This window comes from Hesperophylax consimilis, chromosome 16, assembly GCF_061612785.1.
Source record: "Hesperophylax consimilis isolate HC1 chromosome 16, BYU_Hcon_1.0, whole genome shotgun sequence".
NCBI lineage: Eukaryota > Metazoa > Arthropoda > Insecta > Trichoptera > Limnephilidae > Hesperophylax > Hesperophylax consimilis.
The window spans coordinates 4,684,163-4,828,341 of record NC_142851.1 but is presented as its reverse complement, the minus strand read 5'-3'; the positions used below and the strand labels follow the sequence as shown (position 1 = coordinate 4,828,341).

The window sequence follows — 144,179 nt, the reverse complement described above, 5'->3', positions numbered from 1 at the left end:
AAGCCAGGCATCCTGACTATCGTCAAGGATTTTCATTTAAAATTCCATAAGTAGAGCATAATCAACCAGATACAACCTAAAGTAAGAAACCAAGCTCATCCGAAAACCAACAAACGATGGACTGGACTACACTATAACTAGAAAAACTCACGATATTGCATGAATCTTATATTTCATCAAAACCTTGCTCATAAATCTCAATTTTACTGATGTACGTGTTTGCACAATCTGCCATTGCTTTATTGCATTATTCAGGTGTAGCTAATTTGTACTATCATTTCCAGTTCGTACTATATGTTTTGCACTGGGTTATTATTGGACTTAACTCCTTGGTTGATCACTGGCTCAAAGCAGGCAAGAGGTAGGAAACCAAAGACATAATCTAATCCGCAATGTTGTTCCTCGAGGTCTTTTCTTATCATCGTCACAGCACGTACATAAAATAATAAATTGTCTTCCAAAACAGATACTATACAAAAAACAAAACAAATAATCTGCGGCAGGGCTCAACGAAGGTTTTACGAATGCACGAGAACACTATCGTAATTGCTTATTTGCATGTTCAAGCATATTCTCCTTACAATACATCACATATACGCAATATAAAGCATTACCTAGTAACCTAAAACTTCCAATTATAAATAAATAAAAAATTGGCGAAAGTTATCAAAAGATATGACAGAATCACTCTTTGGAACTCTCTAATTCTGTATATCCCTTTTAAAGTATTTATGAAATATGTTTCAGTGTAACTGTGGTAGGTCTGTCTAGTCTATTTTAAAATCTATGTACACTCTTCATTGAACTCACTCTGTAATCTTATTTAATTTTATCTGTATAAGGTTATCTTTTCCGAAATGAGTTTTGATAAACTCATTTGGGAATAAAGTATTGTTAACATATTCACATATATTTTAAATAAATACAAATAAACTTATCGGTGCGGGTTCAGCGTTTAATCAACAGGGGAATTGGAAAACTGAGATATTTGAAAAGAATAATAGTGATGGATATTTTGGGCAAATTAACTGCAGTTATTCGAAAATAATTAAATCCTATATAGCAACACTAATTAGGCATGACAATTAATTATAATATTTGACTCAGGAAGAATATAAATTAAAGTTTCTTGAAATAGTAGAAAACCTTTTTTTGATTGGATTTTAGGGTTAATAATTCAAGAGGCACTAAGAATTTTTTAACAATCTCCACAGTTATAAAATAAAATTTGAAGTCAGCCTAAGGTGGATGCGTCCATTTTTCCGTAGCGCTTTTTAACGCCCAGCGCTTATTAAAATTAATTGTCGTTCGAGGCGGGTTCCATGGTGTGAGTACTGAGAGTAGGTACTTATATCGTTAGGTATTACTTTTTGCCCAGTTATGAAAAACTGGAAATTTTAATGTTTACGGTATAATTCAACAATGTTTTTTAATGGTTTTAACAGTAGTTTCCGGAACCGAATCTTAAGACCGCCCGTATTTAGAGTGAATTAAAATTAATTATAGGATTCAATTTCACGCTTTAGTTGCCTGAGTAAAAATATTTTTAACAGACTGTCCGTTTACTATACACATGAACAGTAGCAAAAATACAATATTGCGTTATTTCAAAATTAACGTAATTCCTAAATTCTTAAGCCTACATGCAGATAAATTACTGTTGCTATTTTACTAAGAATATCTTCAAATTATTTGTAATTCCAGTTGAAAACGGGATTGGATTAATCAATAGATTTCCTCATAAATTTTTAGTAAATTACAAATATATTATTATCATGGAGGGTGAAATAATACTTAAAAATGTAGGTTAATTTAGATACCTGCACAATTGTTTTGCATGTAATAAATAAAATATAAATTTTGGAACACGTGTTCATGAAAAACCGAATATTTTTTCAAAACATCAAAAATTCTTTGTATCGTCATGGTGTAAATAAAACATTCTTAAATTAATGTTTTATTCATATGGTCATGTAATTTATCGTGAAAAATCGTCTCTGTGTAGTACATACCAAGCATGACATTATTTAAGAACTTTATATGCATGTCTCTTAAAACCTTCAATATGTTGAAGATATCAAAAGATAAATTGTTTACCAGCCCCATACTTCGTGTCATGTTATTCTGAGCCAATACGTCTGTTCTAACATATATGTACCTACGCGTAACATTGCATAACAGATTATGGTGCCGCCACTGGCAGGCTTACAACAGGAAGTGAGCTAAATTTAATAACATCATCCGTATCTGTTGGGAAGTCGCTACAAACTCTCGCTCGAAGGAATGGTTTTTAACAAGCCCGCACAATAGCTCTTCCAAATAGTTATATTTTGGTATATACCTACAACAGGAACGCATACACATAATATGACATAGACCCCCAGCAAGCCGATATCGACCCCTGGGGGTCCATATAGACCACTTTGGGAACCACTGATATAGGTAGATAATAGTCTCGTGTCTAGTAGGAACGAAGTATGTGTGAAGTATGAGTTAATGATGCATGTAAGTAAGTCTAAAGTCATGGTGTTTAAAAGAGAGAGTACGAAAACGGTGTGCAATATAATTGTCAATGATGAATACTTGGAGCAGGTGGATGAGTTTGCGTATTTAGGAAGTATGTTTACGAGATATGGTAAGACTGACAGAGATATTGAAAGAAGAGTAAATGCAGGTAACTCCATTAATGGAGGACTGAACGCAGTTGGCGCTAACAAAAAAATGTTCAAAGAAGCGAAGCTAGCAGTCCTCAATGGAGTGCTGGTACCAACCCTGATGTATGGATGTGAGGCGTGAAACTAGCAGAGAAAGGATGAAAGTAGACTGAAAGCTGTAGAAATGAGTTCCTTGAGGCGTATGGGTGGTAAAAGCATGTATGATCGTGTGAGAAATGTGGAGATCTGAAAATATTACAATGTTAATGTAAGCGTCATGAGTAAGATTAAGAAAGGGACGCTTAAATGGTTTGGGCATGTAAAGCAAATGAGCGAAGAAAAGAGTGCAAGGAGAATATATGACGTAAATGCGGATGGCAGCAGAAGTCAGGAACGCTCGAGGAAGACATGGCACGATCAAGTGAATCAGTCAGAATAACAGAAAAGTTATGTGTGATACGATGTACGAATGTGAATGAGGCAAGGAGTGTGTTCCAAGACCGAGTTGTTTGGCGGTCCGTCTTCTCTGCCTACCCCTGCGGAGAAACTGATTATGGTTAGGTTAGGTTAGGTCATTATGGTTAGTTAGTTATGTTTTATACTTTAATTTAGGTTTTTATAAAAAATAAAAAAAATCGAACCCCCCCCTATTCAAAGAACAGTAAATTAGAGACAGAAAAGAAAAACAGTAAGAGAGAGAAAAATGAGTATGAGTATTCAAAGTAATCAGGAAAAGAGACTGGTTGTACGGGAGATAATTTTTGCCATAAATTCTCTAGAAATTTCCCTGGCGTCGGTAAGTATGATTAAACTGGGACGTCTTATTCAAGTTTATCATCTCGTTATGTTTACAAAGTGTTGAGGCGTATTACCGAAGTGCTGACGTTAAATTAACAAAGAAAATGATTCACTTACAGCTTCTTTATACTAGCGACCTAATCTTGTAAAGGCTTTACGAATTCTAAGATTCCTTCAAAGATCATACTACTTACGTTTTGAATACTTACAAGGTAATTGACTGATCTAATATGTGTACATAAAATAATTCACGTTCATTTTGATACTATATTCTATCAAAATTCCTATTGTTTAAGAAGCTATTCCAAGTTTTACCTGAATACGTTTAAAAATTATGATTAAGATAGTTTGACTCAAGTATTTGGTTCACTTGATCGTGCCATGTTTTCCTCTGGCGTTCCCGATGTCTTCTGCCATTCATATATTCGCCTTACAATCCTTTCTTTGGTCATTGGTTTCAAATGCCCAAAACCATATAAGCTTCCCTTTCTAAAACTAACTCATTTCGCTTGCTCATAAGTTTTGCATTTTTTGAGAATCTCCACATTTTTCACACCATCATTCTTGGTTATACCACACGTACGCCTCAGGTATCTCATTTCTACAACATTCAGTCTACTTTAATTCTTCCTCTGCCAGTTTCATGCCTCACTGACATACATTAGGTTAGGTACCAGCACTTCATTGTGGACTGCTAGCACATTAAAACTGCTGAAACTTGCCGAATAAATTTACTGCCTAAGAATTTTGTTAAAGTATGTCCCAAACTAATATCAAATAAGAGCGTTGTGATGACTGCATATTATTTTTGCAGAAGACTGAGTACATACCTTCCAAAAAAGACAGTTAGGAGTGCAGCTGGGTAATATTTCCACGTTTGAGCTACTGAAAACAAATACGACATCTGGTCGTCAGTGGATTGTTGAACGCATGCAAATATTTGGCACAATAGCACCTTTAATTTGAACAAAAGCAGAAAAAACACAGAATTTCTACCTGACGTTCTCCTGACGGTCTATAGATTAATGTAAACCATATATTAAGCTAGGAGAAACCGTAAACAAATGATTATACGACATAAACGTGCACAATCGACAAACTACTGAAAAGTAGTTTATTGGAACTTTTCTGTTTTTTTCTGTATTTTATTTTATTATTTACTGTAATATATATTTTTGTCTTGCTTTCTTTAAATAAAAAAAAACCTCTGCTGTAAATAAAATATCAGAAAGGAAGGGATCTTCCAAAAAAAGTAAATGCATAAAGTGTCCTGAAAATCTGAAGCTAGGGGTGGAAATAAAGTAGCATCTTTCGCTATGAGAAAACTACGCAAGGGTTTTTGAACAGACAGCCCTTTATTTCGCAAAGAGGTTTTTACGCTTTTCAGATGATTTATCTGACCAAAGAGATGGTTCAAAGAAATACCATATTACGTAGATAGGCACAAGGTCCCTTTTTATTGCATAATAATGAAGAATAAATGACAGTACTCCAAAAATAGAATTTTAAAAGTACCTATTTTGAAATAGAATAATTAAATTAATGGTATTTAGAGGTATTTTGTGGAGGAGTGGTTCGATCTGTCGAGAGCCACTGAAACTAGGACATCCTTGCATCCATAGAATTAGTTCTCAGGCTGAAGATATTGGGAATGAGATCTGGTCATCAAACACGACTAAACCTTTTTTTTTTTTTTTTTTTTTTTTTTTTTTTTTTTTTTTTTTTTTTTTTTTTTTTTTTTTTTTTTTTTTTTTTTGTTATTTGTTTTTGGGGTATTATGCCGTGTTGCGCTAACTCCTTCTTTAGCCAACGTTTCGGACAGCATTGCAGTGTCCATCATCAGGGCAGATGTCTTATTTTTTCAAAATAACAAAATAACAAAAATACTTTTGGCCGTGAAAATCTTAAATCATATACGACTAAACCTATTTTTGTTGTTTGTTTTTGGGGTGTTATGCCGTGTTGCGCTAACTCCTTCTTTAGCCGACGTTTCGGACAGCGTTGCAGTGTCCACACGTTGATGTGTCACATCTTCGGATCTACCGGATCTGCCCTGATGATGGACACTGCAACGCTTTCCGAAACGTCGGCTAAAGAAGGAGTTAGCGCAACACGGCATAACACCCCAAAAACAGACAACAAAAATGCTTTTGGCCGTGATAATCTAAAAACTTACACGACTAAACCTATTTCAAGCGTAAGTAATGTGTAAGATTATTGTTATTGTATAAATTAAGGTCTAAGTTGTAATCTGTAAAAAGTTGTAATAAAAATCCTGTTTGACAAACTACTTAACTGTAGTTTAACGGGATATATATGAAATAAATAAAAAAGCAACTTATCGATTTTAATTTTGATCATCCAGCAGAGCGATACTCAGAATCTGCCAAGATTTATATTTACACGCATTTTTATTTATTTAATGGCTTGATATTTCTCTTTTTTTTAATAATTGGTTCATCATCAGGATTTTTTTAAATTTTACTACCATTTTATGACGCAGCTTAAATTTTCCATGAAAAGTGCATCAATTTTATTTGGCGTCACAAAATAAAATGTTTACTCAAGAATAGAGTATGAACATGTGCTACAGTGTTTTAATAGATAAAATTTTTAAAGGTACTCAACCGACTATCCTGTTAGCATTAAAAGCATTCTACTCGGTACAAAATAAATATTGGGAAATTTATTCGTTCGACAAAATGGAAATTGGAAATTATTTCGTTTGTCGTCCGTGGATGGTTTAAAAGGCGAGTTGATGACGTTGTTACCATTGTAGAATGTTTTTAATACTCTAATATCACAGTAAAAATGTAAATACACGGACAAAAATAAGCATTACCAACTTTAGTACACATAATAAACATCATAATAAACCGGAACTCATGCTCATGCACCTGCGTTTGTTGATAGTACACGACAATGAAGAAATGCGAAAATATAACAATTTTTTTTATGAACGCGTGTTCCGACATGACCATTACACATTTACTGATAGTTGATTAGGAAACCTGTACTTTTATATCAGTTTCAAGTTTTCTCCGTGTGTTATGATAATCCAGTTATGTAAATTTTGTGAGGCGTGGAATTGACAGAGTTAGAAAGAAAATAGACTGAATGCTTTAGAAATGATATACTACCAACACGACTATATTTGTTAAAAAATGGATGCCCGATATATATTATAATGAACGAAGTTAATACATAGGTACCGATACTCACGTTGTATATTCGCGTCGCAAACAACTTGTCACGAACAGTCAATATACGTTGCGACTAAAATCACGAAACGAGCGTCGCACGACGCAACCAATCATTGTGAATTCCCGAAACATCAAAACAAGAATGCTTTCATAACTCCACTCAAAACCAATCAGTTGGTCACAATTGGATTCATATTCTTTAAATTGATATTTTCACTACTTAGTTTTTGACTCCTCAGGCTAATTTGTTCGCTTTTGGGAACAGCTAATGAGACTAAAGTTTCCGTTTTTTTCAATTCATAAATTTTTCTCAAATTGTTGTAAACAATTTGAGAAAAATTTATGAATTGTCGTGGATTTTTTCAATGAATTATTTAAAATGAAAAGACAAAAAAGTTAATGTTTAAGTACGTATGGCAAATAAAATGTGCGTATGTCTTTATTTTTTCATTATCAGTAATTATAGTAAAGTGAGCCATTTTTAAAACCTCTTTATGTTTGCATTAAGAATTTTTATCTAAAAAAAATATTTATTTACTAAAGAAATATTCCTGTTATTTGGATTTGATTGCAAAGCAGACATACTCTTTCCCCTGACTGAATATGCTAGAGGCCTGAGTGGACGGTTCACGTATTTTGTGTGGAGTGTCAGAACTCTGAACGAAGCTAATGAAGTAACGAGACAATTATTTATTAGAAAAGTTCATTGATTGTTAACCACACTGCTCAATTTGGGTTTGTTTTCCAGGAAGTTTCTTGATATTTATAAGTCCTAAGCAGTTATGCACACTAAGTGTAAGCTGGACACAACGGAGAGGCTGTATTCCACATATTAATCGATACGCCAGTAATAAACGTCACATTGGTTAATAAAGCTGACCACGATGAGGCAGGCAGTAAGTTGGGTAAATTGTGTGCTATCTCCCTTGACGAATATCTGCCCCACTTTCCTTTGTCTTCCGTCGTCTTTACGAAATTTACTTTTTACGACCACCAATAAAGATACCGCTGAGTTTTGCCAACATTTTAGTTTCTTACACACACAAAAAATATTTGTTTTATGTCGAAAATAAGTGGAATTCTCTTATCAGCGAATCTCTGAATGTGAAACGTTCTTTTGTAAAAGCGTAACATAATGTTTTAGTATCCAATGTTGTCTCTGGCTTAAAGTGTTATAAAATTACGAAGACGAAAATTGAAGTTCTTCGGGAAATAAAGTTAAATTTTAACTAACTAACAATCACACCGTTTCAATGCAGGGACAATCAGAGAGGAGCCACATATTTCTGTCTTGGTTTTCTGTTGTTGCTTCATTCATATTCATGCATCGTCCCACACATAATCTTGTATTATTCTTGATATGGTTTCAGTCAAGTATCTGAATCATCTAATCGTTCGGTAAGTGATTTATAGCGATCGGATTTTTATTATTCTCTGCAGAAGCCTCAAATTAAAATATCTTGAAAATTTGTCAAAAACATAAAAAAGGTTACGTATTTTAATGCGTGGTCGCCTTTCCTTACAAATAAAGATCTTCATACAAGTTCGCTAGAAGTGTATTTCAGTCCATAATTGGATCTATTTCGGGAGTTTTCTGGGCAATGACGTCAGCTTTCAGTTTCGCAACATCGGTTCAATAAGACTTTTTTAAGATACGCCGTAAATATTCAAAAGCTAAATTCGTCCACAATGACGTACTATTTATTGACGTCACTCTCTTGATTATGTACGAAAACTGACGGCTGTATCTGATTGTTTTCAATTACCCCGGGATATTGAGATGACAGCTGGTAATTTGTAATTCTATAAATTTCTGAATCTCAAATGTTGGATGCTGCTGTGTTGCAAATGAGAATAATTATTGTTATTTGCTTGAATAAGAGGCTTGTTACTAAGTTGAATTGAATGGACTACTCACTCGAAGAAATTTGCTGAGAAAATATTGTTGGTAGGTGCGAGAACACACCACATTTTATTTCGCAGCTCAAAGACTTCGTCACTATAACGTAGAAAACTTTCCATTAATTTCAGTCGCAAACGGTGAACTGATACTTATCATGAAATTTAAGCAGTAAGAGTCTACGGTGTAAGGAACTATCCCCTTAAGCTGACTGGCGTGATGTCACACCCGACATGCCAAGTGTGATAATGCCTTCACAAGGCGAGAAGACACAGCAGAAGAAGGTCGAGAGCACTTGATCGCGTCATGTTTTCTACCTTACACTACTGGACACCATTATGGTATTGTTAAATAATACATAAAGATATTTGAACGCTTTTGTCTGTTGTCTGGATTTTCTAGGTCAAAGCATATATTTTCTGCACGCCACGTCATTTCTGTGAATTATGTAATACTAGTGGACCCCGCAATGCTTCGCTATTGTTAATGTCTTTCTCGGGTGTCTCTGACTTGTTCCCCCATTCACTACTATATACTACAAGTTACCGTTAACAAACTACATTACATCGACTTTAATTCCACTCCGTATCTAATTCCGGTGCAGAGATATTGCGTTCAGTATTCCTCGTGCGTCCTCGACTTCTTATACCATTCAAATCCTTCTCTAAACATTGGCACTAATAAGAACAAACTTTGAAAACTTCCAGTGATATCGGTAGACTAGTTTTCGAGTTTTGCGAGCGTAGGCTGTACGTAGAATGATTTTTTATATATTAAGATTATTGCCTATAAGTAATCACTTGAACTATGTTTTGAATTCAAATGAGTGAACTGCCTCTTCTTTTAATCTTCTTCTGAAGTATGATAACTTCTTTGGAGGCAATGTTGTTTCTGGATTGTTAAAGAAGATACTAATAATAGTAGATACGACATGGAAGCGTGCCGACCGTCGACAAGCTACGACTAAATTGCACGGAATGTAAACACTTTTAGGGCTTTTAGGAATGAAGGCGTGCCACATGTAGATACAATAATTTTCAATATGGCTTATACTTCTACACGGAGAAAAATGACTAATATTAAATATTAACTGTACTGTGGCTCAGTCAACAGATGGCGCTGTTTCAAAAATAAATCACGTTTTTACCTTTCATAGGTTACATATATATTTAATGTAGGTAAATAAAAAAAACGCCCGTGTTCGATTGCAACGTTGTGTCAAAATTCAAAGCAATCGGTGAAGAATTTTCGAGATTTGAGGTTATGAACAAACGAACATTTTTATTTATAGACAGATAGATAGATATATTGCTAATTTATTAAGAATCTCTTCAAGTTAAAAATAACATTGCAGGCCCTTAACGAATGAGTTGGTAAGTTTCCTAGTAATCTTTTAGTAAAATACGAATATATTATCACGTTGTTTTCATGTCATTGTATAAAGGCAAATGCAGATACAAGTATTCCGAATTAAGTATTCAACTGGCTGGCCTTCCGGAACATCGCTTAGCAGGGAGGACACGAACCGCACCATGAGCTGACAAAATTTACGAACGGTGATGACGCCTCAGTTTAATAATTTACCTTTGGTCATCCTTCGTTCTACATATAAATAACAGCAATGCTTACCGCATCGCTTGGCGCCCATTATTACATTCATCAGGTTAGTTTATAATAAATGTCACCATCCAATTGTCGCTTTCAATGCAATTTTTAAATTAGCAATCGTGCTTTCAACCTTCGGTTGTAGCACACGCCTGAGTTATTTGTCATCAATTAAAAGAGTTCTCATGTTGATTAAATGTTGTAGTAATAAATGTTGTATTATGGAATTCATTTTCTCCGTTCTTTTATTTACTACACTTACTGCCCTCGTGGCAATAACCCCTCTTACAATTAATTAAGAATTTACTACAAGTTTATCAGGAAACGGCCTGCAATCCCGTTTTTAACCGGATTACCAATAAATTGAAGAGATTTTTAATAAATTAGCAACACTCATTTTTCTCCGTGTGTGCGCGTGGTTTCGTACGAATAATGGTTCACGGCCCATCTTCCTTGTTTCTATTACCAATCTATGGTAATGAGTTGCGACTAATTTCAGAGCGTACATTAAACATAGCCTAATTAAATAAAATTTATTTAAAACAGGCTTTCCGGCATATTTTGATCCCCTCATTTATGAAAGCAGTCTAGTAAAATCCATTTGTAGGTACAGATAATCAACGCAACGGTTTTAGGAACGCACGGATAGATTGACACTCTGTTTGTTTTCGGTGTGGTAAATATTGGTGTAATCGCTAATGACATGGTTCCGTGCTTTGGAGGTAAACAAGATGGAACAGTGTGCTTTGCGGAACAAAGAATGATTTGCCGCGACCGTTAGGGCTGTAATGTTGAGATAAAAATAATACACCCGTAAAGAATAAACACGTCTATTTACTTCTGGCAAACTCTGGATAGATCTTGGACAAACTTTCCTATAAACCGTTCCTAGAATCTGTTACTAAGTTCTAAAGCATTGTATGTAGTTGTTTGGAGGTGGTTTTCTAAAGGGGAGTTCTGTTATTATTAAGTACTGTGAAACAATCGGCCCAACAAATTGAAACAACATAACAAATTTTAAATTTGACGAATTGTTCAAAATCTGTAAAACAACCCGTCATAAGTATTGCCCTGGTGAAATAAGACCATTCAGAATCAAAACATTGCTAGAAATGGCTCTAACCATGATTAGTGACCAGTTCTGAATAGCCAGGTAAATATTCTAAATCGTCCTTATTTCACATCTCTTTCCTATCCTCACTCATTTGCCTTATTTTTTTTATTGCAGAATTTGAGCAGATTCTTTAATAAATCGCACAAAGTATGGCAAGCATCAGTATAAAAAATACATACACATATACATATCAGTATAAAAATCATAAATCAATAGTGGTAGTATATTGTAAAATAAAGTAAAGTAAATAAATCTATAATGTACATAAAATTGAATAAAACAATTATGTACACGCCAAATGATTGATTTGAGAATGCCAAAGACTCACTGGCTCCCGAAATTTGCAGCTGTTTTTATTCTGTTGGCGGTTTTTATATAAAAACATAAAATATGAAAATTATTCAAACTGATTTGGTACAATTTCCTTCTAATTAATCAAGTTCTCACGAGGGAAATCAACAGACCAGAATCAATAAGATTAGTAGATTTTCATTCAAACAATCGTTGAATTCGCTATTGCTTCCATTCAAAGAGATATAACCTTTCAGGCAAGAAATATCCTATTACATAGCCGCCTACCCAGCCGTACCGCCGCACCGCCCGGCTTGAAAGGATTTCTAGGACGAGAGTGTTTCTGTCAGTGGAAATACAGTTTGCTCTGCAAATGTGGTGCCCATTATTAATTAGGTACATTCATTTATAATGCTCTGCACTAGTAGGTCAGGTTAGGTTAAGATAGAAAGATATGTATAGGTTAAGTTTTTAATAAGATGATACTTTTAACCCCGGTAGGTACTTTTTCATTAAGGCGATGCACTACGTCGTGTAATATTTTAAATTGAGCCGCCATCAATAACAACCCTTAGGTAGATGGCGATAAGGTTTAAATTCTGTGATGTTTTGAATATCCACAAAAATAAACGATAAATAATAAACGAACGTGCTCAAAAAATTTTTTTGTTTAGACAACGACGGAAGATTTATTGACAGACAGGCCTGGAGTAAACAGATTCCCACGGGAAAGGAGAGACCGGAGGGACAGTCGAGTCTTGAACTTGGGTGCATTGACAGTCCCGAGAAATGGATACAAATCAGAAGTGTTGTTTGAAATTACAGTTAATTATTGAATTCAAATGGTATTAGAGAATATTGCGGAATATTGAATTAAAGTGAAAGATTATTGATCCGGTGTTTGTGTGAAGTGAAAGTGGTTCGACTCAGTGAGAAAACAATTAATAATAATGACAATAATAATAATTGGATAATTTGTAGAGCGCCGTTTTGTAAAAACCCACCTCAGGGGCGCCAGGTGTTGTGCAATCGCGATTGTGTTATAAAGTTGTGTTGATTTAAACGTGATTTCGTATACAGTTCGAACTAGATTGCTTGTCTTAAAAACATGAAAATAATAAAAATAATGATTGCGTTTTTAAAACAGAGTGAATGTACTTAAAGGCGGGAAGTGTTTAATCGGGCTAGGTTATTGATTTGGCGAGATGGCATTTATCCACGGAGACCGAAAACCAGAGAAACAAATATATCATTAACTGTGGGTTCGAATCCTGACAGATTAGGGAGGTACAATTTTATTTACAGGAATATTTAATTACCCTTTTATAAGCGTAGGGAGGAGGTCGAAAATTAAAGTGATTTAGCTATATAGTGTAACCAGGTAAGCTTCACGCTGAGAATGAGAGGTGACTAACTGGGTGAGTTTTTTTATATTATTTATTAAATTCCAGAGGACCCCTTTTAAAAGACGGATACAACTAAGTTTACGACACCTGCCGCCCAAACAATGTTATCATTAAAAGGAATACCCTAGACGGATTGTCAATCAGCTGTGAGTGAGAGACAGGCCAATGACCTTTTCATATATAGGCCGAGAGGCGCGGTGTACAGTCAGTCAAAGGGGGAAGTTTTGCTAGCGTATGCCGTCCCGAATTGAAAGCGATCGGATGCAACCAGACGGAACAAAATGAAAACTTTTCTTCTGTTATTTGACTTTCTAATTTAATACTTTTCATCTATTGTTTGACTTTCTAAGTTACGAATTGGGATGCACAAAAACAAATCTCAAGTCGAAAGAGGGAGATGGTAATCTCCGAAATAAAACTACCAACCGAACAACTTTTCTCAACAGGTACCTTTCGAGAAGTAGGCAGCCTCTTTAAATTAAATGCAAAAATCAAACCAATTATCCGTTTATACCTACCTGAGAGGATAGGTATTCAGTAGGAGTTACCCATACCTAATACACGAGGATGCTAGTAACCTCATAAAATAATTACTAGAACCGAATATTAAAATACAGACAGTCCTCATCCTAAATTTGGCATTTCGAGTAGACCTTACATATATCTCACATGATAATTGGCTGAATGGGTAGGCACACAACCTATCGTTAAAAAGCAGGCTAAATGTCGACAAGATCGTCGTGTGTTATCTATGTATTGACCTAGAAAGGGATGTAAATCCCCGACGGCGTGGGAGTTACAATGTTTTCTAGAGGTGGCTCGTAACTTAGGACCTTACGTGTCACATTTTCGCGACTAGATTCGTGACAAGGGATGTCATGGCTTTCCCCTTCTACACTCAGTAAAGTAGGTTATCCTGGAGGTGTTTGAGATTGGGGCAATTCTGAAATTGGTGATGAGACCTGGTTTTCTTTATTCTGGCGTGAAGGTTGCCGATTTGGAACAAGGGGAGACCCGGCCGGTTGTGATATCCAGACACGCAGATATCGATCGCCTTGCTCAAATTATCATCCATCAGTTTTGTTTGGTAAGAGGAGGAGTCAATCTTAGCTTGAAAAAAAATTCATTTCCTTTCTTCTCCTTCCCCTCCCAAAATATATACATGGATGGCGCCGACAACTAACACCATAAACTTATCGTATGTATATCACATATATAAAATCTAACACTTTATTATATTCACATTACCCTACGATAGATAGAATCGATTAGCTAGTGGGGGGGGGGAGCAGGCGACTTAGAAGATAAGGTTTATAAAATAGTTTTAAAACACAGCGGTAATGGATTCAACTCACTCTATCTCAAAAGAACCAAGGGATAACACACATACATAAATAACTAGGTTTCTAAACCGAGAAACAAAAAACCAACACAACGTTCGGTGAAGCCTTTTTATACTGAACCGTCACGTGAAATGAGTACGTTCAAGGTCGTACGTCACGTAGACAAACTAGGATGTACACTCTTGAAGGGGTGTGTAATAAAGAAAAGACGGCAGGGAGGACCTTCCTACCCCGGATATATATATAACCAAAGCCTTATGGAAAAGTTACCTACGGGACTTAAGGAAAATTATCGTAGAAAGAAGAGAAGGAAAAGTTTGAAGTAGAAAGGGCAGATCATTACAATTCCCGCTTAACACCATCCGCCTGTTTTGATTTATGCAAGAAAAAAACATGATCAAAAAGTGCCTTTTATTTTATTTTGTGGATGTTCGGGCATAAATATTTAATAATTTTCCAATCATTTTATAAATAACTTTATTTGCCACATTATACAAATAAAATCATAACCGAAAATGGGTTCGTAAATATGAGATTTTGAACTTTAAAGCAGTTTTCATAGGCCCGTACATTATTTTTTTCTGGGTTTATAAAAAGACTTAAAGACTTATATATAAGACTTAGATCTTGCATTACTACGTATGGCATCGCCTCAAAGCTAATAATGAATGTATAATTTTCTTAAAAAATGCACAACTTCATTTTCATTTCAAATCGGTATGTAGATCATATTTCTAGTGACGTAACTAGATACATTTCTAGTGACCTAACTGGATAAATTCTAATTAAGGTTGTTGTTGAATGGGTTATGTTAAATATTCCTGCGTATTATTCAAGATCAATTTTCAAAATTGGAATTACTCATTGAAACTATATTTCATATCAGACAAACGATAAAGTAGGTACAAAAACTATTCTATTATAGTAAATAATTCTTTATTCGATATGTGTATCTGTTTTGTTTAAATTTTTGTATTTGACTTTGAGATGAATTAATGGAGTGAATATACGTTACTGAGGTAATTCGCGTTGTTCACTGAACTAGATCTAGTAGACATACTTTACCGAGCCGTTCTTATGGCTATTTCATTCGAACACACAATCTTTGAGTGGCTATCTCTTTCATAAGCGGTGCAAATTTTTTATTGGATTAGAATGAATAAATGTGTCTTTCATTTTCAAAATGTCATTCAGTTTACTAAAATTTGATGAAAGATGATCCCGGGGCAAATATTTTTGTTATAAATGCTTCCAGGTTCATAAATCCTTCAATTATAAAATCGCATCCAATTCTGAAATGTCAAAACCTAATAAAAAATAACATGCCAAATATTTTATTATTGACAAATTGAACAATATTTGCGTAAATACTGTAGTTCACACTAACTTGGTCTAGTCTAGCAAGGAAAGGGAATCACGAAAACTGAGAACATGTTGTGGACGTGGTAAGAGCGGTCTGTTTGACCTCTGTATATTTAAAGCATTTTCAATTTCTCGCTATAATGTTAAAGATATATGAATGTAATGGATTCATGTAATTGGAAAGTCTTTCGATTACACTGGTCGACATTTATTTTTTTAAGTGCAGTCCCTTAAGCGTAGATAATTTTTTTATATGTATTTAGTTTCTATAAACACGAAATGAAACAAACAAAAAAAATGTATAGGTCAGGTTTTTTTATTATTTAATAAAGTTCTTTTACATAATTCTTCCATAGTATGACGAGTACTTACTTAACAACATTTCAAAACTAATTCAATTTAATTTTTTTTTTGCTCCTGATTTGCGCTCGTGAGTATCTTGAGAGTCTATCTGCAGGGTCCAGCAATAGTCTGCTAGCATAGATGGACTCCCACTTTCCTTGGTATCACTTTTCCATAGCCGCAATATCCTGGTAAAATCGTTCGCCGTTCTCGTCACTGACATCTCCCATATTTTCGGGGAAAAAATTCAAATGAGAGTGAAGGAAGTGTATTTTTAGTGACATGTTACATCCCATATTTTTATAGGCCGTGAGCATTTCAGATAGAATGCTGATATAGTCTTCACTTTTATGACTTCCAAGAAAGTTCTCGACAACATTCTTGAAGGTTGACCAAGCGGCTAGCTCGACTGGTCTCTCGACTGTTATAAAATTCGGATCAGTCAAGACCTCCCTTATTTGTGGTCCTACGAATATTCCTTCTTTAATTTTTGCGTCGCTGATCTTAGGAAACTTTTGCTTTAAGTAAATCATGCCATTTTCATCCTTAGACAAGCCTTTTACAAAAAATTTCATCAAACCCAATTTAACGTGTAAGGGTGTAAGTAAGATATCTTTAGATTTTACTAAGGGAGCATGTTGAACATTCTTCGTGCCAGGTTTAAGGTGCTTTTTAGTGGGCCAGTCTTTCTTGGCATGATGGTTTTTCCTGCCTCTGGTGTCCCACATACACAGAAAACAACAATACTTTGTGTATCCCGCTTGCAGTCCTAGTAGGAGCCCTATTATTTTTAGATCATCACATATTTTCCATTCGTATTTTACATATTTATTTTTTGTTAACAGCAGCTTCATGTTGTCATAGTTCTCTTTCATGTTTGCAGCATGACCAAGTGGAATGGATGGTCAAAAAATCAAAAAAATCGATGATAACTCAGGAATAAATATGAATTAGGACACATTTTAGTAAAACTTAAAACCCATAAAAACCTGACGTGATAGAAAAAAAAACTAATCACATATCTGAAATCAACGTGAAATTTCCTGTCAGATTTGGCTACTTTCGTTAAAGGGACAAAAAATGTGTTGACCAGTGTTATTGAACTGGTAAGAATGAAGAATTTAAGACCCACGTTGTAGGAGTGAAGAAACAAAGTGGCCGGCTGTTGAATAAGTCAACCGTGTGCACATGTAGTGTTTCCCGACTATGCACCGGCGCTGAAAGGATCATTGACACTAGTTCCTTGGAGCATCTTCGTCAGGTAGGTATGAACAAGGACATCATACCTGCCGGACGCCTGTTCTCTAAAGATTTGCAATCCGTTTTTAGGGATAGAGGAATCTATCAAACGGACCGCCCGTTTCTGCATTGAGCCAAGAGTTTTTTCAGGTATTTTGTTGCTCTAGACCAGAAGTGGATGCCAAATTCAACATTGGGGCGCACTTGCGATCTGTACAGGGTCAGTAGTTGTCTACTATTACAGTATCTGCGGGCCCTGTACAGTACTCCCAGAGGCTAACTTGACTATGGCTTTGATGAGGCCCCCGTGCCTGAGATGGTCACTTAGAGTTACACCAATGGAAGGCTTATTGGGAAGATTGTTTTCATTGAAGGAGACTAGTTTGTCAAGTCGATCCCTTTAAGACGTAAGCAGACATTGGGTCTTTGAAATAACTTAAACAGATTTAAATACGCTCAAGAAGCTAAAATACTTTAAACCTCACACACCAATCTATGAAATATAAACACTTAAAATAAAAAAATTAATTTATATTAAAACAGAATTTTGCCACGAATTTATTAACAGTTGTAAAATTAGAAGAAACATTGTATTATTTCCTCGAATGTAATAATAATAGTTTTATTGGGAACCATCTGGATTTCTACGTATTCTAATTTCTAGTATTAACAAGAAAACAGATTATAAAAACTTTTTTTTTATTATACCATCGTCTGCAGCAAAACAATAACGTGTTGGCATTATTAAACACGGTTTGCCGACTCGAAGCCATGGAATAATTCCTGCTGTCACTTTAAGCCAATAGAATACGCGCTTCGCCGTAAGCCAATCAAATGCCGCGTTCCCAACCGACCAATCCAATTACGCCAATAATCTCGTTACTGACAATGCAAAGACGGAGAAAACCCACAATTTTATATTCTATTATTTTGCAATATTCCTAACACAACTAATGAACTAATACTCAATTAGAGGTTAGTATTCTATATGAAATTAATCCCACAGCTGGCATCAACTATACCATTACACATCAAACTGCGTCATGGCACACGCTCCTTGTTAAATCCACATTCACAAATAATTTGTTTTTTAATTCTTACTTTTGAGACGACCCTAATGCGTACTTGATTCACTTGATCGTTTCATATCTTCCTCGGGTGTCCCCGGCTTTTTCTACAATTCTCTCTCTCTTCTAATATTCTCCATTAAAGTGATCCTTTCTTAATTCCTGAGGCTAATTTTGTCGTTTTTTTACAGCTCTCATAGATATCGTAGGGTCTCCCTTACCTTCATTGTGATAATAATGATATAAACGATGTTAGAGAGATATATAAGCTTTATATTCAAATCTAGAAGTTTGTCAATTTGAGAACAATTTATTAACCTTAGCCAATTTTTTATTTGTTATTTTTATATGAAACCACAAAAACGTGAGGTGACAGTAACGTTTATGATACGTTTGTCTGATAATACGTGTGTGTGCTTTTCTTTTTTCGTTTTCAGTTATTTTAGTTGTAAGGTGAGCCATTTTTGAAAATAATTTAAGTTTACATTAAATTTCATAAATTATTTTTATCACCAGTAGTATCATTTGAAACCGTATTTCTTCAATAATCAGTTTTTAATTTTAGTAAATGCACATTTATAAAATGGTCAAACGGTCACATTTTTTTAATGCTCTAACAAAACTACAGTTGAATCAAGTAGGTAATATGGTTTTATTCATAATTCACAAAATGGCCATTTGCTGAACAATAACTAACCAACAAATAATACAGCTCGATTTCTGATATTGAAGTATTTCTCTTTAAAAAGACTTTCCTGCACCACCAACACGATCATTGTGCATTATTGACAAAAATATTCTAAAAAAACATTAAACCTACTTATTTCGGTTGTGACTCAGGTTTAATGAACTCTAGAACTTTGATTTCATGTGAATTTAAGTGTCATTTTAAAAATGGTAACCAATCGTGGGAAATATACAGACATGACAACGATACAGATAAAGTGGGTACCAAAATTGTTTTCTTTAAATTATTTTTTTAATAATTAGTAATTCTTATATGAAATGGGTATTTTTTCATTTAATTTTTTGTTAGATGATGTAATCTTCGAGTTCACAAACTTGTTAAAAATTCTGTTACAACGGTAAATTTCTAATCGTCTCATGAAAATTGGTAATGTTCATTTTTGAAAGGCAACGAACCCGAAGCATTTTTTTACATTAATACTTTCAGCTTCGCAAATCCCAAAATTGTAGCATTCCGTAATTTTTCACGGATGTGCGCTAGTTCTACATAATACACGCATATTATTGAGAGTTACGCTAAATTAAAAAAAAATGTTACCGTTACAGTAAATTTTGTACTATAAAATCAATTGGGTACATCTGTTCTTAATAGCCATGGTAAAATGCTGATATTATTATTGGGTATTTCCTCGACCCTTCCTTAAATAATAATATAAAGGGGTTCGATCCACCCCCATTTTAAAGCAGAATACTAAACGAAACCACATAAAACGCAAAGTGCATTAATTGAAAATCGATAAAAAGACAATGGATCCATTTCGTGACATGGTTACGCTAGTTTTAATTTAGGGGAAAAGAAAAAATGTAATTTGTATCTTCAAGGTAATAAAAAATGAAAAATATGTAAAATTAACGGTGACCGGATAAATCATTAAAATGATAATTCATCTCATCTTTAAAAATTTATATACATGGAAAGTGATGAAACAAAAACTTTATTAACTGGGTTAGTAAAGTTTAAAAAAAAGAAATTTAAATTTATTTAAGTTTAAATTTTATTTTTTTCATCTTTCTAATGACTTTATATCACTTTTTAAATGTGTGTTGAATTGTCACTATATAATATTATTTTTGAAGAACGTTTACATTATTTGCACACGGCTGCTAGCACTGCCGTCTCTATTACAAGCCGTGCTGTAGATTTGGCGGGAAGTCAAATTTCAAAGTAAAGAGGCCTATTTCCCCAAGAAGCAAAAACATCATTCCAGCTCTGATTTTAAAGGTTCTAATGAATTTAATTTAAAGTGAAGGCATGGATATTTCATATTTATAAATACTTACCTATTTTACCTATGCAAATCGTTTTGATTCATATTAATGAATACATACTCACCTAAATCCTATGGGTAAAAAAATATATTTTTTTTGTGGGAAGTAGATATTTTAGAATTTCATGGATAAATAGTAAAAGATTTTTTTGTACAAGTATATATTTTATTACATTATACACAATACAATACAATTTTTGATGGATAAATAGTAAAAGAATTTTTTGTACAAGTATATATTTTATTACATTATACACAATACAATACAATTTTTCATGGATAAATAGTAAAAGAATTTTTTGTACAAGTATATATTTTATTACATTATACACAATACAATGCAATTTTTCATGGATAAATAGTAAAAGAATTTTTTGTACAAGTATATATTTTATTACATTATACACAATACAATACAATTTTTCATGGATAAATAGGAAAATAATTTTTTGTACAAGTATATATTTTATTACATTATACATAATACAATACAATTTTTCATGGATAAATAGGAAAAGAATTTTTCGTACAAGTATATATTTTATTACATTATACATAATACAATACAATTTTTCATGGATAAATAGGAAAAGAATTTTTCGTACAAGTATATATTTTATTACATTATACATAATACAATACAATTTTTCATGGATAAATAGGAAAAGAATTTTTCGTACAAGTATATATTTTATTACACTATACACAATACAATTATTTTCAATATTTGTATTATAATATATGGATAGGAACATTGGAGGCGATCCACCATACAAATATCTGAGTCCATAAAAATAAAGAAACAAAACACAGGTTACATAAAATGTTACAAAAGTAGGCAACGTAGAATATAAATTAAAGGTGTAAGCGAGTTTTTAATATCGGTTAACGTCTCGGATATATTTTTAAACCTAAACAATTTTCTGACTCTAATTTTTTTCTCTGACTCTACAATTTGTGAATATGAAATATGGTAATTTGTACCCGATAATCTTCTATACAAACTAAATCGCTCTTCGAGCTTGTCGGTTTGAAATTTTCCTGACAAAACATAGGAAATTGGAAAATTGGCAAACGAAAATTCTATTAATTTTATGAAAGTTAAAACACTGCCATATAAGGCATTAAAAGTGTCCCTTGAAAATAAAGTACCACCTGGCAAATTGTTCCATTTATCTAACCAAACAGCAAATTTTTTTAAATGCAACAGTTTCTCATCATTTACCCCCAGTATGGGTGTACAAAATTCATTTCGTTTTATTTTACCCTTCATTGTAGTTTTAACATTCAAAATATCCCACCAATTTCTTATTATTTGTAAAAACATAGCCGTTTCTTTAAATTCGTCAATATTATGCAAAGCAGCAATAGTGGTACAATGAAATATATTATCAACTAAAATCACCTTCTGCCTTTCGAAGCATGTTGGATAAAGAGATTTATAATTTAATTTGAATGCCTTTTTAATTGTACTGTTGCTTTCTATGGTATATATATCTCTCAGATCTTGAAATTGGGCATGTCTTATTATTGAGTTGTCGTCAAAATCTGGATATGAGAATGATTTCTTAAAATCTTTTAAATTGATCCAATTATTTCTAATATTTTTAAATATGTGCACAAAATCATAAAACATAAAATTTGGCAGATTAGTGTGTAAAGGATTAACAAAATTATCCAAGGGAGATATTTGTTTGAACATATTTTGGTTCACCCGATTATTGTCAGTAATAATGCAAGTGACCGTAAAACCAAGTTTTTGAACAAAATTTAAAACATTTAAGGTGATTGTTTTCAAATCACTGCCAGAAATAGAACTAACTGGCATCAGTCGAACGACTTCTTTTAAACCACCAAAACATGAAGTGATCATAAAACATTGCACTGTTTTTGCTATTTTTGAGGAATCATTTGATGCATAACCTGTAAGTTTATTGGATTTATAAGTAATACAACTACTTATGTAAATTTCATCAATCAATAAGGAAACAAACTTTTCACGCTCCGAAAGCTCCTTTACTATATTTTTAAAATATAAATTATTTGAAGAATCGGGTGAAACATCAAACGACGAAGAAATGCTTTGTAAATACCTTTTATGTGGCAAAATAAAAAAATCTTTAATTAATCTGTAACATGTAGGAGACCTCGAGTAAATCATGAAAGCAAAGATTAAAGTGGTAGTACTATATCGTCTCCTTTTTGATGTTAATAAACTAACCTGATCTAAAAGTAGTTCTAAAGAGTTTTTAAATTCATATTCAAGACTACTGGCAGCGTCTAGTGCGGACTTTAAATAAATATGAGCTTTTAATAAATGATTATTTACAGTATTCTGACTCTTGTCTTCATAATTAACATTGTCATCTATATTAATATTATGATATCGTACCAACAAATTTTCTAATTGTGACCATAAACTCAATATCATAGTTTTGGGGAATAACCACTTCAATTCACTATGAGAAAGTTCATTTGTTCCGACAAATACTTTGATATTCAGATTATGGTCAACTACAACTTGAGAACTTAAATATAAATGTTTATCTACATTGTCAAAGTTTGTGGTGTATAAATATGTTATGTCATTTATAGTTTTTACATTCCACTCACCGAGTTTAATTTTTATTTGCATATTTCTAACAAAATCACTATAATTCACTATTGTGTCACTTTGAAAGAAAAGTTCAACTTGTTCCTCGTGTCGGTGTTTTATTTTTAACTTCCTATTTTCGGGATTCACTCTATCCAGTGCCTTTTTCTTTGTTAAATAACTTGGCAAACCTTTAAAAATACTTGGTGTAGCTCCGATGGCCAATTTTGGTTTTTTAGGGTGCGATATAATATCCTTTTTGTCAAAATGATTGATGCAAACGGCAGCGAAAGCACCTGGAATCCAATTTTTGCGAGGAATGGCCCTGATCCATGACTGTCTGCGTTCTTCCTCCGCTGGAAATTTGAAGATGGTAACAGCTCCTTCCTTCTTCAGAGAACTGGTGTAATTTGCTTTGCATCCGGGAACACAGCACTTATGAGGCATCTGAAAATAATATCCACTAATAAATATATTACGTATTTTCAAAACAAATCAAATTTCACTTTGAAAACAAATCAACAATCGAGTTGAAACGAAGTATCAATTCCAAGTGCCTACTAAAAACGTGGCGGCTTATGAATTACCCTATTATTCTCTCAGAAAGCTCTACACATGTTATTACATAGTACTATTATGAAGATTATATTATATTATGTAGATTATATTATATTATCTAGTAAATTACACCATTTCTAATGATAATCTGTACAGATCCAAAGCTAAGCGTCATCCGCCATTATGTAAGTTGTTGAAAACATTATTTACTACGTTAAAATTGTAAATATATTTAAAATTTCTTACCTTGACGATCGTATATAACCACCAACCTATTGTTTTACAAAAATGAAGTATAAATATTGCAGAAACGTGATGTAAAATGTAAAATAACTGCTTAAATCAGTTGCACACACTTTCCAGACGCCTACAAAATCCATACTGGCGCATAGAAAAAAGCTAGCACGAAGTCCGAAAAACAGGACTCTTTGAATGTCAGTTGGTTTTCTACAGCACGGCCTGTGTACAGATGGCAGTGCTGCTAGTGATCTCATCAACATAAAGCTTTTTAAGTGTTCAAATATGCCAATAAACGTGCACATACGGTGCACAGAATATCGTAGTATAAAAGTGTGAATCTGCATAAAATTTAGAGTTGATTTTGTAGTATATTTTTTTTAATACGCTTTTAATTAGCTTTCGTTTTCGGGTAAATCGAGTCCGAAGCTTGTAAGTTTTAGAGCAAATTTGTAAAAAAAATGCTCGTTAGGGGATTAATATCAGCTTTCTAATATTTTTCAAAATGCGTCGAAGAATGGATCTCCAAAAAAATGCCATTTATTTGCCGAAAATAAAGGAAAAAATCTAAGTGCTCAGATCGAAAAAAAAAGGTTTGAGTTCTCTATACTCTATGTGATGTAGATTTACCAGTTTACCGCTTATACTACGAGACTCGAGACACCCATAATATATATTTTTTATTGGTGCCCTTTTTTACTCATTTAAAGTACGCTCTAGCGTGTTTAAATCGCACTTTATGGAACGCGCGTTTTTTTAAGTTACCATGGCAACATCAACAAATCAACAAAATGTGAAGTCTAAATGTCAACTTTTAACTATAAATCCAACTATTAATCTTATGTGACAGATTGCAAATTAATGTTTGTGTTTTTCATTTCCATGACAACAAGATATTGTGATGTCACATCACGAATTCATTAATAGTTCTTATTTCCAAATTTTTAATAATAATATCAATATTTATGTTTTCAAAGTGTACCAATAAAAAAATAGCGCAAAGTATTCGTGGATTACTGGTCTTTAAAACACTTGCTTTATTTCGAGCACTCGGCTACGCCGTCGTGCTCGAAAAATCGCGCGTGTTTTGAAGACCTGTTTATCCACTTATACTTTAATATACTATTTATATAAACCTATTAATATTTCAAGAACTCTTACTACCATCATCATAAACATTAAATATTGATCAATAGAGATGGAGGACTTATCTAGTAGAGGATTGAACCCGCGACGTCTGAGTCGGAATCGGATGCTTTGAACCGATCGACCAACTCTTACCTATTTATGTTTTTTATAATTTTTTTAATTCCTTTTTTTATAACAAGAGATAATGACATCCTCACTGAGATTTCTCGTGCGGAGGATTTTCACTCATTTATTTATTAAAATTTAATACTACTGAGAAATATGGGATAATTATAATCATTATATATTATGTAGTATTTTTTTGAAAGAATTATAAATATATTATGTAGTGTTTTTAGTGAAGTTCTGGAGGTTTCGGCGTCAGCATATTACTAATTCTGATCTTTCAATGTTTCGAATCTACCTTTTATTTGAGATTTAAATGTTATATTATAGTTGCGAGATTTAAATGAGAGTGGGATTTTGCTGTAGAGTTTAGTACCATAGTATAGAAAACTTTTTTACCTGTATATGCAAATGTTGTATTTGTTTTTGCTTGTTGAATATGGTTTTGACCTTGAGTAAGCCTAGTGTTTCTGGTATACTTGTTGGTTGTTATTTCTTGTGTTTTAAGTAATGAACATAAATAGGTACCGTTTTAGAATATAGTTGTTCAATCACTGACATGATGTTAAAATTAATGAAGATTTCGTCAGTGCTAGTTCTTACAAGGACTTTCAGTATGGTTCTCGTTATGGCTTTTTTAGTTGAGAGGAAAATGCAAAATAGTTAAATAGTGATTAATAATAAATTTGTGACGTTTAAGAAACTATTATAAAGGACGAAATTATTATTTTTTTATTTATCGGTTTCCCGCCCTTCGAAAAAACTATTTTACATTAGCTGTAAATTGACATAGATAGACTCAACGCCCGTTTTACGTCATTCATTACGTGAAATTCAAATAAAAAACGTAAACCCATTGTATGCAAGCCAATTATGTAGAATACCATATCTGGAAGACTACAGTAATCCAAATGACCATGCAATTTATTAATGAAAACGGTTTTATTAGATATTATCTCATTAGAGGTTCTCACACAAATTATGTCCAAAATATTATCAAATCAAAAATACTAATTTTGGATGTGGGTCTGTCAGTGATTTTAACTCTGATTCTAAGAACCCGGATTTGTTTTGAATTTAAGTTTTTGTGCGATAATCGCATAGACTATCGACACATGGGTTAGATTATAATGGTTATAATCTAGGCAGTTATGTGCCTATGTAAATTAACGCTCCGTTTGCTGAACCAAAAAGATAAGTATTCGCAAATGGGACTTCCGGAAGAGTTGGTTGTGATGTTCGATGATATGGTTCTTTTGGTAGCGCTCGTATGGTGGAGGAATTCACAGGCACTCGTATAAGCTAGAGCTAATTATAACTCCGGCTAAAATTCGAATTGATACATCGGTTGTTTTATCGGTACGGTGGTTTTGCCAACTGTCATTAGATGACGTTTTCGCTCCAGCGCGGGCGGTTCGATTCCACTCAAAGCAACACTGCGCAGATTCAAACCAGTAAAATTTGAATCCTAGCCTCCTTATTGGTTTGAGCAAAAAAAGCGTTAAAACAATTCAGCGTCACGAAACAATTTTGTTTTCCAAATGGAAACTTTTTACAAAAAAATATTTTAATTCAATATTTTTTTTTGTTTAAATTTTTTGAAGCTGGCAAGTACCTAAAGTCAGATTTCGTGATTTACTAAAGGTTTTCATTCGAAAGGCAAAGGTTGAGGTTTGGTTTGTCGAAAAAAGAGACATAATTACATTACAAACTTCACAATACTTGTAGTTGAACGACTTGGATTATCAGGCAAATATTTCATAAATACTCTGGGCTCCACAAATACTGCGGTAACTATAATATCCCGTGATTGTTCTCGTGTAGATATTACATATTATTATAAGGAGCATAAACTGTTCTGGTAGGTAAACATTTCCATTTATTATTTTCACATATGAAAATTAGTTTAATGCGGTCGCAGTCCCATGAATCTTTCCTAAAAATAATATCGATTAATTCTCATTTTGAAAATTTATGGTGCATTATGTTAATGAATTAAAATCTATGACGTAGGTATCAAAGACAAAATATAGTCTAAATGATTTCTAAGATTGACCGTTCATTACTACAGCATATATTATGATACATTCGTCATTGCTTCTATGATAGAATGACGTGTGTTTTTCATTATGTATGGTTGACGTCAGTTGAAACAGAACGTTTGGCTTTTGCCTTATGCATTTTCTCAGTATTACCAGAGTCGTTTTATGACCCGGATAAACTGATAAACATTGTGTTGAGAATGGAAAATACGATTAAATCTTATTCAATTCACACTGAGAAGGAAAATAATTAAATACAAATACAGAATAGTGCCTTACAGGCGTTTTACACGATGATTTTTTACGTCCATTTTCCAGAAGGGTGAACCTTTGATTAAAAAAAGTATGTTTTCTATTTTGGTACCGATTTTCGTTCAGTTTAACACGGATATTATTTGACGTCTGTAGTCTGTCGTTGTTTTACGTAACCATTATTTGGAAAAGTTTATTTCGTTTTATAGTAAAGACAGTGATGAGATACTGTAATACGTGTTACTTATTGATTGTGAACGTGTATTGTACGATTCGGTATTGTGAATTGCAATATCGCGTTGATTCCATATTATGGGGATCGATATGAAAAGCATCGTGTAAAACGTACATTACCTTATTCGTGCATATTGCTAATAACGGTAGGTACTCTATATTGGCGGCCATGATTGCGAAGGTACCTACATACAACGAAACATGAAATTGTAATAAAAAGTCGGAGATCCAGCAACAAATTGCGAAAAATCGATAATCCAGCCTTAAATAAACAAAAATAAACGTAAAAAATTCCAACGTAATGAGTATAATAAAACCAAAACGTTTTCAATCAATTTCCTTGCATCATGTTTGAAAATTAAATTCTCTAAATACATTTAAAAATATTTGAAATAAGTTGTATATGTATAGTGTTATTATATACATAAATATATTATACATACATACCTACATGTCTAAACTGATACAAAATGTCCGGAGGCAGTGGGTCTATGGCATCTCCAATTGCTGTGAGGCTAAAGGGAGTGTGAAATAAAAGTAGACGAGATATAGACGAGAGGATATACCTGGCTGTTCAAATCTGGTCTTTTACTGGCCCTTAACTATACTCAATCTTAAATTCACCTCTTCAAATGGCGCGGAAGATATACACTTATCTTGAATAAAAATAAATGTTTACTAAGAAAAAAATACTGCTAAAACCTTATGATCAATTTATCTGAGGTTGGCGCCAAAGAAAAACGAATGATAAAAGTTAAAATTCTAAGCAGCATTTCGAAGTATTAAAAATATATGCTCGTCACATTTCGTTGGTTGATGGTTTTTCCAATTTCTTATTAATTTCTCCATATAGGTACTGTAATGTCTTGTATTACCAGTTTAACTTAGATTCTCAATAGCAATGTTAATTATAGGAGACTTCAATGATTTATTCGGTTCGTCAAGATTATAAGGTATTTATATACGTTAAGAATTACAAAAAGTCTTACTGGAAAATACTGGAAATAAGTCCGTCCGAGTCTCTGGATTACAGTTAGATTCGATTAAGCTCTGCCCCTACGATCGGCTAGGTTCGGGTATCAGTTCGGAACCATTCGAAACCTGACTAACGCAAGCGCCGTTTGCTGTATAGGCAGTGCCACCTATGGCTAATTATTAAAACTATCTTTACAATGTACATATTACCGACGCTACATGTATCTACTTCAAACAATTTATTTTTGGTAAACTAAATAAGATTTTATGCATCAATCCTCTGTACTTATCTTACTTAAATACCACGTATTTTATATTTAGAAATACTACTACACCAAAATATAAGCAAGTCTGTGGGTGGAATGAATTTGTTGCAGACAAATACGAAAAATCAAGACAAGCAATGCTCACCTGGATTGATAATGGGAGACCGCACAATGGTCCCATAGCGGAGGATAGAAGGACAAAGCGTGCCGCTTTCAAAACAGCTCTAAAACAATGCCAAAGGAATTCGACACAACTCCAGATGGATAAAATAGCAGCGGACTTAGACAATCGGGACTTCAAATCATTTTGGAATAAATCTAATAAAATGTTGAACATGCGTTCCAAAGTCTCGTGCAACATAAACGGAGAAACGAATCCTGAAGTAATCGCCAATATTTTCAAAAAACATTTCGCGACTACCACGCCGACCATCTCCTCAAACGAAACGCATTTGAATGCCTATGATGACATTGACCCTATAGTCACTGCAAACATGGTGAAAACCGCCATTAAAAACATGAAATCCGGAACATCAGCAGGACATGACGGCTTAAGTACCGAACACGTCAAACATGCAGGGGTAGCGATTCTGAAACTACTGGCAACATTGTTCACCGATATCATAAAGAGTGGTTATCTACCCAAAGACATGACAAAGACAATCATAATACCGATAGTAAAATCTAAACTGACAGACATAACTTTACAGGAAAATTACAGACCGATATCCATCGCCACCGCCACCGCTAGAATATTTGAACGAGTTCTCTTAGATCAAGTCGGACTCCAATTGAAAACGAAAGACAATCAGATGGGTTTTAAAACAGGATGCTCCACGGACTCAGCCATATTCTGCGTAAAACGGACATTGGAATACTACAGGAAGAGAAAAACAACAACTTACGCATGCTTTCTGGACCTTAGTAAGGCCTTCGACAGAGTCTACCATCCATTATTGTGGACCAAACTAAAAGAAAGAGGTCTACCATGGAAAGTAGTACGAATTCTCGACACATGGCACCGTCAACAAGAAAACTTCGTTAAATGGAAAGATGGTTTCTCAGAACCCTTTTTCTTAAAGAGTGGGGTCAGACAAGGAGGTTGTTTGTCCCCAGTACTGTTCAACATATATATGGATGAATTAACTCACAGGTTAAATAACGCTGGGGTAGGCTGCCATATTGGAGGAGAATGCATCAACAACGTGAGCTACGCAGACGATATGGTGCTGATGGCACCGTCAATAAGGGGACTAAGAATTCTCTTGAAGATCTGCGAAGAATACGCACTCGAAACAAACATGTTATATAACGCGAAAAAAAACAGCACTGCTGGTCGTCAAATACAGAGAAGGACCAAAAAAGATTCCCCCAGCGTTTTTTAAATGGAGAACCTCTCATAATAGTAGAAACAACGAAATATTTAGGGCATATCATCACCAACAACTTAACGGATGACGACGACATCGATAGGCAGAGGCGAGCACTGAGCATAAAAAGTAACATGCTCAGTCGAAGATTTCGACTCTGCAGCCCGCAGGTGAAAAGGACGCTATTCTCAGCTTTCTGCACTACCTTGTATACTTGCGAGCTGTGGGCCAATTTCAAAAAGCGAACCATGGAAAGGCTTCGGATTCAATACAATAATGCCTACCGCATAATGTTCGGACTTCCAAGGCACTGCAGTGCCTCCTCGATGTTCATGGAGGGAAGAGTTCCCGGCTTTGCTGCCCTAATGAGATCCAGGGTAGCCGGAACGAGGGGAAGGATCAATAACTCCAGAAACATCCTCATCATCGAATCCCGCCAGACCTCAGGATCGAGCATCGAAAAACATTGGAGAAAAATATTGGCCCCCATAATTATCGCTCCGATGATAAGCTTACAAGATATTTAAATGTTTTATGTTAACACTCTCCATTCTATATAGTTCCTTTTACTTTTTCTTATATTTTATTTGCTCTATCAAACTTACATTTTAAATTATTTGTACTTAATTGTATCTCTGTATATAACATTGTAGTTATATTTTATGGATTGTGTGGGATTGCACTAACCTCCCCACATTCTGGAATAAACAATTATTTATTTATTATTTATTTATTTATTTATTTAAAGATAAATTATAAAAAAATTACTTATAATAAATAGCCGATAAGGAGTATTATTCGTAATATATTACCATTTAACTGGAATACATATATGTCAAAAGTAACACTTACAAGACGATTTTTATTTTCTTTGAAGATTCCAGCTTCGAAGTGGTTCTGCCAAGTTGAACAATAGGCCGACGAGAAAAGCGCTAATCAATAGTGTTTCCTTGTTAATGGCTTGCATTTGTTACCGCTATTGACATTCTAATGAACAATGCAAATAGCGTGGGCATAACAAATAATAAGCATAGAAATGAACCGGCCGACCTTTGTGTTGAATATTTTAACAGCCGTTGTTGACAAAGCAATCGTGAATAATTCTTCGCTTTATTTAGTTGATGCAGTGCTGGCTTGAGGGATCAAAGTCTCAACAAATAATATTAAATGAAGCTTTATTAAAACCCAATTCCTTTAGCACTTGGATTTCCATATACATAAATTTATCAAGAACTAGTGGACCCCGCAATGATTCGCTATTGCTAATGTCTTTCTCGGACGTCTCTGACTTCTTCCACCATTCACTTCTGTATACCACAATGTTACTGTTAAAAAACTGCATTACATAGACTTTAATTCGACTCTGTATCTCATTATTGTGCAGAGATATTGCGTTAAGTATTCCTTGAACGTCCCCGACTTCTTTTACCCTACAAACCACTCTTTAAACACTATTCGTACTAATAAGTACAAACTTTGAAAATTTCAGCGATATCGGTGAACCACTTTTCGAGTTTTGCGAGCACAAACATACGCGGGCTAATTTTTTATATTACAAATTGTACAATAAATCATGAAAATAAGGTTCCGTTGGGGATTAGCAAACGGTCGCTAGTATGGTCTTACATAAATACACAAAGTATGTATTTATGAATGTAGCTATAAAGCCCGGTCCTGCATCGATATAGCTTTCTGCATAGCAGGGCCTCAAAAATTACCATAATTTCCCATTCATTAAATTATTTCGTGAACAATAATTTAAGCCAATTTAGGGGTCTTTCGTTTTAACATGCAGCACACATGACATGCGTGGAATCTCGTTTCAGATTAAGGTATTAAATATCGCAGCCGAGGCATGTTCCGCAAATGACTTTGCGTATTATTTATTGGTGGTAGCCAGTTAATCGGCGATTTATTATTTAAGCTTTATCAGCGATCAGAGAGCGATTATTATTCATTTGAAACCGTTTCACATTACATTATTTACAGTGAGTACTGTTATTCTGCTAGTTATAGAATATTATTTGTCTAAATAAACATTTTTAGCGAAATATACGTCGTAATTTTTTCAAAGATTTTTATTTATGGTACTGCAGTATTTTTATCCATTTACAGCACAAGTTTTCTTATTAACGTTTTCTAACTCTTGACAGGCCAAGATGCCAAACAAAACGTCTGTAACCAAATGGGTCTTATGGGGACCCCATGTTTTTTTCGTCTTATGGGCTTTTTAACTATAGAAATCACAATTATTCAGTCAATTATTTATGGTAACTTATGTATTTGCGCAGAAATACGTAAAATACTAAAATTATATGTCAAGTATTTAAGCTGATTTAAGTAGGATAATAATTTTATGATATAGACATAAAAATAGTTTTAATGTTACAAAGAGTAATTAAATATATCGATAGTTTTAGAAATTTCATTCAATATCAACATTCCTTTTGTCATGCTAGGCTGTGCTTGAACCTCTGGTCTGCTGTGTGGTATCTTGAATTAGTCGTGATGACGACTATGGCAGAAGTTTTGAATAGGTCATAATACTTCAAGAGGAATGGGCTACATCAATACAGTTCTGCATCAGTCGTGATGACGACTGTGGCTGAAGTTTTGTATAGGTCATAATACTTCAAGAGGAATGGGCTACATCAATACAGTTCTGCATCAGTCGTGATGACGACTATGGCTGAAGTTTTGTATAGGTCATAATACTTCAAGAGGAATGGGCTACATCAATACAGTTCTGCATCAGTCGTGATGACGACTGTGGCTGAAGTTTTGTATAGGTCATAATACTTCAAGAGGAATGGGCTACATCAATACAGTTCTGCATCAGTCGTGATGACGACTATGGCTGAAGTTTTGTATAGGTCATAATACTTCAAGAGGAATGGGCTACATCAATACAGTTCTGCATCAGTCGTGATGACGACTATGGCCGAAGTTTTGTATAGGTCATAATACTTCAAGAGGAATGGGCTACATCAATACAGTTCTGCATCAGTCGTGATGACGACTATGGCCGAAGTTTTGTATAGGTCATAATACTTCAAGAGGAATGGGCTACATCAATACAGTTCTGCATCAGTCGTGATGACGACTATGGCTGAAGTTTTGTATAGGTCATTAAGTATTGCATTATTTTCATACCGTTTGGTTTCTAGGCTTAATTTATTCACTGACTTGTTATATAATAATATTTTGAATATTTGCTAAAGATGCTGTCAAAATTTAAAATTTTCTTAGAAGGTATGAAATAAAATAATAAAAGACTACAAAGCACGTTTTTTAACCTAAAGTTGCGTCACATTTACGTTACTGCTCTGCGATATTATATTTGTCCAATGAAGAGAACTTAAACGAACTATAAACTATTTAGAACAGAGCTATACGATGTTCACTCAAGAAAGGCAAATATGAAAAAATTAGTCAAATGACAGAAGAGTTGAATTGGAATTCAATAAAAAAGTTTTACAGCGTTTTAATTTTGGGCATAAAATTATGAATAACCAAATGCCAAAATACTTTAAGAATGATTTTTTTTAAATTAAAAAATACATAATTGTGAAACCAGAAATGAAAATAGAATTAGATTACCGCATATGAGTTAAATAGAGTGACATAACTGTTTAAATTATAGAAAACTAAAATGTATTACAAAATGCCTGAAATTCTGAAGAATGAATGTATTTTTAAGAAGTTGTTAAGCTTACTGTAAAATAATAATTTTATGTTCAATGAAATGTCACCATGTACATATTAGTTGATATGTATAAATGTATTATAAACTAATTCAATATTTGAGTTTTTCACGGTCAAAAGAATTATTGTGATTAATTTGTTAATTATTATGCCGTGTGGCAGATGGACTTCTGCCATGATGATTGATACCGTAACGCTGTCCGAAATGTAGGCTAAGGAATGAGGAAGCGCAACACGGCATAATAACCTAAAAATTTAAATTAACCATAAGATTTAAAACTACCTAGAAAGATGTCTAATGAAATCAAAAACTCATAAGCCAAACATTTCTTAATACATCGATTCTCAAGTCCTTAACAGTTTCCTAAGTGATTAATTAACAATTATTCAATGTTGAAATGACTGATAGATATTTGCCTGTGCCACTTTCACGCTGTTTGATTTCATCGCTTCTTCATTCTTCTTTGAAAACTGGTTTCGCAGTTAGTATGGGCTTGCAATTTTAATGCTTTTCAAAGCACTGTTTGATCAGACCTATCGGCACGTATTTATTTGCATTCGTTGATGGCTCTTAAGATGAGACGGGTTAGGTACAGAATGTGCCAAAAATAAGTGGAAAAATTCAAATATTTATTTTAAATTTTCATACGTGCTTAAGTGCTATCACTTCACACCGTATTTCCAAGGTAGTCCAGTCAAGATGCACATCCGTGCTTGCAAAAGGTCCAGTCATTCTGATTTTTTTATATGTTGTTAGGACCTAAACCAGTATTAAAAAAAAATTTTTGCAACTTCGAAAGTGCTGTGGGAGCGGCGGTGGACCTAAAAAACCAGGAAATTTTCGGATTTTTTTCAGTTTTTGCTCAATATCTCAGTAAAGAAAGGGTCTGACCGGTGTAGTTGTAAATATACTTTTAAAGTAGACTAAATTTTCTATAATTTCAGACCAAAGCAAGCTATATAAAGCCATTGGTTTTCAAGATACAGTTCTTCAAAAATAGGCATTTTTTTCCAAAAAGTGAAATTTTATCGAAATGGTCACTTATTTTGTAAAATAATTTCTAAAATACGCACCTCACGTCAAATATTCCATAAAATAAAGTTGTTGTAAATTTAATAAGCTTTTATTTGAGACTAGATTGATATCTGTAGACTAAACGGTTCTCTCAAAAATGGCAGATAGCCAAAAACAGTCATAAGTGGGTTTTGGGTGAAATGCAAATAAACTGTTTTCGCGTCTTTTTTATGGTTTTATTGTGCTGTGAAGTAAATCCATTAATCATCGTGGGTTTATCCTAGGATTATAATATAATTACGACTATTTAAAATTTCAAGTACCCATTAGTACCTATACCCATGGGTACCCATATGAATGGGCACGCATATTCACGAGCTGTTCGAGCCCACATTTTAGCAAACCTCACACTGGCCAGCATTGTTTTTTATGAGGTTGACATAACTCCTGAGGAGCGAGACGAGACTGAAAAATTGCTGCGAGACACTGAAAGGTCTCTCATTATATCAGCAGAAGAAATTGATATTTACCAAATACTAAAGGCAAAATTTAAAAGTGCCTTGGAGAAAATTAAAGCGAATGGTCCAACATCACAGTTGTGGGTCCAATACTTTCGTATGACCACTTTGATAAAACTATTCATCCAGGCAGAGCGTGTCAGTGTTTGGAACCTTCATTTGTACACTGTCCACAAGATGCTCCCTTTTTTTCCACGCAGCTGGACATTTTTTGTATGCTAAGAGCGCGCACCTCTATCTTCAGGATATGATGGCTCTATAAGATCGGATGGATAAAAGTGAATACGACATGTATCACATGTATCACATGAATCACAAAAGGATCCTTCACCATTTGCCGGTCTGACAAGTTTTGGTCTGGGTTGCGGTCAGACCTAACAACTGAGCAGAAGCTGACGCGATCCATGAAAACCTACGGTGGGTTGACCCAAGGAAGAGGAATCACCGAAAGTGTTCTGGCAAGGTGGACAACAGGAATGGTGTTTATGTTGAACATTTGTGAAGAACTGGAAAGTTTTTGCAGCTTATCATGTCATACTGGAGAGCAGCATGTAGACATGAGACCTTCTTGAATCATCCGAGATAATAGTGATGTGGAAAAACTAAAAAAACTGGTTTGCTCTCCACCCTCCATTTCCAAAAACTGACAGTTTAATTTCTATCAGTGGTGGTTTAGTGGCAGGTTCTGAAATTAATTGCCACACAGCCCAGAGAGTTGGAACGGAAGGAGTAATGAAAATTGTGGGGAAAATGTACGACAAGGTAATAATAAAACGGAAAAATAAAGTTACCACGCTGGCATCGATCACCTCAACCGTTAAACTGCCGGACAAAAACAGAAGCGTGGCTGTGGATCCGCTCACAAGTTTTCAGCGAGTGTGTATTGCAAAGAAATTACAGGATGACTTCAAGTATGAGTTGGCCCCGTTCCCGATGTCTCTCTTCAATGAAAAAGGGATGCGCAAGGGCACAAAATCTACTCTGTGCTCTGCCTTCACTCCTCTTTCCAGCCACACGCCGATAGATGCCAGCACTCACGTCATTTTGGATGTTGGCTACCTCTTGCACAAGGTCGTATGGCAGCGGAAAAGCACGGTTCGAGCACTTTTGGGGCGTTATACCACCTACGTCCGAAACCACTTTGGGAAGAACGTCTCCATCGTTTTTGACGGCTACCCCGAAGATGCTACAAAAAAAAACACCAAAACAGCGGAACGACTCCGGCGCTACGCAGCTCATTCCAGCTACGAATTGACTTTCGATGAATTCACAGTAATTCAAATTGCTCAAGAGCATGTTTTGGGCAATGAAAACAATAAGAGACGCCTTATAACTCTTCTCTGTGACGCCTTTCAGAAGGAGGGAGTAGAAGTGGCTGTTGCCGAAGAAGATGCTGATCGAGAGATCGTCATGATGGCGTTATCAAAAAGAGCAGATGCCGATCGGGTCGTCATGGTGGGAGAAGATGTCGACCTGCTCGTTCTTCTCAATGGTTTAGGCGCTGAAGAGACAAACGTCTATCTTCAGAAGAGCATGAAGAGTGAAACTGGTTGCTGTCACTACTCTACGACCTCCTACAACGACCAGGACTCCCGACAATTACCAGGAACAGTACTATTTACACACGCGTTTGCCGGGTGCGATACCACCTCAGCACCGATTTGGCCAAGGAAAGACCAAAATCAGCACACTTCTGAGCAAGTGGAGGTCTTTCTTCGGCCAGACTCTACCCCACAAGCCGTGAGTGAAGCAGGCATCAAGTGCTTCGTGGCTCTATATGGGGGTGACATCGCGAGGGATACTTTGGATTTCCTGAGGTATAAGACGTTTGTCACTTCAACAAACATGAACCTCGCCCGTTTGCCACCGACGGAAGATGCTGCAGGCCACCATGCAGCAAGGTGCTACCTCCAAGTGCAGAAGCGGCGGGGAGTCAACTTGAATCCCACTGAGTGGGGGTGGAAGCTGTCTTCTCAAGGACTCAGCCCCATCCCCACCACGATGGATCCCGCACCTCCTGCCCTTTTGCGAAAAATTTCGTGTAAATGCAATAAAGGATGCTCTGGGAGCATAGCATATAGCACCGGTGCTAACATCTTACATAAAAACGGGCATGGTAACAGACTAAACAACTTAGAGGCACTAGAAATTAAAAAAGCTGTAAAAACCAAAAGTCAGATACTTAATAATCAATTAGACATATCAAGTAGTCCAATATTAGGTCTGTTTCCAATAAGCCCATAAAAAAATCCCAGTTCTCCTTACCTCCTTACCACCATGCCAGTTGATGCTTTGTTTCTCCCGATTTATTGATATAACCCATTAGTCTACATAATTATCTAGCGGTTTTTTCATTACTTGTGCACTTATGTTAATGTATTTTATGACCGTCTTTGTGTTGCTTATATTTGTATCATGTTGTCTCCCTCTATATTTTGTTATATATATACACACATTATGTACTTCTTGTTTAGTATTAATTTGTACCCTGATGATGCTTAAGTAAAGCGAAACCGGTCGGTTCTTAAATTAATAAATATCGTGGTTTTAAAACAAAAAAGTATTTTATTTTATTAAATATGTCAAACCACAAAGTGATTGCTTTCTACAATAATATTTATTTTTTGTGTACATGTAATTTCTCCTTATAGTAGGTACCATGATGTTTGTACAAGCATTTTGGTATGTAGGTATATAAAACAATGTTTGAAGATGACGTAATTCCCGATAGATGTAATATCTTTTCGTTTGTTCATCAAAAATCTGTTAACTGTTTGATAAATAAAACCATAAAAAGACGTGAGAACAGTTTATTTGCATTTCACCCAAAATCCACTTATGACTGTTTTTGGTTGTTTGCCATTTTTGAGAGAACCGTTAAGTCTACAGATATTAATCTAGTTTTAAATGAAAGTTAATTAAATTTACAACAACTTTATTTCAGATAGTATTTGACGTGGGATGCGTATTTTAGAAGTTATTTTACAAAATAAGTGACCATTTCGAAAAAATTTCATTTTTGAAAAAATTGCCTATTTTTGAAGAACTGTATCTTGAAAACCAATGGCTTTATATAGCTTGCTTTGGTCTCAAATTATAGCAAATTTAGTTTACTTTAAAAATATGTATCTCAATTACACCGGTCAGACCCTACCTTTACTGAGATATTGAGCAAAAACTGAAAAAAATCCGAAAATTTCCTGGTTTTTTAGGTCCACCGCCGCTCGCACAGCACTTTCGAAGTTGCAAAATTTTTTTTTTAATACTGGTTTAGGTCCTAACAACATATAAAAAATTCAGAATGACTGGACCTTTTGCAAGCACAACCCCCGTTTCATGTTTAACTTGACTGGACTAAGGGGATATACTGGGAACATACAACAATGGGCATTATACGATAGCAAATATCTCTTTCTCTCTACACTAAGAAAATTATCTTGAAGAAAGTGCTGATTTTATTGCCAAAAAATGTCGAAGAAGATGAAATGGATATTTTTTTAAAGAATTGAGAAAAAGTTCGACAGCCAAAACAAGTTTACTAATTTATAAAACAATTGTTGCACCACAGACATGTAAACTACTGTTTTAATATTCTCTATCATAGTGATGTAGCTTAAAAATTAAAATAATTCTAAATAGAGCAATTAGACAATTGTAATAAATGTAAAACAAAACAGAAAATGCTTGAGGAATTATTTATAACGAGTGTTAAACACAGTATTTTCTATAATTTTTCTATTTTCATGTAAAAAAATTTTAACAATATATTGTACAACTACCCAACTTACTTTAGAGACAAGCGAAATTACAATAATGTTTTACACACACCCCATACAAGACAGAGAGAACATTAGACTAAAAAGATTAAATAAATCAAAAACACACAATTTTTTACTGAAAAAAATTGCTCAGCTCTCAATGAAATTAAAAATGGATTAGAAAAGATCATAATTTAAAAATTAATTAATTAATTTAATGTAAATGGTTGTGTATCAGTTAAGCCTGTGACAGACCAAGCTATAAGCGCGCTATATTTACGTGGCATGACCTATTTCTGCGGTGACCGGATAAATCATCAAAATGATAATTCATCACATCCTTAAAAACTTATATAAAGTCATGGAAAGTGATGAATCAAAAACTTTATTAACTGGGTTAAGTAGGTTAGGTTAGGTTAAAAAAAAAATTTTTTTCACCGTTTTTAATGACTTTATATCACTTTTTAAAAGTGTGTTGAATAGTCACTGTGTTGAGTTAGCATGGAACCGTGCGGGTTTCGACGATGGGATCTTAACCAGGCCTATTCAAAACTTGCACAAGTCGGCAACCCCTGATCTGAGCTTCAAAGTCTTGGAAACTTGGATAACGAAGTTTATGTATGAATGTAAATTAAGGTAGGACGTGTGTGTAAATCATATTTATTGGGCGGTCCGTACTTTTTAATCCAGCAGGACAAGAAGGGTAATGCAATCCCAGTCTGCCATATTACACAATATAAATAATAGGGAAATAGGAACAATGACAAATAAAAATAACACAGCAGGTAGATACCTAATGACAACATAAAATAAGTTTAAATTAAATTAAATTAAAATATGTTGACGACGTTTGTTGATATCCGTGTCTTGCTGGGGAAGCTGGCTAGTCGGTGGCGAAGTAAGGCAGCGAATGAATGCACCCTCTCTTCTGTAAACATCGTGGAGGCACTGCAGAACCTTGGTAGTTTCATAAGTTACCCAAAAGCTTTGTTGTAGCACACCCTCAGCTTGTCCCATTACGCTACTGGATATTGTGTCAACAGTTCTAACGTGTATATAAGGCAGTGCAGTACGTCTTTGTCGACAACTCGTTTGTCGTTCCAAATCTTCTATATTCTTCGTGTCTACTGTAAGGATGTGTCCAAGACATTTAACCTGTGAGGCCACAGGCAGTTCATTTTCTTCTTGACGGATTGGTGGAACATTTAGTGGCTCCTCGTTATGTTTGAAAACGACGATCACTGACTTTTTGGAATTGTAGTTATGTGAGTTTGCATACTCTTCGCGTATTTGTACAAGTCATCTGACCACTTTAATCAAAGGTACCAGCAACACAATGTCATCTGCGTACTTAATATTATAACCGTTAATACGCAGAAATAGCAACCAATTCGAGAATTCTTGAACTCTTGTAGGAGATCGTTTATGTAAACATTAAATAGATTGGAAGACAAATTACCCCCTCGCCTGACTCCAATTTTAAGGAATGAGGGTGTTGAAGGTGCTCCTGCCCATTAAATGTAATTTTTCTCTCGTTAATAGCCAGAATATTACTAACTACTGCTGGGAAATCTCGCTTTATGAGTATTTTTACATATAAGTGGTGGGAAACATGATCAAAAACCTTGCTTAGGTCAAGTAAATACCAATAAACGGTTGTTTTGCTTTTTTATAGTAGGCTATAGTTTTTGACTGCATAAATGGCCAGATCGGTTGATGAGGTGCTTTTGAAGCCGAATTGGTTATCCAGGGTAAATAGTTTGTCTTTTACCAGAGTGAATAAGATTTTTTTAACATTATGGAAATCATTGTAGCCAAGATCGGTCGGTATTTATTGATTGGCGCCCCCAATTGGGGTACCTACGTTGTGAGTCTGGGGAAGAGGAAGATTGGAAAGTACCTGGGTACACAGAACTATTCGCTAAACACACCTAATGCTATTTCAAGCAACGTTACGATTTTGAAATGTCGTCTTTCACTAGGGCAATTCTGAGAGATTCTACCACTCTGGAATGCGCCGAATATATTATTTTCTGAAGATTTTTTTAAAATAGTAATATTTGCCTAATTTATGAAGCGCCGTTTTCGTGAGAAATCACCTCAAGGGCGCTATACAGGTTAGATGAAATTTCATATAATTAGTTGTATATTTTTCATAAAGGCGTAGTGCACCGCCTGTGCATCGTGTAATATTTTAAATTGAGCCGCTATCAATAAAAACCCTTACGTAGATGGCGATAAGGTTTAAATTCCCGCTTAACACCATCCGCCTTTTTTGATTTATGCAAGAAAAAAACATGGCCAAAAAGTTCCTTTTATTTTATTTTGTGGATGTTCAGGCATAATTTTTTTTTTCGATCATTTTATAAATAACTTATTTTGCCACATCATACAATAATATACATAACCGAAAATGGGTTTGTAAGTAGGAGATTTTAAACTGTAAAGCAGTTTTCATAGGCCTTTACATTATTTTTTTCTGGGCTTATAAAATTTATCTAAAAAATACTCGATTATTTCAAAGGCCAAGATGTATTCTACTCGCAGTATTTAATTAAAGCATCTGAAACATTTCTAGGCGACCAAATTTTCAAACCAAAAATACATGATTTTGCATTACTACGTATGGCATCGCCTTAATAAGTTATTCTGTTTCCAATATTTGAATTCATTCATTACTAAGAACAATAGTGAAAATCAAATAGATTTGAAAATGGTGTTGAAGCTCTGTCGAAGCCGAGAACTTTGTAGGAACATACCTTATTTCTTGAAACAATATAAATTACCAACATTTTTCAATGCTTGTGAAATAGTTTGGAGTTATTAAGCAAAACCCTTCAGAGTTAGACCATAATACTAACAGTTTTGTATAAATTAAACACATGAATAAAGCTAAGCTAAACAAATGTCATAAACACAAAAATTCAGCAATAAATATTACGTAGATAAAGCCAGCCAAAAAAAACATAAAACTGCCAATTTTTGAGTACACATCAGAAAGTGATAACATTACCAACGTGCTGATTTATGTTTTGTATGAATTAATATGTGTTCTTTTACTCGAGGGAGAGAGCATAAATACAACTTTGCTGTTTGGGAAGTCCCCTTAGGAAAATTTATTCCGTCACGCGGTAAAACGTTTAACTCTGAAAAATGAGCCGGAGTAATGAAGCCCGCCCATTCTGGAACTAATTTTGATATGGTTATTTAGTTCCAACTTTACATCAAAATATCGGAGAATATTCAATTTAGGGATGTAATAACGTATGTTGTTTATCTGGGGATAGGGAAAAATGGTATTATTTATGATATGAGTAATGAACTTACCAATCCATTATACAGATATTATTCATGGGATAAAATAGTATTTGACAAAGTGTGATAAGTTAGTTAATTTTAACTCGAGGGTCATTTGAACAATCGATGAGTATAGTTCGTGAATTCTATATATTTTTATTAAATTAACACGACTATCCAATTGTAAATTTCTTGCGAATGTCACCTGTTTTATTTAACTGTGGATGTAACACAGTGACATCTCCAACTTTGGGTATGTTGAGTCGTTGTGAGACTGAGGGGACTGGGAAGTGAATGATATGGGATAAAGCACAGAAGCGATTTTATGGGATAAAGACAGGTAGGATTCACCTTTCAGGTGTCAGTGCCATGGTGCCATTTAAAGATACTCTTCGGTACGGTCAGTGGCTGAGTTGGCATCGCGTTTAGTTCAAACCCATGCGTCGTCAGTTCAATTCCTCGGTTAACTAAGTCCTCCATCATTGCACGGTATGGTTGTAGAAGAAAATTGTCAAATATTGTCAGGTTATTCGTAATCCGGGAATATTTGTCTTTCTTTATAAAAAAAATATGGCTTTTTCAGTCGTTGAACGAAATAAAATATATCGCTGCGTTTATCTGTATTCCTCATAAAATATCTAACGATCAGCCGATTTTTTTACAATGGTAGGCAGAAAGTATCGTTTGCCATCCAGCATTTACCTTACCTAAACACCTTGCTTCATTTGAATTTATACAACGTATCGTTAAGAGCCCTCTGCACGCACGACCAAATTCTTGTAAAATGGTTACGAAATCAAAGATTTAATCTTGGTTGTAAATCGCAGAAATATCTAAAATACACCCCTGTTTTATATGTGCTTTAGTGTTATTTTTAATATTGTTTAATTAACATGCTGACAAACTGCTTCGACAGTTTACCGGGTGCTTTTAATAAAGATATAGGTAATACATGTTTCATGTACAATTCAAAAATGTTAAGATGTTTAGTGAAGTATAATATATTAAGCGAAAAATAAATTTGATTGATTATTCAATTTTATCAGGGATGACTTATTAAAGATTAAACCTCATTGTTTTATTTAATCATTGATGATAGTTATTTCAAAAACTTTCAATGAGCATAAATAATTTATTTTCAGTGATAGTCTGTTTCGTGTTTTCGTTGAGAGTTGTTGATATTACCTGCGTCAATGATTAAAAAAATTATGAAACGGGAGAAACTTTGTTTGCCTTAGTGCAGCGTAGTTTCAATGTACTACTATGTATGATAGCTTGGATAACAAGTTTATAAGAACTGGTTAGTAATTATATTTTGTTTTATTAAGCGCCCTGTATTCCAAAATTCTACAGATTTATAACACGTTCTCTTGAAAACTTTAAGATTTTTATTTCCTAAAAAAATATATTTGGTTTTTAAATATAATATCTATACATCTACAGAGCTGAAACGGTAATTATACTCTCTGAAAATTATTATAAACAAATTATGTTTTCTTATTTTATATGTTATAGGTGAGGAAAAATTCACAGTGTATCTTTAAATGCAACTTAGGTATTTATTGAGAAACATTTTGCTATATTTTAAACAAGTCGCGTTTTATTAAATATTTTCACAATTTTCGTTTTTTTTATGTTAGCGCGCTCCCTCTAACAATCTTATTTTTAAATATTCCTTTCAAACCATATTCTTCTTCCTTTAATACGAAGCCAATGACAAACTTTATTTTTAAATGAAATTTTTCATGGTTTTAGTAGGTACCTACCTATCTTCTTTCCTTTTCCGGCAGCAAAAATAATGGCATGCATTATATGGCACGGCAATTAATACGGCCGGAATGGCATACATTGTACACTGTCCGGGACACCCCATTAGTGGGGTGACCAAGCTCCGCGCGGCGGGACGAGCCCTTATTAATTTAATGCCTTGCCTGAGGCCGTTAAATAATTAACGATGTAAACACGCCTTAACGGGATACGCGAGAGCAGTTTCACGATAAAAAAATCCGTGAAAGGTATAATAATATAATGACGATTTAAAAATATTTTTATGGGTTAAATTTAAAAAGTTATTATGTTAATTAACCGTTTCAAAAAATGCAATTTTTTTTCACATAAACTGCCATAATTAGGCTCTATTTGAAAATTGTTGCATATGTTGTGTCGGAACTAACTTGGAATCTTTAAAAATAAATAATTATCTTACTGTGTACCTATCTACCTGCAATGTATAATTCATGAACAGAAATTATTACGGTTTATGATCTATATTTCAAATATACTTCTCATAAAATATTTGAATTAAAAACATCGAAATTACAGTAGTAATAAATTAGTTAATTTTAAATCTCATAGCTTAATCTAGATAAACTGCATAAAACTTTTGTACCTATCTACTCTTTATTTTTTAATTCGTTTAATTTTTTTATTGTATTCAATCAAAAACTGACGAATGATTACGCCATATATCATTGAATCACTTTTCTGCAGACAAAAAAGATAAATTGTAAAAAATAGAATATCAAAGAATGTATACTTAATTTTACAAAATTGAATAAATTTAGTAAATATGAGCGCCTTTACACAAAAATGGCGCTATACAAATCATGTTAAAAGAATGCTTCAACTTGTTTATTATTCACGTTTATTTATAATGACACAAAATAGATAAAAAGATAGGCCCATCAAAAATGCAAAGAATCCCGCCATCGCATTCGTGAAAACATAAGAAGGATTGTAATCCTAAAATTAGTTTTCGAATTCGCTGATTTTAGCGGCTAAAGGAGTTGAGTTGAATCCCAATAAGGATCCATTCTGTCTTCCGGAAATACACGACGCGCAAAAATATCCCTACCAAAAATATCCCATAATGTGGACTTTAGAACAGTCTATTGATAAATTAGGAAAGCATTATTTCAGCTTTCTACCAATGTTAAAATGGCATATTTTGCCGTGCGATCACTCAAGATGTTTTGCAAAACTTGGCATAGTACGAGTAAACCGAAAATCACTCGAGTCGTTAAAAGTATCTGTGAAAGAGAATTTCATGCACACTGATTCCATTCTTCGTAAAGTTAAATTAGTTATGTAGATATATTGAGTATAAAATTTCAGTTTATGATGTATAAAATTTTTTTAAACAAATCATATTCCTTTAGTGAAACGAGAATTAGAAATTGAATAGATTTAAAAACAAAAAAAGGTATTATAAATGTTTTTTGTTTTTTTTTGTTACATGGTAACCACGTAAAAATTGAAATATTTCACCAATGACATATTGTGACCGAATTCTATTGATTTAAATATTGATCCCTTTATCATAACCTACAGCATCAGCTTCTAATTTAATATATATTTATATGTATATCTTATATTATTAACAACAACTGCCGAATTCCTGAAATTAACAAAACAGTATCAGAACCGCATTGGCAATTGGAGTCACATAAACGGGTGGGTCGCACAAGGGACGTGATATCTGGAATCTGATTTTGCCGATTGTATGCGAGAAGAATTTTAAACGCACAGCGGAATAAATCAATTAAGGCGGAGAGGAGATATTGGATTCCACGTTGAACTTTTATTGCTGGCTCGACGGTCCTGCAAACGCAGATCGGCAGTGCCATCTACCGGCTCGTCGGGAAATTAAAAACGTGAAATAGCGTGAATTTTTGATTTATGATTGCGGAAATTCGTGATGCAAATATCTGACAGATCCATGAAAAAATGAACAAATATCTAGGTTTGTCTTTACCATTCTGCCACCGAACAAAATAAATGCTTTAGCAATATTTCTTTTATATTGTCAATTTTGAAAATATCACTGGACGCTTTAAAAAACAATAAAATTTCTGTATTTAAACGCCTTGATAGGCTTCTTCTACATTTCATATATTTTACAAGATTTACTGCATAATACAGTGACACTAGAAGTTTTCAAATATTTCAAAGATAGCAACAGCAAAAAAACTTTATAAAATGAACATTTTACATGGTACAAATAATGTTTCATTTAAATGAACATAACATTAGAAAAGAGAATAATAAAATAAACAAATTTTAAGTGCAGATGGCATAAAATTAATAGTACAGGTTGATAATACGTAATTTACAAGTGAATTTAGTGAATACAAGTAGTTTACAATAAAAAAGTATATGAAAAAAAATGTAATCGCTCCTAAGCGAAGCTCCTAAATAATAATTTAATGCTAGTAAAAACATCATTCAGGTATTTTATTTTATTTATTAATCTTAAGTTAGCTCACATCTTCGTGTGTGCTAATAGTTTTATAAACATATAAACATGTACATTGTTTGGCAAACATAATCTTTCTTTAAATATTTCACTAAAGTCACAAAAAAAAACATTAATAATTGAGATAGACATATTTGCTTAATTCATTTTTGAACTTATTAATATTTTCTATCACAGCAATTTCCTTCGGGATTTTGTTATAGAGTTGAACGGCCTGGTACATCAGAGATTTTTGGGTGCTTGTTTTTTTCTTGTTGGCAATCTAATTTGCTTAGAATTTCTCGTCCCGTGTCCGTGTATCTCGTTATTGTAATTTATTTTTCTTTTCAGTTCCTTAGACATCATCCCTAAGTTAATTTTATGTATAAAAATAAGTACATTCAAATACACAGTTCAGCTCCTTTAACATGTCTCTTATCCGTGTGTATATGTTGCGCTTAAGTATTATTCGCATTGCTTTATTTTGCAGTATTTGCATTTTTTTCATTTTCTCTTTATTGCAGAGAAAAAGAATACTTGAACAGTAATTAAAGTGTTGTGATATAATTGTATTGTATATTATCTGGCATGTTTCTTTATTTACTTTGTTTCTGATTCTACCAAGAAATTATATTTTTTTGCAATTTTTTTAATTGTATAGTCTGCATTTTTTGAGAAGTTCAATTTTGAGTCTATAATAACACCTAGATATTTAATTTCTTCCACTTTTTTTATGATTTCTCCATTTATAGAAACCTTTGGTTCCTCATGCGTATTTGTTCTGCCTATATGCATGTATTTTGTCTTATTTACATTTAGTTTTAATTTATTTAGTTTGAGCCATTTTGACAATGTTTCTAAGTCACTATTTATCTTTTTGATTGCTTTCTCATAATTATCTTCTGCAATACAAATTAGTGCGTCGTCTGCAAACAGTCTTATTTTGCAATGTTTTAATATTTTTACCATATCATTTATGTAGAGTATAAACAATATCGGACCCAATACAGATCCTTGCGGTACACCCAGCTTATTTTCAATCGGATTTGATATATTGTTTCTTATCTTTGTTGTTTGTTGTCTGTTGCTTAAGTAGTTTTTAAACCATTCCAGTTCTTTCCCTTTTATTCCATATTTTTCGCCAGCCAATTCGGTTGGGAATATGATATCTTTTTCCACATCTTCACATTTATTTTTCATCATTGACTTAAGTGTTTTCCACATTTTCGTTGGATCTCCCCTTTCCCGTTGAATTTTGTTGATGAAATGTTCATTTTTTGTATCCTTTATAAGTTTTGAGTACTTGTTTTGAATTGTTTTAAATCTATTCCAATGTTCGTTATCCTTTGTAATTTTTGCTATTTTATAAGAAGTATCTCGTTCATATTGCATTTGTCTTAGTTTTTTGGAATACCATTGATTATTGGTTTTTATTACTATACGTTGTTCAGGCATTATTTTATTTATTGCATCAGTCATATTGGTTATTATAGTTTCACCTTTTTTGTGAAAATCTAAGTTATTTACATCTTTCCAATCTTGAATCAATAATTTTTGAATCATTTTACTCTTATCGTATCTTTTCAGGTTTCTTATTTTAATAACTTTTTCGATATTTTTGATGTTTTTATTTTTTGCCATCACTATATTAATGATACTATGATCTGTTATTTTAGGTGTATCTAATATTTTTACATTTAGTTCATAATCATTTGATAAAACAAGATCTATGAGTATACAGGTTGATTGTGTTATCCTAGTGTATTCTTTGACCAACTGTTTCATTCCTGTAATGTTGATGATGCTTTTCATTTTCTTTGTATAAAAATCTGTTTCGCATTTCATGTTTATATTAAAGTCTCCAATAATTATATTGAGATCAGTTTCTTTTAAAAAATTTGAACACCAGTTTTCAAAATAATTTATACATATAATTGGCGTATATCTAGTACGTCACAGCTGTTGAATATTTAGTCTGTATCAGTCAGTCTATGTTTTTTTAGTATTACCTTTAAGATCGTTTTCTGTGCGGTTTCTATGTAATTGATAGCTGAGTTTGTTGCTCCTCCCCAAGCAATAATTCCGTATTCTATTATTGATTGGCAAAGTGCAAAATATATTGTTTTCAATTGTTTTATTTTATATATGTTTCTTATGTTTAGGAAAATGTGTATTGTTTTGAGAAGTTTATTTGTGATTTGTTTGATGTGAGGTATCCATCTAAGGTTATGGTCAATTACGATTCCTAGATACTTTATTTGTTATTTTTTTCTAGAGCAAGGTAATTGCAGATGTTGGTGTTTAAACATTCGTGTATTTTTATGGTGTTTGTGTTGTTTTTTGGCTAAAAAAATGTTTTTTAGTAGTGCCATACCCCGTGTTCATGCTGTGCTGAGCCACTACGTTTATTCTGCCATGAGGTATTTTATTTACACGATAGTGGATGATAAAATAGTATGTACAATGATTTCAACTCAACTAAGATCATTTAGTAGTTATCTACAGTTTGTGAGATATGGTGCGTAATATAATATTATTAAACAAAATAGACAGTATCTGTTTGCAAATATTTCCAAAAATCTTCGAAATATTTGATGGATTATACAGAATTAAAATGAACCATGAAGTAATCAAACGTCATTAGATTCTGTTGGTCCCAAAGACCGCAGTGGGCTGGTCCGCTAAATGTGTAGAAAGAATATCATAATATGACAAGGCGCCAACAATTATGACCCTGTTCCCCAATGGTAAAGGTGAATAGACTTCGTGAAGGAACCCTCCTTCAGATACATAATATCCTATAAATAGCAGAACGGAAGGACTGAGGACTGGATGAATGGCGAGAGACCGCAGCCGGTGGAGAAATTTTTTGAAGGAGGTTAAATGCCATCCTGAAATATGGCGCCGTAATAATGTTATTTTCTCAAGTATGGATTTTCAAAGGCCCTTACGAAAGATACTTGGAGTAAATGGAAGGAATGTCATGCCTAAACATGTATGGTTGCTACAAAAACAAAACATAACGGCAAAGTAACCTTACATCCTTTAATCCGTACGACCTTTGGGCCAACTTTCAGAAGAGCAACATAGAAAGGCTTGGCACGCAGTAAAATATTGCCTACCGCATAATGTTCTCATTATGGAATCCCGCACACTGGAGAAAGTTATTGACCTCATCATTCTCAAATGTTACATATCGACCGGCAAAGATTAAGCTAAGATAAAGCGCTCAGCATAAAGACGAAGATACTCAGTAGAAAATTTTCGCTTTGCAGCTTACTTGTAAAAACGACGTTTTTCCTTACGTTCTGTACATCCTTTTATGCATGCGAACTTTGAGTCGATGGAAAATGGAAAGGCTTCGCGTGAAGTTTAATAACGCCTGCAGCATGATGTTTGGCCTTCCCAGATACTGTAGTACTTCCAACATGCTAACGGAGGGACGATTACTTGGTTTTGAAGCTCTTATAAGAACTCGGGTGGCAGGATTAAGAGACAGGATACACAACTCCGGAAATTTTCTCATTATGGAATCGTGCCAGACTTCAGATTCAAACATCGAAGAACACTGGAAAAAATTACAGGCCTCATCAGTCTCGAATACAGACCATTTACGTCTTTTTTGTTCCATATTATATATAATTGTATACATATGTTTTTCACGTATATGTGTATACTTATGTGATCACACTAAACACCCCACATTCCTGAAAACAATGCATTATTATTAATAGTGTTTTTTGGTTCTATATATTTAATACTTTTTCTTTTTCACGTTTAAATATATACTGGGATGTGTGTGATCTCACTAACCTCCCCACATTCCGGAAAAAATAATTAATAACTATTATAAGCATGCACGTGGGTATGATATAGATGTAACCTGAATGAATGAAACCTTATCTGAAACGGCTAAGGTTAATTTCACGATAGCAAGTGTTCGATCGTTGAGCCCAGCCAAGCATTAATTTTTGCGAATTTATTAACCTGTCCTCTCTCTACAAGTCTGCCGTCATAATCTCATTTGACGAAGCCTTATCCTTTACTTAGTCTTAAGTTGTAATAAATTCTCACGTATTAACGAGTATACCTACCGATCTTAATTACCCGAGGGAATGGGATATTTGAACCGGTACAAAACCCGATACAGCCTCCCTCATTCTGATTAATCTTGCCTCGCATGACGTGTCAATGATAAGACTTCTCTTCTCAAATGTCCTCCCATATATTATGTAACGTGGTAAGTAATCTACCTTCATATTATATTTAATGCGATTAGTGAGAAACGAAACTAATTCTCAAACTTGTCGTAAATGATAGATTTTCGCCTCGAATTTGATTATCGCTTTATTTAATCGAATTGTGCTCTATAAATATAATACTTAACCATAGTTAAATAAAAATCAAATTAATGCTGTCAAGAGAACTTCAATATGTTGGTAAAATAACGAGAAACAAGATTGCCCAAATGATATGGAGGGGAAGATTGATGTAACATCACAGGAAGACGCCTAATTTCGCCAATTAAATATGGAATCTGGAGTTTTTTATTTACTTTTTTTTGCCAGGTAGCAGTCACTTTGTGGTTTGACATGTTTACAATGATGGTAACTTTGTTTATGGCCACGAATTTATTAAATTTATTACGGCCGACCGTTTTCGCTTAACGAAATCGTCATCAGAGTAAAAAATTAAACTTAAGCGTTGCTTGAATGGCATTAGCTGTGCTTGTTTTAATAGATCTTATTAGTTAGGTACTTTCTACCGTCCTCTTCTCCATCTCTTTTCCCTCCCCAATGCCTTCAGTCTCAGTCCAATTGGGATGTCATAGGTAGTTTCAATGTTTTCAGGCGGTTGGAAGCACTCTAATGCGGTATACACATTATAAAAAAACTTAATACATTTGTTTTAAAGAAAGACAAACATTCCCGGGTTACAAATAACATGACAATACTTGTAATCTTCTACTAACACCACGGTAAGCGTAAAATGTTGCTTGTGTCGTGATAGAGGACTTAGCCAGCCGAGGAATTGAACGTACGGCGCCTGGGTGGAACCCAAACGCTATGCCAACTCAGCCACTGACCGTCTCTCACTCACCATATCTCTATCTCTCCGTTATAGTAATTTTTTCATAAGTGAGTGAACTCATCTTCTTCTTTTTTTACATTTTTCTTCTCATGTTACCTCCTATCTACGGTTGTCTATCATCAATACATTCTTCAGCCGACAGACTGCTGTATCGATCAACATAACTGAACTATACTCGTAGCATCAACCTATGTTTAAAAGTCATCGAGTCGAGCTTTAAGTATGACAGTTGTCCATGTGTCACTCAATGATAACAGACCGTAAGTTATTTTTAATGAGGTTGACTAGAGCAGGTGGGCCTATTTTCGAGGTAGGGAGATGGCTCTACTGATAACTTAACATGCTATTTTCATAGACCTGCATATTGCGTAGTAATACACACGTTTTTAAAGTGTAACCTTGTTTTTCACGATCGTCCTTGTAAATCTGCGGGCACCTAAAATGACACATATTTATTTATTGTCATGATAATACACCTACTCTAAACTATAAACATATCTACTATTGTATGTGTTTAAAATATTAGAGTAATTAATACAACGAGCCACCGAAGAGATAAAACGTTTTGGCTTGCCTGTTTGTTTGTCCCTAGTATGCTTAATTATTTTGTCTTCGGGTAAAATTGACAAAGACGTAGCTATAGCATTCCCATGGGGGGGTAGACCCTGGGGGAGGGAAAAAGGGAGAGGGGTTGGAAAATTATCAGATAGTTTTTTCGGACCAGAAGATATTACTGACAAATCTAAACGAAACATGAAACAGAACAAGATACAGAAAAATAAAAAGGTTACTGTCTCAACTGGGAATTGAAGCTAGAATATCTATCTTACCGGGAGAACGCCTCTAATCACTCGACCATTGGAACCTAATTTATTTTAATTAGGTTAATTAACTAATGACATATATATATATATATATACATTGATGGGTATAATAATTATAAAATAAATTGATTTAATATTTTCATATGAATCCTTCGTGATAAGATAATCGATTTTACTAAATACTGTGGTCTGACTTAAATTAACGACCTCAAGGTCCCTAGCACAAGCATATCGACAAAGGTTTTATCGAAGATATCGGTCAATATTTGTCAACACTCTGATGACTAATTATGCGTAATTCCATCTAGATGAAATGTTGAGAAATAACCGACATTAACTATAAAGCCTTCATCGATGTGCTTGTGTTATGGGGCCTAGAAATCTTTCATTGGTAGGTTTAAAAAAATTACAGGTCACTCGGAGGAAAAAAGAGTATTGCTGTTATTATTAAAAATATCTTCAAATTATTCGTAATCCGTTAAAAACGGGATTGCAGGCCATTTGCTGATAAACTTTTAGGAAAATCCTAATATATTAGAACGTGTGTTCATACACCATTTGCATTTGCCTTGATAATATATAATGACGAAATGCAAAAATATTATGATTTTTCTGAACACGTGTTCCAATATCGTGATAATACATTCCTCTTTTGGTAAAAGTTTAACAGGAAATTCAAAATTTTAAGGGCCTGCAATCCCGTTTTTAACTGAATTTCGAATAATTTGGAGATATTCTTAATAAATTAGCAATACTCATTTTTCTCAATGCACAATTCTATCGGTTTTTCTCTTTAGTGCAGCCAAAAGTTGAATTTGTATGTAGATACCCGTATTATGGTAGGCGTTTTGTTTTTGTGTATATTTCAACTGTCAAAAAAAGTGACATGTTTTTGTCAAAAATGCGGGCGGACTCGTGAAACGATTTATCAACGATAAGATCCAGTTGTCATGTGGGCTCATTCGCGGTTAACGAATGGCAACCGTCAAAAAATAACAACGAAAAAGTAAAGATAATCGATTACTTTTCACTGTCGCTTAATCACGATTGCTCAGCGAAAGATAATGGATTGATGAAAAGAAGTATTCATTTTTATTATCGTTACTTTTTATGGAAGCATTAGTTGAAGCTAATGCGAGCACAAAATGTAATTTCAATCATAATTTTGTGGTGGGCTCTTGGTTGTTTTAATGAAAACGTGAGTGACACGAGAAAGAGGAAAATGAAAAGTACCTTTTTTAATATCATCTCTATGCAGGAGGCACCGAAAAAAATAATTCGGTAAGCTTTTCGAATTCCGCCGCATGTAAAGGCTCTTTAAGAGGAAGCTACAAGCCAAAAATAATAATGATTGTATTATTTATATAGCGCCGTTTTAGTGAGAAAATCACCTCAAGGGCGCTTAACAACTTAATTAATGCATTGATCACTTAGACTTAATTACTTTTGGTTTATAACTAAGTTTCATAGATAGAGATAGGCTTATAACTAAGACTAATGTCGAGTGATTTACAACTAAGACTTTTAACTAATGACTTAGCTATACATATTTTTATGACCAAGTGGGCATTTACACAATACCGCTATAATACGACTTACAACTACGGCTTAAACTAGAGATTTACGACTAACAAACATATTTAATTTATATTTAAAAATACCGATTGTTATGATTTCTGCCCGTGGTGTCATTTATAAAATATTTAAAAAAAATTGTTTACGCGTAATAAACGGTTAATAACGGTGAAAAAAAAAAATCAAGTAGAAAAATCCCCTGGACTGAGCAATGAAATACTACTGATGAAAAAAAAATAAAAAAGGTCATCATTCTGGATACATCATCTGGATAAAAATGTGTATATTCTTGGTATACCTTATATTGTAGGTAATAGGCAGACAAACGGAGTCTAGAAACGTTCGATTTCAAGCACAAAAATGGATTTTATTTATTTTGAAAATAATTTTATAAGAATGCAAAAAAAGTTAATCAAGTGAAACTGTCACAGATAATCTTAGCTATAATCCTGTTTTTTTTTTTAAGTTGTCTCCTTCACACGTTCATACATTTCTATTGAAAGAATATTTTTTTGTAGCTTACATTTATATTTTTCATTGAGTAATTTATTTGTATTCTACTCAAGCAAAACGATAGGAAAACCTTCAATTTATCTAAATCATTTTTTTTGGTATTCATATTGTACACAAATTCGTTAAAAATATTAATCAAAATAGTGATTTTGCATTAAGCTTCACCTTAAAAACACAACACTTGATTTCAAATGGAGACAACTATTTAGGTCGGGGGTCTAAGTAAACATGCATAAATAAGTTTTTTATGGTTTAGTTTGGGTTATTTTAATAATTTGTGCGAATTTCCTAACCATAAAACCTAACTCATCTTCCTACACATAAATAGTTATTTCTTGTAGTAATTAAGTTGAAACCAAGTGCTGTTTATAATTTTATTGCGTATTAAGCGTGCAGCGGAATTCGAAAAGATTAATAATAATTTCCCTTAGGGCCTATGTCATATTTGGGGATGCTTTGTTAAGGGTCTTTTTAGGAAAGGATGGGGGAGGGGAAGTTCTGGGAAGCAAATAGGTATGAGGGTTGGGTAGGAATCTGGGGTCAATGTGTCTAGGAGTGACGGATGTATAAATCCATCCCTCCCATTGCAGTGCAAGGCGATTTTCTAAGAGCACTGCATCTGACGCCAAGACCTGGATAAACCTCAACCCATAAACTTGGGCACTCCTGCTAAGTCACCAAACGTTGCTAACCACTTGAGGTGGTGTTTTTACAATGTTCGACCGGCGATCTTTCACCAGAGAATACCGAGGACGTGGAGAAAAATGAATTTTGATGATTTATTAATTAAGAATCTTTTCACATTATAGGCGATTCCGGTTAAAAACGGGATTGCGGAATTGGAATAAGCCTTAATAATGAAATTCTTTCTTTTTGCGGAACACCCGTTCATGAAAATCCAAATATTTTTGTATTACAACGAAAATTATTCGTATCGTCGTGATTCAAGATATATTATCAAGGCAAATCGATAAATTGTTTGTAAATTGATGTTTTATTAATAAGGCCTGTTAATTTACCGCGAGGACAAAAATCGATTTCTCTCCGTGTGCTGGCTATCTTGCTATGATAGGAAGTGAAAATATCAGATTTACATCAAGAATAAATTTTGGTACGAAATAATGACAAATAATACGTAAAAAAGACCCACTCAAACCATTTAATTAGGTCTTTTAGGTTAACTTTCTGAAAAGCTCATTAATGCCTTATCCCTTACTTTTCCCTTACATCTGAGTAAAAAACTTCAAACCGTCGTCTCGCTTCGAGCCGGTACTCGAGATGAATAAGCTTCACTCTTGCCTCTTCATTTCTTCTGCTGTCCTGGAGTACACCTTTGTAGGAAGAAATAGGTCGACGTCTTGCACTGCCCTAGAAACATTATTATGAGACGGTCGCGAAACTGGAGAAACGCAAAAAGCCACGTTGAAAAAGGTGGCTTAAAAACGACACTTTGTAGCTATAGATATCTACTTTAATGATGCTGAAAAACTCAACTTTAACGATAACTTCACAGAATTCCTAAAAAGCCGCATTTGGTCTAAAATTACTACATTATCTTATTTCACATCTTTTCGTTAGTATTTTTCCACGTGAAAAAAACACTTAATTCTAAAGTTTAAAAGATCAACAGATCGAGTTATTATTAGATGGAAATATGAGGAGACAGAAAAGGATGTCTTTAGCTGGTGAAGAAGTTGGTTTCTTTTCGGAGTTCTGCTGGTTTCTTGAAGATTCCATCGGTCGCCTATAGTTTCAAGCAACATCAATGTTAGATTTTCACAACACGAACTCTGTTTACATTTAACACACGACGCTATTTAACTTAGGGATGATATACGCACCCTTTAATGAACTTTTCACGGGATTATTGATAAGAGCAACGGAATATCATGCACTTTCAAATGCGACGAAAATTCGTATCATAAAACAAATGTCACTGGTGACGGTTTTCATTTTTCTATTCAAAAATTTCAAATTCAAAAAAATTTTTACTGCACAAAAATACAGAGTACAAAGGGTATAGCTAATAGGTTACATCTTATTTCTTCCAGCCAAACCAACAAATACACATTTCATTACATAACCCAACAATTACATATTAAAAAATGTACGTAAATAAAAAACAGAGGTATTTAATTTATGTAAGGTATTCATTTGAGGTGTAGTGACATTTGTTTATAATAAATGTTTTTAGTGATGATTTAAATTAATTATTATTATTTTAATCAATAATTATTTTTTTCTTCTACGGTAAGATTTTTAGGAAAGAAACAAAAGCATGGAAAAGGGCAATTTAAATATGAACTGCGATGTGGAATAATCACAAAGCTTTTTCAATATTAAAAAACTAAACTTAGTTGCAAAAAAAAACGGAAAATTACATTTCAAAGTTGAAAATAAATACATTAAAATATTTATTTTAATGTATTTATTTTAATGTATTTATTTTAATGTATTTTATTTATTTGCCTTGTCCTTTCTAATGTTGTCTTTCCCGAAATGAGTTTTATAAACTCATTGGGAATAATACATTATTACTTTGTTATCATTTTGTAATGTATTATCTTGTAATAAAAAAAAAAATATATATATATATATTGTAATTAGTTTAGGCCTCTTGAGGTAGACTTAAATATTTTTCAGTGGGCTAAATTTCTTTGTGATCTCAACTAAATATTCCATGTTCATACCGATGCTCATTTAAAGAACTGAGAACTACACTGTACACTTTCCACCCATCCGATGTTGTTATTATATTATTTACTTTCACCCTTGAGATGAAAAGGTATTCAATCAATAATTTAATGATTAAGGGTAACCTTAATATGTGGCACCATAAAGAAAACCTATTTTCAACTTGCAATTTTGAATTCCCCAAAAAAGTTTTTTCGATTCACCCTACTCAAAAGAACCTTTTCGAAACACATACTTAAAACCTAAGCAAATTAATTCTGAACCTATTTTATAATTTTAAGTTTCTATGATTGTTTTTGTAAGGTTTAACTGTAACTAATGTACGTATGTGTATTATGTTTGTAAAAGATCCACGGGCATTCAACAAACAAAATAAATAAATAACGGTTGAAACTCCTTGGGGTATTTTGTTAAGATACATGATATTATAGCGTGAATATTCCCCGAATAGACTGAGAAACTATTGTTGTAAAGGTCATGACTAGAATATCCGAAGACAGAGAGAGACAGCCAACCATTGTAATATTATTGCGGCCAACATAATAAAAAGCAACCGATAAAACTGTAGGCGCAAGAATAATGTTACAATATTATTTATTATTCATTAACGCCCTATCGGGCTTTTACAGAGTAAATCGACAGTTTATGTAAGTGTACATAGATAATAGCATAACTAAATACAAAAAAATAAAAATCAAATGATAATACTAAGATTTTGTAATAATACTAAGACTAATTTCGACCGGTCGGTGGCCGAGTTGACATCGCGTTTGGATCCCACCCAGGCGTAGTGTGTTCAATCCCTCGGCTGGCTAAGTCCTCCACCACAACACAAGCAAAATTTACAGTGGTGGTAGTAGGAGATTTTCAAATATTGTCAGGTTATTCGTAACCTGGGAATGTTTGTGTTTCTTTAAAAAAAAATTAACATAAAATCCAAATAAAGTAATATTGTAAATAAAGCAAAGTTTCAAGTATAAAGTATGTATGTACATTCATATATGCATATAATTATTCATGTTTGTTGCAAAACCAGTGAGACTGAAAACAGTAAAATAATTAACTCGTAAGATAATTACAAAATAAATATATGTAATATACTGATGTGTATTATCAAACAAACGTTTAAATAAAGAATAAAAATAATGTCTTTTGTATTTATAGAGAAAAAAAACTAATAAGTAATGGCAAAATACCAACGCCGAATATAATATTGAATTTGAATAATAGTACTTGAAATGGTAAAGAAAATCAAAGTATAACATACATATCAAGTATGACCGTACATGCATACAGTCATTAATATGCGTCCAAAAATAAATAACAAATAAACTAAAGACTATATGAGTTAAACTTTGGAAGGTAAAGAGACAAGACTTTTTTTTAAAGCTAATAAATAATACAAGTTAATAACTAGCAAATAGGTCTGAAATTAGTTGCCTTTTGAAACTCACAAAGTTATTAACACCAAATATATCAATAAGTTCACAGTATTTGTTGGCAAGGTGATGAATTCTTGGAATTTGTGAATACATAGAGTAGTTAGTATTGAGGTTATTGTTACATTTAAAAGTGTATTTGCTTCGATTTTGTCTGGCAGGTACATTCATATAAATTAATTCCAATAATTCAGGGCTGTCAATTAGAGATTTGATAATTTATAATAAAAATAATATATCAGTTAGAACTCTGCCATCTGATAGTTTAAGAAGTCTGGTTTCGGTACGTATAATTTATAAATTCGATGGAAATATTCATTTTAAAATTGATGTACCGAAGAAATTTATTTTGTACCTTTTCTAAGGCTTGAGAATGGACTTTTTAGAATGGTGACCATACTGTTAAATTATATTCTAATTTACTTCGTACTAATGAGCAATATAGATGTTTTAAAGTTAACACATTTTTAAACTTTGCCTCCATTCTCAAAATAAAACCGAGCATTCTCATTGCATCGCTTGTAGTTTCATCGATGTGTAAGTTAAACTGTAGACTTTCATGGAATAAGACACCGAGATCAAGAATCTGTGAAACTCGAATATAGCATTACTAATGGCTTAGCAATATTCTAGACAGTTTGGTCGCAGTAGGTTCTATTACAGAATACTTTGTAATGAGTTAAGATGTTGTACAACCTCCGATAAGAAGTAAATTCAGAAAAAGAGAAGATTTGATAACGCCAGCTAAAACTGCTGAAGAGAGGGAGATCAGTGAATGTTTATAATTGCGCTAAAATAGGTTTTTTAAAGTCTAAATTGCTCCAAACCGTCTGGAGCCACTTGTACTATGGCATCCCGAATTGGAGTATGTTTTGTGGTTGAAAGTAATCGGGATTGGAACAAGATGGGAAAGAGTAAGGTGGGAAAGTACCTGGCTGTTCAGAAATGGTCACCAAACACGGCCAAAGCCATTTCAAGCAACGATTTAATTCGTGAAATGGTGATCTTACGCCAGGGCGATACTGAGTGTATCTTCCACTCTCGAACGTGTCGCAAATATCTGATAATATTATTACTCCAGCGTCTGGACGGTGTAGGCCCTGTGATTGGTCAAATTCAAATTGTGTTTAAATAAGACTTTAAAGATTAAGACACCATTTCATACTGAAATAGAATCGCCACATGTAATACGATATTTCTTAAAAAATATCGTTTCTGCTTATACAATTTTTGGATAATATCGAAGAAAATATGTCTTAGAAAGTTCATAATCCATTGGATTAATTACATTACAGTGAAAATTATCCACAATTACGTGATTACGTTTGACGTTTGACGAAAAAAGCAAGCGTTAATTCAATATGGCCGATACCCGAATACGCATCGCGGCTAGGTGGCCGACAGAGCGCCCCTCTGGCGGTGAAGAAACGAATCAAATGACTGGCGCGTATATTTAAATATGCAAAATTACTTGAACATCAAGTGTTTAATAATAAGATTTCTTCTGGAAGTTTAGTTCTACTTTGCAATGGCATTTTTCATTATTATTTATAATTTTTTTTTGCTTATTAATTACATCTGATTTTATATTGACATGTTTTCTAATTTCTAAAATTTCTAAATTATTTATTTGCGATGCTTTAATCCTGAGTGAAGTATTTTAAGACCTGAATTTTTATCGAAAGTGTGATTCAAAAGATGATTTGCAAACTCATATTCACTATTTCCATTTAGAACCCTGAGATGTTTTTTAGTTCTGACTTCAAAGTTTCTATTGGTTCTACCTTTGTAAAATAAATTACAATCCAGCCCAATTGAGTTTATAAACTCCTGATTTTTTTGTTTGATTTTCGCAATCTATATTATTAAGAATATATTTATTCATTCTGTTATTAGTGTAAAACGCCGGTTGAATAGTACCAGGAATGTTTATATACATATATAATTTTAGAAGTGTCGTTATCCACAAACAGAATTCTACGCCATTGTTTATTTATATCTTAAGAACTAGGGTAAAAATACCGTTTGAAGATAATATGTTTAATTATTTTATTTAGTATTTCAACTATCAATTTATTAGAATAACCGTTATTAAATGTTATTTGTCTTATGAATATATTGTTTTATGGTTATATGCAAAAAAAAAATTCAGGTCTTAAAATACTTCACACAGGATATAAAGCATCACAAATAAATAATTTCGAAATTTTAGAAATAAGAGAAACATGTTTATAAAAGTAGATGTAATTAACAAGAATTTTTTTTTATAAACTCTCTTTTAAATATTTTCCCACTTAACTGGTCTTTCATATTGTAATTCCTAATTCTTATAAACCCAGCCTACTCTTACCCCTCCCCCCTCTTTCCACTTCTTTTTTCCAATTGTAATCTATATTTAATTTTTGACTTCGGTGTATACTTCGTTCATGAAACATGTATTGGTTGTATATAATAAAGTGAAGTTAAAAAAGTTATTTGTTTTTTAATAAAATAAAGTTTAATCGGATAACATTATTTTATCTATTTCCATTGTATATCAATGCATACGTACATAATAAAATGTAAACATTATATTTATTTATTAATTGGACAATTTGCATGGCGCCGCTTTTGTGAGATATCACCTCAGGGGCGCTATATTGTAATAATCTACCTTTATATATAGATTTTTACTCTCCTGATGAAGGTGTATATATAATCTAACTTTAAACTTTATTAGATACAGTAACAGTTTTTGGAAAAGAATTACCACCAGTTGGAGTAAAATTCACACCTTTTAATTAAACCGACTGCTAATCACATTGCACAATTACCCTCCTTTTATCCATAAACACGGGTACAATTAATCGATATGTAATAATGTATTATTTCAGTCAACTTTGTTGTAACTATCTTTAATTGTTGTGACAAACTATACGATATTGATTCAACTTATAGACATTGACGGTTGTAACACATATTTAAGCACTGCAAGTCTCCTATGAGCAAATTATATTAGGTACCATAACAGTTAATATCAGTTGTAGACATGTAGTCAATAATAGTGTTTCATTTGAAATAATCCATCACAAATACGTAAAATTTCATTTATTCAAACAACTGTCATTCTTATTATGCCTAAATTGAGCATGTTATTATTCATTAACTCCTTCCTGTTCCGTGTTTTAACAATATATACTCACCCTCTCTCTGTGAATGACCTAATATCTATCTATTAAATGTAACTGTTGTTAATATCACTTAAACTGGGCGCAGCCCAAGCAAGTGCCGCCCGCAGGGCCTAGCAGCAAAAACCCGCGGAGCGGGTTTTTAACTGCTAGTACTAAATATTATTTTAAATTAGTAATGCGTGAAATAACACACATTAATCAAATACAAGTTATTTGCACACGCCGGGATATAAACCGACGACCACCAGTTTGCTAGTCGAGGGCCCTTCCCCTCGACCACGGAGGCCTTCAAGGTTCGTCACAAATAAGCATTGAATTCCGTCAAGTCAAAACTGCAATACGAGAAGCACATTTTATATCAGCGCAGTGTTTACTGTGCTTAGTGCAGAGCACGAAGCAGTATATAAATTTAATGGTTGAAAAATTCATATCCACCTTTAGAATAGTGACACTTAGAATAAAAGCATGAACTGTCTTTTTTATTGCTACAGGGTAAGCGGGACATTTTAAAGAGTTGTCTGTGAAAAATTTCTTTGCTTGAAAAATAACACTAAATTTAGAAGAATGATGGAGTTGTACAATATTTGCATACGGATTTCATTTGAGATACGCCAAATAATAAGCGCCCCTCACAAAAACAGAAAAAAATACGCATTTTTCTCCCCACGAATTTTCAAAAAGAAAAACCGCGATAAGCACGGCCCCAAAAAAACAAAAAAAGTAAACGGAATGTTTATAAGTTCTTCATTTTATTTTATATAAAACGTAAGAATTCAGGAGATAATGTCGAGATAAGAAGTTATAAGAAAGACTATTATAATATTTATCTGCCTCTGTCTTGACAGCCAGCGGGACTCTGTCAGTGTCAAAGTGACATTAAATTTTGCGCGAAAATTCTAGCGCCAAATACTCGCCCCCCCAGTAGTAATCTTGCCATATGTTTAATATCTGATGGGTGTTTTCCTTTTGTTACGAGGGGGCAGGGGTATGTACTAGCCGTCCCTAACCACGGAAGGGAGAGCTGAGAAGGGTGAACACTTAATATAGCAGCTCACCAGAGAAAGGGGGATACTTACAAATATTGTTGACAGATATATTTTTATTTACCAGGAATTAGGCAAGTGAAATTGGGTAAGAAAATGTTTTTTTCCCATCCAGATGTCCATATAAAAAGTACATAACTAATTCAATGTCACTTTGACTGTTTTTTTTAAGTTACTTCACAGTGTTATCGTAAATCTTTGATAAAACCATTTATATGGTATTTTATTAATTGCGAAACAGAAAAATTATTTAAATATTATATTGTTTTGCCTTTGTTTAAACCTTTGAATCTTATAACCATATCCAACGCGAATGAGAGCGAACGCATATGTAATAACAAATTATCATTATCTAAAACAGGGCATGAAGCCATTGTTCTTCTGGCATTCAGCCAAATTATGGTTGTAATTCAAATTGATATCAATATATATATATATGTATGTTCGTTTCTTAGTGTTGATATTTTAAGATTACCTATTTAGTACCTATTTAAAGATCAAAATCATCCTTAGAAAAGTTAAAAAATTAGGTATCTTTACAAAATAAACAAATTCATAGAAATATTTCATTTCACAAAGTCACATCAAAATCATCGAATCGAACATAAGTTGTCGTGACGTTATGAGCGTTACAACCACATCAATTTAGTTTCCAGTTCTGAATTGAACCTAACCACGATACTTTCCTTCTACTCCATGATTCCTTTAAAATATAAATTACTTTTTTTCCTACCTTAGTATTATGGTTGCCTAAAAGTTCTATTGAGCTACTTCTACTTGCCAACCAAAAATACATACATTGATACCAACTACCGTCCGTAATGCCCGACATTACAATAAACCCACTGCCGCCGCCGCAAGTTAGAAGATTAAAAAAACACGCAATAATTTCCCAAATGCCAGCATGCATTTTCGTTAAAGGCTATTACATAATACAGGGTTATCCAAGAAATAGTATTCAACCCGATTACTTTCCAGTGTCAGTTTGGGTATATTTTCATAACTTCCGTATAAAGCAATTAGTTATTAGTAATCAGGCATACCACCTTTACACCACTAAAACTATTTAAAATCCCGTCCGGTTTGAGAAGAATTCTTCCTCCTTTAGGACCACTTTTAGCTGGTGTCATATGAAAACCTAAAGTTATTTATCAAGGAATGGAACTTGAATAGAACATTCACTTAACTTGACATATGATGAATTGTTAAAATTCTGTCAAACAACCAGTCCTAAGTCACCTTTAGTGACCACTCCTTTTAAAAATTTACGGTTTCTTTGAAAACCGAATCAACATTAATTAACTACTTGCGGATTTGCCATATACCCTAACCCAAGTTTCTGGCTTATTCTGTCAGAAAGTCGTAGTATTTGCGGTTTACAATAAAATTCAAATAAATGAAATAATACTGATCGTATTCGAAACCTAAAAGCTATTTTTGAAAAGTGATCAAATAGGCTTTCAAATTTTATTAATAGAAATTTCACAGTATTTATTGGTAAAAAAATCAAATTCTAAATGACGTAGAAATCTAAAATGAAGATATAATATCCAAGATTTTTCCAAAACATGAAACAGATTACAGAAAAATAAAATAAATTTTAATCTTATTATTATGCCGATTAAATAAATCTCGGTCACCCGGTATTCCCGTAACGTGTCCGTAGTGGGTTTTATCGTCTTCAAATAGCATACAAATGATAGAAGCAATTATCTTTTGAATGGGCATTGTACCGACAATACAATGGGAGCAGAATTGTTATTAAAGGGCAAATCCACCACACCGCGTGTTCCTGAAACGCCTTCCTAACTATTACTAGTCTCTTGCTCGTTCTACCGAAATAGGAGAACACTGTTGGGTAATAATATGATGTTATACTTTTGTAGATATCAATGCTTACATTGGAAATAGATGTATTTATTTTTAATAACTTCAGTTAATTATTGAAGATAATATTGTAAATATTTAAATTCATACTCCACGGAGAAAACTTATATGAAATACTGTTAATTTATTAAAATCTGGTTAAATAATTCGTTATTAAAAATGGGTCTGCAGGGACACAGGTGTACACAGGTGTACCCTAGTGAGACAGATTTCGATAAATACAAGTAAAAACTTTATATTGATAGATAAATAATTAAATAAAAAAATTGAAGGAGTTCCTAACAAAGTATCAGTCGAAAGCGAATGTTTCATGAGGACGGCGGAACACGTGTTCATACAAATACTGATATTGATATTGACATAATGATATTGTCGAATTCCGTCATGATATCTTTTAGGAAAAGAACACATGCATATTCTGAATGACTTATATTTTATCAGGATGATGGCATGCTGTCACTTTCAACAGGATCATTTTTTTCCCTGTGGATTCTTACATCAGATGTTCAACAATCCAGTTATAAAAACTCAGCTTTTATGCAATAAGGTATAGAAAATTTAAAAAACTTACATAAAATCACAAAATTATAAAAAATCGCTCAAATTACAAAAAATAATACCAAGTGTAGCAAGATACACAAGAGACAGGAATGGAGACAGAAGTGATACATATATAATTAGCTCAACAAAGTATAAAACCATTTGAGCAATAGCAGGACATTTTTTCAGAATCTGTATAAATTATCGACGAAAATGTATACTTCAGCACACTCCATCTTATTATATGGTCGATACATTTGGATCAGAGTCCTAAAATATATGATATTATTTTTAATTACGAGTATATTCAGGTGGAACATGCTACGGCGTCAACAACAGGATTTGGGGACACTTATTTCAATACTGCTGTATTATCTTGATGACCATGGAAAAATCATTGCGATAAAGAGCGATTTAAAAAAACTTTGATTATGTACTTTACGTCAAGTTACATTTGCTTCCAAAACAGTTTTTCATTTTGGGATGCGTTCAAAAATAGCGAAACTATATGAAATTGTATTGTAAGCAGGAATACCTATTTGATGAAATGGTATTATTTTGTCTCGGGTGTGCCTCGAGGGGTTAAAACATAACTGATTCTTGAAATTTTCAAAGTTTTTTATTCTTAAAAGTAATTAAACAATACTGATCATGTAAGCGCATGATTCTCTAAGCACATAAAGTTTGCTTTTTTTTTAAATGCATCTATTTGAAGTTTACTTTTGATTTCGGTAATAAATCGATGCAAATCTTGGAAGCAGAAATTAACCAACTTCTTGACATCTGATTGAGATGAAACTCGGTAGACTCGTTGTCGATGGCAATGTAATTGGTGGCAATCACGAACACACATGCGGAGATATACACATTTCTCTGACATCGGATGACATTACAGCTTTCAATGTACGAAAAAAGTGTCGGTCCTACCCGACCGATTTTGGTGAGGTTGGTAGAGCTGTGGACTCTTGGGTATCTTCCTGGGTCCTTCAATCCGAGGTTAAACAAAAATAGATCAAAAAATTTAATTTTAAAAGATATTTCAAAATAGTTTTTAATAGTAATAGTATTGTTTTTTACGGGTCATTTTTTTTAAATTTTCGAATTCCAATTTCGAAACGTCCTGCGTTCAGCAAAAAAGGCACCGCATAATCCACTTTGCCTTTTCCAATATCGGGCCAGCCCGCATCGCATGTCGCACACAACGCGAGATGGTCGGATAATCGAATATTTATTGTCTTTAGATTATTGAACGTTTATTTATGGCATAGCGTGTCCGTCCCGCTACGAATATACATAATACGTACGCCGTACTTATACGTATAGGTTTATTGTTGTATGTTACTCGTAAATATACAGAGGATGCAAAAGAGAGATCAATCAGCGAAACAAATGGTATATTTTGCAGTATAGAGCTGCATCGTGTGGGGTTCAATTTCGAGTTCGCTGGGCACGATTTCGGAGTGGTGCAGGTTGAATCGAATTCCTTCTGCATTTTCAAGCCTTTTGAAGCCTGGCAAACAATGAGAGCGTGCCCTTATTGAATTTCAACATGGATACCTACATCGTGTTTAGTAGATGTTATTGGTATCTATAATGTATGATATTTAATATTACTGATTACAACTAGTAATAAACTGATGTGATATAAACGATTACTCGAAGTGAAGAAAAGGAACGGACAAGTAACCTAACTTAACCTAACCTTACCTATTAAATTCTCGTGTTCGGTTTAGTCACTTTTCTGTTTTATTCCGTTGTGAATGTACCTACATGTGAGCTAGTAAATTTGCCTAATTTCAAGCATATTTTTCTTGATGAAAAAAATCGCAAAGCGTGTTCCGAAAATAATTAAAAACAAATTTTAATCCGTTATTTTAAATGGTATAAGTTTGACAAAGTCATATCGTATCTCTAAATGTTACTTAGGCATTTGTCGAAATAATTTTGCCCTATTTTAAAAGAATCTAGTTTTATTAATAGTATTCACAATTTTCGCTTGATTATCATCGTTTTTTTTTTTTAAATATTAGCGCGATCCGTCTTACAGTCGTATTTACATATCTCCACTTCAAACCATCTTCTTCTTCTTTTTGAACGCTCCATACCTAGTTGTAAGGTCAGTTTTAGTATGTAAGTCCAAATTTTAGTATGTAAGTAGTAAATAATATTATAGTAGTCCTAGAAAAGAATATATTAGATATAAGATGTAAAATTTTATAACTAAATACTTGAAAAAAAAAAAAAAAATTGAACAATCATTTTAGAAAAAGTACCGTAAATTAATAATCTACGTAAATTAGCGAAATTTATTATTATTGAAATTTATTTATTATTATTATTGAAGTTATCTATTTATGCAACATGCTTTTAAAACACACTGTGTACATATTATTTGAATTGTAGAATAATACAAACGGATATTGCCACCTACTCCGCAAGGAGGTTTTTAATTTTTAATGAGAAAATGATTCGATTTTATATTCGAAGGGTTCACACGGGGGCTTGCCAATTTGTGCCTTTCCTTGGATGGTTCTAGAAATTATTTTAATAAAAATATTTTTAATAGATACTTCAACGAAATTAATCATGGATTCACTGAAACGGGGTCAGATATTTTGTAAGAATCAACACAATATCGTCTTTGACTTTACGTGGATTTTAATATGTTCTTTTATAAACCGTCCTGTTTTCCTTTCACGCGAAGGCATTGACCTTTATAATGATTATGGGTACCTTATCGCCAAATCGGCTTATACATACACACGTTAATTAAATCACCGCAACCTTTTTTTATTTAGAAAACAACAGATTAAAATATTGTTGTTTTATAAATATACATTTATACTTTACCTGATAAATTCATTATAGATTTCAGTACTATACTATACAACTTATGTATTTAATCATTGTACAATACAGCTATTTTCTTTTAAATTACAACAAGAGTTACCCCATAATGCATCTACTTCGCTTTATTTGGGATAAGAATACATTTTTTACAGATATTTTACATTTATTTTCGTTGCAATTGAAGATATTTACTTCAGAGAGAATGTTATTATATTATGCTGAACACAATTTAGGCATTTTGATTCGAATTATTCTACAATTCCATTAAAAATAAATCACAGATGCGTGTGCCGCAAGGGTATTTTCAATTCAATTCATTTAATAATTCAGAACATTCAGTATTCAGACTCTTGTGAGGTATTCACTATAAAAAATAAAAAAAAAGTAAGGTAAAGTTTTTAACGATTTTATATAATAATATCTGCAACGTTTAAGTATACTCAATGAATCAAATTTTGAAAAACACAGTTGCAGCAAGATAATTAATTATTACATCGATTGTGCTATTTGTAAACTTCATAATTTATTTTGTGATTTTATGTAATATATTTTTATATTATATATTATATTATATTATATTATATTATAATTTGTAATGCATAAATGAAACCCACATAGTCGATGCAAAATCTTAATTCATGCATATGCAAAGCATATTTGTTTATACTCATGTTAATGGCGCATGTTGAGCCGTGTGCTTTTAAATAAATAAATCACATGCTTTCGGAGGAATATAGGTACAATTATTATTTTTTTTTAAATTGAGAATATATTTCTACTAAAAAAAACACGCATTTAGGTTTTAATTTGGCAAGGACAGTCGACAATCTACGATATTAAGGTTGATATTATAACGTGCAGCACAATTTCCAGTTTCTAAAGGTTGTTAAACTCATTTTTGTGACACGTGTGCAATCATGTGTATAAATTGGTGGATGTTCATTCCACCGAAAACAAACATAACGTTTGATCGAACACGATAAGTCCCCTTACATTGTAGCATACTTCATTCCCTCTACTGAAAATTGAAACATGAAATATACAATGTATTATCAGTTTATGAATGCCTCGCCCCAATAAACAATGTACAAAACATAAATCAGCCAAATATACCACGTAAAAAATGAATACATGTGGATGACTTTGAGAAAATATTAGAAGACAAGAACAAGTCAAAAATCAGGGAATATTACAATTGTAGGATTGTAAGATACCACACGGCAGAACAGATGTTCACAGCTTAGAATGGCAAGAAGAATGCTGCTATTGAAAGAGATTTCTAAAACTGTGTTATGAATTATAATTGTTATTATTATTATTGAATATTTAACTTCCCAAATTTTAACATATAAAACAAGAAATCTTGTAGTGATGATTTATCTGTGGAACAATAATATAAATTAAAAATAATTATATCTAATACCTGTTTTTCATAATGGCAAGTATTTGAGCCTTTAAAATTTTTGTAAGCACCCCTTAGGTGTTATTCCACATAAAAACGCTTTAGAAATCATCGAAGTATTATTTTTATTTTTGTAGAATTGAAAGCGTGATTTCTCTGCGTGCACATTCTCTACCCCTGCATGTAGTCAGGTACCTTATTTCTGTGTGCCTTTAATTATTCTTTCGACCACCTGGAGTACAGATTACAGACGGGCTGCATGTATGGAAGCCTTACATTCCCTGATTAAAAATCCAGCCCCGTACAATGTATAGAGCCTTCTGGCTTATTCCTACCCCGCTAAGGCTTTGATTGACGATGGTATTAATAGGAAGAATGGGGAACGCAACAACTAACTACGACAATGAGGTTGCTTTATAAAGAAATGATAAAGAAGCTCTGATTGCATGGGATTCTTAATAAAAGCATCATGAAATGTTCTCGATTGAAACAGTTCAATATTGACGGGACGCCAAAGATCAATGTTTCATTTTGTAGTGCTATTTAATTATTATATTATTTTTAAAAAAGTAACGGGGAATGTTCGCCTGAGTGGAAACATTAACTTTGAATAAAGATTAATAAGTTATTTTGGAAGTTACGATAAAAATTGTAAAGATATTAATTTGATAAAAAGAAATCTACAAAGACTCTAGATTACTGATTCAAGAGTTCTTAAGCTTATTTAGCACTATATTTTATTGAGCACACTTAATTCTTAATTGGAAAGAAAGAACATTAGTATGGTAATGTGCAGATTCGGCATATTATGTTTAAAGGACTAAAAAGATACCAAAAATATACATTAACAGTCCCAACGGTCTGATGCCAGTTAGATTATGCCATCCCCAATTGGTGTACGTTGTGAGGTTAAAGGTAGTGGGGAGGGGAATAATGGTGGGAAGTACCTGGCTATTCATAATTTTTAAAAAATATATGTGAATATCGCATAAGAGTCCCAACTGCCCGCAACAGGCCGGAACCAGTGAGACTATAGCAATCCCATTGGGGTTTGTTGCGAGTCTTAATGTAGTGGGGAGGGGATGAAAATAGAGAAGAGAGAGGTGGAGAGTATCAGGATATTCAGATCTGGTCACCAAACATGGCTAACGCCATTTCAAGCAAATTTTTACATCATGGTGGTCTTACACCTGGGGATCTGCACTACGGGATTTGTACCCCCGACCATCAAATTGCTAGTCGGGAGCCCTACTCCCCGATCATGGAGGCTGTAAAATGAAATGCCCTGATGATGATCACTGTAATGCTCTCCGAAACGTAACTAAAGAAGGAGTAAAAACCCCAAAAATTTAACGATATCAAAAAACTTCTTTGAACATTTTTCAATACTGTTTTCGGTAAGTATACGTACTAATAAATAAGATAATCTAAATAAATACGAAGAAATCTACTGAAGGTTGGCATAGCCAATAAAAAATCTAATGAAAATCTCTACCTATTGAGATTACGTAAACTTGTAATAACATCATCCAATGAACCTACTGTGTCTTTAATGTGTTATTGATTTTGCTAAAGTACGATGTCAATTATAGAAGTATATATTTGCTTTGATAAGTTCCTAGCTTCGGGCTCCCGTTCTGCTAACAACATTATGAGGAAACTTGCTTCAGCGTTACACAAATTACTTTCTGTTTACTTAGCTAAATGCGCTTTATATTAGGTAATATTCGTATCTCGGGAGAATATCTCAATTATTGAAAGCTATTCTGAGAAAATTCGTGTGAATTACGTTAATTTTGAACTTATTCATCGTAAAGTAGAAAATCTGGGCAATTAATGCTTAAGCAGTTTATTAAACGGTGAGTTTTTGCTACGTTAAATTTGGATAGTTTTCTCAGAATGGAATTTTTGAAGTAAAGACAAATATTTTCTAATCGAATAGTCATTGGCATCAGGAGCTATGGAGCTCTGAAATGTTAGCTTTGGAATGTAACTACTGAAATATGATAAGAGACGTCATATTGATTATTTCCACAGAAATTTCTGTAAATGTGATTGATTGAAACGAACGAATATCTATGGATGTCAGAGAATAAGCGTAAAAATTTACCGACGCAAGAATCTTTCGTTCCTGGGCCCCAGAAGCTAAAAATTACCTTAGTGTTATTGCACGTCAGACACGCCGCCCATAATACACTTCTTTTGTTTCGTATTCCCATTTTTTATTGTTTAATAAGATATTATTCTTAAAGTATGTACACAGGTAAATATAGTGATTAAATAGGGACAAATTTTTTTAGCATAAAACGGAGGAATTTAATTCACATGGATTAAGATGTTATGTGGAGCCCTAAACTAACGCCAAATAAGGTACTAACCTAACCTAACCTCTAAAAACAAATAAAGGATTATAAATGCTTGGCTTCATTCTCCGTAATGACATTACAAATCATATATTCATCTTAATTTATAAGTCAAGTCGAATGTAATTTTTTATCTAGTCCTCTTATTTTAACTCGACTCAATTCCATTTAAAAAATTCAGCATTCATTTCGAAGGGTGACCAGATAAATCATCAAAATGATAATTCATCACATCTTTAAAAAGTTATAAAAAGTCATGGAAATTGATGAAACAAAAACTTTATTAACTGGGTTAAGTAGGTTAGGTTAGGTTGAGTTAGAAAATTTTTTCATCGTTTCTAATCACTTTTAAAAGGTGTTTTGAATTGTCACTGTGTTGAAATTTTTTGTTGAATTATAGACAGCCCTGATTTACTGAGCTGACTAATCACCTTCAACATACATACTAGAACAACAAAACTTATTTTTAATTGCAACAACCATATCTAGACTGAGTAATTTATATAATCGCTAAAATATAAATTGTATTCGGCAATACTTTCGCAGAAATAATTAATACTAGTATTCAAAACTACAAGGAAGATAGTTATAAGAAGACTATAATAACAATATACTTCAATAATACTAATAATACATGTTAGCATAATACTATTCATCTGCATGGGTTCTATACAATTTTAATGGTAAATTTTACTTCATTACTATTCCACAAAATTATAATCGTATTGACGTATAAATAAATAAATATTTTTAGATTTTTATTCAGTCAAAGAAAACACCTGCGTTAAAAACAGTCGAAAACGAAATTAACTCATTTGCTAGATGTGTGTACAAAAGCAGTTAAAATTTTAATTTCTTAGATTTGCATATTCGTAAGTGTCCATAAAAGCATTGCATTCTCAGTCACCCTGTAATATTTTACTGCCCCTCATAACGATACATTTTTTAAAATTCTGTTCGCGTTACAGTTATAATTAAATCCAGCATTTTAACATTCCTCCCTTAATGATATATGATGCGCTTTTGCATTTATGTTTCATTAGGGGCTGAATTCTTTGAAATAAATTATTAATTAAAAAATAATACCCGCCCCTCAAACATTCCTCGGCCTGAAGGAATATGATATGCGCCAACCTATACCAGGATTCCAGAGGCCGAAAGAGATCTTCAGAAGATATGCATTTTTTACAAAAAATGATACCCTTAAATTATGATATTCGTAGTTTCCTGGTACATATTTTGTTTCTTTTGATGCGTTTTATGTTTCAATTTATAATACACCTGTTTTTTTAAAATATCAAATAGGTAAGAACGCATGTTGTAAATTTCCAACTTACGAATGTTGGGATTTATAACTAGGTTAACTAGAAATATCAACAATATTAAGTTAATCTCAGGCAAGTATGGTACTGTATTTTATATGCCTTTACAAAATATGAATAAATTAAAAATATAACATGTACATTCTAGCATCACGTTCATCAATCAAAAGAATTATACATATAGCTTTATAGCATTATAGCATTATACATGTGCAATCTGTTAACATAAATTTGTTATTACATGTTAGACATAAATTGATAATAGTTTGACTAGTGTATAGTTAGTAATAACGTAGAAAATTATTTGTACAGCGCCTTTAAGGTGAGTTTGCACAAAAACGGCTCTATACAAATCATCAAAATATTATTATTATTTGTAAAATATAACAGTGTATTAAACTGCTATATTTTGCCTTTGTTAGAAGCCAACATGAATACAATTCTCCCGTCTGGAACCCACATTACAATATTCATGAACAGGCTATTGAAAGAGTAAAAAATAAATTATAACGTTTTATAAGTTTTAAAATGGGTATTACAGCATTTTTTTGAACTACAACACTCTTTTATATAAAATGAATATGCTTAAATTGTCTCAAATAAGGATTTTCACTGACTTAGTATTTCTATAAAAAATTCTAAATTATGCAATTGAGAGCCCAGAATTGCTTTCATTGATAAGCTTTCGGATTCCACTACGTAATGCTAGAAATCGGGATATATTTCGGTGCATAAAATCTGGTATTAACTACCATGTGTATTCCTCATTGCCAAGAATTCTTATGTACCAGTGTACACCTTAAATTTATCACTTAACAAATACAACAGATTGTTACTGACACATTTTAGCCTATGTATAATAAATATGTGGGTACTGTATTAATATATCATTTTTACTATTCACGAGTAAAAGCTCCTAAAAAAGGCGTCAATAAAGTATTTAATTAATAATCACACTATATGGATATAGATAAAATAAAAGTATGTAACAGAACGCGTCCATTTATAATAAACATTGAACAGTAACAACAATATAATAATGCGTTTTTTTGATATTAAAATAAACTCCATTGGTCCTTAAACCCAATAAGGCCTAATATATTTAAAAATAATATCATGAATTAATACTCCGCATTCCGAATTTCTACATAATCATAACATTAATCTCGTCGAATTTAATATTTCAAAGACCCAATCCCTTCTGATTACGTCTAAAAGGGATCCAAATGATAATCTAGTCTCCTTCAACGGAAGCAATCTTCCGAACAGGCCTTCCATTGATATGCTTGGTATAACTATAAGTGACCAGCTCAGATACGGGGGCTCCATCGAAGCCAGAGTAAAGTTGGCCTCTCAGAAGCTGGGCGTACTGTACAGGGCCCGCAGATACTTTAATAGTACACAACTGCTGACCCTGTACAAATCGCAAGTGCGCCCTACTGTCGAATTTGGCAGCCATCTCTGGTCCGGAGCCCCTAAATACCTGAAAAAAACCCTTGACTCTGTGCAGAAACGGGCGGTCCGTTTGATAGATTCCCCAATCTTAACAAACGGACTGCAATCTTTAGAGCACAGGCGTCAGGTAGGTATGCTGTCCTTGTTCTATCGGTATTACAATGGAAGATGCTCTGAGGAACTAGCGTCATTGATCCCTTCGGCACCGGCGCGTAGTCGGCACGCCCAACATTTGTACACAGTTGACATTTGTCACATGAGAACGGGTCGCTTCTACGATTCGTTCTTAAGTTCAACAGCTCGGCTGTGGAACGAACTGCCGGCCTCTGTGTTTCCTCCCTCCTACAACATGGGACTCTTTAAGACCCATGTTCACTCCTTCCTCTCCACAAAAAGACCCTCCACACAGCATCCCCAAAGATGACATAGGCCCTGAGGGAAATTATTTTCTTCAGAGCCTCCTGTGTGGAGTTAATATAAAAAAATAATCTTTTGAAAACTTCAAGTTTTGTTATTGTTTATTATGTTGTTTTTAATTCTATAATTTCCAAGCTGAAAAAGTAATTATGCGAAGTTCTCACCATAGTAAAAAACTGTATTAGAGTATTTATGCATAAAATACATGGTATTCAATTGACATTTACAAGACATACATTGAATTGCCATACTAGGTAACTGCCTATTTCATGGTGACGCGTGTTTCAAACCCTTCACAACCGTAGAACTATGTCAAGAAGTGTATGTACTAGCCGAAGTGTGCCAGAACCGTTGTTTGGCGTTCCGTCTTCTGTGCCTAACCCAGCGGGGAAATGTCGTGATAATTAGTTAGTAAGTTTGTTAGAAAAATAATAATTTACTTAAATATTGCATTAAAATGTTGCTGCTATCCGAAAAAACACTAATTAGTTGACTATTTCATTAATTTATTAGCTATTGCTCAATTATAAGTAGGTACCTACTTAGGTAGTCTAAAAAATCTCTTTACGTAAATTGATAAAAGAAGGGTGACTGAGAGGAAATTTAATTTAATTAGGGATCTAGGTAAGTAACTACCAATCCTCAACATTTTGAAAGAAATCATGTAGGTAAGCTTTTTCCCGCTTTCAATTAATATTGCTGTCGGAATTAAAAGCAAGTTAAAATTTAATACCATCCAGAGAGAATGTTGCGCAAATAAAAGCATTTTGTTGCCTGTAATTTTGTAACCACATTCGTATTCCCGGGCTGCAAACCGCACAAAACTCTCAAACATGTTTTGAATTTTTACTTGCAAAACTCCCAGAACATATTCATGCCGTAACTTGCCGCACAAACAAACGGAGAGGGGGGTGGTGGTGGTTAAATAATACATAGAAATATGCACTATAAACACACATAATTAGATGTACTAACATAATAATATGGTTATGGGTACAAACATTCCGCTAAAACTCTATTGATTGAATTGGTTTCAATATCATAAATATTTTTACTGTAGTAATTTTCTTCCCTTTTTACTCTTAAGGCGACATAAGACTTTCATAACGGGGTTTGCTCTACGCTCACATTTCAATTATTTCTGATGAACGTATTACTAACATCTCAAATATTTCTTTAGGGACCCCTTCGGATGTAAGTTATTTATATTCGAGATTAATAAAAACAGTACCTTATCATTAAAATATTTTATATTAAATGTTTATTAACTATAAAATTAGCGGTAAACACTAGATTTTATTTTTCCAGTCAATGAAATAGAAACTTCCCGAGGGATCCCTTTAGAAACATTTGAAACTTTAGTAATACTTCATCAGAAATAATTCAAATAAACCCCTCGGAATGATCTATTTTTTAGGTATGCTAGGGCAAAGTCGACCGTAGGTCCGTCCATTCCACTGGGCCGCGTGCCAAATATTGTTTTATGTGGTTAAGTTTCCCACTTTATTTTAGAGATTTGATAGGGCAAATTCAACCGCAGGTCTATCCAATGCACCAGGGCCGTGCGTCGCATATTTTGGCACGTCTTCTTTACTTACGTCGCTAAGATTCTAGCTTCATTTGAGGGTATTGTTTTGTCTACACTAAAACTGACAGAAGATAAATAAAAATAGAATTAAACTACTTTAACCCGACACAGCGCAGGACTCCCTAGTGAGAAGAACTAAGAACTACCATTGATATAATTAAATTCACCATGGTATTTTGAATGTACAATGTTTTATATAGTCGGTAAAATATTTTAAAAATAAATAGTAATATTAGTATTTAATTACAAATCTTATGATTTCAGAGGAAATTTAGGTTTCGATTTTTAAAATAGGTTTATTTGGAAAACATAGGATAGTAATAAGGTATTGTTTTCATTTAACCGCCTTTGAGGCAATTTAGTTTGAAAACCTTTCCATTTACACCGTTTACCCAAAATATGTGAACTGTTGGAAATAAATCGGCGTTGTTCTTGATTCCGGGTTCATACTCCTGAGACTGTCGGTTTGAGAATACCTGATTGGAGAATTTTATCTACATCCATAACCACGATTTAGATTTTCTGAAGGTATCTAGAGACTTCGGGAGATTTATACCCTAATGGCGGAATTACATCGATTTTCTGTTAGTAATCCACAATTGGATGGAGTAACATTAGCCAACTGTGACTCATTTAAGTATCTGGGCTCACTCATCCACAGAGACGGAGGATGTGCAGCGGATGTCAACCATAGGATAGGAGTGGGATGGATGAAATTTAGATCCGTAACAGGAATTTTGTGCGACACGAAAATGCCAATAAAACTTAAAGGAAAGACATACCAGACTATTGTTAGACCCGCGATAATGTATGGCTCCGAATGCTGGACTATGTACAACTCCTACTCTAGGCAACTCGAATCAGCAGAAATGCGAATGCTTAGATAGACGGCAGGAGTATCATTAAAAGATAAAATTAAAAGCTCACGCATTCGTGGTAGCCTGGGTGTCACTGACATAAACAGTAAGCTAGAGGAACGACAGTTAAGATGGTATGGGCACATAAGACGGAGACCACCAGACCACACAGTGAAGCAGGCAATGTCTATAGAGCTTCAAAGACAGTCATCCAGAGGTAGACCAAAGAACTCCTGGATGACCCAATGCTCCAAAATCCTACAAAGAAACGGCCTAGATGAAAGCGACACTCAGAACCGAAGAAGCTATAACCTGAGAACGAGAAGAGCCGACCCCAACAGCCTACCTAGGCAATGAGTTGGGATAGTGCTAGGAAGAAGAAGAAGAATCCACAATAATTGGAGATTTTCAAATTTATGATGAAGGGATTAAAAGAATTTGAACAATTTTCAAAAATAAAACTTAATTTTCAATTTCTGTGAAACTTATAATCAAGTTCTGATCAATTTATTAAAAAACGAGCCTCCAAAATAAAATGCTTCAAACGGTACTCATACGTAATAGATTTTTGTAAGTATGGCAAACTCTCAAAAATTTGTGCATGGAGAAAGCTTGTGCAAAATCGATTGCGCTAATAAAACTTTAGATGTTACTTTTATAATTTGTAATTTTTCATTGTTTTTGCAGATAAATTACCTTTTCTGGTTATTAATGCTCGCGGAAGTTTTTTGCAATGAACTCGGATGTACGATACAGTTTTTTCTTTCAAATATAACAATTACTTCTATTTATGTAGTGTTTTATATGAGTTTTGTTAACCAACCGGCCCATTATGACAGAACTTAAATAGATCCTTCACAAAACTTGAAATTTAACTTTGAAATTTAATGAATTGTTCAGATTCTGCACAAGTCTCGTTGATATCTAAAAATTTGTTATTTTTTTTGATAATTTGAATGACAAATCTAACAAGGTTCGTATTTGCCCCTTAAAGGACCGTCAAATTATAGTATTAAACATACTCAAAAAGACGTCAACAACAGAAATAGTTTCAAGCATACAAAAAATCAATGCCAAATATATCCTGGTTCTTCTCAAAAACTACATAGAGGCAAAAACTTCACTTAATCATAAAGCAAGAGTTAAGCTAGACAATCTAAATATACTCAAGTGTAATACTTCCTTTGGACAAAGAAGCTCTGACTTTTTTGTTGTAAAGTTGTATGTATAACAAAATTTCTACTAAAACAGTTTTTTAAATGCAGACTTACTCGGAATATGCCCATATTTTCTATTTACTATTTTTCTAACTGAACTGATTGAATAACCTCCCGAAGGCTTACTGCCTTTCCGTAGGGTGGTGTTGGAGGGGCGCACCTGCACCAGTAATATCCGGACCTATCCCATGTTCATACGAAGCCGAGCTACCCTTAGCCTGTAGGTAGCCTCTGGCGTGGCATTACTATTCATTATGTCCAGGATTAAAATTGAAACACCGCGGCAGTGAATCCGTACAAATAGACGTGGTTCCGTTTTACTGCAGAGCCGGATTTGCCCCACACATCCCTTCAAACAACAGACTAGGGGTTGGATATAAATTAATACAGGTATTTTATGATTGTCTGCTTTTTGTTACAGATTCTACATAACTAATTTACTATGACTACAGAATAGGCCAAGGGGATATGCCGCCATACATTTCTTGCTTTATTAATTTCTATGCATCGTATAACAGTTACTCTTCTGTGATTGACCACTTTTGAAAAGACCCGACTAAATAACTTGTAATAGTGTAATCTTATTTCATTTAAGTACACGTCATATATATTCTCCTGAGGGCCGATTAGAGTACAAGTCTAGGTATGCGACGGATTTTGTAGTGTGATGTGATCAAGTCAGTGCCATCGATCAACGACAGTAACTTGCACGTTTTACCGCAAGCATATTAAATTAACGTAGCAATAACACTGAATTTGTAATTTAACGGTCGTGCTAGTAAGTTAAATCTAGTAGGCTTTGTATTTTCCTGAAAGGTACTCTTTTCTCCGTCCATACGCTCACGTCGAAACCGTGTTCAGTGGGTTATATTTAATAAGCAGCACATAAATAAAATTATGAATACATTTTGATAACTCCTCATTCACTCCTAAGCCGACGGGTGAGACGAGAATCATCCCAATATTAAAATTCTAAGGCTCAGTTGCATCGAAAATAGTTAAAGTTACTTTTTAGTTAAGGTTAAATAAAAGTAACTTTTTTATCATTTCTTGCTTAAATGGGTTGTTTCAACTTCGTTTAAATAAAAGTTAACTAAATTGTTACAAAATAGTTACTTTTATTTAACCCAGCGATGTTGAGAGTTTAAAGTTAGATTTTGGTCAATTTTAGTTCAGCTGTCATCCGTCACCACCTTTCAAGGAACGAAATATTGTTTGAAGAGAAAATAGTTGAAAAAATGTCCGACAATCCGGGTTTTGATAATCGATTGATTCTAGAATATGTGGGAAATAGATAAAAGAAACAATTTAATCCACGAACCGATCATTTTCTGTGGGAAGAGTTGGATTTTATCGCCAGATTTCGGATGTCGAAAAGTATGGTTAGGCAATTAACATCACTCATTGCTAATGACATCACAACGTCTACAAACAAGTAGGTTTATTTAAACTAATGTATCTAATAAGTTCTATTGATAATATACTAGCATAGTTATATTGTATGTAACTGACAAAATACATTTTTTTGTCATTTCAGAAATCATGCTGTTTGTGCTGTGGACCAGGTTCTAATAACATTGCATTTTTATGCAACAGGAACGATGCAAAGATGCACAGGAGACATCTCTGGGGTGCATAAAAGTACTGTCTCGCGTGTAGTAGACAGGGTTAGCAGAGCAATAGCCCGCCTTCGGTCACAATATATTGTATTTCCTCAAACAGAGAATGAAATTCAGCAGTGTGCCAACGAGTTCTACAGCATTGCTCGATTTCCCAACACAATTGGTGCCATCGACTGCACCCATATAGGAATTCTCTCTCCTGGAGAGAACAATGCTGAGTATTACCGTAATCGAAAAGATTACTTTTCATACAACGTGCAAGCAATAGTGGATGCCAACTGCAAAATAACCAACATTGTGGCAAGATGGCCAGGTTCTACACATGACAGCACCATTTTTAACAATTCCAGAATTAAAGGAAAACTGGAAGATGGGCTCTATGGAGCCAGACACCTAGTTGGCGATCGTGGTTATGCGGTAAAACCGTATTTATTAACCCCACTGGCAAATCCTGTTTCTGACGCTGAACTTTTGTACAATGAAAGCCAAATCAGGACAAGAAATGTTGTAGAAAGGACTTTCGGGATATGGAAAAGGCGTTTTCCTGCAGTAGGAATGAAATTGAGAATCGATGCCACAAGAGTGGAAGCCGTGATTGTAGCCACAGCGGTGTTGCACAACATATGCACTAACAACAATGTCACAGAGCCACCAGACTTTGTCACCATTCTCCAAGAAATTGACGGAGGACATTTTCCTGAAAATGTTGGACAGGGTAATAATGACATACGACAAAATCTTGTCAACAGTTATTTTGCTCATTTATTGTAATTTTTTGTATAAAATAATGTATTAATTAACTTAAAAATAAAAAAGATTTACAAATAATAATAGAAAGAAAGAAAATAAATGTTTTAATCTATTGTAACGGGAAATTCTCCTTTCGGTTTTCCTCTTTGAATTTTTTTACTTCTAACTCGTGTATATGTTTCATGTGTTCAATTTTCAATTCAAAAATAGCTTCACGATGCCTGTCTTCATGTTTCATCTGTTTAATTTTTAATTCAAAAATAGCTTCACGATGCCTGTATTCCTGTTCGTGAAGAATTTTTTAGTGCTCGAGGTCTAAATCTGTAGACAAATCTACAGATTTTTTTTGTGCATCCGCCAACTCCACGAAATTTCTGCGGACATCGTTTGGCGTGGATAATTTTCTTTTTCTTGATAGGCCTAAAAAAATATTACATTACATTAAAAACGTTAGATGGTAAGTACCTACTACCTTTCTAAATTATTTGTCTAAACTACCTAGTTTAGACAAATTTACTGAAACATTTAGTGAGATGCTGTTAAGATAATAAGATTCTATAATACTTAAGGCACAACTAAACTCACTTTTCAGGGATGGTGTTATTGGTAAGCGTTTAGTCGCTACACCTTGATACTCCGATGCACAAGGGAGTGGGGGATCTTCCACTGCCACCTATAAAGACATCATTATTCCATGTTATTGTGGGAAGAATAATTGGCTAACAGTTGGGGGACAAGTTCCATACTCATAGCGGGTAAATGAGTTCTCCCTTTTCAACACGTATTGTGCTTATGGAAAAGTTTTACCAGACGAGAGATCTGGGTTCGAGTCCCAGTAGCAACCGCTATCTTTTATTTTTTCTGTGTCATGTACATTTTCATATTTTAATTTAGATTATTATTATTATCTTCTTCAATGATATATTACATTGATGAGAATAACCTTCAAAAGTTAAAAAGAGAGTTTTCTTATAAAAAAAGTAGAATCAATTTTATTTGTATGTAATTGTGGTGTCATTTCTCAATCAAATGCCACAATTAACTGTTATACTCTATTTTTTTTATTATTTCTTAATTAACAATGATTTTATGATATTTAATCAGTGTTTAGGGTATATTTATACCGTTGATATTAAATAAATAAACAAATTGTAAAAAATATTAACGTCTTTCTTACAAATTCCATCAAAAATGGTGTCTGAACATCCGCTTCTTCCACAGTTGGGTCTTCCGGTGTCTTGGGTCTTATGTGCAGGATCGGGGCGCACGGCAGAATTTCAGCAGCTTAAAACAGAATGTTGGATTTGGTTTTATAACATATTTTGTCATAAATAAATGATTATTCGCAATCCATAACTGTGAATGAAAGTAAAGATGTTTGGAATGCTAATCATACAGTGGATAGTATATAGAACTTACTTATAGAAGCATCGTCATCAAATTCAGAGTTGATCCCTTCCATGGATATTTGCATGGCACCTTGCATCCACGTTGCATTATCGCTGAGCTTGGATGGTGGTGGACCACCCCCAGTCTTTCGGCGTTCTTTTGTGAATTGTGAAGATTCCTGGAAAAAACATTAACTCATCATTTCAATTTTGAAACAATCCATGACTTCATAAAACAATGTGTGACAATCTACAAACCTTTCTAACAGACTTTTTCAAGTTTTCAAACTTGTTTCTAAGCTGTTTAGTGGATCTATAACGGTTTGCGGGACAGGAGGCGTTATATTTGGTTGTCAATAGTTCCCATGTCTGGTCCTTCTCTTTGACATGCACAGCATCGCTTTTTTTATTCAAAAGAATATTCTTGTGGGCCTCCACGAGCTCTCTCAGCAAAATGACATCTTCGGCGCTAAAGTTTGAAGATCTCTCTCTGAAAGTAAAGTTCGTCGTATTGAGAAGAAAATAATATAACAAGTCGAATAAAATACACATACGACAATAATAAAACCTACTTACTTTGTGATTGTTTCCATTTTTATTATTTATGTTTAACTGAGCTGCGAAATAACCTCAAAACTTCGTAAACGTCAAAGATGCGTCAAAGACAATGATAAAGCGCGTTGAACTGCAGTGTTGACACGCGTAAAAATAATTATGTGTTTATTTTTATTAACAAACATCAAATACAAGGAAAATTCGAAGCCATTTCGATGGCAACACTGGTAACTTTAAACTAACTATTTTAATGTTGGTGCAACTCAATTTTGTTGAATTTTAGCTTAACTTTAGTTAGGGCTTAAACTCAGTTTAAATATTTAACTTTAAACCTTACTTTAATTATTTTCGATGCAATTGGCCCTAAGAAACAAGCAAGCTCTGACCACAACCGATGTTCTCCTAATCTTTAACTTGGCAAACTCCAGGGGATTTTGCTAACATCTTAGGATTTTCGGTAAAACCATCGTATAGCCTAATTATCGTGCTTTCGGGGTAGTATAAGTATGTGTACATCATTATACTTATTGTAGAATAACAATAAAATAGTCATTGGTCTGAAGAGATATTACTAAAATCAACCCACGTATCTATGATTAATAGGTTAATAATATAATAATATAATACTACGGTTTTAAAAAGGCCCTTGTCATAATAACATATCGTCATCAGATTTCAGGGAAATTGCCTGTCTGAAAATATGTACCCGAGTGTGTACATGATTGTTATCGATTGATAGAACGCAATATCATCGATAACGAGTCGTCTATCTGGCAAATTTCAGATTGATCGGATATCGGGAGTGGGTTTATTTCCGCTTCCAAGATTTGCATTCAATCATAACCGAAAACAAAATTTAAATTCAAATAGATGTATTTAAAAGTGACATGATATTATTGTCACTAAATAATATAATATCTATATACACATATTATATTATGTTATATATATGTGTGTGTGTATGTGTGTGTGTTTGTGTAAAAGATACATATTAATCTAAGTGATGTGAGTTCAAATCCTATTCTGGTTTATGAAGTACTAGATGTAAAACTTTGCTTGTACTAATTATATTATATCATTCGTAGTTCCTCACTAAACTCTCTTAAGTCTTGTTTCTCAACTGCTACTAACAATAAGTTGATTTTATTTAAAGCCAATATCTCTTCTTAGCATTCCTATACCATTGACTGTCTCCGTGGTCGAGGAGTAATACTATCAACGAGCAAGCCGAAGGCCGCGGGTTCAAACCCCGGCGTGCTCAAGTAAATTTTATTGGATGAATTTGTGTTATTTCACAATTTATTAATTTAAAATAACGTGTAGTATACGTGCGGCACGTTCCAAAGTGGAAGATACTCTCAGTATCGCCGTATATGGTGTAATGATTTTAGCCGTTAAATGGCTTTAGCCGTGTTTGGTGACCAAATCAGCTTTCCTCCATCGCATTTCCACTACCTTCAGCCTCATTCAATCACCGATTGGAGATGCCATAGTGTCACTGATTCCAGACGGTTGGGATCTGTTGGGTCTCTTATGCGGTATTAACAAAAAATAAAAAAATTATCACAAAAACGATTTATCGTAAAGATGCTTTTTTTACGAGCTTATCCATCAAATAACATTCTAGAAAATAGGCATATGTGTATTCTGTATCGATGTAATCTACTATTAGTTGTATAGAATCTCTCACACGACATGTCAACCACCAGTTCGTCGTAGGGGTTTGTTCACAAACAGAGAAAATACTTCCCTTATGCCTCGTTTTCTCAGAGTTACCTGTCAAACATCCTAGGAAGGTTTCTCAGTTTAATTTGTGTCGACGCAATCTAACATACCCCCGTCGAAGTTGAATAGGGGTAAATTTATCCATAACATATAATTGTTTTAGTTGATAGGTTCAACAGAAAAAAAAATCTAGACAAGGTAGACATTATACATTATTATTAAAGTGCCTTTAGGCGAGAAATTTAAGGCCGATGGGCGTAAAAATTTTGTATGAGGTCCGATAGTACGTGACTAGATCAAGAATCTTTAATAGATGCTTGAGGGTGGTTATTAAGGGATGGGATTCAGGTATCGGGCGCTACAATCATACAAGAGGGTGTTATAATCATCCATAAAACTATTTTTGGCCGTACTCGTTGTGTTGCCATGGTTTATTTTGTTATATTGTGATGCTGAAGGGAGTGGGAGGAGGAGAAGATGGGTAAGAATAAGGTCTTAATTTGCATAGCTAGTCCATTCAGATCTCGTCACTAAACACGGTGAAATAATTTTAAGTAATCTTTCGATTTTAAAAGGCGGGTTTTTACCAAAACTATAGTTACAGAAAAATAATTCTGAATTTGAATTGCGAGATCGACAAAAATGACGTGTAATAATTAGATCCTAATGATCGAGTGGTTAAACACGTTGTCCCGGTAAGACAGAAATCCCAGTTGAGACCGTTGTCGTTTTATTTTTCTATGTATTGTTGTGTTTCGTGTTTCGTTTAGATATATTAGTGTTATGTTATTCTTTAATGATATATTACATTGATGGATTTAACCTTCAAAAGTTATTCCAACTAAAATTGAAACATACAGTATATAATATTAATTGTGTATGACCTGTAGTGACTTACCAGGTAAGTATAGTATTGTTTATTATCTATAGGTACAAAATATAACTAAATAATAATAATAACATATGTTCCTTACAGCATCACGTTCATCAATCAAATGGATTATACAGCTTTATATTTATTAGTGATCGACCAACCTGTGGATGCAATCTGTTAGACATTAACTGAAAATAGTTCGACTAGTCTATAGTTAGTAATAAGATTGTAGAAATGTATTACATATTTACAATACAAAAAAATTCTCAGTAAAGTAAAACAGGTAGCTAAACGGAATTACAATAGTAAACGAATTCAAAACGCGCAAAATAAAACCAAAACATCGTGGAACATAATAAAAGAGAACTCAAATAATTCTAATTCTAAAAGTAAACCAAAAATCTGTCTTAAAATAAATGATAACCTGGTATCAGAAACAAAAAACATTGCAAATGAATTTAACATTTTCTTTGCACCACCGCCACCACCACAAAACACATCTCTACATCCACAATCTGCCAAAACAGTCAAAAACAAACAGTCGCGATCATTCTTTATAACGCCTGTAAACAGGGAGGAAATTATTAAAATCATCGTAAAACTGAAAAATAAAAGCAGTGTCGGCACTGACAAAATCCCTATAAAAATTATAAAAGCATGTGCAGAAGCGTTAAGTTACCCGTTGGAAATATTAATTAACAAATCTTTTGAATCAAGAACGTTCCCAGAACAATTATCTATTATTGTACCTTTGTATAAGAAGGGTCCTAAACAGGAAATCTCAAACTACAGACCGATATCCTTATTACCAAACTTTTCAAAAATATTTGAAAGAGCCATGTACAATCGCATTTATAACTTTCTCGAAAACTTTGAGATAATATGTCCACAACAATTTGGATTCCGTAAAGGCCGTTCAACAACACAGGCAGTTTTCAATTTTTTGAACAAAATTCTAGAAAATATTAATATTAGTAAAAAAACTGTAGGTATCTTTCTCGACCTCTCAAAAGCATTCGACAATCTTGATCATGAGCTTCTTCTAACTAAACTTGAACATGTGGGTATTAGAGGTCTAGCATTAAAATGGTTTGAATCGTACTTAAAAAATCGTCAGCAGAAAGTTCAAATTTCAAATATCAATGAAAAAATGGTCCAGTACATGGTAGAATCCAAATGGAGAACAATAAACAAGGGTGTGCCACAAGGAAGCATTCTTGGGCCTCTCCTCTTCCTTATCTATATAAACGAACTTCCAACAATTGCTGGCACAGAATGTTCAATGTTTGCTGATGACACCGCTTTGTTGTTTGAATTTAATGGAGACGTTGACGAATTTAACAAACAAGTTAACGAGACTTGCCAATTAATAGCAAACTGGCTGTTATCGCAACATCTATCACTCAACACAAACAAAACCCAAATTTTAAAATTTTGTCCAGTGCAAGCTACACCTATAAATATAAATGTAAACATTAATAATAATATTATCGAACCTTCCCAAACCTGTTCACTACTGGGAATGGAATTAGATATAAACATAAACAGCATTGTCGTGATATTAAAAGTGACAAGTAACGTTTGAATTTGTCTTGCGAATTTCAGTTAAAATAGTTATTTATAAGCATCATTTAAACAATTGGTTGTGTGAATCACATTATAAAAATCCCTCTAAACACTGTGAAATATAATTATACCATAATCGTAGTGATCCAAACGTATCAATCGGTTATTCACTAAATTCTATAAAATATTATCAGACATTACTGATTCCAGTGCGTGTGAGCGGTGCGACATCATAGTAGGTCACTATCAGAGGCGGCTCTAGGGATTCAGTCGTGGTAGGTCATTTGAAAAAAATGTGTGACTAATCTTTATTTGATATTGTGAAAAATGCCCATATATTATTAACTATATCAATTTGTTATAGAGTTTTAGAGTCGCGGACTCTAAATAAATATTATGTTAATATAATAAATTGGAAATAAATACACAATCCATGTACTTACGGCAAATTATTTTTAAGATATTAAGTTTTAATGTAGTTGTCCACAACATTAAAATAAATAAAATCAGTGTTTGATTCTATTTGACAATGATTTTTGACGTTTTTTGTTTTGTTTCATTCTAAATCGATAACAACATAAATAATTATTCTAATCCTTTCCCGAACTATGCAATTGAAAAACAACCATTGTTCCACACACTACAAGCGTGTAAAATGAAAAAACGACATTTGTTTATGTCACCATCTCTGTAAAACATATAATATTCACCGTGTTGTCTCCCCCACGGTCATAACCTAAGCGTCCCTAAACTTTCTTCGGAAGCTAATTTTTACTTCGACGAAAAATATAGTGCCATCTCGTTTATTCTATGGCGCGCGTAGGGACAGAAGATGCCAAATTGGACATTCTTTAAATTGACCCAGCGAATCGTGTGGACTTGTGAATGAAAGCTTCTATTAGAGACAACAGATGTCACTGCTAGTCACTCGCCGCCGCCGCTGTTTCGCGTTACATTTTAAATGTTTTGATGCACATAATTGATTATTATATTTATTATTGTTGTCTTATAATTTTGGGGGGTCAAACACCAATTGACCTAAGGGAAGAACCGCCACTGGTCACTATCACCCGTAAGTGCAAGCAGCGCAGAAACACTCCGGACGCAGTTGAGTGTGCAGGGTGCAGGGTCATCACTCACTTCCTAACTTAATATTACGAACCTCTAAAATAAAAATGGATGCTAATCAATGTATGGCGAAGGCTCAGGAAATTATTAACCAAATACATTTAATAATTACCGACTCATCTAATAAGTTCAATAAAGAACAACTTGCAAAAATAATGCCAAAAACTACCGAGTTACTGGGCGTCGCGGGACAGATGGCAGTGAAGATGGGGACTATGGAGGGTGAACTATCCGCATACAAAAATATTATTAATAACCAACCTGCAATAACTGGAACTACTCAATCTACTTCAATGGAAATATGTGACGCAATTACCGAGATAACAGAAAGGAATTTACGTTCGAAAAATCTAATTCTGCTGAACGTACCTGAAAGTAGAGACGAGAATCAAACCAACAGGATATCTGATGACAACAACAAAGTATGTTCAACGTTAAAAATTATCGATGATACACTACAGATAAATATTTCTAAAATATATAGGCTTGGCGTAAGAAAAACTGACAAGATCAGGCCAATAAAAGTAGAACTCCAAGATTCATATCAAGCTAAGCAAATAATCATAAATAAATATAAACTGAAAAATGGCATCAAAGTTAAACAAGATCTCACGGAGCTGCAAAGGAAACAAATGACGGATGTTTGGAAAGAGTTTGAAACGAGAAAAGCGGAAGGGGAAACAAACATAACAATTAAGTACATAAACTCTGTTCCAAAAATAATAAAAAACGTGCCAAAAAACTTAAACAGCACCTAAAATTGTTTGGGTACTACCAAAATGTCCGCGGAATGAGAACTAAATTACAACATCTTAAAATAACTTCTCCCACATTCCCACATGATATTTTGTTATTAACAGAAACATGGTTAAATGAGGACATCAATTCATCGGAATTAGGTCTCAATAAATACAACATCTATCGTCTTGACCGTGACCCCATTACAAGCAACAAATCAAAAGGTGGAGGTGTAATGGTGTGCATATCTAAAAACATTTCATCTAAAAAATTGCCAGTTAAACACAAAAGCGTTGAACAGATGTTTGTAATGCTAAATATTTCATCCACAAAAATCATTATCGCTTGTACTTATATTCCACCAATGTCAGATCTGCAAATATACAAGAACCACATCGAGGATGTAGAAACACTAAAATATAAATATCCTAAAGCCAAATTTATAATTGTAGGCGACTACAATCTTCCGAAAATCGACTGGTCTTTCGATAAGAACAATGAAGTGATTATTAACGAAACAGAAGTGCAGTGTGTCAAATCTAAGGAAATGCTTGATATGTCTTTTTTCCTAGGACTAAAACAGTTAAATAAAGTGCATAATTCTTATAACCGAATGCTTGACCTAGTATTTTCTAGTGACTTAAGTACAGTGGTAGAACAATCGGATGAATTGTTGTTACCTTTAGACCAACACCATCCCGCGTTAGATATTACTATCACAAATGAGTCTAGAAAATTGCAGAAATTAAAAACTTCATCGTACAATTTTAAAAAAGCTGACTACCCAAATATAATTGATTATCTTGACCATATAGACTGGTCATTTCTAGAAGATGAAAACAATATTGTGAATCAAGTCCAACAATTTTATTCAATCCTAAACACTTCAAAAGAACGTCATGTTCCAAAAGTTAATTTTATTGCATCCCTTTACCCTACATGGTTTTCAAAAGAATTAAAAGAATTGATTTATACTAAAAAACAAACTCACCGAATATATAAGCAATCTAGAAACGTCGATGATTATATAATGTTTACTAACATAAGAAAGCAGTGCAAAGAATTGTCTAAAAAATGTTATAATGATTATATTAGTTTAATAGAAATGGAGGTTCATGATAATGTTAAAAAATTGTGGAACTTTTCTAATGCTCAGCGTAAAAATGATGGTAGTTTACCAAATATTATGTATCTGAATAACAATTGTGCGGATAATACCGAAGGCATTGTCAATCTTTTTGCAGATTTATTCAAAAGTGTTTATGATGATAATATTACCGATAATGAAATCCCAAATGATATATCACTTGAAGAATCACTTAACCTAAACCATTGTTTTATTGAAATAAACGCTATAGAAAAGGCTATAAAAGCATTAGATACTAATAAATCCGCTGGACCGGATGGTTTCCCTCCAATATATTTAAAATCTTGTGTTCGCAGTTTGACTTATCCATTATTTTTACTATTTAATAAGTCTTTGTCGTCAGGGTGTTTTCCAAAACAGTGGAAAAAAAGCTATCTTACGCCTATTCATAAAAAGGGAGATAAAAGCGATGTATCGAACTACAGACCAATATGTATATTGTCCGCTATTCCCAAACTATTTGAATCGTTAGTCCTAGATGTAATATGTAAACAAATTAATAATATTATTGTACCCAACCAGCATGGCTTTATCACAGGTAAATCCACCCTAAGTAACTTGATCATATACGAAAATTACATAACTGATTCTCTTGCCTTGAAGCATCAAGTGGATTCAATATATACTGATTTTTCCAAAGCATTTGACAAAGTTAGGCGACATATCCTTGTACAAAAATTAAGTATGTTGGGTATCAAGGGTAATCTGTTAAGTTGGATTGAAAGTTATCTTAGTAAAAGAGAGCTATGTGTCAAAATAAAATCTGTGGAATCTTACATTTTCGAAGCCACAAGTGGGGTCCCTCAGGGGTCTCACCTGGGACCAATTCTTTTTTTGTTATTTATTAATGATATTGTTAGCATATTTAAAGATGTAGAAGTTCTTCTTTTCGCAGATGATTTGAAAATATATAAAACAATACGCAGTTTAGACGATTGTTATACTTTGCAACTTAATTTAAATAAACTATATCGTTGGTGCATCATCAACTCTCTGTTTCTTAATATTAAAAAATGTCAGGTCATTCGTTTTTGTAAAATACGAAATCATACAATTTATGAATATTCGCTTAATAATGTAAAATTGACAGCTGTCACTCAAATCAGGGACTTGGGTGTTATATTTGATGAACAGTTAACATTCAATCCGCATATAAATGAAATCACAAATAAAGCCCTAAAAATGCTTGGGTTTATATGTAGAACCGCATGTGACTTCAAGTCACTAGAATGTTTGAACACACTGTACACATCTTTAGTAAGAAGTCAAGTAGAGTATAATTCGCCTATTTGGTCCCCGTTTTATAAAGTACATTCCAACAATATTGAAAGGGTACAACACAAATTTTTAAGATTTATTAACTTTAAACTTAATATTCCAATCCAAAATATAAATTATATCCAACTCATGCATCAACTAAATTTGATTACGCTATCAGATAGGCGAATTATCTCCGACCTTGTTCTACTAAATAAAATTATTAATTATAGAATCGACAGCCCTGAAATTCTTGCCACAATAAAATTATTTGTACCTTCCAAAAATACGAGACAAAATTCCACCTTTTTCTGTAACAATTTCAAATCTAATTATCATGCGCACATATCGTTAAATCGAATACAAAATTTTGGTAATAAATTTGGTAATGTTGTTGATATATTTAGAGATTCCGTAGCAGTGCTCAAACGAAATCTACATAAACACTTTGCTGATATGTATGACTTCTCCACTCCATAGTAAAAAACCCATTTTTTAGCTTCTGTTTTTTCACTCTTTTCTTTTATGACTTTTTTTATGACTTTTTAACTTTAATATATATGTTTTAACTTTACAAATTAATATTGTAATTTAAATAACAATTCGAATATGATTTTAAGTCCCTATAAATGCTGATTAATTTCAATCCATTTATTTTTCTAAGTAAGTAAAAAAAGAAAAAAAAAACTGTTCTCCATAATGGTATTCTGTATTATTTGTAAAACATTTATGTACTACAGATATAATAACTATTTTATTTATATATGTACGTAAACTTTTCAATGTCACATAGTTAATGTAATAAAACTAATAACAATGTATGTAAAAGCCCAATGGGCGTTTAAATAAATAAATAAATAAATAAACTGGAAAGAACATGTCTCAAAAATTGTAGCAAAAATCAGTAGTTTTTCTTATGTTCTGGGTACCTTAAGAAAAATATTAAACACCGAATCAGTAATAGCCGCATACTATGGTTATGTATACTCAATAATAAAATACGGTATTATTTTTTGGGGAAACTCGGTAAACGCTAAAGATGTTTTCATCATACAAAAGAGATGCATAAGAAAAATTACAAACTCTGATCGTTATGATTCATGTAGACCTATGTTTAAAAATGTAAAAATTCTGACAGTCACAGACATATATATATTGGAGTTATGCATGTTAGTGCGATCATCTACAGACAAGTTCCCACTAAAAAAACTCAACACATAAATACGCTACAAGGCTCACAGAAAACTTACTAATACCAAAAGCAAACAAAACAATATTCCAAAAAGGACCATACTACATGGCCATTAAAGTATATAACAACCTTCCACATAACATTAAACAAATACAAGATACACACAAATTCAAAACGTTACTAAACACTTTCCTTGTTAATAAATGTCACTACACGTTGAGTGAATACCTCACGTAAATGAAACACCTATTTTTATTGGTATATATATTTGTATTTTTTTTATTTTTTCATTGGTATATTGTTATTTTATCTGTATAAACATTGTAATTAAATAAATGTGGTTAGCTGGAAGAAATGGGGTCTACCCATAAGCTATACCTTTTGTAATTTTAATTTTACAATAAATAATTTTTGATTTGATTTGATTTGTACACCACTCTTGAGGTGATCTTGCACAAAAACGGCGCTATACAAATCATCCAAATATTATCATAATTATTTCCATTTGTTATTTCGGCTACTGGCATTATACCTAGCTCTCTCATTAAAAATTTAGGCGTATTAGATCTATCAAAAAATATATATATAAAAATGCAAAAATCAGTCATTTTAAATACATTTAGGATAACGAAAGATTTTTAAATATTTATGCTGAGGGATCAGTAGGATTTATAGGCCCTGTTAGGAGTTCTACCGAGCAGAACCCTCTGATATGAAAATATCTGGAGTCGGTGAATTATATTCCCATTTGATCTCTGGTGAGTTGACGTGTTGTTCTTGTATTGTTTTGTATTTATTTTGTTTATATAATGCACTTGCATAATGTGGATTGACTAGATGATCATTTGTGGAAAAGTGTGTGGAAGGGTTTAGTTTTTCCTATGGGGAAGATTTAACCCGGACAAAAAACTCATTACCTCTGGATTTGAAGTCAAAGATCTTAATCGCTGATCCACAAAAATCAAGAAAATAAGTTCATTATGATTGGTTAGGTAGTAAGACCGGAAGCGTTTACGCTGTGGAAACGGTTTTAGAACACTTTTATAATTTTTAAAGCCCCATTTTGGCTACCTAGGTCGTTATTCAAAGATAACTTTAAGTATCAGCCACACACTACGGCTTCACGTGACGATGTATCTACTAAATAATAGTTGATATTCTCTACGTTATGCTGTCCACCATTTATTATATTATATATATTATTTCTCTCAGTTTCTTTGAAAGTACCCCCCAGGCCATACGAAAACAATTCTAGGACCGTCATGTTCCCAGCCAATGCATTTGAAGTTAAGGCCATGAATTATGCAAGGAAATTTTACGGGAAGTCTGCCCCCTGGCTATGAAATTGTTACACCTTCCTACCTATACGTTTACTCGCACTTCTGCTATCCATGTCGCCAAGGAGGTCTTCAGTTTTTGAAAAACTGGATTACCGAAGAGAATTTTATATGGTATCCAATCATTCGATGGAAAAACGTCAAAAGTGTGCATCAAACAAAACTTTCTTAAAGATATCTATTTCATTGGCCAGTCTTGGGCTTAGGAATCAAAAGGTCAATGGAAGGTTAAAGGTAATCTTTTCTCGTCAAAACGTTCACCTGTTTTAATTGGGTAAAAATTTTTGTCCGTCATTTGAAATATATAAAATAACCATATGAAATGAAGAATTTTCAGAGCGCCAGCCCGAAAGACCCCATTGCTTATTAAAAATTCCTCTCGTGTAACCCTCGCCCACCAATTGCATACATTTTACGACAACCTTACTTAAAGGGTCCCTCAAACTATGGGTCCCCCTTACGTCAAATCAACCCCAGAATTACAGCCCCATTCAGAAGGGGGTTGAGTTTTGTTTTTAGTAAAAGTTTTTAGTTTTTCAAAATCATTTCGTCCTAATCACACCCCAATACATATTTTTGAAGGGAATTACTTTTTAGCATATTTACCACCGTGAACCTTTAACATATTTTTTTACACGAAGACCACTCAAAATTGCTAATGTTATGAGGTTTTAAGAATTTGGGATGGTGGGATAGGGAGAAGGAATGCAGAGGATTGCCTGCATCTGGCTACTCATATAAGATCATTGAATAGCTAGTGGCGTTTGTAGCAACATTTTCATATTTTGTTTACTAACTTTGGTCATATTATGAAGAAAGAAAGCTACGAGATTACCAATTTGACATTCCAAGGTGAAATTGATGGAAGACTTAGCAGAAGAGGATACTGAAATGCATCCATCATCTTGAAATATACCAATTTGATTAATTTGTATTTTTTGACAATTTATTTATTTAAAATCATATATTCGGCAGCAAATTCCAAAGTGGTAGATACTCTCAGTAAAGTGACAGACCACCATTCATAACTGAAGCCGTTTTTGTGACCAGATGTGAATAGCCAGATACTCATCTCCTTCCGCTTCTTACTCCCTTCACCCTCACAACATACGCCAATTGGGGATGACATAGTCCAGACGGTTGGGAGCAGTTGGGACTCCTGCGCAGTACAGTACTCATAAAAAAACCAGTAGGGTGTGTATTTCCCGGATGATAAAAATCGATTGCGCCTCTTAGAATAAATGTAAGCGGAAGAGAAGGCATTACTTATTAATAATTTCACGGGTATTTTTGAGATGAGATATAAACATGTTTATTTTATTCTGCACTGGAGCAGATTTTGAAATATTATTTTTAACATTTCATATTTATATTTAATGATTTCAGGACCCTAGGGTTGCGGAACCCCTAACTCGGGAGAACGCACGGAAGCTCGTGCTAGGCCTCTATCTTCCTTATCTATGAAGGGCCGAATTTAAAAAGAACCCTCGTGGTGGGAATTCAAAATAGTTTATGCAGGAATAGGTAGATACTTTTCATCCCTTTATTAGGTAGGTTTAAATTGAAGGGGTTGATTTCTTCCCAACTACTAGATACTAAGTTCAATGGGAGTGGTTTCTGGAATAAATTGCCACACGATATAAGAATAATTAAAGACTCAACAGAATTCAGAGCGAAGTTCATAACTCATCTCTTCAGAAAATCGTATCCAAAAACGGTACACTTACAAACCTAATTTGCATGACTAATAAGCTGGTAAGTACTTACCTAAAGGCACTTACAAACCTAATTTGCATAACTAATAAAGTCACTTTACGATTATACGATAGTACGAAAATGGCTCGATCGTCTGCTACTCAAAAGTCAGAAACTTTTTTAAAATCCGCGACACTTATAACTATATAATATATGAAAATTTGATAAATTATAATTAAAGCATAATAAAATCAATCACGTCGATCCTCAGACTGGTTACCGGTATGAAATTATGATCCTTCCAATATAATGTCTGCATCACGAGCCAAAAAAAGCCAAAAAGATTCAAGAAAAGACAAGAAGAACCACGAAGAGCTAAAAAACACCAAGTTGGGGACACGGAAAAAATGAGTATTGCTGATTTAATAAAATACTATTAAAAAAGAGAGTGCAGGCCTTTTCCGTAAAACCTTTAGTTCATTCCGAAAATGATAATTGGATGATTTCTACGTAAATAATATATCCTTTCAATTCATTCGTTAAGGGCCTGCAGTTCAGAGAGACAAGAAGTAGCAAAAATAGTCAAAAAAGACTTGCAGAGATAAAAAGAGACTATAAAACAAGAAGAGAAGAGAAGAGTTAATCTGTGAGAAATAGTGAAATAGGGTACAAGCGAATTCTTCAGTTAATGTATTATATTGTTGTTTTCATATGTTCAAAGATCCAACAAACCAGAAGTCCCTGGTCTACCGGTCGCACCGGACAGGAGTGGGAGATTGGTGTGGCACAATGGTAATATACCGTTTTTGTATTTGCGAGTACTATCATGTTTGCTTATCATCGAATCTACATCTCTATTATTAAATTTAATTCTCCAAATCAATACACACAAGCTTCGTAAACGTACAAAAAATTGAAACTAAGAACAGTGCACGATCTTGGAATTCAACCCTCAAGTACCCAACTCTCGCAGCGGGATAACATGCGCGCTAAAGCACCTCTTCGGTTATACTAAGATTAGAATCTCCATTATATTGCTTCTGCAAGAACAAAACGCCAGATACGCTCGGGCTCCGAGATCCGACTCGAAGGTTATTAAAGCTATGAGGTTATGACGCTATGCTGTACTAGCTTGAAGGTACTGTGAAGCTTAACCCAACTATATTACGTTTTATAACTATTGAAATAGATTTAGCGAAATTGGAACGATATTAGAAGAGAGAAAACATCGTTAATGCTTACAACAAATCAGTTATCATACAGTATGGCAAAAAATGTAATATGGACAAATTGAAGCTTTCCTATCGTTTTGCTTGAGTAGAATTAAATTATTTTTAGTTTATAAATAAACGCTACAAAATAATGTATTTTTTAACTGTAAAATTATGAACGCGTATGAGAAACAAATATTATTTGTGACCCCTGATAAAATTTTTTCTTCCTTACAAAATTATTCACAAAAAAATTGAAACCACTTGCGCTTAAATCGACCATTTCTAGACTCCGTTTGCCAAGCGATTCTTATGCATAATACGTGTATTCGCGGTTTTATTATGAGATACACTAAAAATCAACCAGTAAAAAAACCTGTTTTTTAACATTTTTTTTTCATTCCATCACGAATAGTAGACACACCGTTTTTTATTATTGACAGAGTGATAACAAATCATACATATTGATAGAAGTAAGTAAGTTCATCAGTAAGTGTACAACAGAGTGTTAACATAAGAAAATTACAAAGTAATAAACATATTCTTTTTGTTTACTGATGTTTTTATTTTGTTACTTCCTTCCCAGGGTCAACCAACTTCTCGAAAGTTTATAGAACACATTGTTATCGACAACGAGTCTCTCTCCAGAGTTTTAGCTTGATCGGATATCGGGAAGTGGGTTGGGTGAGATATGCATTCATTCGTTCCCGAAAATAAAACCGTAGTCACTGAACACGGCTAAAGCAAAGTTTCGACATTGAATGGTGATCTTTGAGAGTATTAATCACTCTGCAAGTTACCAACTTAACCCTCAACTTAACTCTCTAGCTAACTCCCAATTTAACGGCAAAAGCTCTGTAATTGTCGTAGATTGTCTGAATTCTGAAAAACACTGAATATTATTAAATCAATAGAGATATACACTCGTGCATACAATTGGTACTTGTATTGTGTAGTAGGTACGTCCGTAAAAACTTACTTAGTGATTAAAATAATGTTACTGCTTTGAATTCCACGCCTTTCCATATAATGGCATAATTATTACCCGCTTACCCCGAGGGCTAATTCCGAAGTGCAAACAACTGCATTAAAATTTTGCTGAATTAATGTACAAGTACTAAATACCTACTTGGACCATTATTATTTATTTTACCGCTTCTCCTCATTTATTTTCTTCTCGCTTCTTCTCCTATTTTACAAACCTTCGTCGAATCGATTACGCCGAAACACAATAATTGTGCGTAAGTGCCAGAAAACACGGTTAATAATATGTATGTATCTATTAAATTATTCTGGCACTTACGTCTATTTAATTTTCCGGTAGGTGTTCAAAATTACAATCAATTTTTTTGATGCGTTAATTATTATTTTCACGTAACGGGATAATTTTTCACGACCATTTTATAAACACTATTTACAGTTTTATTTCTATAAAAATTGTGTTTTTCTATGAAAATTCCTTAAGCTTCAGCACTCAGAATGGCCCCACGCACCACATCGTTTGTTTTACTAACAATACTAAAAACATTTTGTTTGTAAATTTCTTCCGTAGTTAGGAACATTTCTGAAATTCTATAATATACATCATACATGCCAAATGTCTATAACTGGGGATGATCGAAAACCATTCGAGGCATTTTCAAATGTTTTACCTATAATTACATAACTTATATTATTTCATATGGAACTTAAAAGCTTGTAGTTTAATGAGCATTTTGACTGGAAACCTTAAACACTTTCCTAACATAAAAGTTCACACATAAATTATTCGCAGTATTCCTTGTGTAAACAGACTACAAGGTATGTATTTTTGAGTGATGACCATTAATTAAACACCAAAATGAGTATATAAAACAGTTTCTTTGATAATTCATACCTAGCCCGTTAAATAAACTTGTTATTATTTGTTAAAGCGTAGCTGAATCGACGAAGGTTTGTAATAAGCGCATGTAAAATAAGGTTTGTTACCGGAGTTAAAGCACGTTGGTAATAAAGTGCCTTCTAGTTTAATGGTCACTCACACACTATCACACACATAACACACCAACATAACGTTGCGTATATGTACAAGTTCTATGTATGTTTGTATACGTTCGCTGTATGTTGTTACATGTTTTACGCATTCTATGTGTATGCGTGTACGTGTTCTGTGTTTATGTATTGACTTACAATATTATAAAGAATATAAAACAACAACAGCTTCCCATTTCCGTCGGCGTATTTCACGATACGCCATGCGGAAAAAATACTCGAATTTCATAATTCCATACGCGAATACGACTACACCCCAGAATTTTTCATTCAAGCATCTCGTCCACGAGTAAAAAGGTTACACCAGAAAAATACATCCACGGAAATTATGCAGAAGCATTTTTAAGCTTTTATTCAGGTGCTTTGAAATTGCTCAAAATGTTTAAATATATTAAATTGACGGATTTTCAGAGGGCTTAAAAAAGATACTACCTAATTTTCACGTGTTCCTAATACCGCGATGGAAAAAAATTATGCAAAAATTCGTCTTCAAAATCAAATAAAATTCTTTAATTCTGTGTATAGTTATTTCAGCAAGAGTTTTTGGCACTTACACATATGCATTGCTTGCATACATCCTTTTTAAAATTAGAATCATAACTTTGTTTACATCACTTTAATATATATAACCTCTACATGTTTCATGAACAATGTTCACCTCATCAGGAACAAGTATATACTGATGAGGTGAACATTTTTCATGAAACATGAAGAGGTTATATATTAAAGTGATGTAAACAAAGTTATTTGTGTATTATTCTAATAAATAATGACATCACAAAGTGATAAGCTTTCAGAAGAAATTTTCTTCGAAAAAAAATTCTTTTCTTTTATTAATTTTCAATTAATAAAAAGAACGCGCCAAATCTTTTCGAAAAACGGTAAAAAAATCACAGGACTGTGCTAGTTTTATGTAACAATGTTTGAATATAATATATTATGTAATACCTGAAAAACGATAAAAAAATAAATTAAACCAGCGAAGCTTTCTCGCTGAGCAGATCTTTATAACCCGTAAATTGTTTTAATCTTAATCCATAAATTGAAATCTTTTCGCAATTTAATAACTTTACAATACAAGTTTTGCTTTATGAGAATTTACAATGGTCGCGCCAAAAAATCAGGAAGATTAAATATAAAATATTGGAGAAAGAAACTTTTAAGTCTCTCATAAATTGACCAATAAATTCAACGAACCGGCTGTTGTTAATAAAATATATTTCGAATTTTTTCGCAGCAAAAATAAGATTGGTGTTTTTGTTTACAGTACCTACTTTCAAATAATAAATACTTGATTTTTTCTTTTCGTAATAAATTATCTAGGATAAGATGGGAATGCTCTTCTAAACAAAAATAACACAGTTTTATTACGAACAATAATTTAATAGACATTCTGAGATCTGCTACGACAGATGTCAAAGTTGATTTCGTTTATTAATTTTGGAAGCCATGATACGAGCTAGATAGCTCGTAGCTAAACAAAAATAATCGAAGGCCATGTAGAAATATGAGCTTATTTTGTATTATTAACCCGTGATAATGTTGTTTTATTTATCTGGAAAGGTTTTTACTTTTGAAAAATGAGTATTTTCACTGTAGTTTTACTCTCGAAAAAACATACGATAGTACGATATGTTTATTTTATTTTGTTGACGAATAAATTTTCTTCTACTATTTATAATGAGCCATTTTCGATTTGCCGCCAAAACGACAAATTCGTTATAATTTATGGATTCGTTGGCGTCGACGTCATACCACGCGACGTTGGTGTTAGCCGTCTTACGTTGTAGCCAGTTGGAACCCTTTTGAAAAATGCTGCTTAGATCGTATAAATGTGAATATTAAAACTACACATTTTTAACGAACTTAAGTATTTCACAAATTTATAACGTTATTCATAGTTTGTTCAAATATCCCACTGGAGTATGTTGTGGGGCTTGAGAAAAAAGTTTTTAAGTAGTAGCTATTCAGATCTAGTCAATAAACAAAGCTAAAGCAATTTCAAGCAACGATTATATTCTGTTTTGCCTGGGCTATAATGAGAGTATCTAGCACCCTGGAGTTATTTAATCGCGAATTTCACAAGAACTCACCGTTCATGAATTTTGTCTGCATCGACTTACATATTTTCTGCTCACAAACTAAAAAAACAATCCAGTTTAACATTTGAAATGCGTTTAAAGCTTTTACTAATCGGGCATAATCTTAATTTGCTAATGGATATTCCATAAGCCCGATATGCTCAAAATAGAATCTTTCATTATCCTCGTCTTCTAGACGGCTTTAAATTAAATTTGCAACACTTGTAAATTTGAATAAAACCGGGCGCAAATTCGCGGACATAGGCGGACTTGGGCGGAATCGGGCGGACTCGGGAGGAGTCAGGCAGCGCTGCAGTTGGCAGACTAATATGATTTAATTCCTACAGCCTCCAGCCTCCAACATACATAAATCACAACGCTTTTAATTACTTTCCATGCTTTGATGTAGTTTGCATCGCGCGACGGCCATTGAAAAAAAACCGAATAGAAGAAGTAATTATATGACGTTTCATCGTTTTGACTTATCTCTATGCAGGAGAAGAAATGAAACAATAACACGGGCAGTGTGTTACGAGAAAAACTAAGGTAGGGATTTATCATCATTATAATGTTTTTTCTTGCTGAAATGATCTTGCTACGTTAATTTGTTTTAACCAGGTTCTTGGTTTGAAATTATGAACAGTAAAAACATATTTTTATGCATGTGAAAAAATTTTAAAATAAAATCTTTTTCTTGTGTAAAAGTTGTAAGGAATTTATTTGAAAACTTTAAAAAAAATTGTTCATGTTGATTTAAAACACCGATTATGAATATACGTAAATAATTCTTTTTTCTTCATATGAAGCGGTTACTTTGTGATGTGACATTATAATTTAAAATTAAACAGTAACTTTGTAAACATCACTTATGGGTAAATACTTAATGCCGACCGGGTTTCGCTACAACCGTAGCCTCATCAGGGCAGTATAATACTAAAAATCTAAAAATTAAATTAACATGTGTAGATATCACGGTAGGTGGACAGTCTGAGCTACAGTGGAAGAGGTAGGGATAGTTGGGAGATTGGGAGGCGAGTGTTCTTTGTCAATAGGGAACAATCTGAGTATAGGGCTTTTATTTAGGTTTATTTGGTTGTTGATGACTTTGCTATTGACGTTTATGGCTTTCCTTAACTCTAACGCTTCTAAGTTATCCAACCTAAGACCTATTCCGTTTTTATGTAATAGGCTGACGCCAGTATTTTTGTCGAACGTATGGTTTGTTGCTATGAGGTGATTTGCAAATTCGGAGAATCCATTACTGTTTAAGCATCTTAGGTGTTCTTTGACTCGCGTTTTGATATTACGCGCTGTTTTGCCTATGTAAAACGCGGGACAGTCACTACATTGCAGTGAGTAAATACCTGAGTGATTTAACCGATGTTCTTTGTCTTTAACGTTCATAAAAAATTTACCTATACTATTGTTAGTGTAAAACGCTGGTTTGATATCTGGTGGGAGGTTTTTTATGCTTTTTTGAGAGAAATTATCGATGTACAAAATTCTACGCCATTGTTGAGGTTGATTATTATTAGTTGATATATTATTATTATGAGGGGAGCTGTTAAATAGAAATTTGCTTGTCGATAATCTTTTTAATTTCTTGTTTAGGATGTTATTGACCATATTTGCATTATAGCCATTATTAATCGCGATTTGTTTAATCGTCGCTAATTCTAATAAGAAGTTGGAATTTGATAACGGGACGGTAACTAATCTATGGATCATGGAATGGAAAGCAGAATGTTTGTGGGAGATGGGATGGTTAGATGAATTATTAATAGTTGTATCAGTGTAAGTGGGTTTATTAATAATTATTTATTTATTTATTAATAATTATTTATTAATAACTATTAATAATTCATCTAACCATCCCATCTCCCACAAACATTCTGCTTTCCATTCCATGATCCATAGATTAGTTACCGTCCCGTTATCAAATTCCAACTTCTTATTAGAATTAGCGACGATTAAACAAATCGCGATTAATAATGGCTATAATGCAAATATGGTCAATAACATCCTAAACAAGAAATTAAAAAGATTATCGACAAGCAAATTTCTATTTAACAGCTCCCCTCATAATAATAATATATCAACTAATAATAATCAACCTCAACAATGGCGTAGAATTTTGTACATCGATAATTTCTCTCAAAAAAGCATAAAAAACCTCCCACCAGATATCAAACCAGCGTTTTACACTAACAATAGTATAGGTAAATTTTTTATGAACGTTAAAGACAAAGAACATCGGTTAAATCACTCAGGTATTTACTCACTGCAATGTAGTGACTGTCCCGCGTTTTACATAGGCAAAACAGCGCGTAATATCAAAACGCGAGTCAAAGAACACCTAAGATGCTTAAACAGTAATGGATTCTCCGAATTTGCAAATCACCTCATAGCAACAAACCATACGTTCGACAAAAATACTGGCGTCAGCCTATTACATAAAAACGGAATAGGTCTTAGGTTGGATAACTTAGAAGCGTTAGAGTTAAGGAAAGCCATAAACGTCAATAGCAAAGTCATCAACAACCAAATAAACCTAAATAAAAGCCCTATACTCAGATTGTTCCCTATTGACAAAGAACACTCGCCTCCCAATCTCCCAACTATCCCTACCTCTTCCACTGTAGCTCAGACTGTCCACCTACCGTGATATCTACACATGTTAATTTAATTTTTAGATTTTTAGTATTATACTGCCCTGATGAGGCTACGGTTGTAGCGAAACCCGGTCGGCATTAAGTATTTACCCATAAGTGATGTTTACAAAGTTACTGTTTAATTTTAAATAATTCTTTATTTTTGCTATCAGAATTAATAAATCGTTCTTGAAAAATATTTCAAAAGCCATACTGTACAAACGCTCCGTGATTGGTCTAACGAAATCTGACGTCAAGTGTACTCTGTAGTTTTTAAACTTTAATAATAACGCTATAGAGTTTCTCTTGTGTAGTTTTGTAAGTTAATATGAGGTTCTGGGATGATTTGTGGTCGTCTTTTTAGTTGAATCTATTGTTTTGTCTTAAATGAGGTGACTGTGATCTTCATAAGTGTCCATTAATACAGAAAACTATTTTTAAACATGTCAATATACTGTCATTTTTTAAATTTATTTATTTTATTTAACGGCAATTTAAAGTAAAGTAAAAATGATACAATATTAAGTAAAATAAAGATATAAAGTGATGTAGTTTGTTCTCAGTCCTCCTCAGTAGGTATATCTGTTCCGAAGCGGACTGTAGTTTGTTGTATTTTTGTTCGTAATTTCCTCATCTTTGGTATTTTGGTATATTTGGTATATTTGTTGGTTCCCACAAAATATAAAATTAATTAAGCAAAAAGTATTTATGTTTGTTGTTTGTAGGTTGCGTTGGGGTTACTTCATAAATTTAATGATTTCCTCATCTTCATGTTTAGTTAGCCACAATTTGATGTCTTTTTTAAACTTTTCTATATCTATTGTGTTTTTAATTTCAATAGGAAAGGCATTATATAATTTCATAGCATAGAAACAGTGGTTTTTCTCTCCGAAAGATGTATTTAAGTTTGTAATGTTAATAAAATAACTTGTCAGAATTCTAACATTAAAAAATAATTCGTACCGGCTGCGCCGGTTTGTTTTGATTTCGTTGCAAACACTGTGTCTTGAATACTAAATAACTGCCTGGGATTCAATTTCCGGACTCTGTCACTAAAGCCATCTATGCACAATAATCCGTATCACGGCAGCTATAAGATTTGATCCCAAAATCCAAAAACACGATGTTAAGTGCCTCTAACTTAGTTTAAATAATTAAATCAGTCGTTCTACAAACTTTCGTAAAATTCCATAACTTTATTCAGTCGTGACGAAAAAAAGCACTATTAAATAAATGGATTATTCGGGATTAAAGTGACGGACTTACCAACCCTTTCCGAGCCGTCAAACATTTTAGCATAATTCATCCTCGGTAAATTGATTTGATTCGTTGGACGGAAAAGAACCGGTACTTTGATTTAACGGCGATAAAGGGTTGACGCTGAAAACCTTTCTTACAATGATTTGATAAGCCTCTCCGACAAAAGCCATATTTATACGGAGGTGTTGGAACAAGTTTTTTGTTGTAGACTCATTTAAATAAAACGAGTCTACAAACAAAAACTTAAATAAAGAAGGATTTTTAGTGTTTGGTTTAGTAATTATTTTTGGGAAAATAGTAATAATTTGAGCAACACCATCATTATAAGCGGAAAATATTGTGTGATGATGTAGGAATTAGCTAGCTGAGTAATTGAACCAAGGATGACGCCTGGTTGGGATGGATTGTCCGCTCGGCTGTTAACCGGTCAAATAAAAAAAATAGTCACAAACTGAACTACGTTACTGCCGGAATGAGTTTTTTTTAACTAACTGAGTGTATTGTAGGAACTGATCTCGTGTATTTAAATTTTGGTGACTGGAAAGAGTTATCAGCTTGCCACACAGAAGGGACGCATAGCCTTCGTGGGCAATTTCAAGTATTAATTTTCAATTATTCCTACCCGAAAAGCTGTGTATTCTACATAGGTTCTTACCGCGTTCACGTTCTGGTTATTTTATGTCGCGTGTACATAAAACTTGTGTTTTTAAACAAAAATAATCACCTGAACGATTGTCTATCTTCATTTATTTCTACAACCCGCTACTTTTTTATCACCGCGTTATGGTAAGGCGCAGTTATCCAATGCTAATGTATTATCTTATATTTTTTTAACATAATGTTACGCATAAAAGGGTTAACCTTAGGTTAAAATTTAGGGAGATTTAGACTTGTTGTTTCCAAGAAAATTAGGATAGCAATATTATTATTAGATATACGTACGCCAAAATATAAATCCCTCAAAAACGAAATAACAAGTTAAGAATTTCAAACGATCATCCCGTACAAATCATAAAAACACATTTGTTTTTACATAAGAAACTCTTTATCACAACTTCGTCATCATTTTTTAACTGTTGTCCGTATTTCTATTCGACCTCCAACTCGGTTAACTTTTCCAAAACTTTCCACCTAAACTTTCGTTTCTCCCCAACTACCCCCAACGCGGCCCGTGGGGGGTGGGTGGGAGGGGTGCTCTTGTTAGACCCTGGATTAGGACGATTGTTCCATGTTTGCGGAACAACTTGAGCAAATACTGCTGCCATCGCCAAGACATTGGGGAGGGGAAGAGATGTGGTCTCGTGGGAAATCAGAGGCTCACACGTAACGGTAACCTGCATTCATTACCGATAACGCTGAAAGAATCATATTAGTAATAACGCTTCAGAAACTCACTAAAGATTCGTTAAGTAATGTTTGGGTACAGAATATAATTTATTGACTGAGCATAGCGAAGTCCTGTTTTTACTCGACCGTTTTGGATTTTGTATATCTCTAAATTTGGTTGTGCGTTCCGTTTCTGTTTCAAGATGGTGGTCGTTTCAATGGTTCAGCAAGGATACTTATTTCAATTGTGAAATCGTCGCGTTTATTTGGAATTTTTCATTTGCATTTTTTTTTAATGATAAGAAAGTTTTTAAATAATTGTAATTGATATTTTCGTTTCTTTGAAAAATTGTATATTTCCATATTTGAAATATAAAAAAAATTTTACACAAGAATATGTTGTTTATAATTAAGCAAGTAGGTATTTAAGTAGGAACCTACTTACAAATAGGATGATTTCAGAGGTAATTTTGGTATTGATTTGTTAAATGTGAGAAAATTAGAAAAACACCCACTTATTTGGACGCAAGGTCTACTGTCCACATAACCGGTCAGTTGGCATCGCATCTGGGTCCCACCCAGGTATGGTGAGTTAAATTCCTCGGCTGGCTAAGTCCTCCATCACTACAAAAGCAACATTTTCCGCTTACTGTGCTGGTGGCAGGAGATTTTCAAATATTAACGAGTTATTCGGTAACCCTTGAATGTTTGTCTTTGTTAAAAAAACAAATAAAAGTTTGATTTTAGTATTGGTACATCGATTTTCGAGAAATAAGTAGTTGATGTGAATGCACTATCGATTTCTTTGCGAATTGTATGTCCATTGTACCGGATGCCAGATTTGAAGAGTGTGAAAAGTATTTTTTATAAAGGACTATGTAATTGATTAGATTTTATTGATTTATAATTATTTATTTTCAATTTCACTGTATGTAGTGACTAACGATCTTCCCTTCATAAGATTTGAACTAAACACCGTTTCCAAACAAACCCTTTCTGTCCTACCATGTAATCCCTTCAAAGGACACTGCTGTCATCTACACAGGTGATAGATAGGGGATACAAGGTAGAAGGTATGTACTTATAAATCTATAGAAGTTTGTTTTTGAATGCGGTGAAGATGAAAGCTATATGCTTATTTCTATTGTGTTCAGATGTTGATGTATTGAAATTCAAATCAATGGACTACCCAGTGGATTATTCAAACATTCGGTAGATAGTTGATGTACGCAACGAAATGCAATATCTCATGTATTGAATATTAAAGGGTTAAAAAAGTAGACTTTTGTTTTTGTATTACCTGTCTATTAAAACCAGCAGTATATCACTCGGCTCATTGCGAATGGGTTCGACTTTCGATTTTCTAAGAGAAACGGATTTCAATGTTCCTCATCAACGTTAAAGGTATAACATACAACATCACCCACCCTGGTAGCCTAGTTTTTGTCCATGTTTGATAAATATGTTGTTTTAATTTTAGAAAACGTTTTAAAGAAAGACGAAGGTTACCGCGGGTTACGAATAATTCTACAACATTATTTTTTTCAAACTCTTCCTACCTTCACGCTAAGCGAAAATGTTGGTCGTGTCATGATGGAGGACATGTGTTTAAATTGTTAATTAAAAAATATATATTTATTTAACATCGGTGCACATTGCGTTCTTTGTTTATTGGGTTATATTATATTACTTTTTAAATGTGTATTCCAGAGATATTGTTGAGCTTGAACATTCTTTTAAATGATCTGAATATGCCTAAATTCTCAAACAGGAGAATTATCACTTACTTGGTATTTCTATATAAAATTTTAAATGATGCATTTGAAAGTTCAGAATTGCTTGCATTGATAAGCTTTTGGATTCCACTACATAATAATAGTAGTCAGGATTTATTTCAGTGCAGAAATTCTGGGACTAACTACCATATGTATTCCTCATTGCCAGAAAACTTATGATGGGGAATAATTATACAATTAGTGGACATCTTTAATTTATAAATTTACTGTTACTGAGACAATTTAGTTATGTTTAATAAATACTGTATATTTTTGGCTAGCCTTACCCCTAAAAAGGACGTTAAAATAAATATATATCGTTGGGTATCAACACTAGGTTACGTTAGGAGAAAATCTCGTGGAATAGGCTAGAATTCCTCGTTGCAATTTAATTGAAACGTGAAGTTTATCTACATATTTCTCAACAAACACTCAATATTTTTGGGCTTGCGCTTGGGCATAGATGTTTGAAAAGGAAATAATAGAACGTCCATGTGTACTTATGCCAAGTGTTTGAAGATAATACAACACCACACCAACCCATTGCATCGTGTTGGTTTTCATTTCGCCGTATTAATCACTCACGCTTCTTTTATTGACCCCTCGTCGCCAAACACGAGCACCATCGCCAATAATCCCTCAACGGTTTTATGAACGAGTAGAAAATCCTTTGGGGTCTCCCTTTTGATAATCTCATTGTTATGAAACCATAAGGGGTCCCTTTGCAGCGCAGATATGATATCCTTCCAAAACATTCGCACACCATTATAGTATCAAACTATAATCCTGAAATCCTCCACGTTTAATAATGCCCTGGCACGTGTCGGTTAAATTAAAATTAATGTCCCATCAAAACTAGCGCCCTCTGCAGACGGCAGGCTTTATTATTAACCCAGGCGGTGCTAGAAGGAAATTTAATACAGGAAAGATGATAAAAGAATTCGTGGAAGTTTTTGTTGTTTTTATTTTTTTCACTTTATTGTTATAAAGATTAATGAGCTTTCTTTTGCGTGTTACCTGTGTGTTGGGTTGTTAGTAATAGTATCAACGACGGCAGCCATTTATTCATATAAAGTTAATTGTGTGCGGTACAATGGCGTACCGACAAACTTTAGCGTTCCACACTGCAGGAAGTTTATTATCGTGAGATATTTATAAAGAATATATAACTGGATTTAGTCTGTTTTATAGGATGCTAATCTTTTGCGGGAGTGAACTCGCACTGAGATGCTCTTCTGAAGATCGGCTAGTATCGACTGTACTGAAGTGTCATTCGGGTATGCCCGAAATGTTGTCTCTGTCATGTGGCATTTATAACTGCCACATGCCAGACAATATGAAGACATCTTAAAACTAAAAGAAATACCTGAAATTGACCGGTAAGTTGCTGAGTTAGCATCGCGTTTGGGTCCCATCCAAGCGTCGCGTCGCGTGTTCCGCTCCTCGGCTGGATATGTGCTCCATCATAACACAAGCAACATTTTCCGCTTACTGTGGTGGTATAAGGAGATTTTCATATATTGTAAGATTATTCGTAACCCGGGAATATTTGTCTTTCTTTAATAAAAAAAAATCTGTTGAGCGGTGTGGAAACTATAAATACTTACACTACAAATATTATCAAGACCAAAAAGATCATTGTGATCAATTTTTGGTTTTAATGATTAATTTTGTTATAAACCATAATACGGTCATGTGTCTAGTGTGGTAGTCGAAAAGCATGTAAAAAACTGTATTCAAATATATTTTTGTGAATAAAGGAAAAAAAAATGCCGTGTTGTGCTTTTTCCTTCTTTGACCACTGTTTTGGACTACATAAGAGTGCCAATCACCAGGGCAGAAGATGTATAGATTATGGTGAAGTATATGTTTAGGTATGTAGAAGCACCGAGCATTTGTAGAAGTTATATCGTGTCGAACGCGTCAATCCTCTTGTGGCCGGTATTTCAGTATCATAATCAGTTGAATTCTGGTAGCTTTTGGTGTGTAGTTTTGGCGCAGCCAACAAGTACCTGATACCGAAAACAGTTAAGCTTAGTTCGGTCGTCATCTCATTAATATTAATGGTTTCGTGGAAATTTAAAATGCATCACTATAATATGATATTAGGTACGTTTCTTTACTCTGTTGACTATTTTCAAAAATCTGGCAAACATTCTGTATATGAATCTGCATTATAACGAGCGATACATTTGTACGGCATTATAACCCAAAAATTGATTACTAAAGTGAACACCTTGAATCAACTAATCTGTCTACCCAGTCAAGGAATACTTTTTGAAATTACCCAGAAACGTTTCCTTTGGTGACTACTCAGGTTTTCCAGTCGTAAAGCCACTGGTGAGATAGATAGGTCCCTACGATTTTTATTACTCGGATAGAAAACCACCATTAAGAATCAGAAAACGTTCGATACCTGGTTGCCAGTGTTTTTGATATTGTTTCCAGAGACACGGGGATTTTTCTTTTGATTTCAAAGTTTGATTAACTTTACACGTAAATTAAAAAAATAAATGTATGTTAATAAAACTAATCGTTGTAAAATGCGACTAACTGAAGATTAAACCTTCCTCCCCAGGGACTGACTAAAATAAGTGAGCACTGCTATCACCTAAACTAAATCCTAATTAAATGGTACTAAAATTTATTTAATATATAACTACTGTAATTTTTTATGACGTCATCGACGTAAAATTCGTGTGTGCCCGCAAGTTTTTGTATGATTACCATGAAAATGTTAGAATGTTGTGTCATCGACATCGTTTCAGCCTGATTGGATGTCGGGAATTGGGTTAATTTCCACATCTAAGAAACATTTTCATTCATTTATTTATTCGTTTTAAAAGAAAACATAATCGAAATTCAAATATGAAGATATATTTAAAAAAAAAGAACACAATATTTTCAACTCGATTTTACCAAAAATATTGTTATTTTGTTACAATCCCAGTTACATACTATACATATTCATCAAAGAAGTTTTTTACAAATACTCCAAACAATGTGTTATACTCGTTTGTTTTAACAAATTGTTACCCTTCAGGTAGAGAGAAAGTCTGATATATTTTATATAAAAGCTTAACAGTTGAAATAACTTTGTATTTATTTTTATTTATTAGAAACACAAACTAAATATTTACATGAACACGTCAAACAAAATATATGTATGCAATCGGCGTTAAAATTTCTCAAATCAATGTGGTTCCAACATGTTAGCTATAAAGCCATAATTATTCAGCTGCGAAAATGATGTTTATTTTTCCATGTGAATCTTGATACATGCAACAACACGATAGTACTATTATGTTGGCCAAACAAACGGAGTTGTCACAGATTTGAAGGCAGAATAAAGTCACTACCAAACAGTTCGAACTAAAACTTCATGGACTAGAATGTATTGTTTCTCTTCTGAAATAAGTTTTTGCCTGTCTGAATTGAATCAAACATTGATAAGCTAAGCATTGAAAAATAAATATATTTTATAACTATGTCCACCATTCCACGAAAAAAATTGGCCTTTCGACTCGCATTCAATTCTATGTTAACACAATTGCGATCTCCTTTCCAAACCACCGCCCAATTATACCTACATATTAATATTAAGAACTCCCCAGTCCGTCATGCACAGACACACAAGCGGTGGTCTAAACTAACTTTATCTCTGATAATAATTGCGAAACTACGACTGCTAGTTTTACACTGCACAGGGAATACAGACGTTTCGGTTTATGAAACAGAACCAGTAGTATTTAGTACGAATTTATTCAATGATTCAATTCCCTGTGGAGACAGATGATGTACCAATTTGATCAGGATTATTGTGCCCTCTGATTTGGGGGAATTTTATAAATTTTAAACATTAAGATTAAAGGTAGTGAGGCAGTTCTCAGTGGAAAAACGAAAAATGTGAAACAGGCAAGACAATTGGTTACCGGATTTAAGCAACAAAAAAAAAATTATTATTGCGTAAAACTTACATTCATGTTGTCGGTAGGCAGACTTTAAAAAATAATGATTTAAACATAATAATATTCATCAAACGCAAAGACTTCTGAAGTGGGGGCTAAATAGAGCGAGGGTAGAAAGTGGGGGAGTCATGGACAAAAAAGCCAGCCAAATGTGGCGGAGCATGTTGCAGGAATTTGAAAGGATTATTGAACCAATTAGATTCATAAGTTGGGGGGGATTTAAATCTCTTCCTTTTAGAATCGTGACTGGTTTTGGATTTTAAATGGGGCGGTTTGAAGGGCTGACACTGCATTTCTCGATTTCGGGGAAAACGGGGCAGGCTGCCAACATTTTAGTTGCTCGTTAAAGTCGTGATTTTTTGAGGATTTTGTGTAAAAAATGAGAGAGCACTGAAGGGGTTACCTGCTACGAAATAATTGGATAAACGGAGATTGCATCAGCAATATAAACGTTTTTATATTACTGAAGAACACTTAACTTCCTATGGAATTGAGATGTAAAAACAGTCCATGAGAATTTAGTAGATCCAAACTAAAAACTCACCTTTTCAGACACTCATTTCCGTAAGTCCGTCATTCTATCCAAATATTGCATTTTTTATACCTTAATTGTTGATGAACACACATAAATTCTCTAGCGATTCCGTTCAACTACTTATGATAAAGTTAAAATGCTATTGACTTGCCTATCAATGGACAATGAACAATATCACTGGGAACATAACACGTCAATCGGTTTAATTATTGGCAGATGAATCATTTAAATACGGTAAAGATCAACAATTAATTTCATTAATTCACTTCATTCATTTTAGATGTATATCCAGCTAACCAATTGGACGCATTTGGCACCCGTGTTCTAAAATTAATTATAAAAACACCTAAATATTTTAGAACTTCCTTCTTCTTATGGTGCTAGTAAAATTAGATTGTTAATGTTAATGTTAGTTATTACTTTCTACATATGTAAATATATATATGTCATTAAGATAATAGTTATAGGCCTTAGTCGTAAGTCACTAGATATAAGTCTTATATGTAAGTCACTAGTTCTAAGCCTGTAGTTCTAGTATCAATCGATGCCCTTGAGGTTATATTTCACGAAAACGACGCTATATAAATAACCCAAATATTATTTTTATTACCATTAGCTGATTTATGTTCTTACTTAAAATGATTTTACAACAGTCCAATATTTTGCAAATGTTATTGATTTAAGAACAATCAAACTTTTTGGGTTATTGTGGAAATTTAACCCAGAATCTCAAGCCTCCATTGTGTAGATAACTACGTCACGTAGGTCCATGCGTAGGTCGTCTTAAGATTTCCTGTAAATAACAGACTTTGTTGTACCTACGGTATTTTAATGAAACAATGTTTCGGAGAACACTCATTGACCCTTCAGCACAGTTGCACATTGCACGGCAGGTAGACACGCCAAACGCATGAAAAATTAATAAGCAATAATTGTTTACCTGAAACGCAAATATAAATTGAAAAAATCTTCCGAGAAAAAATAAATGCCGCCACAAATTTATTTACCTCATTAAAACACGTATTTTTTGCGTTTAACCCCTCAGACTTATGGCATATTCTGACAGAAGGTCGGAGTATTTCCGCTTTGCAATAAAATCAAAATAAATGGAATACTTCGGAATCTATCCCAAAAAAAAAACTGTTCTTAAATGGTGATGAAATACTCTTTCAAACTGTATTATTACAACGAAACATTTTATTTACGTACTAAAATTATGAATGCACACATAATAAATTTTTTGTAACCAACCGAAAGAAAGTAAAAACATATTCGTTTTATTAGACAAATGTATTACAAACGTTTTTGTCGTTAGGTGTAAAAAAAAATTGATAAATAAATTGCAATTTTTTTTTCAAATTTGTGTTCGGGACCTTTGGTTTCGTGAAGGTGCATATTTCAATTATTTTGTGGTTAACTTCTAGATTTGAATATAAAGCGTAGTTTTTTCTTTTTCTAACACCGTTTAGATCATTTTTTTATATTTCCGGTAACCCGGTCGTTTATTAATATCAATGGTTATTTACAAATCATGGGCGCTACCCGACTCACTAGACTATATCTGTTCTGAGCGGGGTAGCAGTATCGTTACATATATTTTGTAAACAAATCAGGGCTTAATAAAAAATACGAAAGAATACATAAAATAATACAGATATAAAAAAAATTTAAGAAATTTTAGTGTGAGATTTCTTATTGAGATGGAGTAGGTACCCCATAAAAACTTATCATATGTGTAGAATAAATTTGTATTTAAAAATAGTAAGTAAGAAAAATGCTAGCAATTGCATTTAAAACATTAGAAACAGTATAATAGTCTGTGTAGGTGTAAAAATAAAAATAAGTGAAATAATAAAACGCTCAATTGCTTAATAAAAAATAAAAAAGAGAGAGAGAAAAAGAGTATTCAATATATGAGAGACACATTAGAAAACAATTTCGGTGAAAAAATTACATTTACTCAAAAATGATGTTTATTAACACGGGCGGTTTGCAAGTAACTTGTTAATGCAATTTCTATTTTTTTTCATTAACCATGTATTCAAGTTTTTAAATGTATATTTTCTGTTGGTTTGAGTTATATGTTGTGTTTTTTTTAGAAAATGTTGAATATGAAAAAACATAAATATAATATTTCTCACCATGGCAGTAAGGGAGACCCAACGATTTATATGAGACCATACGAGTTGTTCCCGAAAGTGAACAAATTTGAAAGGTCAATAGTTCGGCTGTGGAATCACCTATCCAATTTTGCGTTTCCTCCCTACCAGAACCCTCTTGAAAACCCATGTTTTCTAATTAGAAAGACCATTCGCCACGAAGTACATGCTACTCTACTATCGAAGGTTGGTTATCATTAGGGTAATTTTCGCTGCCGTCCAGAACATCTCAGCAAAACAACAGTGAGATAAAACTAAAGTTTATCAAGACCTACAGTACAAGTCTAGTTCTTACACCACAGTAAACACTATTACAGATTTTCAAGAGGAAATGTATAACATTTTTTTCTATAAGTAGCCTCATTTGAACTCTAGATGGACGCCAAATATCATTAAAACTGTTTCAGTTTCAGGTTCACCCCTTTCGCTAGTTTTTTACATTAGTACATACATTGATTTTGTCCCGACGCGACGGGTGGGAGGTCTGCTCAAAGCGCCACTGATGTTAATGACTCGTGTGTGATTTCGGCAGGGCTATCCCCTTAAACCCTACGAACCCCCTAAACACTCCACCACCCCTTAGTTAAACCTTCAACCCCCATAGGGGCGAAGGGAACGTGCCCAGTGATCAAACACATCGAGCCTGAATAGCTGCCATTACAATGGTTCGGATAACTGGTTCGGAATTATTATCAATTTAATTTGTAACGTTCTAACTAGAGCTTCTGATAAATTTTAATGATTGTCAGCTGGTTGAAAAGCTCGGAAGCACGATGAAAGCTGTTTTACAGGGTGGTTAGGCATTAGAAATTAGGCTCCTTCGTTGTTCTTTGTTCTTCTTTTCTCTTTTTAGTTCTTATTAACTCTTCTTGTCTCGCCTTGACTTTTCTTGCATCTTTTCGCCCTTTAGTAGCTCATATTGGTTCTTTTTGGCTTTTCGTGATTCTTTTTGACCCTTCCTTCACCTTCTTGCAACTTCTAACCCCTTATTTTGCACTGTCTTGTTTCTTTTTGGGTTCTCTTGTCTCTTTTTATCTCTTCTTGCTTCTTCTAGGTTTTTCTTGTTTCCTCTCATATTCTCTTGGCTCATTGGCTCTCATATTCTCTTCCTGCATCTTCTTGCGTCACCCTGCTCTCTGTTTGTATTTAGTAGTTTTTCTTGTCTCTTCTTCCTTCTTTTTGGCTCCTCCATTCCTTTCCCGTTTATTTTGTCTTAGTCTTGCTTTTTCTCTTCTCCTTACTTATCCATGCCTCTTTCGCTTCGTCTTGGCTCTTCTTGCATCTTCTTAAATATTTGATAAAATATTATGTGAGTGTATAAATTTGGGTACGATAAAGAACTTTCTTCTTAAATACAATAAAAGTGCCGAATTTAAATTTGAACAGAATGAGATACAAACTGACTGCAAATAAACATAAACAATTAAGATAAATATTTAAGAAGTAAATAGAAAATATCCTTTTTCAAACCTTATTCCCTTTGTGATTCTGGGCACAGCATTCACAGGGGATGTTCTTCCAGATAAGCAAATACGTAATTATGGGCGCCATCCGGTGCTCGACATAATTTCGTTATTTTATTTTTTATTCCTAAACATTCATCAAATAAGACCAAATCTGAACGTAAACCATGTCGGTCAATGCTTCGAATGCTATCAGAGAACAGAGTTCAGTGCCACACAACCTCTTCTTATCAACCGTACATGTGAATCCTCCAAACTAAAATTAATCCGTGTTACCACGTAATAGCTTTGTCAAATGGCCCAATGATTGAATTTCTCTGACATAATTATGTTATAAACAAACCGTCAAGCATTAAACAAAGCGAAATATGACGGAGACTTATCTTATTAAATGTCTTGATTTGATGAAATCCTTTGTGTCCTATCGAATTCACTTGCAAACTTTAACATCACTTTTACCATAATGCAAAAAAAATCACAATAACATTGTAAAGCTTCCACTAAAACACGTCTTGTGACACATTTTCACACTTGGTCACATTTAGCGAGAATAAATTTGATACCTACCTCAACATAACAATCAATATAAAAACCATCTTAATGAAAAAAGCCTCTATGGTATCCATTGATATTCGCGTCAATTACCAGTCACCCTGTTGTAGTAATAATGACAACTGGTAGAAGAGCTGCACGTAAATGTATTGAAAGCTTTTTGATTTATTTTAGCGGAATGAATAATAACAGATTAGTTTTTTTTTATGTGATAACGGACAAAAATTTCAACTATTCGTCAAAGTCAATGTGATAAAATACTATCCAGATTGAGTAATGCTGTGGGCTGGAGGAAGCAGATAGGTCGATATTGGCACAACTGCTTCACTTGAGCTATTGAACCTATAACAAGTTAATAAATGAACTTTTTTATGAACCTATAAATGTTTCATAAAAAAGCGGCATTTTAATCATAAACCTCAGACATATAAATAAATCACTTTTATACATTTTGCAATGTTTTCTGTGTATTTCAAATGCGCTACATACATTTTATTTTTTAATTTTCCGTAAAAACACAAACTTTTTTTAGAAAGAAGATAAAATTATTTTTACGATGTATGCATTTAAATAAATAATACTGTTGAAATAATAATAAAATTTTAATATAAAACGTGGTCAAAAACGATAACCACATTTTTACTTAAATTTTTTCTCCAATCATAGAAAAATTGAGAGAACTCGATATTTCAAAAACACGTTCGTTTTATTTGGGGAATTTATAAAAAAACTGTATCTTCAATTTTATCACGTTAATACAATAAAAAATAAGAAATAATTCTTAAATTTAAGCCGGTTGTAACGATAGCGGCTTTAGGTTTAAAAAATTAGGTTTTTAAAAAAATTAATATACTTTTATAAAATATGGACGCCCGGTCATATATGACCCTTAAACGCTGGAGGGTTAATTCATCTTACCTTTTGAAGGGTTCGATACACCACATCTTATGCTATTGATTTTCATACTACGAAACTACAATAGACCGCTGCTGCATACGCATTACGTCCATACATGGTATAAGAATCATTTTGTCTTTTTGCGCCAACGCCATTAGTTGTAATAGGATGTGGAATTCAATCCCATAATCCAACCTCTCGCAATCATTTACTGATTTCTTACTCACGATTTCGTATCTACAGATATATACTTGGACAACGAATTGATTTCCAGTTCAAAGCATATCAATAAACAATATATGAAAGGCACAACAGCGTAACTTACACCTTCACAAACTCATTAGTAATTATGAAGTGTAATATTAGAAGTATAAAAAAATTAACGAATTATTATGTACCCTTAGTATTTAAAAAGCTGAACTCGACTGCGAAGTTTCGACTGAGGCCCGTCTCAATATAATAAATGAAATAACATCTATCACAATACTATTACAAAGTTATAAATTTAACTAAGAATACCAAAAAAACCCTATATTCATATAGCATATGTGGTCACAATCTGGAAACAGTTGAATCGATCAAAGATTTAGGAATTATATTCGACAACAAACTAACGTTCAACCAACACATAGAATACATTGTAAATAAATCAAATAAAGTACTAGGTTTTATTGTAAGATCAACTAAACTGTTCAAGAACTCTAATAGCCTAATAATTCTATTCAATTCGTTAATCCGTAGTGTTCTTGAGTACGGGTCAACAGTCTGGAATCCACATTACATTACACAGGTATCTAGACTTGAATCTGTCCAAAGAAAATTTACACGGATTTCGTCTTATCGATCAGGTGTCTATCATCTACTAGACGGTTACGAACAAAGACTTACATATTTCAAATTAGAGAGTCTAGTTAAAAGAAGAAACATAAATGACCTCTTAATGCTTTACAAAATTGTGAATAATCAAGTAGATAGTATCTTAGTCAATCTAATCAAGTTAAACGCCAGGCCCAAATTCACCAGAAACCTTAACATATTTTGGACCGAATTTTTTACCAATAACACTGTTTATTTTAATCCTATGTCTAGAATGTCTTGATTTTACAACAATATTGCTAAAACACATACTTGCATAGATATTTTCGTAAATAATATAACTTGTTTCATGAGATATCTCCACGATTTCGGTACCTGTAAAATAAAATGAAAAACAAATATTGTTTGTCGATTTTTGATGGTTTGATATTTTCTATTACATACCTAAATTAATCATATTTTTTAAATTATTATGTCTTGTAGTTTCTGTAATTTTAAGCTTTGTATAAAAAAATTATGACATTGTTTTGATAGTGAATGTGCAAATGTGATTGCTGCAGATACATTATTCTAGGGACATTTATATTTTAATGTAAATTTATTTTATACCATACAAGAATGTACTTTAAATGTGCTGTTTGTGTCTCAAATAAAAAAATAAACATAAATAAAATAAATAATTACTAATTATTTACATTTATCACCACAAAACATTAAAATTAATTGTTTGGGATTAGCCATGTTACGGTAACTTTTATTGATTAGATATTTAAATCTGAAAAGGTTTAGGTAGGTTCACTATTCTTAAATAATCAAGTTAAAAGTGACCTAATCGACTTAGTACTAAGCACCACAGAAGTTTTAAAAGACGTTTAACTAAGCTCAAAATATAACATGTACATTTCACTGTTTAATTTTGAGCTAATATCAGCTTTAATTTTTCTTGGGCCGTTACTTAAAGAAGGAATCGGATTATAATAAATAGTTAATTATTATTGAAAAAAAGATATTACTAATAAATCTAAACAAAACATGAAACAGAATACCCATAATAATAATATTTGAATGATTTTTATATCGTCGTTTTGTGCAAAATCACCTCAAGGGCGCTGGCCATAGCCATATATACATATACTTAAAAAAGTTGTTCCTGAAAACGTTTACTATTTACTAGTATGCATATCTTCCTAACCGATAGTATAAATAAAACTTTTTAAAAAATCAGCGTTCGGAAATGATTTACAAACTCGTACATTATTTAAAAACCTAAGATTTAAACGATAATATTTTATATCTGGCCACATTTTTTCACGGTTTAGCGAATTCCGCTAAGAAATTATAACGATGAACATCTGCAACATTGGCTGAGGATGAAATATAATATGTCTTGTGAAAGCCTGGCTTAGTGTATTGAAGAATCGGCCTTCAAAGGAACGGAGGTGCTTAGGGAAGGTGTTGGGTTGCAAGTGGAGAACCTCTTTGAGGCGTTGGGTGGCCTTCTTTGAGAATAATTTATAAGGAACTCTTTGCAAAAATAAACGGATATAATATAACATGCAAGCTACAAATTTTCTGTGAATAGAATGAAGCCAGTAGGAATACTGCAACCTGCTATATACAATCTTAGACTTGTAGAAAGGTCAATAGATATCGCACATTAAAATAAAAATTAATATATTTATCTAAGACACTATCTAGATTGCATTTAGTTCGGGAAGAATCTTGCAATCATAAAAATAAATGCCAATAAAAATATGCTTTAAGAAAATGTAGATAATGATTGTAGTTCTTAGTCTAAGCAGGCCACAGTTAAATATGACCGAAGGGGATAGGGTCGAATCAGCTCAGTGGTAGAGCAAAGCCTCAGCGAAACTGAGATTCTGGGTTCAATTCCTAGATGCGACTGAATCTTTTTTTGTTACAAATTTTCGTTGGAGAGTTGCTTATATGTATTTTCGGGAAATGGACAGTTTACATTAATCAGTTTTGTACATAAGTATTATAAAGCCAAAATAAAACCAATTATGGATTTCCTCCTTGTGACTTTACCTCTACTGAAACAGCATAATATGGAATAAATAAATAAAATTTGTAAAAAAAGAATATGAATTAAGAAATTTATACAAAACAAAAGATTATAAAGAACGAAAAAAATAAATTTATCAATGCATTTATGGCCACGAAGGGAAGTTGCAGATATAAATCAAATCATAATAGAGACATAACATTTTTCACAAACCATTAGAGAAATATTCTTTTATGGACCTCTTGTATTTGGTAAGTTCGCAACAGAAAATATCAACCTTGGATAATACGCTATTGTAATCATTGCAGAGTCTGTTCAGGCAAGAATTCTGCTTAGAGTTCGTTTTGCATTGATCAACCCTGAACAGGACACAAGAACGTGTCTTCAATGATAATTTTATTTTTTAAAAAAGCAAATACTTTGCGACGTGACATTATATATTATATTAAATTAAATAACACACTTTGTAATATATTCTAACCAAAAAAATACAAAATAAATGTGTACTTTTAAATGTATATTCGTAAATTTGAGGTTAAACAGCATAATTTTGAAATTTAAAAAAAATGAAAAGTTGAAAATGCTTTATCATAACATAGCAAATAAAATCGTTCTTCTAATTGAACGATGAGCAAAATATGAGTTCAGATATTAGAACTAATATCAAAGAATCGATCTGTTTATCTCGCGGTACCTAATTAATATTATATTCGTAATACAGTGGATTAACTACATCGTAAATCTGCTTTGTAATGCTTAGAACTAATGGGGGCTTAAATTATTTTGAGCTCATCGGCTTAGACGTAAAACGTAAATGCGAACGCATCATGTCGTAATCATTGATTTTACTAGCCAACTAACTAATTAAATACGTGTACCTACGCGTGACACACGACTGACTGCTCTGTATAATGTTCCTAAGTCTGCTAATAGCTGTTTCGAAAATTTGCCTATTCAAATGGTGCACAGACTTGGTAATAAGTATAGTTCAATCGATGTTTACTGCCAGCACTCAGTGTTCATACAAAATTCAGTCATCAGTCATTACAGAACATTTTTTTTCTTTTTCACTCAAACTACTGTCTGTTTAGCGTTATTTGTGTTTTATAATAATATCAGTTACTATACTTTGCTCTGTAACTAATTTCGTGATACCTTTTTGTACTATTGTGACTAAACACATAAAATTAACTTTGTTGTACAACTTTCTATGAAAATGAACTGCATACTTGATTTGTACCTACTTACATCTTAAGTCTTCCGTTTTTATTTTATTTTATGTACTACACACTTAATCTTATACTCCTGGACAACTAGCCTTTAGAAATGTATACAGGTAAAAGCCTTCAAGGAGTCGATATATAAATAAATCATTTTAAATTAACTATCTAAGGAGTGAACAGAGTCGGAGACAGAAAGTCATTCAATACAAAAATAGTAGTAAACACACGCTATTTACATCATTTCCACTTATATATAGTACTCCTGCAACTACTTACATATCTACCCTATTAAAATCAAACTGGAATAACATTTTATAAGTCTTTTTAGTCACACTGTTGCATCCGAAAAGCTGCAGATGCCCTTGTAATGGACGGAAAATAAATAGATGAAACAAAATGAAATGCTGTTTGCTGGAATTGGGTAATAGTATATAATATCGGCACGAACAAGAGATGGAAAGAAGGAAAACAGGATGACCACTGTATCTCTAGCATAAAACACAGCCACAATATAGTGAGTTCCACCGCTATACCCCGATGTAATTATCGCCACAACAAAACGAATGAGTACTTAAACGATATAATACCTGCAATTCCAAGATAGTCAACATCATTCTTTTTGCTTTTCAACAAGATTATGTACCCGAAAAACACCCAAAACTTGGTAGTGCTATTCGTTTTTTTGCTTTCAAATCAATCGAACACTCGAATTCGCACTTGTCCCAAGTTTAATAGTTTTGCAAGCAAGATTATGGTTACTGAGAGTTAGAAACTAGATAAATGGCATTTCCGTAGGAACCAAGCATATTATGATTTCAAGACCAAACACAGTCTTTGGCTGTTTATTGAATTCCATTAAAATATAATCGCGCTCCTCCAACGTTTTTCAGGTTTTAATGTTTCTTTATGGGAGACTTTATTATTTAATTTCGGTCCCAGATATGTATATGTCTTTTGATACTTACTTTTGACTTTATGAAATACTACTGTAATAAGAAATAAGGCAAAAATTATAATTGATAACTTTCCAGATGTGGAATAAATTACACATGATAATATATAATATTTAGTGCGTAAGACTGCATTTAATACTGCACTTGCTACAATTTATATAAAAAGAAAAATAACTTTATCGTCCTGTTTGCGTCTAGGATCATAAAACACTTCTCCCGTGTGATTTTATTTTGCAAGTAATTATTCGACTATTTCACAGAGTAAATAAGTGGGTACCCATTACCTACCTTCCGACTTGTACAATACAATCTACAGTATCTACATTGGTGTGTTTTTTTCTTTATATTTGAATCTATAGTTTTATTTCGAGAGAGAGGAAATATTGCACACTTAACCTTCGAAGAAAGATGAAGGTCACTGTTTATAAGAGATTTCGAAAACACTTTCGAAAAACAATCCCCTCCCTTTTTCCCGTCCTTGAAACAGAGTGTTGATACTTCTTGATGAAATTTTGTACTCTTGACATGAAAAACTAAAAGAAAATTTCTCCACCTAACTTAGAAAAACTCTTTAGGCAACGCCGGAGACTTCAACTAGTTTACAATAAAATACTTTTAGTAGGTATGTTCTTTTTCTAAGAACCTCCAGGAAAACATGTTTCAGTCTGGTATTTTTGTAAGGATTGCCTTAAAACACTATACCCTTGTTCTCTTATTCTGAAATTAATTGCACGACTTATTCAGCCAAATAATAATGTGCGGGCTCCGTCAGCAATGAAGCCATTACAGCGGGTCGAACGTAACAAATTGCACTGGGCACTGGGAACACAGCGAACAATGGCGGGCCGATTGGCGCGGAGAAACGCTCCCTCGATTCTTTTAATATTCGCATTGTTCGCTGCGAGCGGCGAAATTCGCTTTTGTTTTGTGATAAATTGACCCAAAGCTCGCGAGACCGGGCCCCGCGCTGCCAAAACCACATAACTCAACATGCCGGGGAGAAATGCAACACTTTTTTTTCGGTTTCGAGAAGTTTCCTTGTTCATGGGTAGCTACGTTGTGTTCGCGTCATTTTATTTTGATGCTTTTAAAAGTTCCTGAGGAATAACGTTTTTTTACATTTATTTATCACATGAATCCTTTCATAATCCACTAACTAGCTATACCTTATATTATAAATAAATGCCAAAGTAAAATGTATTATAATAAAACAAATAAAAAACTTTATTCCACTTAATTTTATTTTGACCGTAACCGGTTTCAGCTCGTCAAAGCCATCTTCAGACTGGTACACAAAATTCTTAGTCTACGGTTTATATACACAACATATGGGGGAGGGGGGAGAGGGGTAGTTTATAGGGCTTTAAAGCCCTATAAACTACCCCTCTCCCCCCTCCCCCATATGTTGTGTATATAAACCGTAGACTAAGAATTTTGTGTACCAGTCTGAAGATGGCTTTGACGAGCTGAAACCGGTTACGGTCAAAATAAAATTAAGTGGAATAAAGTTTTTTATTTGTTTTATTATAATATATTATAATGGAATTCCACCACGAATTATCGGTCTCAAAAATAGAAATATTAAAAAGTAAAATGTAATCCTTTGGTGATTTTATTACTTATTACTGTTTAGTTTAACAATATTCTCAATCGTCAGCTCCTCAAATCCCCCTACCTTTAGCCACAGAAGATAAAAAACATTAAAAAGTTATTCGTAATATTAAAGCATAAAAGTTAAAACTGATATTAGGGAATGTTTGTTTGTTGTTTGGGAATGTATGAAAGAGACAACCGAGAAGTAATGAGACAATATGCAATAAAAGTGTATGAAGGCTTTGTTCCCCGCCTTTACCACATTTCCTTCCAAGCTTGTAACTTATATCGTAGTACGAATAATAACAGTTTAGCTAGTTCACCCCGCTTCTGAACTGGAGAGGCGAACCTATATACTACAGACATCTTTTGGAGAATTATAATACCATTATCAGCTACTACACTAGTGCCATCTACGCTACGTAGCTCGAACTATCGCACTCTTAAAGCTGGGTTCATGTTAACATTTTTTAAAGATTCGTTCTTTGGTCACTCAGAAAAAAAGTAATTTCGCACAGGATATTGGCTACTAGTTAATTACCACAGTAAATAAAATCAGAAGAAAACATAAACAAAATTTAATCGAATTTGTGATTGATTTATTCTGATTTTTCTTTTAATACTTTAAACTCTTACTTATAAACGCGGTGTAAATATTACGTAAAGTCGGAACAGTGAAAAACTTGACTTATTACGATTGTTTGGTTAAAACTTTCTTAAACCAGGCTCATGGCTGATGTAACGGACGTAGTTGACCACATTATTTAATTTCATAAAAATTGTTTTACTTTTATAAAATGTCCCTACCCCACGCCACTGGCAAAATCACCACTCCCCGCCACTGGTCATTTTGTCCAATTTTCGGCCCAAGCATTTTTTTTTTTTTTTCATTTTCTAGATTCTTATATTCCATGAAGTGGTGAATCATTTAAATTTACTGAATTTAAAGTTAATGTTCTTTATACAAATAGAACGGCGTCATATGCGCCTCACAATTTTTACCTCATATGGGTTTATTCAAATATTACCTGGCTTTTATAGACTTAGAGGCCTTGTATTTTCTCGGTAGGGAAAAAATTTGTTACCTAAAAACCCTACTAAAATTGCATGTATCATCATCCAGCATCAGCACCAGCGGCGACCTACAGCGGCCATATACTACATACGTGTCTGTTTGTGTTGTGTTGGGAATGGGGAGGAAATTTTGGCTGCGCCCTTTTGTTGGAGTCCTTCCGCATTTGCCGTTGGGAGTAAGGAAAATCGCAGAAAACCTTACCCAGGAAGGAGCGGCCGAACGTCAACTTGAAACGTTTGCGGCCTTCAGTAACATCGGTATATGATGTCCTGCATTTTTGAGATGTGTGTGTGTGTGTCTGTTTTTATGTTAATATATACTTATGGGAAGATAGAAAATAAACATACATATACATACAAATTATAAAATATTATATAAATATATAAATAGATATATAAACATTATATATTTGGGAAGAAGGTCGGGAGTTTAGGAAATACCTACTGCTCGCTATTCGTCCGCGTCTAGTTCTGGTATGTGCCATATGTGGTCATGGTCCATGAGGATGTGTTTTGGTAGTCTATGTGTGTATCTGAATGTCAAGTCGCTCGGAGCATTGTATTGTCCTATGTCTCGTATTAGTTGATTTTTACTAAGTGTGAGTGATTTGTAAAAGCGTTCAGTCAGTCTGTGTGTGAATTCGTATAGAGTTGGAATTTGTTCTCGTTCGTGTAATCTCTTCAAGTTTGTTCTGAGTCTCGTGTTGTATGTGATTTTAATGCAGAGATTTTGAAGTGTCTGTAGATTCTTGTGGTCTGAGTGTGAGATGCTGCTCCATACGGGAATCGCATACGAGAGTACTGGACGAATGAGCGAGTAGTAGACGAGGAGTTTGGTTTTGGGAAGTAGCGGACTCCGTCTATTGAAAATTGGCTTCATCATGCCGATCGCTTGTCGCGTGCGCGTGTGCATCTTCGCTTGGTGAGATTTCCAGTTGAGGCGGGAGTCCATGGTCAGGCCCAGATATGTCACTTCATCTTTCCATTCTATGCTGTGTCCTCCCATTTCGATGTTAAAGTCAGGTGTTCTGTTTACACGTTTTCTCGTGAACATGATGGCTTCAGTTTTCGCCTCGTTCAGTTTCAGGCGCCATTTTTTGTAGTATTCTACGAGCGCGTCGAGCGCCCTCTGTAGGTAAATAGCGGCCATATTCGCTTTCAGCGAGGAAACGTATAGTTTGACGTCATCTGCGTAGATAGACAGATTGCATCTCTCGTCTCGGGGGATGTCGAAGGTAAACAGAATGAAGAGAAATGGTCCAAGTAAACTTCCTTGCGGCACGCCTTTTGGAATCTCACGCATTGAAGATAGCACGTTCCTTATGAACACTCTGAACGATCTATTCTTTAGGTATTCCTGTATCAGTCTCGTTAGGTATATGGGCGTGTTAGTGCGGTGCAGTTTATGCACGAGCCCGTCTATCCATACGGTGTCGAATGCCTTCTCTAGGTCGATGAGCGCAGCGGCGGTGAAGCGATGTTCGTTAAATTTTCTTGCGATGTATTCCGCTACTCTGGTGAGTTGATGGGTCGTGGAGTGCCTCTTTCTGAAGCCGAACTGCTCGTCTGGCAACGTTTTGTTGTCGTCGTGGTGCGGTACAAGTCTGTTGAGTATAATTTGTTCAAATACCTTGCTCAGCGTAGATAATAGGCTAATCGGCCGGTAACTTGTCGGCTGCGTTCTATCTTTATTCGGCTTTGCGAAAGGCAGCACGGTCGCCGATTTCCAAATCTGGGGGAAATGCCCGGTCATGAGGCAGGCATTGAACAATTTTGTTGTGTAGATGATGGCTTTTTGAGGGAGATGTTTGAGTAAGATGTTGTGAATTTGATCGCTTCCCGGCGCCTTGTTTGTTCTCAATCGCCTGATTGTGACAGCAATCTCGCTTGGCGTAGCAAAGTGAATATCTTCAGCGTTTGTCTGCTCCGCTTCCCTCAAGTCTCGTAGAGAGTCAGCTACGATCCGGTCCGTAGCCGGGTCGGAAAGGCCGTCTGTAGCGGCGTAGGCTCTCTCGAATCCGTCGGCGAGTGTTTCAGCTTTTTCTTGTAGCGAAAGCGCCGTCCCGGGGCCGTTCAATTTCTGTAGCGGGGGGATTGTGAAGTCTTTATGTCGCAGCGCGCTTGCCATTTTCCATAGGGAATTATCCTTCGGCGTGAGTGATGCGACTTTTTTGTCCCAAAGTTCGCGCTTGAGTTCTGCGATTTCGGTCTTGATTTCCCTCTGCAGGCAGTTATACGCTGTCTTGAAATATTCGTCGCGTGTGCGGTGAAACATGCGTCGCAGGCGATTTTTCTCCTTGATGAGCGATAGAACGTACTCGGGAAGCTTGATCGTGTATGGGTGTATTTCTTTGAGAGGAATGTGTGTATCTTGTGCTGTTTGAAGAATCTCTGTGAGAGTGCTTGTAGCTGCGTCGATTTCTTGTGGTGAGCGCAGAGTTCCCGAAGTGAGATGAATTCGTTCGTTGACTTCTTTTTTGAATCCTTCCCAGTTCGCATCCTTGTAATTGCGCTGTTTTCTGGGGGTCCTTGAAGTTGTGCCGCCTATAGTAAAGCTCACGGGCAGGTGGTCCGAAGACAGTTCGTCTAGTGTGCGCAGTGGAGATATTGTCTTGACATTTTTCTCGAGTACTATGTCCAGTGTACTCGGATATCTAGATCGTTGCGAGTAGTACGTAGGTCTGTCGGGCGCCATTATCGAATAGGTATTTGTCTGCATGTGTGTAAAGAGCGTATTTCCGTTCGCATTTCCTCTGTAGTTATTCCAATAGTTGTGTTTGGCGTTCAAGTCGCCTCCCATCACAACAATCGGTCCCAGATTGAGCAATTTATTGAGATCTTCTCTCACTAGGTTATGTTGGGTGCAGTATACAGAGATGATGGTATGCGCTCTACCCTCTATGGTGACTTCGATAATCGTGGCTTCAGCGTGCTTCAACTTCGGAGTAGGTATTCTTGTGGACGTCATAGATTGCCGAACGAATATTGCGGTTCCTCCGCCTGATCTTCCTTGTCGATCGTCACGATAAATCTCGAAACCTTGCACTCTCAGCGGTACGCTTGGATTCAAGTGAGATTCTGATAGGAGAATAATGTCGGTGTGTAATTCGTTTGCCAAAGCGAGCAGTTCGTCTGTCTTGTTGCGCACGCTAAATGCGTTCCATACGAGGACTTTCACCGTCTCGGTATTAGGCATCGAGGGTGTCTAGGAGCTCAATCAGGATGACGAGCTTGTCTGCTCTTGTTGCGCAGCGGGCGAGCTGTGATCGCATCCTCAGGAGGCCTTGGAGCAGGGCCATCAGGTCCAGGTTGTCATCTGAAGAGGTGGGCGCGCGCACGGGCTCCTGCTGTGGGCGTGGCTGTGGGGGCGGCGCGGTCTCGCGCTGCTCTTGGGCGGGGGCGGTGCCTCCGGCTACGTTGGCCCATGTGCGTCCATCCGTCCTCGGCTGAGGAGGTGGCCTGCTCGGGTTCTGTTCTGCCGGCGGGCGTTGGGCCCTTCTGGCAGGTCGCTGCTGTATTGAGGCGACGTACGCTACCCGCTTGGGGCAGCCTCGGTAATTGGCGGGATGCGGGCCTGAGCAGTTGCAGCATGCGGCGGGCTCATCTCTCGTCTTCTTGGGGCATTCTGCCGAAGCATGCTCCAGTAAGCATTTTACGCACCTTGCTGTGTGCGAGCAGTTTCGGGACCCATGCCCGAAGTCTTGACATCTGTAGCACTGAGTGCCGTGCTGAAGGTGGTTGCTCCTGTGCTTCTGGAGTCGAATTCGGCAGTGGCACAGGTATTTGACGGCCGCGCGCAGCTGTCCCATGTTGACTTCCTTATTGAAGTGCGCTAAGTATATGGGATATTCTATTGAGGCGGTCATCTTGACCACCTTCACTGCTGGGAATCCCTGCGATTCCAGGTCTGCCTTGATATCTTCCACTTCTACGAGCGGCAGGCCCTTGATGACAGCCTTTTTCATCTTTTCTGCTTCGGCCGTGAATGTATGGAAGCCGCGAGCCTCCGCCCGCAGTCCATTGGTGAGGGCGCGATGGTCCTCCATCGTGCGCACGAAGATGTTGGCCGTGCCGCCCCTGTTATACCTGAAAGTAAAATGCTTACCAGCCCCCAGATGTCCTTGCACCGCAGCTGTGATCTGCGCGTGTGTCATGTTCCCCAGGGTCATCACGACCGGGGGAACGCGGTCTCTCCTGCCGGTACCTGCGGGAGAGAAATTATTATTAGTATTGGCACGCTTTATACGCGGCGCGCCGGCGCCTTCGCTTACCTCGGGCAACTCTTCAAAACGGTTGCCACATTGGAGCGGTTGTGGTCCCCGTGGGGACATGGGCCTCTTCACGGGGTTAGACGGCCTCGTCCAGCCTCCATCCTGGGGGGCAGCCGTCTCCATCGGCTGCTGCGGTCTCGGGGGCGCCACGTAGGCCGACGCTGGGCCTATCGGGGGGCGCGTGGGGGCAGAACTGGGTCCTGCTGCCCAAGAGGGGCCTGCTGCGGGCTCCGTCATCTCGGTGGCGTCGGGCGTCGTGGAAGCCGTGGTGGTGGATGGTCTCCGGGTCCTTGGGTCCTCGGGGCGGGGCTGTGGTGCGGGGACCGTATAGCGCACGGTCCCGGTCTTCTTACGCAGCGCGATTTGATGAGCGCCGGGCGGTACCACGACCGGGGAGTCCTCGTGGTCTTCAGGTAGCATCCTCGTCGGGAACATCTTGACATGCGGAAGTCTGTGTCTCCTCTTAAAAAGAGAGCACGTCTCGGGTGCTTGCGGGCGGTTTGTAGGGGCCAGCGTGGATTTTTATGTTGAGTAATACTTTGCGTGAAAAGTGTTGCCTTGAGAAAGGCAGTTGGGGGGCGCGAGCGCCTGCTCAGTGGGCCGGCGGGATTCCTCCGGCCGGCAAAAGTAGCGGGGCCTGGCTGAGTACACAAGCCAGACAAAAACGATTCTGTGGTTGTGTCACAAACCAAAAAAACTCCCTCTAAACTATCTTTCGGCCCAAGCGGCTTGAAAACTTTGACTCCGAATGGCTTCGATACCACATCGCCGGCTTACCTGCCGCGTGGATCAATGTCCAGCATTTTTTCTATGTAAAATTTACTAGGAAAAATCAATTTTTAAACATTGCAAATATGTATATTTTACTTGTTCATCCCCTCGGCGGTAGTCAAATAAACACTATTTTCGATATACTACCGCTGAGGAGATACTAAAAAAGCTGTTTTTCACCCATATGTAAACCCATTTTTGAACAATATTTTTTACCTTTTTTGCGTGTACAAAAATCCAGGAACCTCGTAGCATAGTGAATCTTATCTCTTTCTGAGCGCTATGTTACGGGGGACCTCGGAAAAATACTAACTTAACATGTTTTACAAATTTGATCGCTTGAGATCATTTTTACACATTTATTTTACAAACATTTCTTATTTTTTGTCGTATCTTGACAAACAAAAAATCTAGTTGTCAAGATACACATTCCTATAACTACTATGCATTTAAACTATGTAATTGTCATTCATGTAAGCGCTCAAAATCTTTTCTAACTCGCAAATTTAAGCGACTACTATCACCATTGCTATCGACAAAATGAATATGCAACATTTTGTCAGAGGCTATAAACGCATTGTTGGCGCGGGTACAACCCCCCACCACTTTTGGGCTCCTAGCCCAATGTCGGGCACGAGTCAGGCTAATTAAATATAAGCAGCCCCATAATTCAAAATAAATCAGTTCATCTTTACCACCGAAACCAAGCGTTTTATTTATCTACAAGTGACTCCTGCCCAACATCTGCCTCACCTCGCCGAGTCTTCTGCTCCAAGATCTTCTGGTGTCACCTCTTCAAGACCAGCCGGCCCTCCTTTGGAAAACCGCCAACACCAGAAGCGAGCAGAGACAACAGCACACCCAGTGCCCAACATTCACCAAGCCTGGGTGCGGGAGGCAGATTTCATCACAATATCAACTACAATCATCATCATCGGCCGTAAAGGAGCATCTCATCGGTTGAAGACACGGTTTGGACCCGGCGCCTAAATCTACAGTCTTGTGCGGACTCCCGTCCAGTACAGCTGACTTTACCACACCAACCGGCGTGTAAGAATCTAATTAATTAAATTAATTGTTTTTGTGTTTAGAACTAGAAGTACATTTAATTTTTTTTAATTTAATAAAATTGATTTTATAATATTATTTTAATACATTATAAGTTCTGTAATTGAACATCCTATTGACAAAATGCTTAATTGCAATAATAAATAAATTTTACCGTGAAATCGCAGCACGAAACCATTACCGCCGCAAAAGGTCGATAACTCCTTTCCACGTCGTTGAGACTACTGAAGAGTCCTGCCGGTTATTGTATCAAATATTCAGCTCGCATAATCAATTGTCAAATATAATCGTTTCATTAATTACGACATCCACCATCAAACGAATTGCTGGTCGGCGAACAATTAGTCTATACTCCACTCGTAATCATCAAAGCCCCCTCCCGCTAGATAAGTAGCTACTGGACAGTGTACGTGCATTCCATTCGAAGCTTTGAACGTCAATAATTTTTGTTAGCAATATAATTATGACTTAATGACTCATTTTAAAATACATTTAGCCTTACTAATGAACGTGGTGAAATTTTTAAATAATTGATTAACAAACGTGTATATTAAAACGCTACTAATAAAATAAAAATGACCAACATTTTACAGCCATAAAAAGTATAAAAATTGTTTATATAGAAGAAGAGATTAGTTTATTTGTTGTATAAACTTGAAATTTCTCATCGAATTTCGGAATACTTCCTAGGTAATTTAAATTTACCTTATATTTCTTCTTTTAAAAGATGTCGTAAAACCAAATACTATTTTAAGAAACAAGATAAAATACCTTTTAGATTTTTGTAAATGCAATAAACTTTAATATTTTTAAGTTAGAATATTTTAATTTAAAACACGAAAAAAGATGAAAAAAAAAACATATTTCTACTCAAAAACGTCGAAAAACCTTAGAGAATAGTACATTTTGGAAAACACATGATTTTTTTAGGGAATCTGTAAGAAAACTGCCACTTTTATCTCGTTTATACAATAATAATTTGAAAAAAAAAACATTTTTAATTTTTCTTTTCGCAATATTACCTATTATTAGTTATTTTTTTATTTATGTTTACCGAAAAATGCACAAGGCATTTATGTTAATTAATCATCTGTATCATGGAATTCTTTTGTTAAATTCACGAGGTAATAGTCGATCAAAAAACAATATTTTAACTTTTCAGGATGGGAAACCTCAAGTGTCAGTCTACCAAAATGCGATGTTACCAGCTCTTTCGCAGCCAGAAACATTTTTTATTGGTACGAATTAGAAAAGTCTAATCTAGAATATGCCTACGTTATTTGGTCTCCATTCTATGATGTTCACATTAATCATATCGATTCCGTACAGCACCGCTTCTTAGGGAGAATTTCTTGGAGGTTAGGGCTAGAAAGAGGCGATTATTTAAACGATGAACTTGAAGTAAATTAAATCTTTCTTCTTGAAAAATGTAGGAAGGACTTTGATCTCATCTGCATTTTCAAAATTATTTACAGTATGATTGACTCGGTTCCATGATAACTCAACACAGTGACTATTCAACACACTTTTAAAAAGTGATATAAAGTCATTAGAAACGTTGAAAAAAAAAATTAAACCTAACCTACTTAACCCAGTTAGTAAAGTTTTTGTTTCATAATTTTCCATGACTTTATATAACTTTTTAAAGATGTGATGACTCACCGATTGACTCACCTACTTCGTTGCAACTAATGGCTTTTAATATCCCTTCCCGTAGACTCATAAATAATGATTTGCTTTTCCTCAATCAACACTCCACCATGGCAAGACTTGTCAACTCAAGTCAGGACCTTGAATTTTTGGGTGTTTGCCTTAAAGAATTTTTTCAGTCTTTACGCAAGTAATATTTTATATTGATGTGGCAGAAGTTGTAAACTCCATCAAAACCTTTTTCCTGTCTTGACTTGATATAATTTTTATTGTTTTTATGCCATATTCTTCAAAATTTCTCCTTGTATTCATTTCGTTTAATATGTAATGTGTTGTTATCGTTAGTAATTAAATAAATTCGAAACAGAAGTTGTACAAATATGTAATTATAACACATTTTAACGGTTGTTAAGTGTTTTTTTTTTTGTGTATGGCTGAATGTGTTAATGGATCTTCGTACGCGCTGCGGATTCGGAAATTTAGCTTTAAAAACAATACTTTGGTTAAAAGTTAATTTGTTTCTGACACAATCGTGCTTTCACGTGGTTATCACCTTAAAACTAAGGAAGATAACTGACAAGTTGACGTAGGTATTATAAATAATTTGTAACACATAAAACAGTATTTTAATCTTTATTCCATACAAATTAGTGACCTTATTGAAGTTAATGAAAACTTATGTCGAAATCTGTGATTAAATAAGATTATAAACGAGATATAAATCGCTAAAACATCGAAAATTCAGCTCTACTGGCTTGATAAAAATATATTTTCTACCGTTTTCTTTTTTAATTTATAATCGCTAAATATCTCATAAAGAACATCGCAATATTAGAAACCAAATACAGTCGGCTAAGATAATAAGTAATCGACCCGGGAGAATATTGATTTTAATTCTACGATAACGTTGTCCACTAAATACGAAAAAATACATTATGCATATCGCATTGTAAACCGTACAACTTGCGAAAGTTTATAACTGAATATCATTGAAGAAGAAGATAATACTGATGAATATTTTTTAGTTTTTTATTTACATACCGCACAAGAGTGTTTCTCCTCTGCTCCCAACCGTCTGTAGCCAGTGAGACTATGGCATCCCCAATTGGGGTATTTGTGAGGCTGAAATGGTGGAGAAGGGAAGGAGATGGGAAAGAGAAAGGTGGGGGAGTACCTGGCTATTCAGGTATGGTCACCAAACACGGCTAAAGCCATTTCAATCAACATTTCAATTTTGAATGGTGGTCGTACACCAGGGTGATACTGAGTGTCTTCCACTCTGGAACGTGCCGCAAGAATGCCATATATTATTTTTGATTAATAAATTGTGAAATAACACAAATTTATCGAATGAACTTTACTTGCGCACGCCGGGATTTGGAGCGACCACGATAAAATATTTTTTTATCCCGCCACCTTCGGCTTGCAAGTCAAGAACGATTATCTCGATTAATCTCCCCTCGACCACGGAGGCCGTCAACATCGAAACATGAAACAGACACATAAAAACAAAAAGGCAACGGTCTCAAATTGGAATCGAACCCAAGATCTCTGTCTTTCCAGGACAACGTCTTTAACAAATCTGTCATTAGGACTTAATTATTATTCGTCATTTTTGCACTTAATTTTTCCCAATTTAATTAATCAACTAAGTAAAAAAAAATATTTTTCCTTGTCTTGTTCTGTTTCATGTTTCGTTTAAATTTATTAAAAATACCTTCAAAAGTTATTCGAATATACAATGTTTATAACTTTGTTTCGAACATGATTTTGATTGATGGTTTTAGAAAAAGGCATCTTTATACACCTATCCAGTTAGTTTATAAATGAATAAAATTATATTACATCGATAAAAGAAAATCCATTTTTTCTTTGTTAAAATTATTAAGAGTGTCTATTGTATATGGCTAGTATATTTCCCAAGGTAGATATTATTTCATTGCGAATATAAAGCATTAATTAAGAATAAATTATATTTGACTTTGGTTTAACATGGATTATTCATATTTACTTGTATCCAAAGCGTCCTTCTATGTAAGTTCAGTAAAACTTTATTTGGCTAGTTTTTGGTACTGTTCTTTTAGTTCTATACGACCGCTTCTTAGTTAGCCCCCACTCTCATCTAGCCATTTACGAAATACTTATTTTTACAGCCCCAGCCTCTGTGGAACTTTTCCTTGTCAGTTGTGTAATAATAAAAATGAATTGTGGACTGAACGCGGTGCACAAACAGACCCCCTTTCCGAGAAGAAAATAAAATTTTATTGCAAACAAAGGCGGTGCCTTTGGTCGTCATACTGTCTAGAGATGAAACTAAGTCATCGCTTTGGAGGATGTTATAAATTCGAAAAGTTTAAAGTTCTTTTGTATCAGTATTATAATAGATTCTGAAGAAGTTTCCATCATCGAGTTCTTGTGAACGGATCCCAATAGTAAGTGGTACATACCTATAGTGCATAGGCTGAATTTGAACGGGCTTAAAAACATATATTTATTTGTAATAAGCAATATTCTCAAGCCTCCGGTAATTGTTTGGTTTCGGTTACTTCCATGTTTTTCTTTTAATGTATAATTTATGTACATAATATATTACTTATTTACTATTTTTAAACACCAATGGGGTTATTACATTGGTTAATAATATTAATAATATTTGGATGATTTGTATTGCGCCGTTTTTGTGCAAAATCACCTCAAGGGCGCTCAAGGGTACATTGAAATGTTTACAATTTTGTACAAAGGGGTTATAAACAATGGTTGCAAAAAATAATTTCTTACATTACAGTGCTTTACAATAGGATTAAATAAAAGAATGTAATTGATATAAATAGAAATTATTAGAAATAATATCTTGGCTTAAAAAAAATTACATTAAAACTGTTGTTATCATTGGTATATTCATTTGCTATTTGTTTGTTTGCTGCATAATACGTGAATAGTACCTAACATTGAAAAAGGTCATTTTGCTTAGTGTATCGAGTAAGTACTCTTAAGAGGAAACTACAAACCAAAAGTGTGTAATATTCTTGGTATACCTTATACTGTAGGTAATAGGCATTAAAATCGCTTGACAAACTGAGTCTTGAAACGTTCGATTTCAAGCAAAAAAATGGTTGTTATTTATTTTGTAAATAATTTTATAAGAAAGTAAAAAAGTTAATCAAGTGAAACTGTCACAGATAATCTTGACTTTAATACTTGGTGTATTTAAAAGTTGTTTACTTTATGCGTTTATACATTTCTAATGAAAAAATATTTTTTTTGCATTTATATTTTTAGTTGAGAAATTTATTATTTTATTTGTATTCTACTCAAACGAAGCGATAGGAAAACCTTCAATTTATCTAAAACTTTTTTTTTTGGTATTCATAATTTACACTGATTCGTTACAAAGATTAATCAAAATAGTGATTTGGCATTAAGCTTTGCCTTAACTTGACCATACTGTCCTGATATTATTGTTAAATATTTTTGTTATTTTTTTTCTACACTATTATTGTTAAACAAATTTAACTTATTTTTGATTTGTATATATAGTACGAATAAACGAGTGATTTTAAGAAAATGACTACATATTTTTTTTATAAAATGACATGATTATTTTTAACTTCTTCTTTAATTGCAAAATCACTTTATGGCTTCATTTTAATTTTAATTGAATAAATACCTTTGTAAACACCACTTTCAAGCTAGAATTATCAAATTTGATAATTTTTGATTAAATAGTGGTGTTCACAGAGTTATTCAAATTTACATTAGTTTAAAGTTTATTATTAAATCGCACTTTAAAAATTGTGTATTTTACTTAGAAATAAAAATTAGAAATATTTGCAATGATTAAACTTAATGATTAAACAACCAATAACGTAGAAATTCTTTCAGATTTAAGCTGACACTGTCCTGAATTCCTGGATTAAAAAATAGAATTTTCGAAACCATGTTTGAATTTTATTTTATAATTTTGATGTTCTAGCATTCTAGCTCATCGTTGAATCTTTTTTCGAAAATAATTAGTTAAATTATTCAGACCCTATAATCTCGGAAACAATGTGACCAACCCATTAAAGAAGGGGAAAAAGTTGGTTGGAAAATAGCTGACTATTGCCAGGTGATTCACATACATAGATGTGTTATCTTAAAGCAACATTTCGATTCTGAATTGTATTTTTCAACCAGGGAAAAGCTGGAAATAACTACAACTGCGTAAATAATAACTTCTTGCCGTAAATTAATAAATTTTCAAGGTAGCCCGTGCATTAATTATGCTGCATGGCATGAAAATAAATCTATTTATGATTCCACGAAGGAAGGCTTCTTCCTCTAGTTCAATAAGGGTTGGCGAGTCCCCCTGAAGAATTTCCACCCCGGTCACGCGCGGGCATAGTCGGTTTGTGGAAATGCGGGAGAATTTTCTCAAGAAGATTATGGAATGACGTCAGACGTGTCCACCGTCACATGAACTGGGTTCAGATAATTAAAAGTAGAGGAAGTTGTATTTTGACAGGTTGCATGCTTTCAATTCCTAGTAATTTGACATTGATGAAATGAATTAGAATTTTACAGGTCTCTCACTTTGCGAGATGGTTTCGACCCTCCCTTCCTTCCTCCGTGTTTCAACCCCAATAAAAAATCTCAGAAATTGGGATTGAAGTATAACAGCACATTATTCAAAATAAATAATTGGAACACTTTATATTTAATTTGAATTTATTTTAATGCATTGTTAAATTACATTTTAATACAACTTTTCTTCATTAAAAACCTTATTTTTTCCCTCCGGTTTATGAAAGCCGTATAAATGTAATACTAACCCACAGTAGACGGAGGCGCATAAATCAGCAGGTGTCAGGAATCCAATCTGCAGAATGTGGGAATTGTTACATGCAATACATAAATGTAGGTGTCAAGGATCCAAACTGAAGAATATGGGAATTGTTACATGCAGTACATAAATGCAGGTGTCAGGGATTCAATCTGAAAAAAGTGGGAATTGTTACATGCAGTACATAGATGCAGGTGTCAAGGATCCAATCTGAAGAATATGGGAATTGTTACATTCAATATTATTAGCATAAAATTGAGAGCTGTTTTCCCAACTCATGGGTCGCATGTTTCATTCTGACTTCATACTGCCAAGTTTTTAGAACTATATTTATTTAGTGATAATATATTACAAAATAATAACAATGCTATTTATAATATTTTATTCCCAGTGATCTTAAAAAAACTCATTCCGGGAAAGACAACAACAATTAACATTATTAAAATAAAAGAAACTTATTTTTACATAAGAATACGTATTTAAGGGCAGTTCAATTAAGAGTGTACATATATTTTAAAACAGATTCGACAGACTTACACAGTTTAATCGAAAATATTTCATAAATTTATTAAAATAAATAAACAATATAATCATGTCTATCCATAATGCAGCAATCTCTTCTTCTGGTTGTAACTGTTTCCTGCGATCATGTTTCCAACACATATTCCTCCCATGGATTGTAATTTGGGAAAATATTGTAAATAGGTATATCGAATTCAAGCACATTTGGGCGAGTCCATTTTTATGAATTTTTAAATTCCTCAGAGTCAGATATAGTATGGTACGTCTATTTTTATTAATAGACGTGTTTAAAAACACACTAACTTTTAGTGACCAGATTTCAACATACGAGTATCTATCCGAACTTCTTCTTCCATTCCACCAGCCTCACGATATATCTCAGATTGGGGATGCCATAGTTCCACTGACTCTGGGCAGTTGGAACTCTTAGTGACGTGCAACGAAATAAAACTACCTATGGTCAACATTTTGCCATCGTTGTGCTGCATCCTGCTCTTAGCAATCTCATTTGTACATCACCACGAAAAGCAGGGAGCCTCAGAAACTATGGAGACTGAAAATTCCACGGAAAACGGAAGAGCAAGTTTCAAAGCCTTACTGGAAATTCAACGGCGAACGTTCTTGCGGCGATGTAATGCCTGTAGTTTCTCGGAAAGTCGTTTTGCAGGGGACATCGCCATGTATAATATGATGGAATGTTATTATTTTTCTCTGCAGTTTGTAACGTGGAACTGGGGGAAAAACTATCACGATAAATACTATTTGAAGCTCAACTTCGTTATTTAGTCTGTAATGAAGTAGTCCGTTGGCATGCTTTAGAATAATAATTATCATGTTTAATACTTCACAAATGAGTGATGATGATGAATGATTTCAAAACAATTAGTGGTTTATGTGAGAGGTATTTTACGTATAAACGCTTCTGTTCTTATTTTAACTTAGTTTATTGCTTTTAATGTCGATTTTTCCACTTCAGCGATAATTTAAATACTATTCCTCAAAATATTAATATTGAATTATATGAAACGCCTTATTGCGGTTTAAAGATAATTAATCCACGTAGATTTCACAGTTTATTACATATTTTTGGTTCTATACATTAGGCACATTGTGCGAGTGATCGCTTAAAACGTTTTTGCAAACTTAGCATAATCTGCCAAATAATGCTCGTTTGGGTTTGAAAGTACTTGTAATATCTATCTTGTACGATGGTCTGGTATAGAAAGAGGCTGGGAGAGATCACGCTACTCTATATAAAGACTCATCCATTGGCGTCTCTCTTTAACACTACGCAAATCAACACAGCATCTTTCTAATTCTGTAAAAATAGAACTAATAAAAGTATTAATAATTTCTATTTTTTTTATTTCCGAGCCTAAGCTCGGATTATATTTAAATTATGCCACACCTTATTCTGTAAATCAAATTAACTTAGAGATAAAAAAGGCTGTGCAAACGAAGCCAAAGCTCGTGTTTCTTCAAAATTTTCTGCTTCGTAGTTTAGTAGGGAGTTAGGTAGGCAACACATTATGCTATACGCATCACGGCTTGGTCTATTTTAGCACATCGCTTGCTGAAATAGGCCAAGCCACGAAAATATAGAGCGCTTATAACGCGGTCTGTCACAGGCTTTTTACTTTCATCTCTCATCAATACACGGTCAAAGCTATCAAGTTTCATGCCATTCAAAGTCGTAATGATCGTGACAACGTCAAATGTAACTATTGGTCAAACAGCTGGCCCTTTCTCACAGCGAAATTTAACATATGCCAGTATTGATAACATACCAATACAATGTACAACCAATTTTTTGTTTGTTTTTCCACATATCTGAGAACGTAATGCGAACGAGTGCCTACCTCGTATATTTTATTTAGGTACCTTCATAATCTATTCGCAGCAACATTGTACATACTAATTATTTAAATATCTCCCCCTTATGGGCTATAAATCATTGGTTACTGGTGTACTCCATAAATAGTAAATAGTTACTCGTTATCGCTAATTATTACATATGTATTAAGGTGATGCGAATCATTGAGGTGATACAATTAATGTTTGGAGTTGGAAATGTAGCGCAAACTCAGAATTCAGCAAATCGCAGCACTTAATAAACTGCACTTGCTATAAATAAATGGTAACGAAGCATCGAATACTTTGCTAAAATTAATTAGTGTATTGGAATTTAAACAAATATTATAAAATACATAAATAAAGTTATAATTTCCTATACTGTTACTGTTAATTCCTTACCGAAGTCACTAGGAATTTGTGATTAAAAAGACATTTACAAAATAATCTCAAAAATTTACTCAAATAATTTCATATTAAATTTGGTTGACTGGATCTTATCGGCTGCGCTAATTTGTAGTTTACTGGATCTTATCGGCTGCGCCAATGTGTGGTGAACTGGATCCTCTTAATACTTCTCGTAATACTTCTGGTAGAAATTCAGTGGATGATCCCGTGTAATACATATACTGATCGGTAATACAACTGGAGTATGGGTAAACTATCTACTATCCATAGTTACACTACAGGTACATTTTACTTTGAAGGAAACTGGAAAAAGGACGTGAAACAAAAGCAGACCTACCCATTTAAACTAGTAGGAATAATCATACTGTCTCTTTCAAACACGAGTGTCTCTTCGAATTCGGGAATCGAATTTACTAAATCAAATGAATTAATTATTTCCGTATGAGCTCAATACAAATCGGTCATCCACTATAATATGAAAATAGTAGAAATTCAAACTCAATTATCACACGGTGTATGTAAAAAATAGACGAATTAAATAAAGTCAATTGATTTATAGTAAAGCTGACTTACTGAAGTGTTATTGTCGTGCTTTCTCAGTCCACTGCTGCTGAGACGGGTTTCCAATTCGAGGGTGTTCTCAGATGTGTAACATAAAATGTTTAATTTAAGAGATTTATTGTAAAGAAATTTTATTAAAATATGTCTTACACATTCATAAGCAACGTTTGGAGATGTCAAGAGTTTCCTAGAAGTTTCTAAACACTAATTTGCAGATAGAGATTACCTTAATTTTTTTATAAAAAATTTTCACAAACTGAGAATTCTTAATATGTTCACAAGTCTTTTTAATTGCAATTTAAAAAATATATTTGTGAAAGCTGCACAAGAGTCCAAACTGCTCCCAAGAGTATAAAGCTAGTGGGACTGTGGCATTCCTAATTGGGGTTTGTTGGGAGGCCAAAGGGAGTAGGGAGGGATATATAATAATTGTGAAGATGATGCGTGGGAAGTACCCAATAGAAGCAGTATCAATTCTGAAGGTCTTTCACCGGAGCAACACTTTGAATCTCTACAACATGTTAACTTCTTCTATTTCTATTATATGTATACACGCTTGCTAAACTCTGAAAACCTGCATGGCACAATGGTATTTTTTTTTCTACAGAATAGTACTTAAAAGGATGATGATTGCGTATAGATGACGTTACGCACGCGTGCTTTTAAAAATAATTACGTTAAAATTCTAATAGTACATGAAAGTCGTGCGTGTCAGACTGCAAAAAATCCATGTTTACCGGTTTTGCTTTTTTTGCTGTTTTTGCTGTTATCGCAAGCTGACTTTATTTATTATTTACAATTTGCGAGCAGTTATGAGTTGTAATTGGCTTGAAGATAAATTCCGATAAGTAGATGAGTGCTTCATAAAGTAGCAGTTAGGAAAAAATTGCGTCCAACAAATGCACCATTATTATCTACCTCGGAGAGGTGGGAACATGGTATTGGCAAATTAAAATAAAATTTATAACTTGGCTCAAAATGAGTTAATTCCTGAACAACTAATTGGGTAATTACAAAAGATTTTTTTTACACCGTGCATAATCCGATTTATAAAGAAGTTTGATAGAGTCATCGTTTCAAAGTTGTGAAACAAATTTGTTTTATATTCTTCCAAATCCTATCACGTCCACCAATTACTTAGTTAAATTTAAAAAGTTACTTAAGATGTTTATATTGACAGGGGATTGTCTTAATATTTGATCATCCTTGTCCTTTCTTAAATAATAAGATTTTAAATAAGCCCCATTTGCTAAAAACCGAATGTCATCCTAGTTGTTTCTTCTTGGGAATAATGATTAATAATTAGTGATTAGTTTTCAAATATCGTTACAACATAATATCAAACTACCCATCAGGCAACTTAACTAACATCTCATGTACCATTTTTTTCTTTATTTTGAAATATTTTGTATTTTTTATATATTTTTTTAAATATTTGGTTATACTTTATATGTTTGTGATTATTTTATTTTTGCCTCTCACAAATTTTAATTTTCAATCTCGATAAGGCTTAGTCTAAGTTAGGTTGATTTTTATGAGGAAAAAAACATGATTTAAGTAAATAAATAGTGATTATTTTGAGTAGGAAATCCACATTTGATCGAGGGGTTTCCTCAATATTCAGGGACAATATTTTAAATTGTTCGAATGATGTGTGAATGTGGTGCGGTGCAGACCACCGAACATGTGGTCAACAAATGCTTGCTCCATTCATTCCCCGGCGGGATTGATAAGGTTCACATGGCGACACCTGACGCCCTAGAATGGCTCGCAGACCTAGATGTCCCCCTCTGACCCCCCACCATACTAAAGAAGAAGAAGCTAACGGCTTTAAATACATATGGGTGCGGAACGGCAGTATTCTGGCGAAGAGGAACGATCTCTCTCGGGTTTTCACCATTCGCCGTGAGGGAGACCTTCAAAAGATAATCACACATGATCAGCAAAACATGTGACTACAAACATGTTACTGCTGTCTTTGGTATCCGCTTTCTCACAGTATTCTGTATCCTGTAATTTGTTTCTTTCAAAGCTACTTTATATTTTTGTTTACCGCGCAATATCCCTATAACTTTAAACCAATACCATGTTTCTCACATATTCATTCACATTCTAAAATGTCAACATATTTCACATTCCTTGATCTAATAAGTAGTCTATGTTTTTTATGTAATTTCGAAGCCTCATTGACGGCCGGCGTGGTCTAGTGGTATACGCTTTTGACTACAGATCCGAAGGTCGCGGGTTCGAACCCGGCGTGCGCAAATAAATTTTATTTGATTAATTTGTGTTATTTCACAATTAATTAATTTAAAATAATATATAGTATATTTGCGGCACGTTCCAGAGTGGAAGATACTCTCAGTATCGCCCTGGTGTAAGACCACCATTCAGAATTGAAACGTTGCTTGAAATGGCTTTAGCCGTGTTTGGTGACCAGATCTGAATAGCCAGGTACTTCCCCACCTTCCTCTTCCCATCTCCCTCCCCTCCCCAATACCCTCAGCCTCACATCTTACCCCAATTGGGGATGCCATAGTCTCACTGGCTCCAGACGGGAGCAGTTGGGACTCTTGTGCGGTAATACTGTAAAAAAAAAAAAAAAAAAAAAATATGCCCTGCATAATGTATCACTCGTGCGATTGTGGAATATGTCAAATAGCACTCCTACTCTGGTAAAATGATCTCATCATCATCTATATCCGTTTATTACCAGAACTGTGGTGGTATTAGAACCAAAACCCAGGAGCTACTAATTAATGTATTATCGAATAACTACGACGTTATAGTTCT

At 34.0% G+C, this 144,179-nt stretch overlaps 1 protein-coding gene across 1 annotated transcript; it reads right to left on the bottom strand.

Moving 5' to 3' along the window:
• Positions 1-81,567: 81,567 nt before the first annotated feature.
• On the bottom strand, positions 81,568-130,176 carry LOC149416581 (uncharacterized). Its single transcript, XM_089641279.1, has 5 exons — positions 130,087-130,176; positions 82,686-82,833; positions 82,444-82,550; positions 81,852-81,939; positions 81,568-81,686 (listed from the first exon to the last, which is right to left on the bottom strand). Exons 1-5 carry the CDS (start codon positions 130,174-130,176, stop codon positions 81,568-81,570), a joined length of 552 nt encoding a protein of 183 aa, XP_089497405.1.
• Between the last annotated feature and the right edge of the window lie 14,003 nt (positions 130,177-144,179).

Excerpts from the sequence above, each read along its gene's own strand:
- LOC149416581 (XM_089641279.1), bottom strand. The coding sequence starts at position 130,176 with ATGTCAAGATGTTCCCGACGAGGATGCTACCTGAAGACCACGAGGACT. Across the intron at positions 81,940-82,443 it reads CACCATTTTTGATGGAATTT|GTGGCAGTGGAAGATCCCCC; the intron begins GTAAGAAAGACG and ends ATGTCTTTATAG. Across the intron at positions 81,687-81,851 it reads AATAACACCATCCCTGAAAA|GCCTATCAAGAAAAAGAAAA; the intron begins GTGAGTTTAGTT and ends ATATTTTTTTAG.